Raw genomic sequence first — 144,179 nt, 5'->3', positions numbered from 1 at the left:
GTGTTCTAATTAGGTCTAGGTGTTATTCCGCATGAAGTCTTTTCCACTTGTAAGGACTATGAATCTCACCACTTATCTATGTTCTGTGTATTGTATGTTCCCACATGGAACTCTATCTTGTGAGTCATGGGATCATTAGAAGATATCATGTATCCACTAGTATGTGTTTGTGTGGCCAATTTTTTTAATTTTTTTTTTCTGAAGTAGCATCGATATGTGTCGATGTAGTTATGTTTTTTGGAAGCAACATAATTATGGGGAAGAAAGTCATGTAGATTTTTCTAGAAACCAAGGGACTTAGTCTCACATTATTAGTGGGAGGATATATATAGCAGTTTATAATTAAATATGTACTTATTTCCTACCAAAGAATTCATCAGCGGCCTTATATTCCAACATGTCATTTCCAATGACCCTAAAATTGTATAGTTCTAAGAAATGTACAATCATTATATTCTTAGTCTCCTATACAAAACTAATAAATGATAGAGGCTAGGTATGGGTCTTGAACAAAATATATTTATTAAAAATAAATAAGAAGATAATTATGAAAAGGAATATACTATACTTGTAGAATAAAAACATATTTTTTATATTTTACCATTTTTTTCAAATTGGGTCGTGTGACCTAATTTGCTAAAAACAATGTAGGTCACATTTGACTTTTGCCAATATGCACAAATTTATTGTCAAAATTCATCAAAATAGCCTCTTAGATGTAGTGGTGATGCTCAAGCAACTTTATTATGCACCACAATAAATTCAAGCCAAAATTTTTGAGTAAGAGTTTTCACACCTTGAGAGCTTTGATACCATGATAGAGTTTTAGGTGACTTTGCAACACCCCCATGATCAAATGAAAGACTAAAAATAACTTGAACAATAGAATGGGAGGACAATTAAAGCAAGATGTAAGGATGGAATTATTACCAATAGTCATAAATAAAATATACATAATGAGCCTACTTATATAACCAAGACAAAAATATACAATGATAACAAGTGGATAAATCATCACCTACAAAAGGTGGAATCACATGCCCAACAAAGGTGGATCATACTCCATTATATAATGAAGTATATGCAACATGTGGAGGATAATAATGTGATAAGAGCACAAAAGGTGGATTTCGTACATAAAGTGGAACATGATAACAAATATTACCATGTAAAGTTAAATTTGTCATACACCATGTGCTAATATAGGTGTAAACTACTAGATGTTTGACACACAAATAGTTATGTATGCATTATCCTAAGTAAGTTTAATTAGTAAAAAATTGCTAGTTAGTTATTTCAGCTTTTCAGTTATTTTCACATGAAATGGATGGTAAGGTGTAAAAGATGTTTACTTTGGTAATATGGTTGTGTATTACTTTCCTAATTGCTTTTATTTTTCAAAATCTAATATTTAATTTTAGTCTAGAAAATGTGTATGTTACAACTTGAAACTAAAGCTTTTTTCTTCTTTAATTACTTTTTCAGGGTTTTCTTCTTTTATAGCCACAAATCCTAATTCATCATCACTTTCACTCTGAACTCTTTCCTTAGACTCATCATCTTCATTTGCATACAAACAATCTCTAGGTCTTCTAGACTTGAAATTCCTCTTATAATTTTTATCTCTTTTAGGACACTTAGAAGCATAATGACCAAATTCATTGCAAGTCTAACATTTAAAAATTCTCTTACCATCTAGTTCTCTTCTTACAAGTAGGGAAATTCCTTCTTCAATTCTTCTATCCTCCTCAAATTTGGATTTGTTGCTGCTAGCATAGTCTCCACTAGTGCTTGCACTTCTTGATAAAGAAGGATGAACACTTAATGCACTAAAATTTGTTTCCACTTCGGGCAATTCTTCAGGTTTCTTTAAGCTCACTTCTACTACTTCTAATCTTCCAAGTAAAGTCTCTTTGGTAAAATTATCATTGCAAGGTATCACTTGCTCAATCATCTATGTTGTCTATCTGAATGGTGGTGTCAAAGTTTTTAAAATATTCCATATAATCTCATCTTCATCTTTATATCCACTACAAGACTTAATTCCTACAAAAATTTGTAATATTCTACCAATATAGCTTCTCACATATTCATCTTCCATCATTTTAGCATCTTGAAACAAACATATCCAATTTTGTGGTCTGATTTTTTTAGCATTCTTATCACCTTCAAAAGTGGATTCTAAGGCTACTCAAATTTCATGAGATGTCTCTAAGGATTTTACCTGGCCATATTCATTCTCAAGTTGAGCTGACAATAATGCTTCTCTAGCAAACCTAATTACACATAAACATATCTCTTTCAGCTTCATTCCATTATTCAAGTTTGGTTTCTTCTGCAATCTCCTTTTAACTCTTTGTCATCAACTAATACCATGGATTCATATATAGAAAATGAGTCTTCCTCTTTTCCTTCCAGCTATCATAGTTAACTCCATCAAATTTAGGACTTTATTTTGATGCATCATTGATCTCCTTAAGTTGTTAAGTTTTTTCTTCAGGACTTGATGCTCTGATACAAATTGTTAGAAAGTAAATTCCACCAAGATCACTTTGGGCGGGGGGGGGGGGGGGGGGGTGTTGAATAAATTCTCCAATTATTAAAAAAATTATCAACCTTATTAATCTTTAACCATATGAACAATATAATTAGCAACCATAAGAAGATATACATGCACAGTAACACCAACTATGCTAACTAGGGAAACCTTTGATAAGAGGGAAAACCCCGGTGGGGATGGTACCCACAAAATGATGTACTAATATAAAAGTTCCTTGTAAGAGGATGGAATATGTTAGGATCCAATGAAATACATTCAGCACATATCAGTCTTTAGGAGTTGTAGAAGGTAGATGGACCCATTGTCCAAATAGCTTCAAGGGAAAGACCACCAAACTCACTGTCCAATTGGTCTTTGTATTATTCCTTGCTAAATAATAGAAAATGAATGATCTCAAACTCCTCTATCCTCTTGACTGGATCTCTCCTCTTTTGATCTCAATAACATATCACCAACTTTGCGTCCAAATAATCCCTTGGATATCTTACATGGAATTTCCAACTTTGCATATCACTTGCACAATTCACACTTCACTCTTGCTCTAATCAATTACATGATTCATCAAAACAAAAATAACCTTACTTTATACCATATCCTCAAAATAATTCCTTGATTTGGCCTTCAGGCTTTCCCAATCAATTATAATAGGACCTCATTAAGATATTACAACAATTATACAACATTGTTAGCTCACAATCTTTAAAACTTTTCACACGTATGACCGCTGACCTTACACACTTATTGGCACCATCATCAGGTTGTCTACTATCACTATCTAATTGTATTCATCATGATTCTATCACTGTTAGGAGATATAATCCAAACATCAGAAATCACTTATCAGGTACTTTGTCTGCTTACTATCTTTTGTAATTCAATAATAACTTTTGCATGTCTTTGACTCTTTCTATGTGCACTTGTCCACATCATTTGGATATAGTGTAGAATACATCCTTAATTGTACTTGACCTGATTATCAACACACAGTACGTATGACCTCGTTCTCTATCTTTTACTCTACCAATATTCACAGAAACAATTCTATTTTGACATCAATGTCAAACACATACATGATTGCAACATATCAATCATGTACACAATATCTCCAATACTTAGGATACTCCCCTAAATGAATATCATTAGCATTCATGCTAACAAAAGTATCATCAATGTTGTAAGAGAGTTATGTTTGGTAATTTTGGGAAGTTTATAAAACATCTTTTAGAAATTTGCTTATACATGCATGAGCAAATAATTAAGACTAATGATTGTTGGAATCAAAAAATTGGGTTAAGTAACCTTAATTAATTAGTGAGTAGATTTATTAGGATGAAAGTTATGGGAGTAGGGTGAGATCAAGGATTGGATTAGGATTAAATTAAACAGTATTTAATTTAATTGTGGTTTAGAAGAATTAGGCATATAAGAGATTTAAAAAATTGAAAATATTTAAAAAGAGGACTATGGTGGGAACATATATAAAATTAAAATTAACCAGTAATAGCGAAGTATTTAAATTAAATTTAAATACTTTAGAAAGTGGGTTTATCTGATTAAATAAAGTTTGATAAAAAAAATATAGGAAAATAACAATTACAATGTTATTAAGGAACATTAATATAATTATATTATATTAACATTGAAAAGACAAAGAACGATTTTAGGTATCTACACAAACACAAAATGTGACTTAGCTGAGTCATGAGTTTTGTATCTAGTCATTTCAAATGATAAAGGAAAGGGTAAATATGGCTCTATTAAAGGCCAAATTCAACAACTCCGCAAGAAATTATATTTTCTATAGGCTGGAGAGATCAAATGTAGAGAGAAGTAGTTAAATAGAAACACTTTTTTAGATGTTTTAGCACTCCTTAGTGTGGTTATGCTCTCTCTCTCTCTCTCTCTCTCTCTCTCTCTCTCTCTCTCTCTCTCTCTCTCTCTCTCTCTCTCTCTCTCTCTCTCTCTCTCTCTCTCTCTCTCTCTCTCTCTCTCTCTCTCTCTCTCTCTCTCTCTCACACACACACACACACACACACACACACACCTCTATGCAAGGACCTTTAGGTTCTATTTCATCACATTTTTGCCATATCTTTGGGCATTATCATTATTTCCTAAATCTTATTGTACTTTCCTTGAGACCTCAAGATACCCTTGGGTATAGATCGGCTAGGTTGACCTATACCCAAAGGGCTTTTAATCCCAGCATCTGAGATGTTGTAGGTGTTTAAATTGTTTTATTGTGTTCCTAGGTCAACCTACTTTTTTCAATCTTGAAAACTAGTATATAAGGAGGCTTCAACATTTAATTTTCATCTATAAGATACTCAAAAGAAATAAAAAGCAAGAATTCACATGTACACAAGACATCAAGCAAGCATTCTTCAAGCATTCATCAAAAATCTAGCATTTCCTTCTTGAATCAAGTTTCTTCCTTCAAGGTGGTAGAGAAGTTTGGCTTTTAAGGAGGATATCTTCCATTATTTCATTCAATCAAGTTATGTTAGTCCTCATCAAGTCATATCACAAACATTCTCATTCATGAGGTTTTTACTTTCATAGTTCCTTTTTGGTTTTGTGTTAAGTCAAGGCTATTACATTTGTGTACTTGATCGCATACTAAATTCAATTACATCTACAAAGGCAATTGTATCTCTCATTGTTAGATTCAGCTATACTACATGCTAGCATTTCCTTTATTAGTATTACCACTTTGATTTCATAGTTGATTCCTCAATCTAGGTCTTGAACAAGGCAAGCCCTCCCTAAAAAAACAAAATCAATTTCTCTAATGTGCAAGAACAAGTTATCATAGTTTTTGAATTTAGATTTAAAAACTATCAACTAAGGGCTTCAATAATTTATTTGGTTGGGTTACTTTATGTGCCTTGGGAACATGTATGTCATCTGTAAACCTATCAATATAGGATGCACAAATTGAAATGTACCTAGAGATTTGGGATTTTTAGGGTTTGGGGGGTTTTCTATACTGATCACAAATCCACAGTCAAATTTTCAATACCATTTACTGATCCACAATTTTAAGAGTAGAAAATAACTTTCCCTTACACATTTTGAGCTTAGTTTTCTCTATCATTTTCATCCCATTCCATGTATCTAATTTTGTAATTTAATTAGACTGATTGCACACATATCGATCCTAGATCTATTTCATCTTTTTCATTTAATCAGTTGGTTTAATTTACATTCACATTGCACATCTAAGGTTAATGAACCTAGCATGAAAGAGGACTTTCTTGTGTGCTTCCTTAATATAGTTTGGGTTTAGTACTAGCATCCCTTTATCCTATTTTGTTTTTTATACTCTAACTTGAGTAATATTGAGAGTTATGTTTGGAATTCTCTATTTCTCTTGTATTAGATGAATTAGTGTAAATGTGTGTAACAAATGAATTCATCTCATATAGTTTTCATTGTTAAATTTATTGATGTCATTTTCCCCCTAAATAGTAGAGAAGAAAATATTAGCCCTTTGATTGGAAAATAGAGCAAAACATGGATATTCTAGGTAATTTTGTTATTATTGATGACTTACTCTTGTAATTTGAATGCCAAAATCCTATCCTCTTTTCAAAAAAGGACACATGGGATATTGCTTTGGTCAAACTTAATGAAAATTAGAAGGGTATCATACATTCCAAAAGGGATAGATAAGGTTTGTCTTGATTGTACAAATTTTCAAGATTTTAGATATGGTTTTAGTTTTGATGAGGGTCTCCATCTAAGATAGAGGTATTTTTTTTAATATATGCACTTTATTAAGGGGAACATATCATCTATAGTTTCAATACTACACCCTTTTTCCTTGATATAAAATGGGTAATTATTGCACAATTTATATAGATAAAGTATTAGAAGAGATATTGGATATAAATATAAGCATGTACAGGTTTGAGGAGAAGTACACACACACCCACATGGTATTGCTATCAATTAAAATGGGGTATATTGTTGGCACAATCTATTGTCATTGATGTCATCTTTATATCTAACATTATGTGTTCCCATTAAGTTAGATAAATGTAGTATGTGGTATTCATATTATATATTCATTTTGAGAATACTTATGCCTTGTTAATTTGATTAGAAAAAAGAACGAAGGAACAAAGACTAGTCAGATGATTGTTTGTCAATGTGGAGTTTTTATATGTACAAGATCTACTTGACTTATTGGCTTAAACACACGTAGATAATCATTTCAATCCTAGAACACACACACATACACTTAAAATAGTAAATTTAACCATTAAAGTGATATCCCATTTATGAATACCTACCAAAAATATTGGATCCCCTTTATCTCATCTCCCTTTATTAAATAGATGTGGGTTTCCACGAATAGGGTTGAGAGAAAACACATATATCCTCTTGTACACTTTTTCCTCTTCTTCAATTTTTCCTAGAAGTAAATTAAGAGAAGAAATTAAAGGAAAAGGAAAAAAATTAATGTGACATAGTGCATATGACACTAAATCTATCCCTAGTTAAATTAATGCCTCCTTTCTTATTCTTCAAATCCTATAAAAAGATAATAATATATTCTTAGGAAAATATCCATGAAATTTTCAAGTCCATTATCTTGGATTTTTTAATTGTATGGAATTTTTCATAATGATGTGTTTTATCTTCCAAAGGATTTGATACTTATGAGGTTTCATACATAACACTATTGATTAGTTTGTGTATTTAAGCATTCACTAATTAAACTTACTTAGGATAATGCATACATAACTATTTGTGTGTTAGACATCTAGTAGTTTACACCTATATTAGCACATGGTGTATGACAAATTTAACTTTACATGGTAATATTTGTTATCATGTTCCACTTTATGTACGAAATCCACCTTTTGTGCTCTTATCACATTATTATCCTCCACATGTTGCATATACTTCATTATATAGTGGAGTATGATCCACCTTTGTTGGGCATGTGATTCCACCTTTTGTAATGATGATTTATCCACTTGTTATCATTGTATATTTTTGTCTTGCTTATATAAGAAGGCTCGTTATGTATATTTTATTTATGACTATTGGTAATAATTCCATCCTTACATCTTGCTTTAATTGTCCTCCCATTCTATTGTGCAAGTTATTTTTAGTCTTTCATTTGATCATGGGGGTGTTGCAAAGTCACCTAAAACTCTATCATGGTATCAAAGCTCTCAAGGTGTGAAAACTCTTACTCAAAATTTTTGGCTTGAATTTATTGTGGTGCATAATAAAGTTGCTTGAGCATCACCACTACATATAAGAGGCTATTTTGATGAATTTTGACAATAAATTTGTGCATATTGGCAAAAGCCAAATGTGATCTACATTATTTTTAGCAAATTAGGTCACACGACCCAATTTGCAAAAAATGGTAAAATATAGAAAATATGTTTTTATTCTACAAGTATAGTATATTCCTTTTCATAATTATCTTCTTATTTATTTTTAATAAATATATTTTGTTCAAGACCCATACCTAGCCTCTATCATTTATTAGTTTTGTATAGGAGACTAAGAATATAATGATTGTACATTTCTTAGAACTATACAATTTTAGGGTCATTGGAAATGACATGTTGGAATATCAAGCCACTGATGAATTCTTTGGTAGGAAATAAGTACATATTTAATTATAAACTGCTATATATATCCTCCCACTAATAATGTGAGACTAAGTCCCTTGGTTTCTAGAAAAATACACATGACTTTCTTCCCCATAATTATGTTGCTTCCAGAAAATATAACTACATTGACACATATCGATGCTACTTCATAAAAAAAAAAAATTTAAAAATTGGCCACACAAACATATACTAGTGGATACATGATATCTTCTAATGATCCCATGACTCACAAGATAGAGTTCCATGTGGGAACATACAATACACAGAACATAGATAAGTGGTGAGATTCATAGTCCTTACAAGTGGAAAAGACTTCATGCAAATAACACCTAGACCTAATTAGAACACACCACATGTTTAGAACCATATCATCACATAGTTACTACCAAAGAAAAAGACATCAATGATACACAAGTAGTTTGTTTACCCAGTCAAAATCATCTTTTGTGATATGCAAATTTCCGTGGTGCTAAAATTAATGATTGTCTATCCATTCAAACATGACTAATTATCTTTTATGTGACAGTCATATAACTTTAAAATTTAATTGAGTGATTTTCTAATGTCAAAAGATTTTGGAAATTCTCCCTCTTTATCATTTATCTTTTTGATTTTGTATTCCAACTTTGAAGGCTCATATCTTGCTCATTTTAAGTCTTTGTTTTGACAAAAAAAAAATTGGGAGGACTTACGGTAGATTTTTGTAAACATTCTAGCGCAGGCATTATTTCTAATTTTGGTGACTAGAATGATCAAAAATTATAGTTTTTTCTTAATTGTACTTGTCTAATATTGTTTTCTATAACTTTCAGGGCTTCATTTTGACACATACAATAACATTTTGTAGCTGCCTTATTTTTTAAAGTGCACGATTTTTTGTCTAGTTTTTAGATTTGCTATTAGATTTTAGTCATTGTAAGTGGACATAACACTTTCAATACATTTTATCCTTGCTGGGACTATTCTGACACTAATATACTTAGATATCAATTTTGTATTTTGCATCAACAATTTGAAGGGGTCACCTCCAATTTTGTTGTACTCTGATAATATTATGGATTTGTCAAAATTGTACCCCTAACTCCATTTAATTATCATGAATGAAAAAATACTATTTAGGATTTTTTGTTACTTTTAAGATTGCTTAAAATCACTTTCAAATAGGATCCAAAAGCCACAAGTGATGTATAAAGTATTTTAAAAAATGATTGAAGGGATAAAGCTATTGGCACTCTCTGATTGTCTATCTCTCTTTATTTGAGATATCATGTTACATATAGCACACCTCCTCATGATGTTTGGAAAACCATGGTGGGACTATTTGCTAAGCTAGATAAAATAAGAAAATCTAAGTTAAAGAATGAAATAATAAGTTCAAATCCTAGCCATTTTAGCAATGTTTAAGACTTTTTTCGTTGCAAAGTACTCCCCTTACTAACCCAAACACGTACAACACAATTGAGAAATTAGTACAAATTTTCAAGACACTAACAACTACAAAAACAAAAACACTTTCTATTATCTTCAATGAAATGGCATTAGACTATTCATCAAATAACATGCTACATCTACATGGGCATTTTTATTAAAATAATTTGTAAGGTAGATCCACCATATGTGTTGTTGGTAAAAAAATTTGTCTTTCAAAAAATAAATGCAAATAATGAATCAAAATGCCCAAATGAAGACACAAATTCTACCAACAGCTGGATAGATTATCATTGCATTGATAAGCTTCCTCTAAATTGAGAGATACAGCTCCCTCTTAGAAGATATTAAATGAATTAAATATCTAGATATACCTTTAACGTGAAGGCACTAAGGCATGTTAACACTCACCCATAACCATGGAATGAGTGCTATTATTGAATTTACAAACTAAAAACAAGAGGATGAACAAATAACCATAAGATTACCTACTCAACCTTCTACTTTATAGAGGAAATAAGTGGAGTTGAACATATTATTCAGCAAAATGTGACTACATGAACCACAAGATTAAGTACAGCACATGTTTGATACAAAATGGAAGAATATATCTAGAAATGTGAAGAAGAGAACCTCATGATAACTCCCAATCAAGAAAAAAAAATATACAACTCACATGACCTATGATATGAATTCATTCCTATTTCTAGATATAACAAAACAACCACAAGACTATTATGTGTCTTCCCTTTGCAATCAAGAATGTAGAAAACATAAATTAAACTCTCATATATTCCCTTGTTACAATCAAGATACTATTCTTCCCCTCATCCTCCTGCAGCTACAGAACTCCCAAAATTGAAAAAGAAGAACCCCTCCAGTGATGAGAAATTGTAAATAACTAGTTTTTCTCACATCTGCCTCCCAATGACTATTTAGTTGTCAAAAGTGATTCTTGGTAACCGAACACATTGCTTTAAAAATTTCTAAAGCTTCTTGTTTTTTAAAATCTTATTGATTTTTTTTATGGATCTTTATAATGTTTCTACTTAAATATAAATATTATAAGTGGCATTTTATAACAATTCCCTTCATTAGACATTCGCTTTATTCATCTTCATGAGACACTCTGAGTACCATGTCTTTCTCATGTCTACCGTGATTTGAAACCTGAAATTGGAAGGCTCTAGATGCATTGGTGTCAATATCTTCTACGTCATGTTCTTCACTATAATTCACTTTGATAATTTCCACTATGCTCTAATTATGGATATTGTGATCGGTAATCAACACATCTCAAGTGCCCACTATGTCGACTTGGCATATGAGCTATGAATACATCAACATTTTGTTAAACATTCATCTGTCACCTCCAATACTTTGAGCATGCAACTATAAGAGATGTTGTAGATGTCATTACAAATCACAGATTTGTTGAAAATAATCATTCAATTGTGTATTGTCATTGATGTTTACATAAATGTCAGTATTAACCGAGAAATGTAGATTTTGCAATGTTAACCTTGTATATCTCAGTATTAATTGAGCAGTTGGGTAATCAAGAGTTTCCAGCATTAACCAAGCAGTTGGTTAATAAAAGGATTCCTGCTTGCAGTATTGACCGAGTGGTTGGGCAATGAGAAGTCACAGTGTCAACCAAGTGTTTAGTCCTACTGTTGGCCAAGTGGCATCTGAATGAAATTGTCAAATATTTTATTAATGTAGGCTGACTATGTGGATTTTTATTGATGTTTTGAAAGGGTATTCAAGATGGCCTTTCCTAGCTTGTGATATCTAAGAAAGGTTAAGTTGAGAGGACAAAATGTAACAAGGAGAATAAGAAAATGATGGATATGTGAGCAAAGGAAAAAAGGCAGAGCAAGATAGTATGAAAGATAAGTTGCAAAGAAACATCTAATCATGAAGGATCTAGAGGTCAAGCCAGAATAGAGATCTAAATCTGCAAAGGAAGTCGCTTCACAAATTAGGTCAAATTATTGTTTCTTTCTAACCATTGTAACAGTAAAGAAATATCTTAATAGAGTTGACTTAATAGTCATTTGTAAATCCTCTAACAAGGTGACATTTCATGATTGAAGTTTTTGAAGACCTCTAACCAGGCCACTCCTAATAGGGTAATCTAAATCATCTAAAGGGGTCATACTTAACAGTATGTTTTGTAACCTTTAACAGGTTGGCTCCTAACAACGCTCACTCCTGAAGAGTGAAGATTATTGTGACTAGTTGCAAGGTGGTTTTTCCCAAATTTGGTTTCCACGTTAAATCTTGGTGTCATCTGTGTTCATGTTATTTTCTTATGCTTTATGCTTTTTCAACTAAGTTACTAGAGATTAAAACTAATTAATAATCTTAAGATTGCTTTGTTAACCAAGTGACAGTAAAATTCTAATGTTAACTAAGTTAGTCAATATTTCATGATCAGTGAAAGTTTGTATTGACATCTAAGGGACACAAATTTATTTTTGTGGTAACTGATTCACCCCTCCCCTCTTAGTTAATCTCTTACATTTCCAACAAGATTATGACCAGATCCAAATGGTATTTCTCCTTTTGGGGCAATTCAATAAGATCCACTATTGATGGTGTGTGGTACTTGGCAATGAACATGATCCAAATGTGGAGTTACCTAGTTTTACACTCTTAATAATCCTTCTTATTTCACACATTTTGGTTGTGCATTCCTCCAAAGTTGAACTTGAACTTGAACCGGTACTTCATTTTTAATTCAAGTTCAAGTTCAAGTCAAGTTGTATAGGAGTGTTTAAAAGTTAAAAACTTCTTTGCTCCTAGTCTTCGACGCATAGTCCATCAATCTGACAAGTTGAAGTTGAAGTTGAACTTGAGATTTTAAACTTCAAAAAAAAAAGTTATAAAAGATTGTTGCCTCATTTTTCCTGCAAGTATTAATTCAAAAATAATTTAAGAGCAGAGTTTTGGAAAAAATGTACACATTGTCATGTTCTGATGTTGAAAGCATGATGACAGTGACAGTTGTAAAGACACGTGTTAAAGTACAAGTCATCATTGAATGGAGTGTGATTGCAAGTTGAGGTCATTCAAATGTCAGATTGTGTGCCGACTTGATAGGGGAATCTAACTGAAAAGACTAAAGTGTCTTGTCAAATAAATCTTCACATAGATGTATTAATGATTTCACATTCCCATATATGTTTGTGATATTTCTTACAATTTGCACCTTAAGTACTAATTTCTTTTCCATTTATCCTAAATTTGATATTCTGGAGTTTGGAGCAACAAAGCTAGTAAAGATTTGTAGGACTGATTTGGCACGTGAAATTTGTGAGTACAAAGAAATATTTCCTATGGTTTTCCATTTTTGGTTTCTCTTTAAGAATTTCAAGCAGCTATATTTAGTGGATCATTTTCATTTTCAAATTAACATGACCCTATTTTGGCCAAAACTCCTGAAACCTGGAAAAAAAAACTTGTTTATTGAGTTCTCTCTCTGAAATTCAAGATACATTTTTAGTAAATGTAAATTTAATGGAGTTAGTAGAAAGAACCAAAAGTGCCTAGAATGGAACCATAGCTCAAAAATTAACCGGTAGCAGATTGTTAGAGGCTGCAAATTTTCCTCTTGCTATGGAATGTCCTAAGCGAGTAATAGAATGTGCAAATCACTATGACCCTCAAAGTTGGTGTAGAAAGAAATTTCCAAGTGAAGTCTTAGCAAGAATTGAAAGAGCGATTGTTGTATCAGCCTTGGAAATTCCTCACAAAGAACCTTATGAGCCCTAGACTTTTGAAGAAGTAGTGTGACTATATGAAAAGAACAAGAAAGATTACAACTTCATGATTGCGCAAATTTGGCTTTTGAAGCCAGCAATGGGAGGTTCAAAGTTACCCAAACCTCTAACTATTGAACATTTTATTGAGGAAATTGTTGATATAGTTTTCCTCTTGAATAAGGTGAAAGGGAATGAGCATGCTTTCCACTAGGAGGACTGGATCTATTTCTTCATTCACAAGATTGTAGGAGGTGAGAAATTTGTTGAATGGATTGATTTGATAGTAGAAGGATTACATAAAGGGCTCTTAGGTTTGGCTAATTTGCTCCTTTCTTCATGTCATCTTTCCTTATCTATATTTTGGTTGTCTCAAAGGAGTGGGAAGGTCTTCCTCACAAACCATGGATGGAAGATATGACAATACATCAATATTATAAACATTTTCAGGCTAGAAAGCCCTCCCAAGAATTGAGGAGAATCAATTATGTGTTTTGGGAAGGCAGGTATTTGAACTCAAGGGAAAGGAAAATTGCAGGCTTTCAGAAGAAGCCATGCAGGCGGTTGAAAGCTATGGTTGCTAGTACATCGAGTTCCCTAGGTTCACCTATCTCAAAGTTGGTGCCTTTGATGGCAAACCTCTTAAGTTACACGGTTACTACTTACACAATGTTGCTCTATTGGAGCTGTGTAAACAACTGATCATTGTCAAAAACTTGTATAAAAGCACTAAGAAGACAGATGTGATATGTTTTCCGATAGAATTGGGTCATTACAAATGAAGCATGCTGTAATGGTAAAAGAAGAGATGTTTAACCTCTATCTTGAACTTTATGCCTACAGGAAAGGTTTTGACTATGAAGGGTTTTCTAAAGAGAATCTTTAGGTTACATCCGCCTTTTGACATATCCCTCATCTGGAAGATTATTGGGCCAAATGCTCTAATGAATTTGAAGTCAAAAAAAGGTTGTAGTCAAGGATGACCTTAGATCAAGTAAAAACCTTCTAGTTCAGCCTAGACATCGGTGGGGTAGAAGAAGATGAAAAAGAAGTGATAGATCCTTGGTACATTGAACAAATTGAATGTTTCCGGGTCCCTAAATTAGACTGAAGCAAGAGAGAGGAGGATGATCTACATTCTCAAACTATAGATGTGTTTCAAAGGACAAAGTATTGGCTTAAGAAAAAGAAAGATTAAGAAATTATCATTAAGTCATCAAAGAAACATTCAAAATCTAAAGAAAAGAAGTCTCCTAAAGATTAATTGTCTCCTCTCACCATGGTGTAAATGATTCTATTGCAGGTAAGTAGGAACTTGAAGTTGAACCAACCATACCCAAGGTTCAAGTTTAACCTAAAGCAAAAGCTATTAAAAGAGTAACTTGTTCGAGCACAAGGAAGAAGCAAAGAGGACACAGTCCTAAAGGACGTTGAGAAGTGCTAATAGATTTGGATTGCCCTAAAGCTGAGCCCAAAACAAAGAAAATCCTTAGTAACAACATCCCATTCATGGTAGAAAGTCATCAAATCTCAATTAAAGATGGTAGCATACCCATGGATGCTCTTGCCCTGACCAACACCTTCACAACACCATAAAAGAACCCCATAGCACCTAAATGGCTAGAGACTTCAGTAGCCAAGAAATGAAGTCTAGTACTATTGTCTGTACCCATTGATGACTCGGCAAGTAAATGTCTGTGCAAGTCATTCAAAACCAAGAAAGTGAAAACTGAATCGAAGCTTGATTTTGATAAAGACACAGGGTGTTGGTTTGCAAAAATTGCCAAGCCATCTCAAGATAAGGATGAGGGTGAAATGACTTCTCATGATTACCAAGTATCAAAGGTGGACCTTAGAAAACGAAGCAAGGTAGTGGATATGAAAATCTTTGAAGTCTCTAATAAGAAAATTCCTGACTGGGTCTGGAAAGATGCTAAAGATAATCAAGATATGAAAGAAACAATGAAAAGTATGGCGTAATATATCAATGTTATCTTACACCCGGAACCAAAGCCACTTAATGAGATGTATGCTATCATTGATGTTAAGTCTCTGGTTAATCAACAGTTTTTGGATAATTTACAAAGGAGCAAGGTAGTTGCCAAAATATTTAAAGAGTGGATCTAGTTTGTCTAAGCCGGGATAGTTAAGCAGATAAACCTTTAGAATGAAGCATGAAAGGAAACCACCAATATGACCAGGAAAATAGAATCAAATGTTGATGCTCATGAGAAAGAAAAGGCTAACTGGGTTAAAGAGGTTTCATGGATGAATGAGGTGCAAGAGTATGGTTTGTAGAAATTCCTCGCAAAGTAGCTGGTGACAGGATTGGATGACAAAACCTTTTATGTGATCAAAGATTGCATTGAATGGAGGAATGAAGCTATCACACAAGGGATTTCTAAAATCAAAGAGTTTCTCAATAGGCTTGAAGACATAGATGACATTATCCAAGGTGACCTTAAATGGTTTCACAAGAAATAGGCTAAGGCAAAGATTCAATCTCTCCCAGTGAAGAGATTATCAGAGACTTGCAAAAGAAGTTCATGGAGGTGAAAGAAAAGAAAATACCAACAAAACAAGATTTCTCCAAAATAGCCCACATAGAAGCTATGCTAATAATTAATCATAAATACCTAAAAATGCATGAAGCAAAGGTTGGCAAAATTTGTAAAGAAAATGAGGTGTGGAAGCAAAGGATCACATATCTTGGTCTACCTCATCAGTTAATTATCTCTACCTTCACTTCTACATATAAGAACTAGAAATCAGCCAAACTTGATGTTGCTTCTGTGGAGAAATCCTAGGACATGATGACACCTAGAGCTATCTAGTTGGTAATGATTGCCATGTTTTTTTGTTTCTTTACTTTATTATGATTTAGTAGCTTTCATAGTTAAGTAACTAAAAACTATTAAACTAGAAATCAGCCAGACTTGTTGCTGCTTCCGTAGAGATATCCTAGGACATGATGACACTTGGAGCTATCTAGTTGGCAATGAATGCCATGTTTTAGTTTCTTTACTTTATTATGATTTAGTAGTTTGCGTAGTTAAGTAACTAAAAACTATTAACTCCTGGTGGGGTAATTTTGGATTATGGTTTATTGAGCCCTGAGAAGATTATATATGTAATAACTGGCTACTTGAAAATGTTCTCTTAGTAGATACAAAGAGAAACTCATTTTAATTAGTATCTATGCTTTTGAATTCAAAGTAAGAACTTTGACATAAGGATTATATAAAATTTTGTTAGTTTTATGATTGGAGCTTTTCAAATAGAAACTATTGTCCATTCAATGTGTGATTCATTTTCATGTGGAAATAGATTACATGTAGAGTTGCTCTTGGCTTATTATGAATAGAGGCTTATTTTGAAGTAAGAAGAAACTGAGGGAAGAAAGTGAAAGTTATAGTTGGATTTCATAATAATAGATAATCATGTAGATGATTATTGTTATTAAATTTGAACGGTTTTTCAAACTATACATTCTTTTTATATTGATGAATTGAGTGTTATAACTTTTTTAGTATTTTATGGTAAAAATACTTATGAAAGGCATTCTCTTGTAATGAGAAACTAGTGAATATCTTTCAAAAAGGTAGTTGCGCTTAATAATATTAAAATACTTACATATAAGCAGAGAGTTCCATATTGTTTTGTACGAACTCTAACAATTGGTGAGTTAACTTATTATTTCCTCTGAAAAAACACATATATCATTCCATCTATGCTGGGAAAATCTATTTACCAACACCTAGCATCACTAACCTAATGTGCTAACAAACATCAAGCACATCGATTGCATAAATCAACCCTTATCAATTATACTCGGGCTCTCTTCTGGAGACACTCTGAAAAATAGATTACATGCTTTCCTTGTATCTCTAGGAGTATAATTTGATTAATGATCACCACGCGGCTTGGAAAGTGGAGTTTCAAACATGTAACCTAATTATGTTTATTGTCCACTCTTTCAATCACTCACCAGTTTGGCAATTGGGCATATTATCTAATTGCTATTGAAATCATGAATTATCTCTTATGGCGCTCGATGATTTTTTACATGAGAGCGAACTCATATATGTTATAGCCATGCCTGCCTCCATTAATCAATGAACTAGATAGGAAACAATATGTACCATCTTCACATTTGATCATATCTTCGAGTTGTAAATGGGAACACGAAGCTTGGACTGGAAATCTCTAGCAAAAAAAAATATAAGGTTGAACAAATCCACCATTATCTATGCTTCCACATATTGGGTTGGACATTTGTTAAACAAGAACACTTGATGTACAATGCCGCTCACATTTTTTCAAATAGTTCACATGTATTGTCGGTGTTTTGCCAAATTCCCATCCACGATGGTAGTCTATTGCTTATATATCCACGGCTATAAAGCCCACATCTTCATATTGATATATTAAATGGCCAATGTAACACCATCATCAATGTTGCCAAGCATCTTTGCAGTTGAAATTTGATTGTAGTTTGAACATGTTTCCTGATAAATATGAAGAAGTTTATTGGGTACGGTTTGAGATTGAGGATATGCAATTACAACATCGCACACTTGGGCATCGACAACTTTGGCACCCTCAATGCATGGGCGTTCATGTGTCTGTGGAATTAAGACTGAATGTCGATCCTCCTATAGACTTGTCGGCTGACAAGACAGGGCACAGATAGTTTTACTTATATATATTTGTAGATGATGATCATCAATCTGACTCGAGCCATATGTATTGGTCTGCACCATCTTTTATGAGGCCACCCCAAGCTTTTAAGAGAAGTAATTATCTCCAATTTCTACCTTGTTTAGATGAATCTAGAATGGTTTATATCCTTTGTTTCTGGCCACAACTTCTTAGCTACATTATATACTATTGGGTGAAGGTTTGATACCATTTCCAACCACTCTTAAACATCACAAACTCAGAAAAAAATAAGCTTGGGAAAAATAAGTCAACTTTGATTATTTAACACTTTTATTGTAGGAATGAAGCTTAGTGTGTGATGTCGAAGCCGTTTGACCATTTAGTGTGTGATATTTAAGTCGTTCGACCATTTCCATAGAACTCCCCATGAGTTCTACTCAATTGATCATGTGCGTATTATGTAGGAGAATATCAATTGAGATAGATTACTTCATGAAGGTGAATATCTCCATTACAACTCCCCACAAGTTCTACTCAATTGATTATGTGTATTATGTAGGTGAATATCAATTGATATAGATTAACCCATGAATGTGAATATCTCCATTTAATCATGTTTCATAGCTTCTTGTTTATGGATATGATAGGAATGTGACACTTCCCCATAAACAACAATGATAATACCTTCTTACCCGATAATGAGTATGTCACCTACTAATTTTGTGAGTAAAAACCATTTGATCCCTTGAATATGAACTATATCTTTGATCTTGACTAAGTCATGGATTTATAAACTTTTTAGTTCTAGGACTGAACTTAGATTTGGAACTTTGTATGTTAAACTTCAGCCCTATGCAACTTCGAGTTGTTGAAATACTTGCAATTCTGAACCATGCATCTAAACCTCCGAACTTGGCTTTATACTTTGAACCTTGAACTTTTAATGGTGTACCTCTAATGAATCCAAATTTTGAACCTCAACTTGTTTCATCTTTCTCAAATATTGAACTTCTAAATTTGCATCCTTGAATTGTAGATGTTGAGCCTTCAAACTTTGAACCTTAGAACTTGAACTTGAACTTGAACTTGAAACCCATGGTTCAAGTTTGAGTTCAACACAATATCAAACCTTAAAAAGACATTTTTAGTAACAAAAATCGACAAGAAACTAAAACAATTTCCCCACATGACTAATTTGCAAAGTTTAAAAACTTAGATGTTGAAAGCATGCTTACATGTGTCATCAAAACTACCCTCGATAACCCCTGTTTGTCTTCTTTATATTCAGAATTTTAGCAACCTTAGAAGGTTCTAAAAATCATAAACCCGCTTTTATGGTTGACCACCTTTATATTATTTTTTCCTACCTTGGAATATTCAAATAATATGCCCTCAAATGGGTTTCAAGACTCTCACTAATGTATTTGAAGGGATTTCATTTTTTATCTTAAGTAGCATAACTTTCAGAGCTAGTTTGATCTTATAACCACTTTTTGGAAAATAGTTATCATTCATGATGTAGGAGTATCTAGGTTGTAAGTTCAATCTTGCATCACCCAAAAATATTAGTTAATATTTAAACAAAGGCTATGTTGGCATGGTTACTATTTGTTTAGTACATGGTTAATTTTGAACATCTTACACATATTTTTCTAAAATATTGAAAGAATTCCCCTAATATTATGGGGCATTTAAGAGGTATTAGAATTTTCTACGAAATGTCTCTAATAAAATCTTAAATGAAATTTTGAGGACCTTAGAAGCTTGAGTTCATATCAAAAGTTGACCAATATATGGTGATTAATGATTCAACAATTGGTTTCAAAGTTGTCTATCCTAAAGTTAATCTACTGGAAATCTAGTAAAATATATTTCTCAGTAAATAAATTGTCAATTGGGGTTTTGATGCCCAAAAATGGGGGATTTCACCTTCTAGAACAATCTAAGACAATTATGCATTGAAATTAAGTTGAACAAGGATCACAAAAGAGAGTTCTACCAATACAAGTTTCGACTCCAACTTGCAAATTATTATAATAGGAATGTCCATGTAGTTGTACCATGTCATTTTCATAACAATGTAATTATTTCTTTGGGATAACAGAAACAACTATTCCTTTGTTGCATTTTCTTATTTATTTATTTTATTTTGTTGTGTGTTTGGGTTGTCAAGGGCAGTATCCTTCATCACCTACACCTTACAATTCTTTGTGACACACTTTGACATGGGTGTTTAGAGGTATATAACGTGGTTGAATTTGCCATTCCAAGATTGAATTAAATAAATCATATACTCTTCTCTCATCAATAATAAACTTTATTTCATGGATGCTTGACATCTATTGCCATTATTATATTTAGAAGAATATGATTCATTTTTTTAACATTAATAGTATAATTCAATCACGACTTAATTATTTTTTTAAAATATTTAATTTAATTTATCATATATTTTTTCAATCATTTGATTTTTTTCCTATTTAGTATAATGAAGTCAACAATATATACTTGTTGGCAAAATGGTCAAGGCTCTCTTTAGGATTCATGACAGTGGGTTAACTACCTCTTATGGATTCTATATGTTTAGTGCTTGTATCAAGTATTACCAGGTTGATCATTTGGTGCAATGGAAACCACACTTGTAACAAATGGCATCAGAGCTTGGTCATAGGTTTGAATCCCCTCAGGTAATGTTGAGGGGGAGATTGTTAGAACAATGGTCAATGGTCTCCTCAAGATTTGTAACAAGGGACTAACTGCTTTTTGTGGATTTAATAGGTCTAGTGGTTGTATTGGGCATTGATAAGTTGATCTTTAGATACAATGGAAATCACACTACAAATATAGAGTATCCTACATATGGTTTAACATAAATAAATTTATGCTCATGAGATGGAGACCATAATCACAATTCCTTACCAATCTACCATGAAAATAATAGTATCACATATCAAAGTACAAAAGAGCATGTATATATTTGATCGTAACTCATTATTCCTCATGTATACCCATGTTGTCCACATCCTGGGGAATTCCATACATATTAGGATCCTATCATTCTATATATGAATACCATATGGGTGTGTTGACATTTATTTTTGTTGTTGTTTTGGAGTGAGGCAGAATGGAAACTAGTGGATTAGCACAAACTGGTATGACTTTGTCTCTTTCTATATCTAACACATCATTTAACTATCTCATAAGATGATAAAGGGATTGTTGAAAGGTTTATGCATGTTCTTCTTGTTTCTGAATATATGTCTACCCATGAGCAACCTCTTTTGTTAAAACTTGAACAATACCATCAATGAGAAAATCTACAAATTTCTTCTAATCCACCTTCATGATAAGGGTGACCTATAAAGCAATATTGTGATAGATGAGTATTTTTTTAGGCTTGGTAAGCAATCCACATTTACCACTAAAAATGTCTTCATTGCATAACTTCCAAGTGACCAAAAATATTTCAATAATAAGTATAGACTAAAAGAAATTTCTACATTGTTTGAAGCCTAGAATACTAGTTGAAAGGATTATTAAAGTGATTAGAATAACTAAGAGGGGGGAGGGGTGAATTAGTTATCCTCAGGTCCAGATGTGCCAATACAACTTTTAACAACTTAATCAAGCTCATACATCCACTGATTCAATTTAGCAAATTATCAATAATTCAACTTATTCATATCAACACCCAACTCTCTATTTTAGTGTTAGCTAAATTGCAGAAAAATATAGCAGTAAACAACATAACACATGAAAACAACATTCACACAAGTATGACACTAGGATTTAATCTGGAAACCCAATTTTTGAAAAATGACCAAGTAATATGTTACCACTTTTTCACTCTTCTGAAGTGAGCTCGATGAAGAGTTAATCTTGTTATAGGTTACAAAACACACTATTAGGTGTGAACTTGTTAAAGGATTTAATTGTACACTTGATTTGTGTCACACTCTAAACCCTTCTATCCAAACAATTCCATGAGTTGGAATGCTTAGATGTCGGCTTAGAGCTCCCTATCCACGAAGTGCAAGAAGCTAGTATTCAAGCATGAAGGCTCTCAGCCAAGCTTTAGAAATGCGCTTCTTGCTAGTAAACCATGCAATGGGAGGGTCTTTGAGACAAGAGCAAGAATGCAAGTGTCTATAATGTGTTCCTCAAAGATGCAGTGCAAGATGGAAGACTAAACTTGAATGGAAATGCAAGATGCAACTATGCTAAACATGGATGAGAGTATTACAAAATCAAATATTTAAACTATGTGAGATTATTGCAAGAAATCAAAGCTAAACTAAAATGCAACTATGCTAAGAATGCCATATGATCTTGTGCTAATATGATGGAATGAGAGAATGAGATAAGAAATGAGAAGTTCTCCACAAAGCTCCAAAGAAACCTGTTAGAAAACCTACAGCATGACAATATTCAAAAGATGGATCCTTTAAGGGGGAAAGCTCTCTCCCTTTTAAAGATATATGGACGGTAGAGATAAAGATGAAGATGGTGGATGATCAATGGTGGAATTCGAAAATAGGAGTGATCCATGTGCACACACAAGTCAACCAATAGAATATAAGTTGACTTGTCACATAAGACAAAAAGTCTCACAAGCCTTTTCTTTTAATTGGAAAATAGAAAAAGGACTTTATGTGTGCACTTTAAGTGGGTTAGAAGAATGGGGTCTTTTATTTAATTAAAAGGGGACATGTTCTTTTAATCAAATAATGAACTTAGGATAGCATAGTCAAAATATAGGTTATAATCAAATAAATTGATTATTAGCAATTTGGTCTAGATAAATGATTAAATTAATTTAGCCAAAATGCTGAAAAGCGGGCTAATAGTCTAGATGACCATTTTTAGGTGATTACATTTGCCCCTCTTTGACTAATGCGTGATCGATCTGGGAACACATTATGTCAAATAAAATAGAAAGCCAAGTAGGCGGTGATAGATATAGACGTCTGATTCCAAAAAATGGAATGCAGAAATAGATAGCAAGTCCTAAATGCACAGGCTGATAGTGGTAGTACTAAACATTAGGAAGATTATGTTAGGATCCAAAAAGAATTTTAACACCTAGAAAAGTGAATAGACCGAGGGCAAGTGATAAGGTCAAACAAATGCTCCTAAGAAATAGATAGCTATAACAATCAGCAATAGAGTATTTCTGCCCCCTCGAGATCGAAATTGAAATGAGGTAAGGGGATGCAAAAACTGGCTAGACATGAGAAAATTAGAATAGAGAAATGTCCAAGATGACAGATAGATGATTAGAACCCAAGAATGACTATAAGAAATTGATAAAATGTCCTAGTTTGACTAGAGTTGACCTTGAAGGATATAGCATAAAAATTAGGTCAAATCTAGTAGAGAGATGATTTAGATGTGAAAAGGTGAATAGAAGGAGATATGAAGTATAGAAATGATGAAGACATGAAGAAATGAAGATGCCCCAACGATGATTCAAAGATTAGACCTCAAACGGTCAGCTAACTGCTCAGAAGAAGGAAAAATTTAAAAATGTGATTTTGACCATTAAGATGAACTCAAATTTTGATTTCCATCCTGAAAATGGATCCAGGATGTCGAAATTAGCTAGGGGTGCAATTTTTGCGCAATTTCGAGGAGTTTTAAAAATTAGGTCAAAATGAGGTTGGAGGCTGTAAAAGGGGTCCAAGTGTCATTTTCACTATTCATTTGTCTTTTTGTGATTTGAGATATTTTGTGTGGTCCACATAGCATCATGGCTCAGGCGAACATTCCTCTTCATCGACACCATTTCGAGCGCAGCCGGTTGCACAACCGGCCAGAGCGATATGGGGCGCCGGTAAGTGACTATCTTTTTATTGCTTTTTCGAGCTTTTTGTGAGTTTTTCACACGTTTTAAAGTTTTTTGAAAAAAAGTCGCACGATACTTTTAAAGTATTGCACGATCTCAGAAATATTATCGTGCGACACATTTTTTCGAAAAAAGTGTCGCACTGTTCAGGAAAATGTGTCGCATGGGCGACACCCAAATGTCACACGACATGGTGTGAAATGTCGCACGACATAAAAATGTTGCACTCGTATTTAAAAAGGTGTCGCGCGACATTATTTCAAAAAATGTGTCGCACTCTATTTGTAAAAAGTGTCGTACAACTAGTTTTGTTGTTTATCTTAATGCTTTTTTCGTCATGTGACTATTACTGATGATTGCTTGTTTTACTTGGACAGGAGGTATTCCCGACATTACAGATTAGAGCTCCCAAGGTGGTTGGTTTGTGCGTTGTGTAGCATTTGAGCGATGAGGAGCAGACTGCGCTAGTGGCTATGGGCTTGTGTTGGGTTGTACGGTGCCCCATATTCGGGCAAACCACGATTTGCTATCTGCGCTGGCAGAGAGGTGGCATAGCGAGCATAACACCTTTCACTTACCGATCGGCGAGGCATTGATTACCTTGGAGGACATATATCATATTCTCCGAGTGCCATGCCACGGCGAGTTGGTAAGTTACTTGGTTAGTAGTTTGTTGATTTAGCCATTTCAATGTTGGATGCCAGGTGTACTGATGTTAAGTTTTCATGATGGCACAGGTGTACTATGATATGACCCCGACAGAGGGGCAAGCACAAGTGCAGGAGCTTTTCCAGGATGTGACCATTCTGGATCATCACCTGAGTTGGGAGAGATTGATGACTGAGTATGGATATGATTATCCTTTGCCTAGCTTGTTATGTTCTTTGGTAGCCCAGGCCCTGGTGACAGACCGAGGCCAAAAGGGCTTTCTACTAGGATGGGGTCGGCTGGTATATGATCTGATCTCCCGACCACGTAGGATGGCATGGGGGCCTATGATATTGGCAGAGATGTACCACGAGCTTCATGAGATAGTATATCATGAGGGTGGATCATGGGCATACAGAGCAGTGTTGGCGCAGATCTGGGCTTGGGAGCACATCACTGTGATCCGACCACAAGTGTAGCCACGAGAATGCAGCCAGCCGTACATTTTTTGCTATAGAGGTTTCATCCCACAGAGGCATAGTGGAGATGTGACCTATTACTGACACATGTTTGATGAGCTGACAACAATCACATGGCCACCATACCAGGAGTGTCAGCGATGGTCAGATTCATGGGAGTTAGATTACATGCGGTATAGCAGACCGTTGGTGGGTTGGAGCACAAACATTGTGGAGCGGTTTGTGATCAGTCGCATATGGCGGTAGTTTGCAGAGCGATTCACACATCCAGATGCAACACCTGCAGGAGTGGGAGGTGGAGGTGGTGGTAGAGGAGGAGGCGGAGGAGGAGGGAGAGGGGGTAGGCAGATGGAGGGGGAGAGTTCCCGAGCAGGGCAGAGGAGGATGTGAGCGCAGGTGAGGCAGGCGGCAGAGGAGTCCTTAGAGTCTGATGGTGATGATGGTGGAGAGGAGGAGGTGCCCTTGAGGAGACAGTGAGCGGTGAGGGTAGAGGCACCTATAGAGAAGCCAGCAGGAGGAGAGGAGGAGGTGCCCTTGAGGAGATGGTGAGCGGTGAGGGTAGAGGCACCTACAGAGCAGCCAGCAGGAGGAGAGGAGCAGAGTGCGAGGATCTGTGCCTTGGAGGCAAAGCTGTAGGTAGTTCGGGTGACCATTGCAGTACGGGATCAACAACTGATGGACGAGCGAGCACGAGTAGATGAGCTGCGCCGAGAGCGGGATGTTACGAGGCGAGAGGCAACGCATCATGGTGCCTGAGCTGCATACTATTATGCCGCCTATAAGAGTGTGGTACCACTAGGACAGGGTCTTCCTGATTATTCGGAGCGAGCGGGCAGATTAGAGGGTGCAGTGCAGGCGCTAGATAGGAGACAGGCTCCTCCACTAGGGCCAGCACCAGCTGTAGAGGGTGGCAGTCAGACATGACATTGTGTTTTGATTTGTACCTTATGTATTTTTGAGACATATATCCAGATTTTGGATCTCACATTTGTATATGTACCATGACACATTTGATATATATATGAGATACTGGGTTTATCGATATTCTTTTGTACTTGTCTCAAAATGTATGTTTCAGCTTTCATGTGATGTTTCAGTTTTTGTTTTTAGCTCATGTATGTGTATATGCTTATGTGTATTGTTTTTGGTCTCTCATATGGGTGGTATAGATTTAAATATTTTTTTGAAAATGTGACACTTGGATAGATCGTATGTGATGATTTTTTGGATTAACCCCTTGTGATGATAGGTTAGCAAAGAAATGTAGCAAAAGATTAAGAAGGTGAAAAGACAAGTAGAAGCGAAAGATAAAAGCAGCTAACTGATATGCCCATGAAAAAGATGAAGAGAGAGAGCTCTTCCCACATGTAGGAATGTGCAAGTAGAAAAAAATGACATGAACCTAAAATGCAAACTACGATGCAAATTGGTTTACCAGCAAGAAGCGCATAACATTTAGACTCTTAATTTCATCATTGAGCATTTATTAGGGACATCATGAGATCATACAACCATCACTAGTATAACTATGAGGATATGAATATGATCGATATTAGATAGGTATGTGGAAATCCAATCTAAGCATCAGAGACATGTAAGTCAAGATAACTACACGATTAGATTCCCTAAGTTTAATTTAGCAAGATTACACCTGTATCAAGGCATAAGCGCCAGGATAAACCCTGAGTGCGGTCTTGCAAAACAGTCAAGGATGATAGATTTATAAGTCAAAGTGTTGAATAGGACAAGCACGAATGCTTATAACACTATAGAAAAATAAAAGCATACCCACAAGTAGAAATCAAGAAAATATGTCCCATGCCCCCAGTCTTCTAGTAAATGACATCCTTGAAAGACTATTAGGGAGGGAACACATGGAAAAGAAATCATCATAGACAGCACACAAAGTAGATAAAGATCAGCATAGCTCATTCATTTAAGTGTTAAAGTGCATGTGTGCAAGTCACTTGGCCATTTCTTCAAGACTTGATTCTAATAGTGAGAAATATCGCAACATCGGAGATCGGAGGTAAACTATCTGTAAAGTGTTAAAAAAAAACACTTGATGTCAAAGTGGGGGAAGTGTTGAGAAACACTGTTTTGTGATTTGTCAAAGAAACCCTAATGCACAAGAATAACTCAATAGGCTAAGTAGCTATGCCCTCGAGATGAGGACAAGAAACAATTCCAAGCTAGGAAATGTGTAGCGAAGTGGATGATTGAGTTTGATAGACATAGATGTAAGGGTTTCAAGTAGCGTCGGTTTCCAAGTTTTCACCACTTGACAGATTTTTTCAGGACTTTTTTTTTTGTTTTTTGATACACCAAAGTGCCTATTGCTAGGTTTTCACTAAGATGATCATTTTTTGAGGACTTTTTTGATTTTTAGGATTTTTTCATGATCATAGATATATACAAGATAGCTGAGCAACAAGCCTCTAAGTATAGAACTTCTTCAAGTGTAGGATGTTGATAGGCTCTGCAAGCTCTTCAACCTCTGAAGTAGACAACTAGTAAGCACCAGACCCAAATGCTGTTGTGACAATGTAAGGACCCAACCAGTTAGGTTCAAATTTTCCTTTCTGTTCCCGATTTTGCTGATTTTTGGGATTCTCTCTAAGCACGAGTTCACCAACTTGGAACTCACGGGGGTGAACCTTCTTGTTATATTGTGTAGACATGCGCTTCTGATAAGCTCTCATGTGATCAAAAGCAGCCTTGCGACGTTCATCCAGAGTCTTTAATTCTTGTACTTGCATAGCTCTATGATCTTCATCGGTTATTAACCCATGTAAGGAGATGCACAAAGAAGGTATCTCGACTTCTAATGGGAGAACAGCCTCAAAGCCATAGACTAGAGAAAAGGGTGTAGCCCCTATAGGAGTACGACTAGAGGTTCTATAGGCCCAAACTGTCGAATTTATTTGCAAGTGCCAATCTTTCCCAGACTTGTGAACTGTGCGGTGTAGGATTTTCAGCAGTGTTTTATTAGAGGCCTCAGCTTGGCCATTCCCTTGGGGATAGTAAATGGAGGACCAGTGTTGTTTAATTCAAAAATTTTTGCACAACTATTTTAAGTCCTTATTCTTGAACTGCCCTGCATTATTCGTAACAATAGAGGATGGCATACCATATCGGCAAATGATGTGATTCAATATAAATAGGGCAACATGTTTGTCTGTAGCAGCAGATAATGGTACAGCTTCAACCCATTTAGTGAAATACTCCATTGTTGTGATGATGAATTTATGACCGCTGGATGAGCTTGGATGAATCTTTCCTACCAAGTCAAAGGCCCATTGCTGAAATGGCCAATATCTCACAGAAGGGATTAACTCTCGCCTAGGAGCATGTATCAAGTTGCCATGGAGCTGACATTTCTGACAGGACTTTGCATAGAGCACAGCATCAGCTTGCATGGTGGGCCAGTAATAACTCGTCCTAATCAGTTTTCAGGCAAGTGCAAGGCCATTAGAATGTGCCCCACAAATGCCATCGTGGACTTCGGCAAGTGCCTTCTCAGACTCTTCTAGCTCTAAACACCTAAGCAACGTTTCGTCTAGACCCTTCCTATACAGGTCACCAGAGACCAAAGTGTAGTGTGAAGCATTACGAAGGAGTTGGCATTTTTGGTTGTGCGTGAGGGTTTCAAGAATAACTTGATCACGTAGGTAGGAGAAAATAGCCACATAGCGGGAGGAATTGTGACCCACAACAGTGTAGATCACCTGGTTATCTGAGGAATCATAGGCTGGATGGCGCAATTCTTCCACCAGGAACTCAAATCGCGATTCATGTTCTTGTATTTGGAGGATAGATGCGAAGGTGGCCATAGCATCAGCAGCCTTGTTTTCTGCTCTAGGAATTTGTTGGAATGTTACAAAGGTAAAATAATTCCTTAGAGCATCTATCAACTTTTTATAAGGGATCAACTTGTCATCCTTTGTTTGATATTCATTATTCACTTGGTTCACAACCAATTGAGAATCCCCATAGATGTGTAGCTCAGTTATTCGCCATTCAAGGGCCATTTTGATCCCATTTGTTAATGCTTCATACTCTGCAATATTGTTTGTACATGAGAACAATAATTTGTAAGACTTTGGGATCGTATAACCATGAGGGGAAACAAAAAACACCCTCGCTCCTGCTCCATTCTGTGTATGGGATCCATCAAAAAACATCTTCCATGTTCTGTCAGTAATGTTCATGATCGAGGCATCTGGAAACTCAATTTTCATAGGTGCTACATCTTCAAGTGGGAAGTCAGCCAATTGGTCAGCTATGGCCTGTCCTTTGATTGCCTTACGTTCAACATACTGAATGTCAAATTCGGAAAGAATCATCATCCATTTAGCAAGGCGACCAGTAAGTGCAGCTTTAGTTAATAAATATTTCAAACGGTCTATCTTGGCAATCAAGTGAACTATATGGGCCAACATATAATGCTGAAGTTTTTGGGAGGCAAAAACTACAGCAAGGCATGCCTTCTCTATACTTGTATAATTTAGTTCATAAGCCACCAAAGTTTGACTGATATAGTATATGGCTCTTTCTTTACCCGTCTCATCACTTTGGGCTAAGAGTGCTCCTAGAGAAGAATCCGTAGCTGAAATGTACAAAATCAAAGGTTTTCCCAGAATGGGTGGCATCAAAACTGGCAGTTTTGCCAAGTAGCCTTTGATCTGGTCTAAGCTTTGTTGACAGTCACTGTTCCAAATATGGGTAGATCCTTTATGCAGATTTTTATTGAAAGGTTGAGCCTTATCAGCTAATTGAGAGATAAATCTTCTTATGGATTGTAGTTGTCCTTGCAGACCTCTAAGTTGATTGATAGTCTTTGGTGGAGGCATATCCATGATAGCATGGACCTTTTCAGGGTCAACCTCAATGCCTTTTGCTGAAATGATATAACCTAGCAATTTTCTAGAAGTGACACCAAAGGCACATTTTTTTGGATTCAGCCTAAGTTGGAATTGTTCCATACGGTCCAATATCAAACTAAGGTCTTTGAGATGTGTGTCTCGTTTCTTTGATTTTGCCAATGTGTCATCAACATAGTCTTCCATGTTTTTATGCATCATATCATGAAAGATGGTTGTCATTGCTCTTTGATATGTAGCGCCAGCATTTTTGAGCCCAAAAGGCATGACATTCCAACAAAAGGTACCCCATGCACATGTCAAGGCTATCTTTTCTTGGTTTTCTAGAGCTATCTTTATTTGTTTGTACCCAAAAAATCCATCCATGAGCGAGTACATCTCATAACCCGCAGTCATGTCCACTATCATATCGGTGTTTGGTAGTGGAAAGTCATCCTTGGGGCACGCTTTATTGAGATCTCTAAAATCAGTACAAACTCGTATGGATTTGTCATGCTTGGAGACAGGTACAATGTTGGAAATCCACTCGGCATAATCAATGGCCCTAATGAAGTTTGCATTCAATAGTTTTTCTAACTCTGTCTTGACCAGTAGGGCCACATGTGGATGCATTTTTCTCAACTTTTGTTTGACAGGCTTGACATCTGATGAGATTGATAAGTGATGCGTGATGAGATCTGTATCAAGCCCTGGCATGTCAGAGTATGTCCATGCAAAGTTGACCTTCTTGTCTTGAAAGAATTGAGCAAACTGTGTCTTTTCTTCATTTGAGAAAGATTGAGCTACATGGATAATCTGAGGACACTCTTGTGTTCCCAAGTTGATAGGCTTTGTAGGTTCGACTAGAACCGAAGATCTATCCTGGAAATAGCTTGGCAGACTACCAAGTACCTCATCCGCAGGTGCCTCGGAGAGGTTTTCACCGTTAGATACGCCTTTATTTTTACTTTTTTGAGGGTCAGACACACCCACAATGTGGTTTTCGCCGTCTGATTGCTTATTTTTCCTTTTAATTTTTTGACTGAGGTACTTGATATCCAATTTCGTCATGTTAACCGTGGGTTCGCTGGTGGAAGAAATGACAGGTTCAATTGCGTTTAGATAACAAGCGATCTCATAGTCGTTTTGGAAAGACCATATTTCAGGTCTTTGATTTTGGATAGACCAATCTATGAGATTTGGGTAAATTAGCGAGAGTGAGGGAGAAATTTCAATGTGATTGATATGGAAGGAGTCATCTTTGGTGACCTATGAAGTTGAGCCTATAGAAAATGTCGCAAAAGAGTCCAACTCAGGAATAGTCCTGGAAGAACTAGCGTGATCCATTGAGACATGTTGTGAGTCAAACTCATCCGACCCAATACTAGACCGTTCGACTACATCGGGTTAGGTTGCATAGGCATGAATGACATCCACCCCTAGCTCGCAGGATGTATCAGAGACGCTTTCCCACTCATACTCATGAGAATTTGTACCTTGACCCCTATCTATGAGATGAGCAATATTCTGCCTAATTTGTCCTCTATTTATGTCCTCAGAAGTAGACCCTTCTTGTTCCTGTTGTTGGGAGCTAGAAGCTTCTTCATTATTAGCAGTCACTATTTCTTCTCCCCAAAGGAGGGAAGTGAGAGGAACAAAGTCTTCGTCTTGTGGAGTAGTAGCAATTACGGGAGAGTCATCATCCTCTAATTCACTAGACATGAGCAATCTTCGATCACAGTTTGGTGTATTATTGTCTAGCCCAAAGCCTAGACCAGCGGTGTCTCGAGCATCACGACCTTGAGTGTGACTTAAAGGTTCAACTAGAGCGTTCTTACAACCAGTTAAGGACCCGTGACCCTTGTAGCCCTTTTTTGTCAAAAATTTATAGCCTTTTCCATATTTTTTGGGAGAAATAGGGGTAGTCATTGTAACCTCCTCGTCTTCCTCTTCTCTGTAGATCTGATCCCTAATGGCTTGTCCTTCCTTCTCCGCTTCCGATCGTATGGAAGATTGCACAAAAGTGCCAAAAAGTGTCATAGCAGAAGCAAAAGACTTCTTTGCAATAGTTGGTTTCCCATAGGGCCGAGGGGAAATTGGTAAGGCAGCAATAGAGTCCAAAGTGTACTCGCCCATACCAAGGCTCATCATTTTCAGTTTTTGTTCACATTCTGTGAAAGATGGTGCTAGCTCATGAGAAGAGCAATTGTGTGGGACTAGCATTTCAGCAGCAGATAATGTGTTGATAGACATGGAGTTGTCGTCGGGGACAACTACTTCAGTACCATTAAAAGGGAACTTAATGCACTGATGGTATGTAGAGGGTACTGCTTGCATATCGTGAATCCATGGTCGTCCCAACAACAAGTTGTATGCAAGTGGTATGTCTAAGACTTGAAAAATAGCATTCTTCTCAACTGGACCAACTCTGATTGGAAGTACAATTAGACCTTTAGAAGGCCTTTCAACCTCATCATAGGCCTTTATAGTGATCTTGCGCTTAGGATCGATGGCAAATTCAGACATGCCCAATTGTTGGATTACATTGAACGAAATGATATTTAACCCTGCACCATTGTCTATCAGGACTTGACGGACGCGAGTACGAAAGATTTGAACTTCGATATGAAGAGCAAGGTTATGGGGATGACTGAGAGCTCGGTCATCTTCTTCACAAAAGGTGAGATAGTGAGGCGAGGAGATGTGGTTCACCATAGCTTGGAATTGTTCCGCATCAATATCTATGGAAACATTGGCAGAACGTAAAGCCTTCTCAAGGATATCCCTGTGCAAAGGAGATAACTCTAGCAATTCGAAAATGGATATTTGTGCTTGTGTGCGTTGCAGTTGGCTAACAAGATCGTAGTTGGAGATCTTGGAAGTAATTGGTTGCTTAGACGATGAAGCATTTTTAGGATCATTAGCAACTTTTAGGACAACCTTAGATTGCACCCTAGTGACAGCGTTGAGTGGTTCACCTTAAGAAGATGAAGACTCAGCCACTCGGAGTACCACCTTGGGTCTAGTATCAGTATGATCTTGAGGAGTGGATCGTGTCCTTAAGACCACTCTTGGTCGTTCATCTTCAGCATCATAATTTGGCCAGTTTTCATTGTTGGAGCTTGTCATACATATGTATTCAACGGGCTCAAGCATGCTTATAACATTATCAGTGTTAGCGTAAGCATAACTGATTTTGGCGTCATGATTCTTTTTGGCAGCTACCCTTGAGGTCTCACCCTTTTCGTATTTAGGTAATGGTTTTTGGAAAGCCTTATGATCAGTATTCTTAACAAGGCCATCTGTAACAACTTTGCCAGCTTCAATGAGGTCTTGAATTACATCTTTGAGTTTGAAGCAATTCTCTGTGTTATGTCCCTTACTTCGGTGATAACTACAAGTATGATCTTCTCTCCACCATGGAGGTCTAACGGGTGGATCGTAAGGACGTGAGTTGTCTGGCAAGGTAACCAATTTGTTTGCAATTAAGGTTTTTAAAACCACTTCATAAGGTTCGACCATAGGTGTGTAAACACGTCGCTTCTTTGCAAATTTAGAGCCTTTGTCAAAGGTTTGTGGTTTTGAACCTTCTTGTTGCTTTGTTGCATAGATGGCATTGGAAAGATTAAATGCAGGTTCCTTAGTCTTAGGAGTGTCCACTACTCCGTCATTGACAACATACTTGTTTTTGTTCCAAGGTTTTCCTTTGTCTTTACCGTTTCCATTGTTAATTCTATCCTTGTTTATGGAAATATCACCTCTTTTGATAGCAACATCCTCAATGCGATATGCACTTTCTACCATGGTGTTGAAGGATGTGAATAACTGTTTTCTTAGATCAAAGTATAATTCGAGTACAAGCGTATTGACAAAAATGTCAATTTTTTCAGCCTCGAGCACTTGCCAAGGATACCGAGAGTATAAAGATCTCCATCGTTGGAGGTATATTGCAAAAGATTCTCCTGGTTTTTGTTTGATGTTGCATAAGTCTAGCACAGTCACAGGATGTTGAATGTTGTATGAATATTGTTGGATGAAGCGTTGCGCAAGTTCGTCAAATGGTTTAAGAGGAGGACTCAATTTTGTGAACCATTCCATAGCTTGTCCTCTTAGACTTCTAGGAAACAAACGCATAAGAAAGGTGTCTTCATGCATAAAGTCCATGCTAATAGCATAGAAATGTCTCACATGGTTGTGAGGGTCACCATTTCCATCGTATTTTTCATACTTAGGAACCTCTATATCCTTAGGAAATGGCAGCATGTATAGACTCCTATCGAATGGAAGAGCGCAAATTGATTCAACAAATGATGTCCTAGGAGGCTCTTTTGAAGTTTGTAGTTGTGCAAATTGTTTCCTTAGTTCCTGTATTTCTTCCCTTAAGATTTCAGCCTCAGTGGGCTCTCATTTTGGAATAATATGTTCAACATTAAAACCTTGAGGGAGTTTCCATCCCCTAGCTGTCATGTATCTGAAGTATTGGTCTCTATTTTCCTCTAAAGCTCTGAGCATTAGTTTTTGGGTGAAGCCATCCTGTTGAAATTTGATCACGTCTTCGCTAGTTACTTCTTCATCACTATCATGATGAGATGGTTTAGGTGAAGGACATGCGCCAGCGGCAGCTCTAGGAGTCCTTGGAGGCGTGTGATTACCATCATTGTTTTCAAAGGGATTTCGAGGACAAGTTCCTTTATATATTTCATACCATGCCTGATTGTCAGTTTTAGCTTGTTGATTTTCTCTCTCCATAGCGTATATAGCCTCCAAAGTCTTTTGGGTTTCACATGCTTTTTCTTCTAAGCGACGTTTAATTTCATCAGGGTGCACCATAGACTATACCACTCGTATCCTCGAGTGTCTCAAAAGGTGTACCAAATGGATTTTCAAAACTATAAAGCGGGTTGTGCCGAACGTTAGCTGTTTGTGTTTGAGCAAATTCGAGATTCTTATCACAAGGTTGTTTGCAAAGACATTTGGGTGGTGTTTCCAATTGTTTGAAAATAAAAGGCGTGTGGCTACCGTTACCAACTTGATATCTAGTTGTGACCGACATGTAAAGAGTTGTCTTTGTTTAGTAGGACAAGAAAAGAGAACCGAATTTGAAGCTTTTACGATCAGGACTAGTCACTTATCAAAATGTGATAGATGGCTTGTCAAACAGTGCTCAAGATCTTATAGCACGGGTGACTCGAGCCGGGCGAACAAGCGAGAAGATCAATAGCGGATAGCTAGAATAAAATAATAGCTGAATTTTGATAAGTGATTCATCAAGACGTTTCAAGACTTACATTCGACGGACTAAACTCATCTTTTCGACCTACGATGAATTCTTCACACACTGATACGTAGCCAGGATCAAGGGTGACCAGCGTGACACTCCTTAGACCAAACAAATCCAACGGCAAACTCTATTTTTGACCCAAAATGACTCTAGGCGATACTTTCTCAAAAGGAGGGCGACATAAGTTCGAAAACAGTGTCATGCAACAGAATTTCAGGAACAGTGCAACACATTTTTTTCAAGTGACAGATATTAGGCCCGATTGCGATAGAATCTTGCGAACAACGCGATATAATTTACCAAGACATGCGACAAAATTTTTTGAAAAAAATGTCGTGCGATATTTCTTCTGAAAGTGTGCGACAGAGTGTCAGTTTTGTGCAAAAAAGTCAATTTTTCAATTTGAAGTTCGTTTCAATTTGTCAATCAGACAGTCGTTTTAATTAGACAGCGTTTCGTTTCAGTTTGTATCAGTAAACAGCAAGGTTTGCAAATAGTAAGTGTTGTAACATGTCTCAAAACAATTGATCAAGGGCAAAAACAACCTTGTCAATATGCATTTGGGATATCAGAACGACCTTCCTAACAACTTTTTATTAGAATGTTTATGTTGCAAAAACATAAAACTGGTCAAAACATCGAAAACAATAGCCAAGCAATCTACCTTAGAGTCACGGTTCATTACTCAACAACTTGGCCCACGCTTGATGCTCCTTTGCCTCACACCAAGTGGTTTCTCACAAGAGATATTGGCTTTGTCATGGAAGTTCCATAAGCACAACCAAGGGAACACATATGGTGAGTGTAAATCTAGGGGTGATCCGGGTAGTCCACTAGGATCGATCCTTGCACCAAGAAGTTGAGCGGCTAAAAAGGGTAGTTACTAACTTAGAGTTTTTAGATCGAGCTTTCGTTCATAGTGTTCCTCTTGCTCCCAATTACAGGACACCTCACCTTACAATGAGTAACCGATCTCGCGATCACAAGAGTACCTTAAGCATTCTTGCCTAGTGATCTCCCTATGGTCCAAATCCCATAAGCGATCACACTAGGCGAAGACAAACACTACGTCTACCAAAGTTTTGTGTCCTTGGTAGCCTTGAGTTTATAGTGGGTTGGAAGAGCCAGGTAATTGGCTTGTCCCCACTTGGGTCGTTCCTCTCAGGTCGTCCGAGAGCAAGCCCTCTAAAGGATTCTAACTACACAAAGTGGATCAACTTTCGAAAGTCAAGATTTCTGATTCACCGCAAGGGTGAAGAGCATACTCTCCTATTCCAATCGTTTTCTCCCAAACATGCCAAGAAGATTCAATTACCCCTTGCTTTTGAAACCAAATGGCAAGTCAAGATTTCTAATTCACCACAAGGGTGAAGAGCATACTCTCCTATTACCAAAAGACTCCAATCACAAGTTTTATGTGCCTAAAAAAATGAACAACTATTCAAATGCCGCACATGGAAACAAAAAGTCAAGCTAGTTTGGGTTTTTATGCTTTGGGCAGCCCTGCAAACAATGTTAGTAGCCCTTGCACATTTGAAGCTTTGACATGCGTTCTTTTGTATGCAAGGTTTCAATTTTTTTCTTCACAAAGAGGGCAACCTGCAATCACAACTCGTTAGCCCACAAGTTAGCACAAAATAATCACAAAAATCGTGAATTAAACCTCTGCAAAACAACCTAGAAATCTTCTTAAAAATGACAGTTAGCCAGCTAAGAAGAAATTTCATCAAATCCCTCAAGGAACGAGCAAAAAAAATGTCAAGCGATACTTTTTGCTGAACAAATGTCGTGCGATACTTCACAGTACACGCAAGCGACGTTTTTTGTTTGGACGACAGTTTTTCTTAAGTCGTGCGACAGATTTTTGCATAGAGGGCGACAGTATGCAGGCTGCAAGAGCGACAGTATGCAGGCTGCAAGAGCGACACTATTTCCAAAAAAAGTGTCGCATGACAGTACTGTGAACTATTGTGCGATACTGGAAAAATGTCGCCCAACCCTGCGACTGTAAAAAAGAAAAAAAAGCAGAGCAGTAAGGGAAATGCAAGCGAAAATAAGAAAAGGTAGGGTGAAACGTACAGTCCATCCCCACGGTGGGTGCCAAAAATGTACACTTGATTTGTGTCACACTCTAAACCCTTCTATCCAAACAATTCCATGAGTTGGAATGCTTAGATGTCGGCTTAGAGCTCCCTATCCATGGAGTGCAAGAAGCTAGTATTCAAGCATGAAGGCTCTCAGCCAAGCCTTAGAAATGTGCTTCTTGCTAGTAAACCATGCAATGGGAGGTTCTTTGAGACAAGAGCAAGAATGCAAGTGTCTACAATGAGTTCCTCAAAGATGCAATGCAAGATGGAAGACTAAGCTTGAATGGAAATGCAAGATGCAACTATGCTAAACATGAATGAGAGTATTTCAAAACCAAATATTTATACTATGTGAGATTATTGCAAGAAATCAAAGCTAAACTAAAATGCAACTATGCTAAGAATGCCATACGATCTTATGCTAATATGATGGAATGAGAGAATGAGACAAGAAATGAGAAGTTCTCCACAAAGCTCCAAAGAAACCTGTTAGAAAACCTGCAGCATGACAATATTCAAAAGATGGATCCTTTGAGGGGGAAAGATCTCTCCCTTTTAAAGATATATGGACGATAGAGATCAAGATGAAGATGGTGGATGATCAACGGTGGAATTCAAAAATAGGAGTGATCCATGTGTACACACAAGTCAACCAATAGAATATAAGTTGACTTGTCACATAAGACAAAAAGTCTCACAAGCCTTTTCTTTTAATTGTAAAATAGAAAAAGGACTTTATATGTGCACTTTAAGTGGGTTAGAAGAATGGGGTCTTTTATTTAATTAAAAGAGATCATAAGGACAACACTCTTGAATTAATGGCCAAACGATTGAGCTATGGCACAAATAATGTGGCAAAATTTTGTGTGACAAAAGAGGCTCTAGTTTTAGGAGCGTGGTGGACAAGTTGGCCAATATGGGCGCGAATGCATCTTTGGGGATTTAGGATGAAATATTTGAAGACCTTCAGCTTCTCATTTTAGATTGAAGAGAGGAATTATTAACAAGCCAAAATAAAAAAATAAAGCATCCTTGTTGATTATTTAGGGAATGTAACTTTCATCATGACTCCATCCCTTGATGGCATTCATCAATTTATGGTATATAGAGATCATAATCTCTAGTGCATGTCAACTTGTGATATCATTATTTGGCACCTAGACATATGCTTGCTTCCAGAGTATTTGAAGCAAATTAATATAAGGAGGAAAGGCAGGGTAATACGTAGAGTTTTAAACAAGGAAGACAAAAATGGAGGCAAATTTTGCATTAAGGTCAGAGAACAAAATGGAAACTTATGAAGGAAATATTACAGTCCGATGTTTGAAGAACATTTTCATGTTCGATGATCTAGATTTCTTGGAGGACATACAATAGATGTTCCATGTGGAGTACCTGGATGATTACTGGAAGTAGCAATCAAAATTGGACGTTGCCTCACTTTTGTGGCACTGGCATTGATGGTGGGCGAATTGAATGAGGAAGTATATTGGGTCGTGGCAGCTTGTGTCAACCCGTACTAGCTATTGGGGTTGGAAGAGACAGTGGAACACGTTGTTTTGGGTGTGGACTTAGAGATTGGAGAAGAGTCATGGAGATTGATTGGAGGTGGGGAATCTTCTATACAACCCCCGGTAGTTTGGTCTTCAACAAGTCCAAAAGGTTCACACATCCCCAAGGTAGAGTGAGGATGGAGGAAGATAGTGGACTTCCTATAGGGAAGGATTTGGGTGTCGGTTGAGGATAAGCATGGATTCAAGAAGGCAACATTGCAAAAGAGTGTGTTAGCTCTAGGGTAGCCCCTACGACATCAACTTGTGAGGAAGAATAAAAAAGAAGGGGGATAATCCAGGGTAAAGGGCATGTGGGTGGATGTTTCATTGACAGAAGAGGCAGGAGAAAGCAATAGGAAGCATCACCAAATTCCACATGGGAAGCCAAGGTCGATATCTCTACTAGACAATCAATCAACTCCAACCTTCACATGGGAGGAGATGGCTCGTTGGTTCAAGGACTAGACATAGGAAGCTAGTGGAGGTGGTAGGTGTTAGCCCTTTGGGCACCTATATGTTTTCTTTTTGGGTGGCTAAGTGGGTTTGGGTGGTTAGTACTTGTGGCAGGGTGTTAATGCTCTATTTTTTGTACAAACAAATATGTATGGCCCTAGGGATGGGTAGTTATTAAGGTCTTCGGCCAAACTTTGCATATGAAAATATTGTAATTCCTCTTTTTAATATTAATACAAAATCATAATATTACCTATCAAAAAAAAAAAAGCTAGGTTGATCTGAAAAATTACAACTCACTTTACATGTTCAGATCTCCATTAAGCCCATTCCTAGTTCATTGATTAGTCTTCATCATATTCTCCATCTCTGATCTGCTCGGCAACACCTCAAGCAATCTCACTCTAACCAACTTCTCATTTTTATCTGCAAATCTTGTTCTTTCACAAATTCTCTCAAGTTCGCCAGCCAACCTGTCATCTCTTATGTCTCTTTAAATAGATAGGTTTAATCTTTGCCACTTAAACATTATCGTAGAACTTAGGGTTTGATTAGATTCACTAAATCTGTTCATCATTTCTCTTTCTTCTTCTTTCCTTGAAATATCTCATTGAATCCTCATCTTAGATTATTCATCAAGCTTAATCATGTATTAAATATGTCAGCTCATCAATCCTCGTCTTCAACATGCTTTGACTATTCCATAAATCCAATTGTGTAATGTTAGGATTAACCACAAACTAAAATAATAATTACATGCAAATATAACAATATCAAAAAATAATAAAACACATAGAAGAGAACACGAGACATAAAAATTTACCACTAATGAGATGTGCTATTAATAAAATTGTAGGATTGTAAATGAACTGGGTTTTTTTTTCCTCCTTATCAGTGGATGTAAGCTTTATTTCCATTATTTGCAATGTTATCTAATTCCTTATGCTCTATATAAGTTAGTTTATGTGCATCTTCATGGTTGTGTGGGAAGTTCGATATTTAATAATGTAGGCTACTAAGTAAGAAGCAAACTGTTATTGTGAAACCTCAGTAACTTAGGCAATCACAACATTGCTAAGTTGATTTTCTTTTTTCTTCTTATGTAGTATGCATTATTAGTTAGTCTTGCATTGTTGCATCTTTCATTCAATAAATTAAATAAGCTACGTTTGGGTATCAAAGGAACTTAAGGTGACTGAAGTGCATTCATAGTTGTGGAGCTTTGTGAGCCATCATCTGAGATTCACCTATATTGTTTGAGAGCTTCAGAGAATCTAGTCATACCTCTTCTGCTCTCTGGTTACGAGCATGCCCTTAAATTATGTTGATCTACTTAAAAAAACATTTATTGCGAATATTTTCATACAAGGGAGTTGTACCTTTCAATTTAGGGGTCCTTGATAGAATAGCTATATAGATCCATTATGTTACTAACAAATTTTTCTTTCACCATATTGGGCATATCAAGAGTCAGGGCATAAACCAAATCAAGGAAGACAAGTTGTTAACCAAAAATGATCAATATTAAAATAAAATAAAATAAAAAATCCTTAGGAAGAAGATAGTTTCTCCACTTCTTCAATGCCTGAACTATAGCATAAACTTCCTGATCATAAAAATAATATTTTCTTTTTGCATCATTTAACTTCTCACTAAAATAAGCAGCAGGTCTACTTTCCTGGCTCAAAACAATTCCTATTTCAGTAACACTAGCATCACAGTGTACTTGAAACACCTTGTTAAAATTTGGAAGTGCTAAAATAGGTTGCTTTGTATTTTTTATTTCAACACATTAGAAATTTTATCTACTCCTACAATCCACTTAAAATCTTTCCTATTTTGTCTCATTGTTTCAGTCAAAGGCTCATAAATACTACTAAAACCTCTGATAAACTTTTTGTAAAAACTAGGCAGTCCATGAAAAGATCTTATCTCAGTCACACTCCTTGGAGTAGGTCATTCAAGGATAGCCTTCACTTTCTCATGGTCCATTTTTAAACCTTCTGTTGATACTACAGATTCCAAGTATACCAACTCCTTCTTCACAAAACTACACTTATTTAGATTTATTAGTAGCTTTTCTTCCCTCAACTTATCAAACACCTTCTGAATATGTGTCAAATTCTCCTCTAACATCTTTCTAAAGATCAAAATATCATTTAGGTAAGAAATGATAAACTTACCCAAAAACTCCTTCAACACCTTATTCATGAGCCTCATGAAAGTACTTGGTGCATTAGTTAGCCCAAAAGGTATGACTAACCATATGTACAATCTGTCCCTTGTCTTGGAGGGATAATTCCACTCATCTCCTTCCATGATGGAAATATGATGGTACCCACTCTTTAGATCTATCTTTGTGAAATACATAGCTCCACTCAAATAGTCTATAGTATCATCCATCCTTGGCAATGTAAATATGTACTTTATTGTGATCTTCTTGATAGCCCATGAATTTGTGCACATCTTTCATTCTCCATTCTTCTTTGGTGTTGATATTGTTGGTACAACATATGGACTTAGACCCTCTCAGATCAACACCTTCTGTAATAGCTTATGAACTTGTCTATTTAATTCTCCGATTTTTGTTTGTGTCATTATGTGCACTACCTTGTTTGGAAAATGGGCTCCTAGAATCAAATCTGTCCGGTGAATGGTCTTCCTCATTGGGGGTAATCCATCAGGTACATTATCTAATACAATGTCAAAAAACTCTCCCAATAAATTTGCAACTTCTACAACTATCTCCTCTACTTCTTATTTACCATCTTTTGGAATTACAACAAAACACATATGCTCATGCTTCATACCTTGGAGAAACACCTTTCCATCAACAAAACATATTTTGGAAGCACTACATACCTTTTCTTTTTCTCCTTCAATGACTTCAACTTATGTTTCACTCCATCTTTTGTCAAGTGTAGGTATTTGCTCACTTATCATGTACACCATGTGTGTCAAACTGCCACGACCTACCCAACAAATATGACATATGTCCATAGGTATGATATCACACAACACCTCATCCTAGTAGCTTTCAATCTTGAACTCCACTAAGCATTGCTCATTGAGCATGACCTTGTGGTCATCTTGCACCTAGGCAATACGGTTTGGATATGGGTGTTTCTACCTCTTGAGATTTAACTCTGTGACCATCTTTTCTGACACTAGATTGTAAGTGCTTCTACCATCAATGATCACATCACAACACTTATCTTTACATTTGTACCTTGTGTAAAAAAAATTCCTCCTTTGATAAGGTTCATTCTCACCACTCAACAAGACTCTTCGATTAACTAGGACTTCTCCTCTTTCAACATCTTCAGAATATGATGATTTGGCATCTTCATCAACATCCACAATTTTATCCTGGCCTTCATTTCTTCTATATATTCTTCCTTGGCATTGGGAACATTCAAATGATATATGCCCTTCTTCTTTTTAGAGAAAACATTTTGCACGAAAACCTCCTCTTCCAACTCCTTGCCCTCTTCCTCTTCCTCTTCCTCTTTCTCTCTGATCTCTATTGTTCGAAGCTAGAGTTGTTATCGCATCAAAAGGTCAACCTATTAATGTCTGATATGACCACTAGACTTATAGAACACAAGAGGTAGTTAAGCCATGTAGCCAATCTCGAAGGGGAAGGTTGTCGATTAGTCCAACAATTCCCCCCTTAGTGTTACCTGAGGGGATTTGAACTTGTGATTGAGCTCTAATACCACTTTTTAGAAGCCAAGGTTGTCATTGTACCAATAGATCAACTTATTAATGTTTGATACAACCACTGGACTTATAGAACACAGGAGGCAGTCGAGTCATGTCATGAATCCTAAAGGAGAAGACTATCGGTTAGTCTAACAGTTTTGGTCATGGAAATGATTGGAATTATTTCGCCTCTAGTTGTGACTACTACTTTTCATCTCGTCCTTATTCTTTTTTATCATCATTTTAGCCTCCATAACATCGTCCACTAGATCTTCCACTACGACCTCTTCCACTATTCTTGTTATCAAACTTCTTGTTTAGCTTTTCCTCAACTCTTATGGAAAATTGGTATGCCTCTTCGATACTTTTCATTTGAACTAAACTCATCTCCTCCTAAATTATTGGCCTTAACCCATTGAGATAATGGAAAACTTTCTCCTTGTTGGCTTTCACATGGCCAGTTCTAATGAGAACTCGGTAGAACTCTTCAATATACTCTTGAACATATATTTTTGCTTACTTCAACCCTTGTACTTTCTTTAGTAGATGAAGCTCATAATCCATGAGAATGAATTGTTGCTTCAATTTAACTACCATCCAGTCCCATCTAGTGATTTTGTCCTTTCCTTTTCTATTTCTCTCCAACTAAATATCCCGGCACCAGATTTTTGCATGTCCTTTCGATTTCGCCTTCGCAAAATTCACCCTATTAGGATCCTCAATATCTTCATACTCAAAGTATTCATCCAATTCATTGATCTAATCGATCAACTCCTTTGGGTTAAGATTTTTCAAAAATCTGGGAACCTCAGACTTAGGTCTTTTTCCAATCTTGGAGATGGCCTTAAAAATTCTGCTCTTCTTTGAGGTTCAGAACCACCTCTTCTTCAACATTTTCTTCTTCTTCGCCTTCATCATCACTTTCATCTCTTACAAAAAGATTTATCCCTTTACGCATTTGATTTTCCAATGCTTGAATTTGAAATGTCCCCTTACTAATTTTATTTGATATTTAAAACCTCTAATAAGGTTTTTAAAATCAAACAACCAATATTTCAAAGATCCACCAATTTCTCAATAAAACCCAAATCGAGTATGCCCGAAATAGTGCCAAAAACTTCACAGCTTCACATATTATTAATAAATTTGAAAGTGGACATTTTTACAAAAATTTCACCAGCATAACGACCTACAAAATGACATTTCTCGATCTGTATAGCATTTACACAACAACTTCCAAACGAAGGACAAAAACAATGCTCATCGGGCTCCCAAAAATAACACAAAATAGCTTGAAAACACCACAAAAACACTAATAATCTATCACAGAAGTATAACCATGACCAAATACATATATTCATCTCTTTTTTAACATATAAATGTCTGAAATATAGCAGCAACCCAAACTGATAATAAATACTCAACCAAAAACACCAAACTCTTACAAAAACACACCCGAAAACCCACAAATTTGCACTGTTCAACACAAGGGAAAACTCTGCATGAGCTTGCACATGGAATGGCTTTAAAATCCCATCCTTAGCCTTCCTTTAAACCTGCAAACTCCCGTCCTTGGGTCTCCTTCTCCACAGGTTTGGCAGCCTCTGAAGAACAACAAAGCAATGAACAAAAATCAAGTTCTGGAATGAGCCCAAAATGTCTCCAAATCCCTTAAAAGAGGGCATAACCCTAACTCACGTCCAAGAGGGTTTAATAAAACATATTTTAATAATAATTTTCATTTATTAGTCCATTTGTTTCCAAAGATTAGCCCCTTTTGCTGAAACTTCACCTTTTTGGGCCTGCCTGCCTTAGCAGAGATTATTATTTTTAATTATTTGAAAAGGGCACATGATAGAATTTGTCTCTAAAGGGCTTTAAAACCCTCAAGTGTAACACATGCAACTCTTCCACCACACTCTTTTCATTGAGGTATTTTTACACTCCTGTGGAAACCCTAGTGTAAACTACCTCACAATTGGCGATATGTCTACACACTTAGCCTAAACGATGGTCCTAGTGCAATTGCCTCATAGTCAGCAATCTGTTTACCCACTTAGGAACTTTGATACAGCTTGATCAAGGGTGCTCCTTTTAATACCACAAAGACATAACTAAGACAAAGAAATAACAACAATTTTTGAGAATAAAATATGGGCTTCTAATTATCTCCACAAAAGAAAAATTACAAAAATTTGAAATATAATATGCAAACCCACATGAGTGCCTTACAATAATTTGCAACACAGAGCTGCAAAATATCACCCAGAGCTATCCTAGATAATGTATGAGCATTCATTCAATAGACATTTTTATACCACCTGCGAAGTTTCTAGACATCAAACCCTAACCCTTGAGACCAACTAACTCAAAATTTCCATATAGAGTCGACCTAATACACCTTTGACACTTATTTTGATAAGTTTGGTTGGCCCAACTTTGGAAGGGCACAACTTTCAAACTATTTCTTTGGTTGGCTATTATAACCACTTTTTAGAACCCTCTGCTTTAATCTACAAGTCTTGATTAGCGAAGGTGACCCCATTTCAAAGCATATTCGGGGCCTCTAAGGTCTTTAACGGTGAGCCTGAAGTTTTTATACTAAATTGTACACCAAAGCTTATGTTATAAATCCATGAATACTCATAATATGGCACTCAGCCTCAACTGGTAGGCTAATATATCCAAGATAAACATCCACCTCTAAAATTAGGACATTTTGAGCTCGTATGACTTACTTACTATGTAGCAAGCCTCAAGAAACAATAACTCTATGCTAAGACAACCATTATTCAAGAAACAAAAAGGACAATTTTTGGGTGATGCAAGATTACTCTTACACCTAGGATGCTCATGCATTAGACACCTGCGGTAATTTGAGAAGTGACCCCTTCACGTCTCAGGTGTTCAGAGAAAAGCCAAGACGACTAACCTCCTCCCTTGCTAGTCATGATGAATCTTCTACTAGCATACCTTTCCACTTGACCATGTACTCTTCATAAGTTTTGTTCCTTGTACTCTTGCCAATACAGTTGTCTAATATCTCTTCAATCTCTTTTCTAGTTGAACTAGTTGCTGGAATACTCCACTGCGCTTCTACAACTTCATCTCCATCACCTCCTTCATAATACTCTATCAAATCTAAAATGTTAAATACTGGTGGAATATTCAATTCAACAGGAAACTTTGCTTCATAGGCATTTCTAGAATCATGTCACTTTACTATCTTGCATAGTCCAAACTTCTTCATTTTCAGTTTATTATATGTACCTACTAAAAAATGCTTCTTTCTCAAATGAACAATGACTTCATCTCCAATATGAAATTCCTTATACCTCCTTTTCATATCTACCTTAGCTTTACAATGTGTACTCATCTTGATAATGTGCTTCCTCACCTGCTCATGGATATTCTTCAAATGTTCAACAAATTCTTTTGCTTTAGCACTGCTTATTTAACCTTTATTCAATTGTTGCAATTCATAAGCATTTCTAGGACTATTCCCATATACAATTTGGAATGGTGATTTACAAGTACTCATGTTGATAAAATTAATGCATGCAAATTCTACCTTTGATAAAATTAGATCCCAACCCTTTGGTTTATCTCCAACGAAGCATCTCAACAAACTACCCAAACTCCAATTCACAACTTTTGTTTGTGCATCATCTTGTGGATGATGTGATGAACTGAACTTCAAATCTATCTTCAATTTCTTTCACAATTTTTGCTAGAAATACCTAACAAACTTGGTATCTCAATCTAAAACTTTACTCTTTGGAAAACCATGTAGTATTACCACTTCTTTGAAAAATAACTCTGCTACACGAACAACATCACTAGTCTTCTTGTAGGGAATGAAATGTGTCATCTTTGAAAATCTTTCAACCACCACAAATATTGAATCATGCCCTCGCTGGGTCCTTGGTAAACTAAGAACAAAATCCATGCTCACATCCTCTCGGGACTTCTTTGGTACAGGTAACGGCTGATACAACTCAGTATTTTCTTCATGCCTTTTGCCATCTAACATAATCTGCAATTCTTTACAAACTTCATCACATCTTGCTGCAAGTATGGCTAGTAATAATTCTTAGCAACCAAAGCAATGGTCTTATCTCTCCCAAAATGTCCATTTAATCCTCCACTATGCTTCTCCTTGGTGAGATTCTCTCTTGTAGAACTTCTAGAAATGCACGATTGACATCCTTTGAACAACATACCATCTTGGATAATGAAATCCAACCACTTTGTCCTTTCAAGTGTAACAAGTTTTGTACAAGCCTCCCAAGCTTCGGAAAAATCAAGATATGTTGGATATAAAGTCTTGAGTTCCTTGAACCCAACCACCTCAATTTCCTTCTCTATCAGCAAACATTGTCTTCTACTTTGAGCATCTTTAAATTTGTTAGACGTCCCACTATAGTAATTCAAAACAAATGTATAACTCTACAAACACTCAACCCACTTCAAATGCCTTTGGTTCAATTTCCCTCGACTATTCAAATATTGCAAAGATTGATAATTAAGATACAAAACAAACTCCTTAGGAAGAAGACGTGTCTCTAGTTCTTCAATGCCTGAACTATAACATTAAATTTCTGATCATAAACATAATATTTTCTTTTGACGCCATTCAACTTCTCATTGAAATAAGAAACATGTCTACCTTATTGGCTCAAAACAACTCATATTGCAGTACCATTAGCATCACAATCTACTTCAAACGCCTTGTTAAAATCTAGAAGCGCTAAAATAGGATGCTTTGTAACTTTCTATTTCAACATATTACAAATTTTATATGCTCCTAGAATCAAATCCATTCGGTGACTGATTTTCCTCACTAGGGTTAATCCACTAGGTACATTATCTGACTCAATATTAGGAAACTCTCCCAATAAATTTTCAACTTCTGCAGGTATCTCCTCTACTTCTTCTTTACCATCTTTCGGGATTACAACAAAATACATCTGCTTATGCTTTATGACTTTGAGAAAATCCATTCTATCAACAAAACATGTTCTAGTAGCACTACCTACCTTTTCTTCTTTCTCCTTCAACAACTTTGACCTATGGTTCACTCCATCCTTTGTTAGAGTGTAGGTATTTGCTTGCCCATCATGTACAACATGTCTGTCAAACTGCCGTGACATGTCCAACAACATATGATATATGTCCATATGTATGATATCACACAACAACTTATCCTGGTAGCTTCCAATCTTGAACTTCACTAAGCACTGCTCATTGACCATGACCTTGTGGTCATCCTGCACCTAGGCAATATGATACAGACACAAATTTTTATGCCTCTTGAGATTTAACTTCATGATCATCATCTTGTCTAATACTAGATTGTCAGTACTTCCACCATCAATGGTCACATCACAACACTTATCTTCACATTTGCACCTTGTGCGAAACAAATTTCTCCTTTGATTTAGGTTAATTCTCACCACTCAATAAGACTCTTTGATTAACTAGGACTTCTCCTCTTTCAACATCTTCATAATGCAATGATTTGGCATCTTCATCAACATGCGCAACTCTGGCCTAGCCTTTAGTTGTTCTATCTATTCTTCCTTGGCACTGGGAACATTCAAATGTTCTATGCCCTTCTTCTCCATGTGAAAACATTTGCCGCGAAAACCTCCTCTTCCAGCTCCTTGCCCTCTTCCTCTTCCTCTCTTATCTTTGTTGTTCTAGTCATGGAAGTGATTGTAATTATTTCCCCTCTAGTTCTGACTACTACTACTCGCCTCGTCCTTGTTCTTTTGATCATCATTTCGGCCTCCATAAGACCATCTACCAAATCTTCCATTGCAACCTCTTCTACTATTCTTGTTATCAAAATTTTTATTTATCTTTTCCTAAACTCTTAGGGAAAAGTAGTATGCCTCTTGAATATTATTTATTCAAACTAGACTCAACTCCTCCTGAATGCTTGGCCTTAACCCATTAAGATAACAAAAAAATTCTCCTTGTCAACTTTTGGATGGCTCAATAGAACTCTTTAGTATAGTCTTGAACAAATCTTTCTGCTTGCTTCAACCCTTGCATTTTCTTTAGCAGATCAAGCTCATAAGCCATGGGAATGAATTGTCACTTCAATTTAACTACCATTTGGTGATTTTTTCCTCTCCTTTTCTATTTCTCTCCAACTGAATATCCTGCCACCAGATCTTTGCATGTCCCTTCAATTTCACCTTCAAAAACTTGACCCTATTAGGATCCTCAATATCTTCATACTCAAATTATTCCTCCAATTCATTGATCTAATTGATCAACTCATCTGGGTTAAGGTTTCTCAAAAATGAGAGAATCTCAAACTTAGGTCTTTTACTAATATTGGAGATGGCTTTAGAAAATCTTTCTTCCTGAGGGTTCATAACTGGCTCTTCTTCTTTGCCTTCATCATTGATTTTATCTCTTACAATAAGATTTATGCCTCTATGCATATGTTTTGTCAATGCTTGCATTTGTCTCTAAAGGATTCTAAAACCCTTAGGTGTAACACATGTGACTCTTCCACCACACTCTCTTCATGGAGGCATTTTTGCACTTTCACAGAAATCCTAGTGCAAATTGCCTCACAATTGGCGATCTATCTACATGCTCAGCCCAAACCATGGTCTTGGTGCAATCGCCTCACAGTCAGTGATCTATTTACACACTTAGGAACTCCTGCTCTGATACCACTTGATGAAGGGTGCTCCTCTTAATACCATAAACATATAATAGAAACAAAAAAAACAACAATTCGTGAGAAAAAAACATGGGCTTTGTTGTCACTGAGGTTTGAACCCTTGTCCAAAGCCTATGCATGAGGACAACCTAGTGAAACATGAAAACAACCTCCAAGCTGTGGGACTTGAACTATGAGGTTGAGTCTCTGGAGAAGGTCGGCTTCCTCTTACTATCAGGGTGCACCTAACTACTCTTGGAGAGGAAAAGGGAGAAGGAGAACATGAAAGTGAATCTACCTAATCTAATCTAAAGAGGTGATGCACCAAAATAGAGTGTTCAGACCAATCTCTGTCGATATATGCACTATTGAACCATAATGAAACTAAGGACATACACATTCAGACTTGCTTTAGTATAATAATCACATACAGATCAAAAGACCAAGATGAATGTCACAAGGAAAGAGACATTCACTTATATTATCATTCATGGGCCAAGGAGATACAGTTATGTAGATCATAGATCTCTACAAAACATCAGTAAGAGGCAAAGAGTTCTTGCACTTTCATAACAATGGCTGAAAGATATAAGGCAGAAAATCATGCAGTTCAGAGGCACAGGGGAATTTACACTAAGAATCTGCAGAGCAATAACAGAGAAAACAGAGAAAGGTTGACCCCTTCAAATTTTTTAGAAGTTGCCTTTATAGCTCGGGCATAACTGAGATGTCCTCCAACTGAAGTTACTCCCCAACCACTACATTAAAGTCCTACATAGAACAATCATGGGGATCCAGAAGAAAATCCGATCTGAATATAGCTTTTTGGTACCATGAAATCTGATTTTTAACTAAAATAGGGCCTCAAAAAGATAGAAATGACACCATAATTGTGCTTTGACCAGGTAGATAAGTTGGATTGGGGGGTAGAGTGTTCCTCTTTGTTTCATATTTACTCCAGGGTGGTTGGAATCGATCATAAGATCAGATTATGCAAAAAACTTCGGTATCCCCTGTTCCTAGTTCACGAACCAGCGTGGTCAGCAGGTCAACATAACCTTGGCACTGAAATGAGCCACATGGACCAACAATCTCTTTTCACTTTGCCACCCCACAAGGTCTTCCCGAGGTTCACTAATCTTTCTTCACTAATTGCGCCAATTCCTCAAACTCCAACTACGATGGTCACATTAACTGCCAACGCATCTAACCGTTATTGCCTCCACCAAACCCACTAGGACACATGTCACTGAGGTGCTATGTCGCTATGCATATCCTCCAAGCAATTTTCCATAGTGAGATAGCGCCTACTGTGGATTTAGACTGATCTGACGATCATGAAGACTCGCCATATTATTGCGCTATCTCCTTAAAAGAAACTTGAAAACTTAGGCCCACGAACCACTTGGCAACCACCTGTTATCTTCATCTTGGCGTAACCTGGCCCTACTGATCCATGTGGCACAATGGTGCTATGGGTAATATCCTCATAGTTTTCCATAGCGAGATAGCGTCCACCGTTGATTTTCCCTAGATCTATGGTGATCAACAAAAATGCACGACTGCACACCGAGTTGGCTGAGTGGACCAATGAAATATCACCACTGTACTATGACCCACCTGACAATTGCCATCAAGGATGAGCCATAATATTACTTTGGAGAAGGGCATGCCCATGATGTCGTCTGTGCCACGCGTTGTCGAGGCGCTATATCGCTATGGATAATTTCCTCGCAGTTTTCCATAGCGAGATAGCACCCACCATTGATCCAAACTGATCTGAGGGTGAGGAAATCTTCATGCATTCAAAAGGGGCGTGGGTCCAGGTAACTGTTGACATCAACGAACTGCCCAGCTGGCGATGAATCAAAGCCTTGTTCCAAGAACAGTCATCCTTCCACGTTGCCAGAGGTCCCACCGTGTGCGCTAAATTTCATCACTGATATCCAACGGGGCATGCTTGGGACTCACCTTGCTTCTGATGTCGCTGTAGTATCATTTTTCGTCCGGGCGCTATGTCGCTAACGGCGAGGAACACAAATTTTTTGATAGTGCTATAGCGCCCACCGTGGATCTATCAAAACTCAGCGCTGGAGAAACAACAAGGAAAGGGAGGACCCACCCGACACATGGCCAAAAGGCGCTATGTTCCTATGGAAAAACAACATGCAACTTCCCATAGCGAGATAGCGCCAATCGTTGATCTTCCTTAGATTTGACGATGGGGACTTGCGGGCCCATAGAAATATTAAAATGCGCAAGGAAGAAATATCATAAGGTTAGCCTAAAGTATTTTGCGCCCTTTTGAATATTTGAATATTTAAAACTTGTGAACGTTACTACGTTGAATTCAAATGTGGTGATTCTGGCGGGAAGGCAAAAATGACCAACATGCTTCTTATTGTCACCGCAAATGCATAATTACAAAATTTTGAAATACAATATGCAAACCCACATGGGCACTTTCCTTTCAGTAATTTGCAACATAGAGCTATGAACTATCACCCAGAGTTGTCCTAGACAATGTACAAACATTCTTTAAATAGACATATTTACACCAACCGAGAAGTTTCTAGACCAATCTTATTAGATTTCCACAATCCATTAAACATATAATTTTTGCTTCTAGATTTGGTTGTGTTGGCTTTTTTTAGCATCAACATTTCATATCACACTCTGTGATCCATCATCAGGATGAGAGAATGCAAGAATGGAATAGTTCTAGATTTGATTGTGTTTGTTTTGTTTAGCATCAACGTTTCGGATCACACTCCGTGACCCATCATCAGGATGAGAGAATGCAAGAATGGAATCGTATATTCTTGCATTCTCTCATCCTGATGATGGGTCACGGAGTGTGATCCGAAACGTTGATGCTAAACAAAACAAACACAATCAAATCCATAAGCAAAAATTATAAGTTTCTAGACATCAAACCCCTACCCTTGAGACTAATTAACTTTAAAATTCCATATAGAATAGGCCCGATACACTTTTGACACTTATTTTGGAAATTTTGGTCAACCCTACTTCAGAAGGCCATAATTTTTGAACCGTTGCTCTAATTGGCTATTATAACCACTTTTCATAATCCTTGGCTTAAGATTTGCAAGGCTTTACACACAGAAGGTCAAATTGACCCCATTTCAAAGCTCATCTAGTGTCTCCAAGGGCTTCAACGGTGAGCTTGAAGTTTTTATACCAAAATTACACACCAAAAATACCTAATAAATCCACAAATACTTATCATATGGCACTAAGCCTTAATTGATAGGCTGATATATCCAAGATGAACATCCACCTCTAAAATTAGGACATTTTGAGCTTGTATGACTAATTTACTAAGTAGAAAATCTCTAGAAACAACAACTTTGCAGTAAGACAACCCTTGTTCAATAAATAGAAAGGAAATATTTTTGGGTGATGCAAGATTGGTCTTACACCCACGATGGTCCTCTGTCACAACCTTGTGTAATGGACCCAAGAAGTTTAAAATAATAGGATCTAGTGCCATTCACTTCTAACCTTTTGAATTTATCTTTATCAACATAGAATCTATCCAATTTGCAAAAGATTGTTTTATCCCCTAGTTAAAGATTGGACTCAGTATACAATATAGCTTTGTTGTTAGTCTTATTGCTATCCAAACTGCCAAAGAGCTTGTGTTTATTGATCTTTTTATACCAAAAGTATCTGTCTGCACCATTCTAGTCAAAATGACACCCTTTAACCTCATTTTAAGGGGGTTCAATCATATTAATGTCATTTCCAAAAATCCATGAATTGTTTCTTAGTTGGAACATCCATTTCCACAACTCAGTTCTTTCTATGTGGTCATTTTCTGCATATACATTATAGGTGCCAATCTTTTCATGACTATATCTAAAAATGATCCAAATTATTTAGATTAATCCGTGACAAGGAGGACATTCCCAATTGGTAATATGTTTGCTCCACTTAGGGCCAACAAAAATGACAACCCCACTTTTCCTTTATGGCGAGATGTGGTGAAGTATTTGAGATCTTTTGAGATGCATTTTAGGGATACATCTTGATAAAAATCAACAACTTTAATTTCTTGGAGAAGGATAACATCTTTTCCTCTATTCATCATAAGAAATCTTTTAATAATATATTTCCTATTAGGGGAATCAAGGGCCATGACATTCCATGACATACATTTCAAGTCCATAGGCAACCTTAAAAATCAATATCCATGAGTGTTATAAAAGCTCTTATAGAAGCTTGGGAGTTGTTTCCTTGGTATTTATTCCCTTTATTGTTATTAAAGGAGTCCTTCAATCCCCCTCTCTTCTTCTTAATCACAACCTCTTAGGGGTCCAAGTATTGAATAGGGGTTTCCAAAGTGTTTCTTAACCTTTTGATCCTTTCCCTCCCCTTCTTTTTTAGAGCATTAAAAATAAAAATGCTAGGTTCATCTTGAGTGGCATTGACGAGAACAATAATGATCTCATTAATATCTTCTTTACCTAATTTTAGTGCATGAAACATCTCTTAAGGAGCATCACTTGGCTCTACCTCTTGAATCTTAATGGTACCAGGGTTAGAAGAGACATAAAGGGGAAATGCAAAAATGAAATGCTTGCAAAGGGGAGGTGGGGGAGGAAGATTCAAGATGATCACAAGGGAGAAATTAGAGAGCTTTTTCTCTTTAGCATGCATATTTTGAAGGGCTTCCAAGCCATCACAAGAAACTACAATATTAGTATCGTTGTTTAAATTCTTAACCCTACCCAAAATCCTAGATTCGTTCTTAGTCACCTTGTGGACACTTCCAACCTTGCTACCATTCTTATCTAGGACTAAGGGTGAAATGACATGTTTTTCCAAAGATGCCTAGTCCATGGAGGTAGGATTGTGGGGTGAGGAACCTTCACCTTTGGAGGATCTGTTACTAATAAACATAGGATCAAGGACCCTTGTGATTTTTTCAATAGAAAGTTTTTGAGCATTCTTAGTCCCGTGTTTAGGATGAGGATCATAGGGCTTCAAACCAATTTTTCAAGAGTTGGCCTTAAGTAGGTTTTGACCCCTAGGGAGAGTCTAGCTGGTGTACAAAGTGACAGGTTCACCTTTTCCGAGAAAGCAACTTTGAGGTGGTCAAGTTTTTTAGAAATGACCATAAAGTTTGATGGAAGATGTCTTAGAGGGGGTATGAGAAGCAAATTTAAAGGGCTATGTATTTGGAGTATTCTTGGCAAGATTATTAAGGTAAGAATTACCATTGCAAGTCTCTAATGATTTAGGGTTAGCAATAAGTTTCTTTTGATTAGTGGACAAGAGCTTCACATACGTCTTGTCCTACACAAGAAGCACACATTGATTCCTCCAAGGAATGTAACAAAACAAGAAACCAATTGATCATCCAAATCATTTCCCCCCCCCTTGGCGATGTCTAGACTAGGGTTGAGAGATATAAGGACCCTTGCATTAGTATGGAGGAGAAGATAATTAGTTTTTATCAACCCTTATAACATTTATAATGAGTTAAAGAGCACGAGGTATAATATTGAACAAAAATGGAGGAATGTTTTCATTAGAGAGCCACCAAGGGCAGGATAGGGCAAAAATCTCCTCTTGTATAGGTTATGGAGACCATGAGATGACCCAAAAGTTATAGGCACCTATCCTCCAAAACTGTCTTAATACTTTTCTTTTCGCTATTATTGTTTATTGAAAACCCCAAAACAATCCTTGCTGTAACATACGAAAGCATGAAAAGTGAAAAACTAATATTTTTCCCCACACTTTATGAAGCCACTCATTTTAAAAAGTTTGAGAAGGCAGATTAGTTAGTTCCTGGGTTGCTAGAAATACAATAGAGCTCTTTAATTTAGATTTTTCTACATCAATAGCCATGACCATTTGTTGGTTAGGTTTAAGCGTTGGTAGGTAGTTCCTTACACCCATTGAAGTCCTTGGTAGAGGTGGATGTGGTTGATCACTACTTGTAGAAGCGTGCTCCATCTAGGATTGAGAGGGTTTCTTGTAATGCTTCCTTGAAAGACGCATGTTCGACCACCAACGATTTTTGGAGACATTGAACACTTTGATTATGGTTGGCCATTGGGAAATAAAGACCCTATAGAAAAAAAAGTTGGATAAGGAAATAAATGCTATTAATAGAAAATGACCTTCTACACACAAGGAAGGCCTACTTGAAGATCATACTCAACTTACAACCAATAGATTTCTTATTTATATGTGAAACTATTTTTAAAACTAGTTATCAAAAATTAAATGAAAACAACTTCAAATTAATCTGAAAAGTATTGTAATATGTCTACCAATATTTATATAGTTATGTAAATTTGTAAAATTTATATAGTTATGTAGATTTGTAAAAGTATATGTTAAATAATTTAAAAAAAAAAATATTCCTTCCATCCAATTTAATTCTTTTCGGTCGCATAGGCAAGATTCAGTCCCCCAAAACCTAAAATTTATTTTCAGAGGTTTAAGCCGATGAAAAAATGCAGTGGCAGTCACAGAGTTTCTGAAGGAAGGTGCCGCCATTGTTAGAGCTGAAAGGATCAAGATTTCCGACAATGTTTAATATGAAGAAAAACCAGCAGTGCCATAAGAGCAATGTATCCAGAGGAGGAGGAAGAGGAGGACGAGGAGGAGGAAGTAACAGAAAAAGAAAAACTCCTGCAATTGGCAATGACCCATTTTTCAACGATAAAACCTTTAAACGACAAAGAGGGAAAGGGGAGGAGATTCACAGCAGCGAAGAAGACGACGACGATTTTGTTGACAGAAATGGGGAGGAAGAAGATGAAGACGTCGCCTTGGAAGATACAGAGACTGCTGATGATAAGCGACTTAAGTTGGCCAAAGCTTATCTGGACAAAATTAGGGAAATAACAAAAGATCAGGATGAGGAAAACGAAGAAGATGAAGATGAAGAAGGGCGGAGGGGTAAACGGGATTCGCTTGTTGCCGAGATTCTTCAGCAGGAGCAGCTCGAAGAGAGCGGCCGTGTGCAGCGTCTTCTTGCTTCGAGGTATTTCCCTTCTTCATTTAAATTTATTTATCGGATTGATAAAATTCTCTTTTTGGCTAAGGTAATAATTGGGAGGATGATTTTGAAGGTATCACGTGCGAGAAAACTTTTTCTTGATAAGAACATCGAGCAATGGAGTTCATGAAATCACTTGATTTTTGTTTTGGTTAAGAGACAGTCCTAAAGGTAGAAATTGAGCACGACAGCGTTTTAAAGAAGCAAGATAGACATTGCAAGGAGCAACAGAACTAGTGTCAGTTTACATGGGCAATATTGTGTAGTTTTCTCTTTAGGGACATTTCCTATTTTTGCCCTAGAACAATAGTTCCTATTTAGGTTGAAAACTGTATTGTATCTTAAATATTAAAAAATGATGAAATTTAATTATCATTCAACTCAATAATTCTGAAAAGAAAACTCATCTGAGTTTTCTGCTGTGTCATTGCTGATTGCAGTTCTCTTCCTTAATATTGACTTGTCTTTCACTCCTTAATAGGTCCTCATATATAATCCAAATTGCTGATCTGCTTATTCGATTTCCATTCCAAAAATGTCTTGAATGCTCCCATCTACAAATGCATTTTGCTCACCCTTGTAGCTTCCAGAGTTGGGGGACTCACACCTTTCCATAATGGGGCACTGCTTTTTAATTAGAGAAATGGCAGAAAAGCTTCTGATCTACAGCCATGGGCTGGTTGTCTGTGCAGTACATAGGCTTTTGGGCGGGGATTTTCTCTCATCTGAGCATTGTTGTTGTGTGAATATGGATATTACGACAATGTTTGTTGCAGTCTTGAACAATGTTGGTGAAGCGAAGGATATGGTTGCATTGTGTACGAAGCTTTTCAAGAAAATTTCCTTGATGAATTAGACCATATGCAGGAGAACATTGATGAAAAGAAGATGATCGCTTTGCTAAAAGTCTACTATGTGATATGTCAATGAGGGAAGGAAGTGAAGAGATATCCCCTTTGCTGGGTGGATGGTTCTAGAATTGTGTAGCGGTGGATGGTGGCAAGATGCAATACTTTTCTGAAGAAATTGATGGACCTACTAAAGGAGTGTGGCCTGGTTGGTTGCAGAAGTAATTCGTTTTGGAAGGTCTTGCTAGGGATGAGGAGAGTGTTCAGGTCAAAGATATCAGTGTTGCCTCCTCTAGTTTGGAGCTACTTGTGAAAGAGGATTTGGCCATTCATTCTAAGTGTGGCCCTGGATGCCTAGTCAAGGTTTGTGCTGCCAAGGAAATGCCTGGATGGGTTGTTGTTTAGTAGGATTTATAGAAGATGTTCGGTTGAGGGGTAGATGAATTACAGATAGAAGTAATAATCAGGACATTTTGAATACAGTCTCTTGCCCAATGATGTGATTTTTTAGATATTACTACAAGGGCGCTGCCCCTAGCCGCTATTTAATGATAAAAAATATTCCAGTCAACCCTATTAAAAATTAAATTGCTTTATAATTTCTTCTAACTCTACTTTCCCTTTTAAAATAAATTTCTTCTGTTTAATTCTTGTAGATATGGTTGGCGGTGGCCTATTATAATGAATTGCCATTATATTTTATTGTATATCCTAGGTTTATTTATTAAGAACATGATCTCTAGCATGGGCATGATATATTGCAAACGTAAAGTTGTATCATATGGTTGGTTGTAGTAGTTGTCTAAATTCCTTCAGAAATATGGAAACTTTTTGTTCCTTTGAATCTGTCAAGATGAGTAATACATACAAGCATGCAATTATATAGTCATAGGCATGAAGAGTTTTCATAGTTCAAATCAAAACTGTATTCATTAAAAGGCAACTTTCAAACCTAAAACAATCCTCAAATATAGTCGCATATGATTCTATAGAGGAAAACATGCAGAAATCATACAAGAACTGTGAAATGAGGTAAAAGGGGGTAGATAAATAGTTACAGAAGTCTGTGATAGAAGTCAGCTGTAGTGCTTGATGTATAGGAGCATTGCTTGTGGAGGTAGACTTGGCCATGCTGTAGATGTCAATGTTTCACATCCAAAACATGTTGAGGCTCTCGTTAATACTAGCGGTGAGCTTTTAGCATGTGGGGAATATCTCAGCTGTGCTGTATAACACTTTTTGGTGATTTATATACGTGGGGAAATGGTAGTCATATGGGTTCTAGAAGAGCTAAATGGACATTTGGAAGGAATATCCTCATCTTCAATTTCTTGGGGACCACGACACACTGTTATAGTAATCTCTATAGGCTAGCTCTTTACATTTGGTGATGTAACATGTGTTTTGGGTTGTGGAGAGGGCCTCAAGAAATGAGCCCCCTTGCTCCATCTGATCTTGAACTTTTGGTAGAGGAATTGCCCACTTTTGGCCACACTTAAAGAACAATCCATGGTTCTTACACGAGACCAAATCAAATAGCTGGAAATGATATTTTACAAGAGTTTCAAGAGATTGCCAATTATCACATTCATAGATGTATCTATGCAAAGGGATTGACTTTCAACATTTTCTTCTCACCATGTTGGCAAAAAATGCTCAGATAAATTAATGAAGATTGAAAAGGGTACAAGTGCCTAGGTTTTGAGGTATGTGACAACTAATTGCAAAAGACGAACCTCGTAAGGGATCCATTGAAGCCCATAAGTAATTTGTGGGATGAGGTAGAGGTATCCATATCATGGATGGAATAATGGAAACCTTTAGTTGTTGATCAATCAAAGTCATTGAAGTGACTTGTAAAAGGAAAATGCATCTAATAATAGTGGATTTTAAGGGGGAGATGAAGATGGTGCATGTGTTGATTACATCTTTATCTTGACCATTATCATAATAGACAACACCAATAATTGTAGAGTAGTTGGCTTTTGGTTGAGGAGCATTATTTGTTGGTTTTCGCGAAGGATCGCTGCAAATGTACTAAGCGCTGCCAGATTGGTATTTGTGTTCCAAATGCCAGCAACCTCTAATTTATAATGAGCAAAGGCTATGAAGAGACGGGGATGCACCGGGGACTTGGGCTATGAAACTATAATTATTATGCACTATTATCATAGTAACATGGAGACACGTCCCTCCCCTTTTGCCCCACATCTCGAAGAAGGGGATGCACCAGGTACTTGGGGACTTTGTCCCCCTATCCCAAGCGACACCGTCAATTTCTGCCACCTTCACTGAGGATGGGGGGATGTCCAATGTTTACTATGTGCTGATTTGACTATTTATGTTCAATGTTCGATGTTCCAACTCAATGCAATGTTCAAGTATTGACACTTTTACATCTTTATATCTTCTATTGCAATACATCTTTTCATAACTAGCATTTTAAGTATCGTATGTATAGTATATACAACGCCCCGTCCCCTGCCACCGTCTCCCCGTTGTCCCCAAATTGAGGCCCCTCTGTAAGCCCGTCCTAGGAACTTGCCCCCCAATTCTGCCGTCCCCCCGTCCCCGAAGGCGGTGTAACTATGACTATTATAGATTGCCCGTTTACAAGAAGCAACAAACTCTTATAGTTTATAATTAATATTACAAAGTAGTTTCAAAATATTAATTGTTATTGTCTATTAATAAATATTAATAGCATAGAAGCAAAAAATGACAAAAAATCACGATTATGTGTGATTAATCATTAGTTGGCATGTGCAGTGATTCATTCTCCCAAAAATCAAGGATTTTTGGTCAACGACTTTCAACTTTTTTTGCAATTTATTAGATGATTAATTGGCAAAAAGTGACAATTTGATAAGCAAAATAATTACGGGAAACTAGCGAAAACTCTAATAGCAATTGTGATGGGAAAAACTTGCAAAAATATGACGTGTTTCTCTATGAAATTGATGCGTGGCGTTCAAGATGCAATTGGGAAAGTGGGGTTGAAAGTTTTGCGTAGTCGCGAAGTATTGTAGATTCGGGAAGTGGCATGAGAGATAGGCAATTACAAAGAAATTTTTCCTCTCTGCATTGAATATATTGTATAACTTGATTGATAATATTTCTTTTCTAACATTGATTTTGTTTATGTGAATTTCAAATATTTAAATTGTTGCAATATGAAGCAAAAGAAGATCATAACAAAGCTTCCTTATTTGTTGCAATATATCTAAAAGAGCAGGGTAACATTGTTTTTCACTATCTATTTTAGAGAAAACAAAGAACCCGTCGATAATTATATAAATCACTTTAGGCTTGTCAATTATGACATATAAGTTCTTATGATTTATGAAATTGCTCAATATTTATAACTTAAATTAAATTTATAATTCACGCAGCTCAGTCTTTATGTTCAACATATATAGAATTGTTTTGTTATATACACGTGTATGTATCACTTCACATATGTGTATGTCATGCCAACTTTGTATACAATTGTTTGTTGAGTGTATATAATGAAAGGAACTTGAGAGAGTTCTAAATGATGAATTTTCCTTCTTATCAATTGATGAGATTAAGGGGCTTCCTAATGAATGCTTCATAAGGCACAATACTTGTTAAAGGTTTTGCAAACAGGGTTTCAAGCAAAGTAGCCTTAACCTTGGATGAAACTCCATGGTTAAGCATGTCTAAGCTATAATACTAGGATGAATGACCTCTCGAGAAGTCCTAATGCTTCACCTCTACGAGCTTCACCTAGATGCAACGAGTGGTTAGTGCTCCATTCATTTTCATGAGGGATGGGCTCTTGTGAACCACTACTCACAAAACATGGGTCAACGAGTTTAACTCAAAAATTATTAGCAATATCAAAATTTAACTTATGGAAAATATCTCCAACTTATCATTTGATGAGCTTAAGGGGCTTTATAAGGAATGTTTCATAGGGCAGAACACTTGCTGAAGGTTTTGTGAATGGGGTTGCAAACAAAGTGGGCCTAACCTTGGAGGCAACTTTGTGGTTAAGTGCACTTTGAGTTGGAATAGTACTAGGATGGGTGATGTTTTGGAAAGTCCCGATGCTTCACCTCTGCTCATCACCTAGATTCAATGAGTGTTAAGTGTTCCATTCATTCTCATGAGAGATGGATTCTTGAGAACCATTACTCAAGAAACTTGGATCAATGAGTTTGACTCAAAAATTACACTGATGAATTTTGATAGAGATATCATAGTTTGACTACTTGTGGAAAATATGGCCTACTTATTATTTGATTTGTATAAGGGGCTTTCCAATAAATGGTTCATAAGGCACAACACATATTGAAGGTTATGTAAATGGGGTTGCAAGCCAAGTGGGATTAACTTTGGAGGAAACTTCGTTGTTAAACACACTTGAGCTAGACCGCTATTAGGATGGGTGACGACTTGGGAAGTCTTGGTGCTTCACTCTTTATCACTTAGATGCAATGAATGCTAATTGTTCCATTCAATCTCATAAGAGATGGGTTCTTGCGAACCACTAATGAAACTTAGGTCAATGAGTTTGACTAAAAAACTACATAGATGAATCCTGATAGTAAATATAACGATTAGATTTTCTGTGGAAAACATCTCCCACTTATCAATTGATGAGTTTAAGAGGCTTTCTAAAGAATGATTCTTAAGGTACAATCATGGTTAATTGCACTTATGCTTGGAGTAGTACTGGGATGGGTGACCTTTTGGGAAGTCCTAGTGGTTCACGTTTGTGAGCACCACTTGGATGTAATGAGTGCATAGTGTTCCATTCATTCTTATGTGAGATGGAATATTGTAAACTACTACTCATGAAACTTGGGTCAATGAGTTTGACTCAAAAACTACACAGACGAATCTTGATAGCAATATCACAAATGAATTCTACTTAAATGAATATGAAGATTTTCGTAGCTTCATTCTGATTTTGAAAAATAAGAAAGGCCACATCATATTTTGTTGTTCAAATCATAGCTTGATTGAATTCTAAACAAACAATATCACGGTTAAAACTTTGAGTACTCCAAGTTTAAAATATATCAGGAGGTTGTGCAAGTGCTTTGAATCATTATGTATGTCCCTTTTCATCCATTCTATGGAAATGTCCTTTAATTAAAAAAGAAGCGCAGTTCTTGACTGCTTTTCTTGAGTTTTTCACATTTTTTTGTCTATATCTGATTTTTGTCTATTTTTTCCAAAATTCCACTCCTCTGGTTTGCGGATTTAAAAATCCCACTCCTCTGGTTTGTGGATTTACTCCCCAAACGAGTTATGCTTTTATGGGGCTCTAAACCATGAGATACTCTGCTTTGGTTATCAGTAAGTTTATACATTGCAAGTTGAAGTTATGATTTTATAGTACCTAAATTTTTGTTATAGTACTTCGCATTTTTGCAGTACTATACATTTTTTATTTTAGCTATGGCCTTAGTGGAACTTAAATTTAGGGACATTGCAGAAATTATCTTTTTGGGACAAGTTCTGCATGTTTTTCTTTTGGGTGTGGATCCAACTCTAAATGATGCCATGGATATACAGCTTAAGCTTTTGCACCAGAAATAAGTACAGTTGACTGTATGCCGTCAAATTACAATGATCTTTTAGTTATTTTTATTGGTGTCTGGAGTTCTCAACTGTATATTGGTTTAGTTGTGTATTATTGTTGATGCGACAAATAAGAGCAACTTGATGGCCTGGAGATTCAAACCTCTTGTGTTTAAATTTTTTATTATAAGAACTTTTTTTCTTGAGGTGATTCTTTGTGTTTATTTAGACCAGGGCTTTTATTTTAAAGTTTTTGAGTTTCATTCACCAGAGAATGGTTCAAACACTTAAAATTAGTAGTTATGATAATCTGAAATATTAACAGAAGATTGTTAATCTAAAAATACTTGCTTGTTTACTTGATTGTCAATGAAATATTAACAAAATACAATTTAAAGATAATTTTTTCGTAGATGTTATGATAGCTTGCTGGTGCATTTATCTTTTCTCTACTTCCAGAAAAGGCATTGTATTCAACTGAACTGCCTAGTCGTTTGATTCTGTTACATGTGTGCATACTTCATTCAAGGAACAAGTCTATGCGCATGAATGTTTATAGCTGTTTTAGTTTCTTTTTTTGATGTTTATATCATGAATTTTGAATAGCTATCCAGCCTATTGGTAATATTTTTTTTTTGCTAAAGAAATGTTGATAGTGTGGTTGGTGCTGAGTTTTGTAAAAGAGTTCAATGCATAGCCTCGTATGATGGTTTGAAGTAGTAAGTAATTGAGTGGACAATTATTCCAAATTCCAAATTTCTCTAATAAGTGCCACGGGAAATTATTGATTAGCCCTTCAAAATTTTGAAAAGAATTCATTTAGTAAATGGAAATTCAAGACAATATGTTGTGGTATGTTAGTTTGGTTTCGTATAATAAATGAATGCTAAAGGTCAATTCTCAACAGGGTTGTGAAGCCTTCCAATCAGGTAGAGTGGCGAGTTGTTAAAAGACACAAGCAGTCTGTAACAGCTGTAGCTCTAAGAGAAGATGATTCAAAGGGTTTCTCAGCATCAAAAGATGGTACTATTTTTCATTGGGATGTTGAAACAGGTGCAAGTGAGAAATATGACTGGCCTAGCAAGGAAGCCTCTACAAAAAGTTTAAATAGGAAGCAGCGCAGCAAACATATTCTATCAATGGCTATCAGTTCTGATGGCCGGTACATGGCTACTGGAGGATTAGATCGTTTTGTTCATCTATGGGATACCCGCACACGAGAACATATTCAAGTACAAATTTCATAACCTCTAGTGCTTATCCATTATTAATCTGGGCAGAGCAATCATTCAATTTTTAATCTTCTCTATTTACTGCAGGCCTTTCCAGGTCACAGGGGAGCTGTGTCTTGTTTAGCTTTTCGGCAAGGTACACAGCAACTCATATCTGGATCATTTGATCGCACAATCAAATTGTGGAGTGCAGAAGACAGATTGTACATGGATACTCTCTACGGTCATCAAAGTGAAATCCTAATGGTAGATTGCTTGCGAAAAGAACGAGTTCTTTCTGTTGGACGTGATCACACATTGCGTTTATGGAAGGTATCTTTTAATGTATTGGTGGAAGGATTTAGGCACTTAGAGATATCCTGTTTCATATATAATTTTTTATATAGCAGCTCAAGTTTACATTAAAAAATAATGTCACTTCTTTTGAGGTGTTTGATGATAGTATTCTGAAATTTTTGCTATCAGTATGTGTTGTGTGTCATGAAACAAATACCAAGATCTGCTGTAATTTGCTTTGAAACTTCTTGTCTAGAAAATCTGAATGATCTTATGGTGTAGGTGCTTAGCTCATCATATCATTCTCCCAATCTAGTGTCTATATTATGGAGCATTCCCGTGGTTGTGAAAAGTTCGTTTTATCTTTCACAATATTTTACCCCTTTTTTCTAGCTTCCCTGTATAGTTTTAGTATTTTATTTGTTGACATTATATAAAATGATGGATCATTTATTACTAATGATGTTCAAGGCAGATAAACTAGAAATTCCCATCACCATCCATTCAGTGGCTTCAACTTTTATGATGAAATCTATTTATGGCCTTTTTTCTTTAGAGTGCTTGTGTGATGGTTATGGTTTACTGATTATTTAATAGATTCTCCCCAATGACTAACTTTGGTGTGCAGATTCCTGAGGAGACACAGTTAGTGTTTAGAGGACCTGCAGCATCTTTAGAATGTTGTTGTTTTGTCAACAATGAAGAGTTTATATCAGGTTCTGATGATGGAAGCATAGAACTTTGGAGCATGATGCGGAAAAAACCGGTTTTTATTGCAAAAGGTGCACATGGGCATGCGGGTATTCAACATCTCTCAGAGAATCATGGCGCTGAGGAAAAGCCAGAAGAAATGACATCATCACAAGTTAATGATGGCAATGATATTGGTAAGCAATTTGTAAATGATAATTGGAAATTTGGGTTTAATGTCATGCCACTGTTTGATTAAAATGCCAACATTGAACAAAAATAATTGATCTATTGAGAAAGGTTAAAAAAGACAACATTGAACAAAATGAATTAATTTGCATAGGAAGGTGCAATTAGCAATTATGCTAGGCAAAATAAGTGTCACAACTGCAGCTCTTCAAACTTGAAGTCTCTCTCTCTCTCTCTATACTATTCCGGAATCTCTATGGTAGATATTTTTTTAAAAATCAAGGATGAGTGGACTGTAAAGACAACCCCTGTAACTAGCCAAATTTGTTGCAAGAGAAATAATGTCATTTATTCAAAGAGATATAATTAATTGATAAATCATTGGTGCCTTTATTATACTGTTCAGTTGGAGAGAAATTGGGTTGAGAGAGAGTATTGGGTGTTTGATCATTTTGCTGCATAGATATTTACTGGTCTGAAATATGAGTAAATCTTCTGTATCAAGCGCATCTTATGATATTGTATTTGTATGTATGTGATCTGTGATAAACCAGATTTGAGTGAGTTAGTTAATCTCATTTGAAGAACTTTTATATTCTGTATCTGCATAGTTGAAGTGATTGAACTTCGTATACTACTGACTGATCGATTGTTTGGTATTGATAATCAGAAGTTTAAGAGCCCTGTGTATTTGTTTTAGCTTTCTATAAAAGGGTCTATATTTTGTGGGGCTGGATTTTCCACCCCTGAGTAGGAGGGTTTTCTCAGGATAAGTTATTGTGTCATTTGTTATCACATGCCTGTATTCTGGTTCGAAAACATTAACAACCAGAAGTCGTAAATAACATGTGAAAGTACTAATGACTCCTTTAAACCATCTAAGCTCATTGGTAAATTATTCCTCTGATCAGGCTGACACTAACCTGCAAAGCCAACACCAATTGCATTGTAAAAAAAATCCAAAATGGAGACATTACACGACCTGCAAGTTTGGACCTTGTTACTGCTTTTTGGATGTCTATGTTTTTAACACGCTTTTGTTTTGGTTCATTTGTTTCTCTTTCTTTTCTTCTCTAGTTTATGTGTTTAAAACATTGTGTTGAATTTTTTGCTTGGATGCAGGAAATGGTAACGTAACACATAAAATGGGAAGTAGCTCTTCTGTAGAGTCCTGGGTTGGAGCTCTTGCAGTGTGTAGAGGGAGTGATCTTGCTGCATCAGGGGCTGGTGATGGAATTGTGCGATTGTGGGCTATTGAGAACAGCAGTAAAAGCCTTAAAGTTGTGCATGATATACCTTTGGTAAGAAATGAGATCACCTTTTTCTGTTCTGAAGTCAATGTCAGATGAGAAAAGGCCTAATTAAAATTTAAATAGCACCAGTGAGCATATTTTTAGTGGGAAGTTCATATTGCTGAAGTTAAATGCTAAGGTTATCTAATTCGACTCATTAAAAGATGATTGTCTTGCACTATTGCATATTGCAAATATATGTTACATTAAGGGCTTGCTTTTCTGCCTTTTTAACTTCTGATGTAAAACTTTCCTTGCATTTGAGTGCATATTGTTAAGATTATAGCTACAGTCGGATTGATTTAATCATAAGATACAATGTTGATATAATAAAGATTATATATGTATAGTGCATAGAGGATTATCAAACAACAAAAATGGAAGGTATCTGCCGGCAAAACAAACTTCATCTCAGCTATGGGAATGAAAGAAGATAAGGTATCACAATTAACCTACTACCACGTATACTCGAGTCAATGGAATATAAGGATTGACTCATCAAACAAGACTTACATTGATACCTATTATTGAGCATCCACACTATGGAAGAGAATCAGGTCTACTATCATTTGAAGACTTGTTCTACAGATCATATTTTAAATACACAGTGCAGAAACTAGAATTGAACAAAATTCTCTTCACACAAAAACCTACCATTGCTGAATTGTAAAGGAAGATGAATATTAATAGAAGTTATCTCAGAGATTCATTCGAATGCTCCAGCAATATTCTCTATTGGCAGCGTTGGTACTATAAGCATCAATGATTAGACTCAATTCAGACATCAATATATATTATCCAGTTTTCTATAGCTTAGGATGACACCTCAATCAATTAATAAAAATGATTGATAGAAATAATCAAGAAGGAAGGAATCACATAAGTCAGGTCCAGTCAGAATCAGCGACCAGTATAGAACCTCACAATTATATATCATAAAAAATCTCAGTTTCTCTTTCAGCTATCAGACAGAAATTCAACTCTAGGGTAAATTCATTAGTCGCAGATGACTATGATGGAAAAAGAGGGATTACAATTTATAAATCGAATAATATCCCATATGATTGGAATATAATCAGACAATGAATATCCAACCAGGGAATACACATGGAAGAATACATAGTCAATGGTACGAATGAAGATTCAGACTTTGTGTCTATTCAGCATATGTCAGAAACTACTGATGATCATTATATACAAATAACATGCTAACAAAGCATAAGTATCGACCCAAGGAATAATATTAAATCAACTATTTTGGGTATTTGCTGAAAGGTGAAGACACAGAAGAATTTTGTGATGCTTATTATTGATATAATCACTGAATTGGAGAAAAGGGAATCGATTCATCACTTAGAACATACGGTCAGTATTTTTGCCACATATAAACAAACAATGATGGGGGTCTCATAGGAAGTCGGTCCATTTCTTACTTAGTTGAGGAGTTTAATGAAAAATCCAAACTGATCCAAATTAACACAAGGCACTATTAAAGACTGCAATTGTATCATCCCAATCTATGATAAGTCAATAACCAAGATCGAACTAGACAGCAATCATATTTGAGGACATTGATTATTGTGAAGAAAATGGTTTGGAAATGTCATCATAACAAAAATATGGTCTCCAGTTGTATAAGAAATTGATAGCATAATTTTAGTGATAAGGAAGTATGAAATGGGAATGTTGATTCAATGAGTAAGAGTGTAAGAGTGTAACGTCTATTGTCAAAATAAGATAATTATATTATCACCCTAAACAAATTGAGAGAAAACTTACCAAAAGGAAGGGGTCATCACAGCGGTAGCTGAGATAGGAAATACGTGATCCAGTTGAACAATGTTTTGTTAATAGGGATGGTAACAATCATGTTCATCTTCAGAAGAGACAAATATCATTAAACACTTCTAGAATATATCTAACATAAAGTCAAATTTGGAAAAATCTGCATATTTGGAACAATGTTCACTATCGCACCATATGATAGAGGGGCTACATCAATATTATGGGGGGGATATGACCATTCACCATAATACTTGTATCATGCATGGAGGCTTATGATGGATTTGGGGATGTTTTCAATAGCAGTTACACATTTTCTAGACCTGTCAATCTGAAATGACTTGAACACCTCATAGTGTTACTAGAACTTTTCATGTGATACAGAGTCTCAATCCATTAATGTACCTTGCAATTTTCTCAACATCATCATCCACATGTCCAGATCTGATGTCCAATCTATAGAATTCCTCGGTATATTCTTTCACAGTCATGTCCCTTTGTTTCAAATTTTGCATCTTTCTCAATAAGCTAACTTGGTAATCAGCAGAAAGGGATTTGTTCTTTACCTTGTTCACCATCTTTGGCCAAGTTCTTATCTTCTCCTTTCCTCTCCTTTGTCTATTAGTTTGCAAGTGCTCCCACCATAATGATGCATGACCTTTCAGCCTAGTGACTGCAATCTTCACCTTTCTGTTATCAGGAGTGTTTTCATACCAAAAGAACTTCTCCATATCAGAGATCCAATCTAGCACAGTATTTGTATCCAATTTTCCATCATAAGGGACAACTTCTACAGCAGGCTTTGAATTTGCCCTAGACAATAATTGCAACAATCTTTCCTCATCTCGATCTTCTTCAGATTCTGGATTATGGTCTGGTGTTGCTGCTTCATCATCACTTACATCTTCAAGATGCGTTCCTCTCCTCTGGGCTGTCTCCACATCATCTAATCTGGGTGCAATTTGTCTTAACTGATTCAATATAGCGTTATCAACATTATTTCCTCTACCAAGAACCATCTTTACAAATTAGGTTCCTGCAAGATCGTAACCCTCTGCAAGTTATAGGTCAAATCCACAGATCTGCCACCCTACAACCAGATCCAAATCAGGGTTCTACACGATCCAATCTCCACAAGGATGAACTTCGGGCTCTGATACCAACTGATGCAGGCAAGGGATGAATAACTAGGGCCAAAGGCACACCCAGCTATCAAAACCACCCTACAAGAGTTAACACAACGGAAGCAAACACGAGGAACAGCACCAAGGAGAGGGAGAACAAGGATATATTTATTGATTCATCAAATATTCAGCATACATGCCCAGCTGTAAGGCCTTTTGGGTTACGACCAATTACAAATGTACAACTTCCAGATCTTCAAATCAGCTTTTTAAATCCACATATCTCTTTTCTATTGAACTCTCCCCAAAAGTCTACCTTAACCCTAAACCTAAACACCCTACTTATACTTGCCAAAATGGCTTACGGATAATTCTAGAACATGGAGAAACCACAAGTCGGCCCTCATCAAATATAATTTGACTATACCAAAATTAAATGTGAGCGAAGTCGGCCCAATTGGAACTAGGCAGAATGAACTAATGTGCAGGATTATAAAGAAACCCAGGATGCTCCTGCATCACAAGTTCTCTACAATTGTATTTTTCCACCTCTCCCACTCTATTTCACTTGTTTAGGTTTGTAACTTTATCCTATTTTTCTTATGCTTTCTTATTTTCATCTTGATGATGGATAATTGAGTGTGATTTGGAACATTGATGCAAAATTATTCGACACAATTTAATCCAGAAACTCTTATAGGTAATGTTAAATTATTTTGATAATTTTGTGGATATATTACTTCAAAATAATTAAATTTATATAAGGCGATTGTAATGTTGATTTTGTTTTTTCAAATTTGTACCCTTGCATAATCTTAATTTTATTATTACAAACCCAAATTAGAACCTTGTGACTTAGCGTCAGCTCGTTGTTATTCCATACTGGAATTGAAATTTGGATCTTTGAGCCACATATTTTCTAATTCAAACGGGCATTGATCTAGGTTTTGATCTTCTTTGTGTAGTAGCTAAATTGAGAAGTGGTCAGATCCAAGAATAACAAGCATACTTTATGCACAAGTGGGAAAGATTTCCAGTTGCTACTGATCTAGTATCTTTAGTTATATTAAAAAAACTCAAATGACGATTTATCCAAGTTAAGGGTGCGTCTTTTAGTTTAGTGTTTGGTAAACTTGCTCCATTTACAAATAATATAAAGTCCAGTTATGATTGCTTCACCTTCTTAACAACCGCTAAATTATCTCATTAATAATATATTTTTGTTGAATTATCTCATTAATGATTGCTTCACCTTCTTAACAACCGCTAAATTATCTCATTAATAATATATTAATGTCCCCTTTTTGAAATAGGACCTAATAATAAGTAATAATAAAATAAAATTATAAGAGAACAAAAAATAATTTATATATAAAAATTTAATAATATTAAAATATAACAATACAAAATTAAGTCAATAAAGGTTCAAAAGGCATTAAATGAAAAGTTGTGACTCCTTCAAACATGACATATATAAATAGAGAAGAGAACTTCATTAGAAAGGGAAGAGAAAGGAGTAAAAAGGGAAAGGTATGAAGAAAGGAAGAATTAATAGAAGAAAAAAAAGGAAATTAAAAGATAAGGATGTGACTCCTTCAAAGGGCAAAAGTTTTGAAGGGTTGGGACTCTTTGAAAAGGTACTAATTACGAAGGCTTGTGACTCTTTCAAAGAGGCCAATTATGAAGGGTTGTGACTCTTTTAAAGGGCATAAATGATGAAGGGTTGTTATATTAATTGATAGGCTAATGTTCTCTGCAACTTGTGGTGATCTATGATAGGGACATTACAAGATGCGTCTAGTCTTGATTGAATATTCTTGCCTCTTGTGGGTTAAAAACTTAAATGATAAATTAATTACCCTAAGGGATGGATTTGGTTCTGGTTGGGCGTCCTTGCCTCCTGTGGGCCAAATGATGAATTGATTACCCCAAGGGATGGTTTTGGTCCCGATTTTATGTTATTGCCTCATGTGGCCTAAGTGGTGAATTGATTACCCTAAGAGATGGTTCTGGTCTTGGTTGGACTTTCCTACCTATTTTGTGGACCAAGTTAACTTTGGCTACATTATATTCATGTGTTCCCTCCATTTTTTTTATGTGTATGTTTTGTGTTTTAATGTTATGCTTTGTGTTTCGATATATTCACTTGTTTTCTTTGTGAATGCTCCATGTTTTCACGCATTCATGTGTATGCATCATGTTTTCAAGTGTACGATCCATGCTTTGCTTTATGTTTTTAGTTGATCTAGAAGAAGAGAATAACTAAGAGTGAACAAAAAGATATGAATTTGTGGTATGCTATCATGCGAACATTGGCATTTGCAAATTCAATTGACACCATTATGAGATGGGCTTGATCTTTTTTCTAGAAGAAGAGAGAAAAAATTCTCTCAAGCTTTGTCAAGTTTCTACTATTGATCATAATTCACTTTCAAAATAAGGGAGAGAACACATATGATAATAATTGTGCAGTGGAAGGTGGATATGGATGAGATTCCATGATCATTTAATCATTGCTTGAGGATGAGCAAATTTGGGAAGGGCATGTAACGTCCCCTTTTTGAAATAGGATTTAACATAATTAAATCAAAATATAAAAGGATAAAAATAAAATATAAAGTAATAAAATAAATATTAATATATAATATAATTAATTTTAGTTAAGTTGGTGAAGGGTCAAAAGGCATGAAATGAAAAGGTGCAACTCGATCAAACATGTGATATATAGTGGGAGGAGAACTTCATTTGAAAGGGGGAGAGAGTATAAAATGGAAGGTGTGAAGCAAGGAAGATTAATTGAAGAGGATAAATAGAAATAAGAAGAAAATAAGGAAGTGATTCCTTCAAAGGTCAAAAGTCTTGAAGGGTTGTGACTCTTTGAAAACGTGGTGATTTTGGAGGTTTGTTACTCTTTGAAAGAGGGCCAATTTTCAAGGGTTGTGACTCTTTCCAAAGGCATAATTATTAAGGGTTGTCTCATCCAAAGAGGGGTAAACCTTTGCAAAGGGAGCCACGATGAAGAGGTGTGGTTCAAGCTCACATTGCAAGATATGAAGGGGCAAGTGTTTCATTTGAGGACATTTAGGGAGAGCAATTTGGGGAATATTATATTATTCTCAAAGGCAGCATTGATAAGTGTTGACTCAATTCTAATGAAATGTGGTGACCCTTTTACCAATAAAGTATACAAGAGTTATCATTCCAAGCCAAAATGGAGGAATAACAGTAAAAGAGTGTTATGCAGATTTTGAGAGTAGACTGAGTAGAAGAATAACATTTGATAAAGGAGATTGATTTAAGAGATCAAGCTGATATGAAAAATTGGACTTTCGGTATTCATACAACTTATTTCATCTTATTTAAGTAAGAATTGCGACTCTAACTGCTAAGAATTACAACTCTAACTGCATTTTTGCTCTTGCTTCATTTTGGATTTGTGAATTCAGAGCAAACTATAAGTTGTTCTGAAAAAGGACATCACGTGAATAGTATCAATAAATATGATAATTATTTTCTTGAATCCTTTTTTAATTGTGGAAAAATATTCGATTTGATATAATATTAGTTCTGAAAGGGGACATTACATGAATGGTATCAATAAAGATGATAATTTGTTCCCGAACTCTTTTTATTAGTGCATATAGTTGGGCCATATACATTTGATCAAGAAAAATATTCAATTTGAGCAAAGATATAGGTAATACTACTAATTTTACCATCACTAGTGTCGTTCTTTTCAAGTGATTTCATGTTTGATAATTGAGGATCTCTTGTTGCACTTGTTCCTATTCTTCTCCTTGTATTGCATCCGCTTATCTTTCATTTGGAATTGGGTGGGCTGTTTGCTGATCGATTCCTTGTCCTTTTCTCATTTCTCCCTAGGGGTGAATATTCCCCTACTTTTTTTGCACCTCCAAAAAGATTCAAGGTGATATCAAAGGTAGATTGTCCTTATATATCCAAATATCCCCCTAACAAAGTATGATTTGTATGCAATATTATTTGCAAATCTCCATTTCTACCTAATTATTGCCAGGTTTTGGGGTTTGATTTTGTTTCTTATTTCTCGAGAGACTCGGTTCTTCCAAGGCTAGCAGTTGTTTTGAATTCTTTAGCAATTCTCTTTGATTTGACCACATTTTGAGCAGTTAGGGTAGAACTCTAACAACCCTTGACTTCATCCTTTTGTATTCAGCTCCTTTCTTAGGTCCGGATTCCAATTGAATATGGCATTGTGTGGTAGGTTTAGGAAGGCACAAATGTGCACATATAACCAAAATCATTTTATGATTTTATTTTATCAGCCATTATGAAAGTGTATAGGTAATTGTCTAGTCCTACCAGGAGCAAAGAGCTCCAGTTTTAGAGTTCGGTTATACATTCTAATCCACAATTGTGTATTCAAAACATTGTGGTTAGAAGGGTCAAAGTTTGGCTCCTAATCCTTGATGTAGAATCCAGCTCGATCCATTAGCCAAGGTGTCCCTTATTGATTTTTTTTGAATCTTTGATTCACACTCAACTTGGAAGAAGCCTTTTGCAGATTTTGGACTTTCACCTCTTGCCCTTCCTCTTCTTGCCTCCTGAGACTTTCCTTCAATTGATATATTATTCTGCTTTATTGCTCCATTTTTTTGTGCTCCCAATCTTTTTGTCATTTCTCTGCATTTTTCCGCTCTCTCTCTCTCTCTCTCTCTCTCTCTCTCTCTCTCTCTCTCTCTCTCTCTCAGATTGATATTTAATTATATTCTTATTTTAAATTTTTGGGTCTTCAGGCTGGTACACAATCACGATTCCATTAGTATTATGTTTTATGCTATATTTCTTGTTTTGTGCATTTCATATGCTCTGAGGCTATACTTTATTTTGTTTCAAATATTAAGCCTATGTTCATGTTATGTCAGTTATCTGAATAGATGCCTTGTTGTGCTATGTGGAAAACAGACCGGATTTGTTAATTCACTTACGTTTGCACAGTCTGGACGATTTCTTATTGCTGGAGTTGGGCAGGTACGCTTTTTATTTTTATACGCAATCTGAGTTCAGTATGATTCAAAACCATTGTATTTTTTATTTTCAGCTTATATTGAAGGTTTTTATTTGTTGTTTCTATGGTGGGCAACAACAGCTCAAGGTTGAATTCTTGTCTGTTTTTGTTCTAACTTCTAATATTCAACAATCTAGAAGAATGCCAAAATTTCTAACACACATGCATTGACATTGCATTTTTTTGGTAGGAGCATTCTTCTTTAATGATAAACGTGGTCTTGCATTTATGTGGTTGCACCTAATACTTCCTATTCTCCTACTGCTGAAACATTGATTTATAAGGGGTAGTCTATTTGTTTAATTGCTAGATTAAATGTGCATCATGCCTCTATCTCCCTAGCTCAAGGTTTCTTTTCTGATAAAGATTCACGTACCCATATACCTTGTATCTTGATTTACCATTTCATTAAGCTCAAGTATTGGACGACCGTGAATGATAAATAACCTTTTTTGTGAACACAAATTCATAATTGTTTGCACAACTTGTTATTTGGTATTTTTATGAACCTTTCTCAATTGATTAAAATTTTGAATGCAATGTTGGACCATTTTTATACCTTTCTTGAGCAACAGCAACACTAGATATCTTATGGACATGCAGATATCCAAGGTAAATGCAAGTCGACCTACACGTTTAGGTGAACATGTGATGTCTGTCCCTTTTGGGATTTACTTGGATTAAGCCCAAAAATAAAAAATCAACTTCAAGATGAGAATGCATAATGCTCAGTGACATAAACTTGTAATAAAGTTGCCCACTCTAAAGATCCTAATTGGAATTATTTTTGGTTTAGGATCTGCACTTGTCAATAGTCACTAGAAACTTATATTACTACAATAAATATTAATAATCCATAATAGCTTTTTAATTACATAAATCCATATTAATATCTAATTCCACATCAATTTCATTTTGAGCAATTATATTCCAATATTTAATCATATTAGGAATGTATTAGGAATAGCTTGCATACTGCAATCCCAAGGATAATTGTTTTTGTATTCTGAGAGCATGCGCGGAGCTCACATCCATCCATCCCAGGTGGCCTACTTGATAAGACTCTCAAGCCCAAGGGCACTCAATGCCCTTGGTCCATATGTATGACAAGCGTAAGGTCTCCTCCATCCCTCAGTCCACCCTGGAGGTTGCTGTCCTTGTTCTGACTTGGGGGCATGCAACTCGCCTCAACCCATGAGAATGGCTCCAACCATCTTAGAGTGGCATACTTGATGGGGCCTCAAACTTAGGGGCACTTAATGCCTCTGGCCTACAAGCATAACAGTCATCTTGGTGGGCATGCTTGGGTCTCATGAACTTCAAAATATGTTCCTAAAGGAAATTTCTTTATCATTGCCAGCAAAATATCTCTTGATGAATTAATAGATTTATTCTCAAACAGATGTAACAAGTACACACACACACACTCACACACCCCTATGCACGCACGCACACACACAAGTTGCTGCTCTCTATTTGTATTTCCAAATTGATGTCTGTGATGATTGATTGAATGAATTCCTTTGATTTGTTGATTTGAGGTATTGGTGGATGATGATCTAAGATTGTTGATTTAGTAAAGTGATGGTTGATTGCTGGATTGTTTTTATCTTATTCACAAGATGAAGTGATGATTGATGATGATTTGATTGACCTAACTGATTGTTTGTTTGCTTGATTTCTTTAGGGATTGTTGATTGATGGATGAATGGAGGATTTGTTTTGTTGGATTTTGGAGTGATGATTGAACATTGAATGCTTGAAACGATTTCTCATTTATACTTCATTGGTGAAAGAGTCACCTCCTTTCATAAGAATTGGGTCACAACCCTTCTTTGTGCCTTTTGATAATAGTACCAAAAGTATCTAATAGAAAACTGACCTAGCTATTTATCCAAGGTTAGAAGATTGTATTTGGGGCTTGGTAAGTGCACTCAACCCTACACCTGTTAACGATGCAATTCAAAAAGAACTTAATGTAGTCATCATGCTTACGAAGGACAAGAACTGTACAAAGACTCAAAATCTCCTAAGCCTTTTAGTTTTTATAAAGACAAATGAAAAAACCATTGATGCCTTACAAAGAAAGGAAAGAGTCTATGAAAAACAAATTGTGTTTTAAGTGCAAGGAAGAAAGGGAATAGGATATATTTGTAAAAGACAATGCGAAGACCAAAATTTGTATTTTAGCTACCAATAACAATTGATACTAGGCACGTGTGGAAAGGAAAGTCGAGCATGCTGTATGGAAGCATTATTTGGCAAAGTAGTATAGAAAGGAGGGAAAGAAAACCCTAGCAAATGAAGATGGGGTGAAGAAGGGAAGATCATGGGAACTTAGCCACCATCTCACAAGCCTCCAGATCTTGGGTAGTGGGGCATTCTACAACTTGATCAACAAAGACTTAGTTGCAAAATTGAAATTGGAGATTAAGGACTTCAATGGTTTTACAATGGGTCAATTTACCAAGATAATTCCCTGAGTAGAAATTACTCCAGGGAAACACCCTAGCGAAGAGGATTTCCGTGTAACATTAGATGCCAGTGAGAGATTGGGTACTCGGATACGCTCCTTGGGATGCTTCATTTTTGACCTTCCAAATTTGGAGATATTTTTCCAACATAATGGAGTAGTAGTCACTTTGAGAGGGTTACTTGATAGATCACCAAAAGTAGTCTCATCTCAAATGAAGAAGAGTGGTTTTTTAACCACTAGGGTTGTACCAAAAGGTCGACCTGCGAATACCCGATACAACCACTAGACTTATAGAAGACACATGAGTCAGTTAAACCATGTTGCGAATCCAGTGAGGGATGTTGGCCTATTGCTAATTTAGCCGATAGGCTATTTGTAGGAACTTTGTTCCCAGAAATTAAATTTTTGACGAAAAAGTTGTCAGTTTGGCCGAAAAATTGTAAATCTTTCCCATTAATTATTATCGACCAGTTTTTATCTCACTCCACTTTTAACTCTTGTTTTGATATTTATTAGTTGTTATATCCACTTTTAAATATTGTTTTTCTTTTTCTATATATTTAAAAAAAAAAACTATTACTTGTGATCTCATATTAGTTCATGTTGTGATCTCTATTTATTTAATTTTTGATTCTCAAAATTGATTTTGGTTTTAGCTTTTAAATTATTTTATTTTGTTCTAATGATCGAACATTGAATGCTTGAAACAATTTCTCATTTATACTTCATTGGTGAAAGAGTCACCTCCTTTCATAAGAATTGGGTCACAACCCTTCTTTGTGCCTTTTGATAATAGTACCAAAAGTATCTCATAGAAGACTGACCTAGCTATTTGTCCAAAGTTAAAAGATTGTATTCGGAGCTTGGTAAGTGCACTTAAGCCTACACCTGTTAACTATGCTATTCAAAAAGAACTTAATGTAGTCATCATGCTTACAAAGGACAAGAACCATACAAAGACTCAAAATCTCCTAAACCTTTTAGTTTTTATAAAGACAAATGGAAAAAACATTGATGCCTTACAAAGAAAGGAAAGAGTCTATGAAAAACAAATTGTGTTTTAAGTGCAAGGAAGAAAGGGAAGTAGGATACATTTGTAAAAGACAATGAGAAGATCAAAATTTGTGTTTAGCTACCAATAAGAATCGATACTAGGCAATTGTGTGGAAAGGAAAGTCAAGCATACTATATGGAAGCATTATTTGGCAAAGTAACATAGAAAGGAGGGAAAGAAGACCCTAGCAAATGAAGATGGGGTGAAGAAGGGAAGATCATGGGAACTTAGCCACCATCTCACAAGCCTCCAGATCTTGGATAGTGGGGCATTCTACAACCTGATCAATAAAGATTTAGTTGCAAAATTGAAATTGGAGATAAGGACTTCAATGATTTTACAATGGGTCAACTTACCAAGATAATTCCCTGACTAGAAATTACCCCAGGAAAACACCCCATCAAAGAGGATTTCCGTGTAACATTAGATGCCAATGACAGATTAGGTACTCGGATACACTCCTTGGGATGTTTCATTTTTGACCTTCCAAATTTGGAGATTTGTTTCCAACATAATGGAGTAGTAGTTACCAAAAGTAGTCTCATCTCAAAGGAAGAAGAGTGGTTTGTTAACCACTAGGGTTGTACCAAAAGATCGACCTATGTATACCTGATACAACCACTAGACTTATAAAAGACACATAAGTCAGTCAAACCATGTCGCGAATCCAGTGAGGGATGTTGGCCTATTGCTAATTTAGCTGATAGGCTATTTGTGGGAACTTTGTTCCCAGAAATTAAATTTTTGACTAAAAAGTTGTCAGTTTAGCCGAAAAATTGTAGATATTTCCCGTTAATTATTTACCGACCAGTTTTTATCTCACTCCACTTTTTACTCTTGTTTAGATATCTATTAGTTGTTGTATCCACTTTTAAATATCATTTTTCTTTTTCTATATATTTAAAAAAAAAAATTACTTGTGATCTCACATTAGCTCATGTTGTGATCTCTATGTATTTAACTTTTGATTTTCAAAATTGATTTCGGTTTTAGCTTTTAAATTATTTTATTTTGTTTTTTATATTAGTTTTTTTTTTCTTTAAATATTATTTTTAAGTTTCTATAATTTATTTAGTCAATAAAATATTTGTTAGAGATGTTGCTATTTTTTCATATTATTTTTTTGTATTCCTTTTATTAATTTTTCATAATAGATTTTTTGAAGGGGTTTTTTTAAATGATTTTTTTTCATATTTGATAAATTGAATTTAAATAAATAATATTTATTAATCTATTTAAAAGATTTTTAATAAATATTATGTTATTTAAATTGAAAATTATTAATAATCTAATTTGTTCACAGAAGATTATATTTTAAATCTCCATTTTTAACTATTGTTTTTCTTTTCCTATTTATTTTAAAAATAATTACTTGTGATCTCCACATTAGCTCATGTTGTGATCTCTATTTATTTAGCTTTTGATTTTTAAAATTGATTTTGATTTTAGTTTTTAAATTATATTTATATTAGTGTAGTTTTTTTAGTTTCTATATTTTATTTAGTCAATAGAATATTTGTTAGAGATGTTAGTTTTTCATATTATTATTTTTTTATTTCTCTTATTAATTTTTCATAATAGATTTTTTGATTTTTTTTAATTTTAATTTTTTTTCATATTTGATTACAAAAAATTTATCGGTTAATTATTATTATTTGTGGTTAAAGATTTTTTATTATTAGTTAAGCTTGAGTAGATTTGAACCCAAAACCTCCCAATTAAGAGGCTCACAATTTACCGTTATGTTGTAGGCTCTTGCCTTCATATTTGATAAATTGAATTTAAATAAATAATAATTATTTATCTATTTAAAAGATTTTAGTAAAATGCTATGTTATTTAAATTAAAAATTATTAATAATCTAATTTGTTCACGTAAGATTGTGTTTTAAAAAATAATTTTATTATTGAGCACCTATCAAATTATCGTTGCAAGCACATGTATGCAATTGCTAGTAATCCCCCTCCCAACATTGCTCATTGCGACCTGCAAGGATTCAAACTTGTGACCAAGTTCTGATATCACTTGTTAACTGCTAGGGGTGCCGTTGCACCAAGTGATCGACTTGTCAATGCCTGATACAAACTACTAGACTTATTGAAGACACATGAGGTTGTTAAACCATGTCGCAAATCCAGTGAGGGACTATTAACATGGTTTGTGCAATGTATGACTATTAACAAGACTTTTTCCCAAGGGAAGATAGTTCACATTGATATCCAACCCATGTAAAAAGAACATAGGAAGGTATTTGGTGATATTCCTCTAGGACTACCCCCAAAGAGAGGATTTGAACCTTTTGCATCCATCCTGGTGCTAGTTGAGAAAGTCAATGGCACTATGAAGATGTGCATAAATAAAAGGGTGTTAAAACAAAAAGACAAGAAAAACTCCCCTACTTTATCCCAAGAATTAACAGATTAATTAATGAATTACACAAATCAAAATATTTTTCCAAGATCGATTTAAGGTCTAGGTACCATCAAATAAAAATGAGAAAAGAAGATATTCCCAAGACGACTTTTAGGTTGGACACTTGAATTTTTGGTCCTACCCTTTGGCTTGACCAATGCCCCTGCAACATTTGAATTGTGCACGAATAATATATTGAGGAAACAACTAAGGAGGTTTCTATTGATCTCCGATAATATCCTTCATTACAATAGGACATGCAAAGAACATATGATTTATACTATGTTCCCCCAAGTTTCCTGTACAGGGACGGTGTTCGATGGCAGGATGGGTTTTCAGGACGGCAAATTTTTATGGTGATTTTGGGGATGGGGGGGATGGCAAACGGGGACGGCTATATATATATATATATATAGAAAAATTAAAAATATATGTTCAAATTTGCAAATATACACATCATTCATATGAGCATGTCATTTAAACATTATAGAACCATAACATACAACATTTGAATGCCATCTAGGAAATAATATCCGATTTTAGTACCCAATTGTCAAAATGCATAACAATATCAGTGAACGCTGAACAATAAACATTAACAATTGTCAATATCAAAATGTCATAATGATAAACATGATAAATCTGAAAATCAAAATCAAAATATGCCCAAAGCTATAGGCCCAAAGGATAGAGGGCTGCCATAAAGTAATAAGTATCAATGTATCATAATCATGTTTTTTTTTAACTTAAAAAACAAAACATAGAAAAATGAAGCAGCTTGGTGCTCCTATTTTGCCTCTATTGCCTTTTAGGGCATTTGGACGGGTGGGGCCAACCTAGCCGACCAAGTTGGAGGCTTTAAAATATTTTTTTATGTTAAAACTTTTTTAATTTTATGTAAACAAAAAAGGGGGACGGCCAACCATACCTAGTACGGAAAGGGAATGTTCGGAAAGGGAACGTTTGGACGTTCCCTTTTCGTACTGGGTACAGCTAGCCGTCCCCCATTTTTTCCCTCTAGCGTCCCCAAGTTTTCGAGATGTCCCCTGCATTTTTTCACTTTTTGGGGACGGCTAGGGGACGTCCCCTACTTGTCCCCCTCGTCCCTAGGACGTTCCTGTCCTCAAAATGTTGGGTTTTAGGCCGGGTATGCATCCCCGGGGAACATAGGAATTATATTAAGCGAGTTCTAAGCATTTTGTGACAAGAACCACTATACACCAAGACTTGCAGATTTGAATATGGGCTAGAGGAGATTTTGTACCGTAGTCATCAAATCAATGCACGTGGAGTGAGTGTCGATGAGGATAAAATTAAAGCCATCAATAAATGGTCAACTAAGAACCCTAACACATTTATGGGGATTTGTGGGAATATGCAATTATTATTGATGGTTTGTAAATGGATTTTTTGAACTGGCCACTCCACTCACAGGCTTAACTAAAAAGGGCGCTTTTGTATGGAATAAGCGACTCAATAGGCTTCTAAGAAATTAAAAGAGGTATAGGAGCTTATGCCCTATCTTAGCCATGCTTAATTTTACGTTCTTTCATAGCCATCCTTGATTTTACGTTCTTTCAAATTGGTACTCCATCTATGACAAGAAGAAGTTAGCCATCATGCATACCCTATAACCTAGTCAAGACTATTTGGTTTGTGGGAAGTTCCATGTCAAAATAGATCATAATAGCTTGAGATTCTTTATTAATCAAAGCACCTAAATGAAAAACAATATACAAGCCTATAACTTTTGATCTTGATTATGTTTGTCCCCAGATGCCCTATCATAAGGATCCCACCTTAACTCCATGAAAAACATTGGAGCCAATTAGAGGAATGACATCATTGCGAAATATGTTAAAGACACACAAGATGATAATATTCTAGAAGGAAATATGCTCAATGAAGAATACAAAGTAGTAGAAAAACTTTTCTTGTACAAGAATAGGCTTTCTTGGTACCCAATTCTAAAATGAAGGACACGATTATTAAGGAATATTGTGGCAACTCGTTAGCCGGTCACCATGGATTTGACAAAACTTACAAAAAAGGGGAAAATACTTTTGGAAGGGACTTAAAAAAAGATGTCCTTTGATGTGTACAAAAATGTATGACTATCAAAGAAACAAAACTGAAGAAAGTCATCCAGTCATGTTCCTACAACCTTCATCCAATCCAAATGAAAAATGGGAATTATCTTTATGGAATTCATAATCTGGTTGCTCAAGGTTGAAGGAAAGGATTGTATGTATGTAGTGGTGGATTGTCAAGCTCTGCAAATAGTTGAAACTTCTAACCGCATGACCTTGCAAGTTATCAGTGGTAAAGATAGTTCCTGAGCCTATCTTGGTAAGTTCTCTTCCATTTAATAGGTACTAAACTTACACCCAATACAAGCTACCATCCCCAAATAGATGTACAAACAAAGATTGTAAACAAGTGATACAAGGATACTTGAGGAACTATGTCTCTAGACAAGAAAATGAATGGACAAGATGGTTGCACCTTGGTGATCATTGTTATAATACCTCCAACCACATGTCATTGTTCATCCAAGAAAGTTGAGTACCAAGGGCCAAGGACTTTGCACAACAAAATATGGATATCGCGAAGACTCTCAAGGGCATCTAGCATCGTACCTGGAACTAACAAAAGATCTATACCAATTGGAATTGCATTGAGAGAACGCTTGAAGTTGGAGGTTTGGCTTTCTTATGGTTACAACCTAAGTTATCGATTCAGATGCGGATATAGGATGTAGGATTTTTTTGGGTACGGATGTGTTTAAATTCTTTGCATATTAATAAATATGCAAAGAATTTAAGAAATGTATAAATACAAGAACTTAGAGTTAGAAACATAGAAATAGACAAACATACATCATTTGATAGTATCGTATGATGCTTTACCATTGATCAAGATTCAAGATTATTTATATGTCAATTAAATAGTTCAAACTTCAAATTTAACTTCATAGCCACAATTATTCATGTTCTAGACTCCATGTCCAAACTACAAAATCAAAAACATAGTTCACGATTCAATGTTCACTAATCAGAATCATAAGGATTCTCAAAAAATTCTGGATCCTCCTCATCTCCAACATTTGCAAGCTCCATATCATTTGAACCAAGAATGGTTCCACTTGCACTAGATGCACCCTGTGTCATAGACCTATCATCACAATCATCCACCATCTTAGTAAGATCATGAAGTGTTGCATCCAAGTTTGCACACTGAGGGAGTACATCCCAAATTTTGGCTGCCCCATCCAAGTATTCATCATCCTTATGTGACAAAAGATGCAAGCTGGTATGAATGTAGACCAAGTCCTCAGCTTTCTTTGACCCCAATTGGTTGCGCTTCACTGAATGGATATAAGAGTATGTAGCCCAATTCCTTTCAACAGCATAAGAATTCACAACTCACATTGTGTTCACAAAATTAATTTTTAAACATACAAACGAAAAGCAAATGACAATATGATAGATGTTAAACACTAGATTGTAGAATACAAGTTGTATTCTAAAAACAAAAATCAAAACTTACTTGTGAGATGATTTTGATTGCAAGATGTTGTAGATGTTGGTATGGCTGATCATACATGTACCACCATGTGATTGCTCCCATTTCATTTTGGTCCTTAATTGGAAATGGAGTAAGTGTTGCTCCGAAAGCAAATAGTTAAACTCTAGCCTCACCTTTTCATGCATCTCATCATCTTCGAAGATTCTTGCAAAAGCTTTGGAGCACCCATTAGCAAACTCTTCATCACCATATGGTGCAATTCTATCTGGCATTGAAAGTATCGCCTCACTATAATACCCGAGAGATAAAGCATATGCAAGGGGGTGCAATGGGGTAGTCATCTTCTCCCAATGATGAAGAATTACTGCTTCTGCTTTAATGCATAAGGCTTGACATTCTGTAGGGTCACTCTCATGTGCTTGTATAGAATGTTTTACCATCTCAATCATGGTGTCCATGCCATTGTACACATCTGCCAAGCAAGGTGTATCTGTATCGGCAAAGCGAAGCATAGTCATGATGGGCTCGGTGATATCTAGTACGTATTGCACACGAGTCCACCAACAATCATCCAAGATCATACCCCTAATCTTTAGGGCTCTTTCTGTATTTGAAGCCTTCCACATACCCCATTGAGGACAAATGACTATTTGGCTCAAAGCGTCTTGCACCTTAAGAAGTCGTCTCATAACAATAGTATGAGATGCAAAACGGGTCTTAACAACCTAAGCAAGTGAACAATATGTCAATTGACAATAAAAGTGTAAATATTAACTAAATTGCAAATCCATGAAATTTAATAATTACAAAAAATTAATTTACCTTCAGCAACTCCAATTTTGAGTACGTTCTAAAAATGGATTGTGATTTTTTTCCAAACATTTGTGTGTCCTCTCCCTTTTTGTATATTTGATTCACCTAATCTATTTGAGTGCCAATCTCTTGCATGATCAAGTTGAGGGAGTGTATAGTGCATGGTGTCCAAAAAATATGGTTATACCGACCCTCAACCAAAGCACCAACTCCCCTACAATTTTTGGCACTGTTTGTAACAACTTGGACCATATTCTCACTACCCACCATATCTATGGCCTTAATGAAAATATTAGAGATGAATTTTGAATCCTTCACCTCCATCTAACAATCAATTGCCTTTAGAAACATTTCCCGTTTGGGGGACACTGCAATCACATTAATTAATGACCTGTTTCTTGTATCTTCCCAACCATCAAACATAATTGTCACACCCAAAATTTTCCAAGCACTTCTAATGGGTTGAAGTTCTTTCTCTATAGAAACTCTCTCCTTTTGCAAGAGTATGGTACACACCTTTTCATACCCAGGACTTGTGTAATCATTTGGTGCTTCTTTGATGACTCTTTCCATTTCCTTCCAATGTGGTGATCTTACCAGGTTGAACGCAAGGCCATTAGCATAGAGGCAACGTGCAATGGCTTCATTAGCGTGGTCTCTTGCCTTCATTTTAAATGTAGAGTGCAATGGGCCTCTTTTTTGGGCTGATGCACTATTTTCTACTTCTTCCTCCTCTCCCAGTACAAGTACTTGCATGAATGAACGTTTGGAGGATACAATTGGTTCCGGTTCAATGGGTGATTGCATTTTGTTCATTTTTGAGGAAGGAGGTTGATAATAACTTTTTTTTGATCTTTTAACCAAACGATCGACAACTTCTTGTTCTTTTATGAACGAAGCTATCTGTGCATCAAACAACCCCTTCCCCTCTGCACCTTTGCATATTCCAAAGGCTCTACGAACTGGGCCCATAAAATGAAGTTTTACTCGGGAATAAGAGCTATTAAAAGGCTTTCTTTTGTTACTTTGATAATAACTACAACTCCAACTATAGGAGCCACCACTTGAAACCTGTGATATTCTTGTTGCATGTCTTCATAGAGGAGACCCTAAATTAATTTTGAAATTATCCCCTCCTTCCCCTGCCATTGAACTCTGACCTTGCCCTCCCTCCCACTGAACTTTGACTACTAGTGGTCCTAACTACTGGTGGCAACCATTCTTGCACAATACAATGTAGTTTCTTTCTATAATAAGAAATTAAATAAATTTAAATAAATAAAAAAACTATGAATATCAATTATCAAGCATACAAGTAAAAAACAATGATACAAAACCATTCGAATAGATACCTAAACTTGTTTCTAAATTTCTTTAGAAAAAATAAATTGAAACAAACATGGAAGATTTCTTCACAAACTTCCAAAGATTCATCAAAATCTCAAAAAATTTCATTGAGACACTCAAGAATAGGATAAAATGCTTACCTCTTTGTGTTTTAATGAACTTGTGGAAGTCAACTCTCGCCCTACGATGATTCCTCTTTGAAAATATAATTAAGTTGCCTTCAAAAGGCCAAAATGGAAGCCAAATGAGAAGAGCAAACCCAGCTGCAACAAAATGATAGTTGAATGGTTGAAAGGCCTCTATTAGGGCCGTTTTAGGGTTTGGCAAATAAAATGTTATTAAAGTGCTAAAACGTACATGTTTTAATTTTCTTGTAAAAGTGAAAAGTCATTGTTTTTTTGTTTTTCTGGGCTGACGCACGTGGATGTGACTGGAATTTCCCGGATGCCACCCACAGGCATCCAAATGTGGACGGAAGCCTACAATGCCTACATTGGTATCCTAGGTTACAACCACAAATAATTTTCAATCAAGGCTAGTGGAGTGGAAGCTCGATTTTTCGGATAATACAAGATTATTAGAGAGATGTGATAGCTTTGGAATTGGAATTGTCTGGAAATATTAGAATCCACAATATATTTCATGTTTCCATCGAAGGCAAATTTATTTTTGAAACTTGAAATCTTCCTTGCTATGCAGGAGAAAAGATTATAGAATAAGACTTCCGAGCTATGGGGAAGAAAAGATAAAAGAATAAGACTCCCAAATTATTGGTTCAGTGGAGAAAGGCCTGCCTATAGAAGATGCTACATGGGAAAGAGAAGATCATCAATTGTTTGAATTTGAGATTGCTCGAGGATAAGCAATATTGGGAAGGGCAGACTGTCATGGCCCCGCAATAACCTAAAGTAAAAACAAATATTTAAATTGATAATGAAGATATATGTATTCCACCCAAAAAACTGTTACTCTCCTCCAGTGAAGGTGGTGATGGTAGTTCATCGTCTACAGCAGACCATGGATATTGATGATACATTTTTGTCAAGCAGCAGTACGCAATCGATTATGTATTAAGAATATTACTAGTTGTGTTGTGAATAGATGTTAGAGATAGTCATAGTTAAGAGCAACCACCTAATTAAGACAAGCGATCAAGGCCAACAATTAGTTGGAAACAGTCACAGTACATTCGGGAGAAGGTATACCATATGTTGGTTGACAGATTTATCCTTCAAAATGAATGATACAGAAAGACTCAGAATGCCCTAACAGAAGAACAAACTCAACCAACAGTTGGAAAGACTATCATGGAATTGCTAGCTTTCCTCTGAATTGAGAGCTACAGCTCCCTCCTAAAAGATATTCAACGAATTAGTTACTGATTATTTCTTTAACTAGAAGACACGAAGGCAACTGACATTCATTCATCAATACAAAATGAATGTGATTACATGAAAGATTCAGAGAAAAATAAACAAATGATCAACAGATCACATGTTCAATCTTCCCTATTACAGAGAAATCAAAAGGGAATTTAATATCTCTATCTGCAAAACATGTATACATAAACCAATAGATTCACATTGCAAACATCTACTTGACAAGATGATACAGGATAATATTAAAAAACATGAAAGAAACAACCAACTGATTTATTTCAATCAGAGAAGTAAATATCTGGACCAAAACATCTAGGATACAAACTTCTCTTTAATTTTCAATACACAACAAAAATGATCCTTGGATCACTTTTAACCCTGCCATTAAAATCTAGCTGCAGAAAACACAAATATAATTCCCCTTTCTCTCTGTTACAATCAGAACTTCGAAAACCATCTTCTCTTCCCTGTAGCCTACAGACTTTCGAGAAAGAAGCAGCCTTTTCTGGCCCATCTTTTTCAATAAACAGATTCCCCTGGAAAACATTATTCAGTTTTGCAACTGAATCTTGAAAAGGTCCCTCTTCATTGGTTTCTCACTTTTCCCTATTTTAAAATATCTGACCCTTATGTTTACCTTTGCTGTAAGGAAATATCATTTTATTTTTACCAATTTCTTTACTATTGACAAAAAAGTCTGCACCCTTGCTTGAGGTATGACCCTCAAGCGACCTTGTGTAACATGGAAACAACCTTCAAATGTGCGACTTGCGCTCTGAGGCTGAATCTTCGGAGAAGGCTGGCTTCCTTACTATTATGCACCTAAACTAAAACTGGGAAGGAAAAGGGAGAACTGAAAGAGAATGTAGAAAGGGAAAGGGGGTGATGCTCCGAGATAGAAGTGTGGTCACAGCTCTGCCTATGACTGCACTACACAACAATGAAAATCCGGAATACTCTAGTCTTGACTCTATTCTATGTCAAAGGAACCACATGCAGGTTTGGAACTGATTGAAGTGCTGAAAGGAAAGATATTTCACTATGCAACAATTACTAATAGACTTAACACAACATATGAATCAAGAAAACAGAAAGGAACTATTCACTACAAGGCAAATACATGCACTAGAGAGCAGAATGGTAAGAATAGGTAAGAAAATGACAAGTTTTATTAATGGAAGGCAAAGTTGCAGTTACAATAACAGTGCACAAGGCTGCTGTCATGAACCAGAGAAGAACAGAGAAGAACTCAGAAAAAGTATTTACAACTTGTCTTTATAGAGCAGGCATAACTCGGATCTAAACTATGGAGTTCAAACCCCAACCTAAGTGGAGTTGAATTGCAGAGAGCAATAAATGAATATCAGAGTAAAATCTGATCTTAAAATCAGCTTGCTGTAGTGAAGTGACAAGAAGGGCAAAACAAATGCACCCAGCCGTAAGAAATCAAATCCCATGAGATTTGATCATTACATTCAATAAAGAGGCATGGAGATGCAAAGGTGTTGTGCAAACAAGGCCTAAGAATGTAGTTCAGCATTAAAGAACAATCCTTGTAATGTGTCATGGCCGCAACAAATGAATTCACACCACTGTTAGAAAACGCGTGATGGGATAACATGCACTGTTAACCTGCAGCAAAATTGTAGAGTTAACTCGCGTGGAATAAATCTGATTTGCCCCAAAAAAGATGAATCCTCGATGTAGATCTTCATTCTGAAATAGACGGCCCAAATGCTGCAAGAAATCTCCTCAACAAGTGAATAAAACCCAACTGTAGATCAAGATCTTCATAACAAATGGATGGCTGAGATGCATACATAAATTTTAAAAGATGCGTCCAGATCTAAGGCAGCTATGCAAAAATACAAAAACCATTGGATCAAAAGCAACCCAACATAAGAAGAATTTGCCATGTGGCATGAATCAGTTGGTCAACACATTCCCAATTGCACGGTGGAGGAGGCAGCATGCGATTTCATGAAAGCAAAAGGGTAAGCCTTCCGAAATAGCAAATTTCGTTATTTTGGAAAGAGGAGCAAAGTCATTCTCTAAAATGGCGAAAATGGTTAACCCTGACAGAAAACGTGTGTTAACCCGCAACTTGACAAATGAGACGACCTAGTTCACTAGGTCAAAGAACACACTGAACTAGCTCGATTGATGAAGGAACCGAGTCAATTTGGTTCATGAAGAGACCGAGTTAACACAAAATGTTAACCCCAACCTAATTATGTGTTAACCCACAAAAAGAAAATAGTCCATTGAAGATATCCCTGATCGGTTATTGATGGTGGGTTGAATGGGAGGCAAAAATGGCTAACACTTACGTTAACTCTCCCGTGAACATAATTTTCACCTTTAATGAAAAGATTTAATCTCTTAATAGATATTAAAAATTGCTAATTTGGGTGAATATAGTTTCACTTGAGATCGCAAATATATATCCAGGTTTCCTGTCCAGTGAATTTCACCTTTCAGAACTTTGTGTAAATATTTTCAATTGAGTAGCAATACTCACTTGGCATATTGTTGGGCCTAGAGAGAACTATAATTTTTTAATTCTCAATACCATACTTCATGCAAAATGTTGCCTTTAATCCCCTTTACTTCTGGAAATGGATATAATTTTTAATTTTTTGATGTACCTTTGCCAATCAAGGGTAAATTTAGGAAAGTTGAACCCACTTTGTGTAAAGTTTCTGCTAATTCTTTGTTCTTTCAATCAAACTATTAGTTCAGTCTTGAATTGCTGAGAATGGTCTTCTAAATATTATGAATATTCAAATTGTTGAGGAATTTAACACTTATCTTAAATGTAGATCCAATACTCTACAATCGATCTTGATTGAATTAGAATATCTCTGATTTAGAATTCGTTGGATGTAAAATGCTTAGAGGAGCAGACTGCTGTAATTGTGTGTCCTATAAATTGCATTTACAACCTACTATATATCCTTTCTAAAGGGTATGTCCCTTAGAGGGACATAACCCTTCCTAAATGAGCACTAATCAAACTCCTTCCTAGTCTGCGATTCATGAAGATATAATTAATAGCACTTAACAAACTAATTGTTAGTTTGGTTAAACATTATAATCTTGTTTCCTAAGAAGTCGCTGGCCCTTAGAGTCATATATAAAATGCTAATTTAGAGATATATTATACTGAGAAGAACATTTATGGTCTGTACTATCAAACCTGTAGGTGATCAGGTTAACATTATTAACACTCCCTCTTAAACTGATAATCCTATAGAGAGATATTATATCTAGCAATACCAATACAGAAGAATTAATACTCTCTATCTGTTTGATTCTTCTTAGTATATGGTATCATAGAACACATGATACAAAGTCATATTACTAAACCTGTGGTATGACAAATCACTACTACTAGTGATATTATACAGGATAAATCTGAAGAGTAATCTCTTCGTTTATCCAAATTGTGATTTCATAGAAACTAGTATCACAACAATATCCAGAGTTTAAGATCTATCAAAAAACAGGATAACCTCAGAGAAGAATAAAATTCTCCCTTTATCCAATTTGTGACTCATAAACATAGCAATGTCTACATCACAATATGATCTTGAACTCATCTAGATCTTACAGTAGAACTCTTATGTTTAACACATTATCTAAGAGATAGTCATCTGTCATAATGTTTTGTACAAGTGTCCATTATTTTTCAGAGATCATCACCTCTTAAAATAATGAATACAAATGGTGGAGCCATAACAGTCGATAGCTTGACAAAAATAAAATTATTTTATTAATAATCAAAAGAGTACAAATGGATTACAACTCAACCATACCAAGTCTCCTCTCGAAATGTTCTATCTTTACTCTAGATAGAGGTTTGGTGAGTATGTTTGCTGTCTGATTTGCAGTACAAATGTATTCCAATTTTACAGAATTCTTGTCTATCATATCTCTTACATAATGGTAAGAAATTTCAATATGTTAAACCTGTCATGGAAAACTGGATTCACTAAGAGTTTGATGGAACTCTGATTATCACAATGAATAATCGTAGGATTCATGGCTTGCCCAAGTAAATTAATAATCCTACAAGTAACTTCCTCAGCCAGACTGCTTCATGAGAGGCCATTGCTGTTGCAATGTATTCTGCTTCTATGGAGCTCTGAGCAACTAAAGACTGCTTTTTGCATATCCAAGATATTAGAGTTGATCCTAAATTGAAACAGCATCTTGAAGTGCTTTTCCCTTCTTTAACACTTCCACCCCAATCTGAATCGGTGAATCCATGCAAATCTAAAGCAACTTTCTCATATTTGACTCCAAAATTAAGGGTGCCTTGTAAGTATCTCATAGTGTGTTTAATCGCAACTAGGTGAATCTCCTTTGGTTCACACATAAACTGATTTAAGGCATTAACTGCATAGCAAATATCTGGTCTTGTATTTACGAAGTACATAAGTGATCCAATCATCTGTATGTAGAGAGTAGAATCTATGGAAGGTGATTCTGCTGCTGCTTCTTTAAGTTTATGTAAATTAGTCTCCATTGCAGAAGACATAGACTTGCAATTCCACATTCTAAATCTGTTCAAAATGTCTGATGTGTACTTCCCTTGATTAAGTATGATACTGTCAGAATACTGTCGTACTTCTAATCCTAGGAAGTAATGGAGAAGCCCCAAGTCTTTCATCTCGAATTCTCTAGTTAGATCTTTCTTACATTGATCTATAAGATGATCATCACCTTGATTAATAAATCATCAACATACAATATCAGAATTACCATATCATTTTTATCTCTTTTATAATACAAGTTTGAATCGGCTTCATTCTTGGAGAATCCTAAGCCGGTGAGATATTTATCAATTATTTCATACCAGGCCCTGGGAGCTTGTTTAAGCCCATAAAGAGCTTTCTTGAGCTTGCAAACAAAAGCGTTAGGATCATGAGTTTCAAATCCTTCCGGTTGCTCTAGATAGACTTCTTCTTAAATCTTTCCATTTAGGAATGTTGTTTTTACATCCATCTGATGTACCTTCCATCCCTTTGATGCGGCAATTGCTAAGACTGCTCTTACGGAGGTATATTTGGCAATAGGAGCAAAGGTTTCTTCATAATCAATCCCTTCTTTCTGAGAAAATCCTCTGGCTACAAATATGACTTTATACTTCTCAATACTACTGTCAACAACATGCTTTATTCTAAATATCCACTTAGAAGAAACAACAAGTTTTCCTTTAGGTCTTGGAACAATTTCCCAAACATCATTTTTTATGATAGATTGGTATTCTTCTGTCATAGCTTCTTTCCAAGCTATCTGTTTAATAGCATCAGAGGGATTGGTTGGCTTTGTTTTGGATAAGTCACTCATGTTAGCTGTATAACCAGAGAATCTTTTAGGTCTTTTGCTTTCTCTGACTGTTTCGGAAGGTGCAACAAAGTCTTGGGCTGCTTCAATTGTTTTAATGGCCCAAAGTGGTCTTTTCTTTGAATTTTCTTTAAGGTTCATATTTTGAATTTCATCTTTGATTTCTTCTAAGTTCTCCCTCTGGGACCCAAAGTCACTATTTCTTTCAAAAATAGATAAAGAAGAAGGTTCATCAGAACTTATGACTCTTTTGAATGCAAGATCTTCGTCAAAGATTACATCTCTGCTAAGTTCAATAGTTTTTTGTCCAGGTATGAAAATCCTATATGCTTTAGAAGTTTCACTATACCCTACAAAAATACCTTTCCTCCCAGAGGGTTCTAACTTGGTTCTATTTTCTTTTGGAATATGGATATATACAGGACGTCCAAAAATTCTAAGAGGACTTATATTGGGTTTTACTTTAGTAAATACTTTTTCAGGGATTTTATCTTAAAGATAGGAGTGAGGGCTTCTGTTTTGCAGTACAAGAGGCTTCTGCCCAAAGATAGTATTCTAGATTTTGGTCAAAAATCATAGCCCTAGCAGCTTCTATAATTGTCCTATTCTTTCTTTCTGCTACCCTGTTTTGCTCTGGGTTATAAGGAACAATGTACTCCCTCTTAATTCCTGATTCGTTACAAAACTTTTAAACAAGTCTGAGGTATATTCTCCTCCGTTATCAGTTCTAAGGGTTTTAATTTTATGTCCTGAAATTTTTTTAGTTAATGCTTTGAATTCTTTAAATCTTTGTAGGATATTTTCTAATTCCTTGCATTTTAAAAAGTAAATCCATGTTTTCCTAGAGAAGTCATATGTGAACAAGATATAATACCAAAATTCTCCAAGAGAAGGAATAGACATAGGTCCATATAAATTGGAATGAATTAATTCTAGTACATTATTTGTTTTTCTAGTACTATCATGAAAGGGACTTCTGGTGCTTTTACCCAGAGCACGCCCTTTGCAAATACTAGGATGGTCTTTATTTAATTTGGGTAATCCAGTAACCATCTTCTCCATAGTTGATAAGGTTTTAAAATTTAGATGCCCTAATCTTCTGTGCCATATTTCATTTGTATCTATAGCTTCATGGACTAGGGCTTGAGTGGATTGACTAGATTCTGTATTTAATTCATACAAATATTCTTTTCTTTGACCAATTAACTTTGCTTTTTTGATAGAAGAGTTATTAGCCCAAGTTAATACTTTGCCATCTATGAATGCAACATTATGTCCATCATCTTCAAGTGCTGTAATTGAGATTAGGTTTCTTTTAATCCCTGGTACATAGAGTACACCTTTAAGAAGAAGAGTATTTCTTGATTTTAGTTTCAAAGTACAATTTCCAATTCCTTCAACGGGGTGTGCTGAGTTATCACCAATGTTAGCTTCACTATTAACCTTCTCTGATAAAAAATCTAGAGTTTCTTTGTATCTCGTTATATGTCTAGAAGATCCACTATCAATTACCCATGCTTTATTTGAAATTTCATTTGATAGAGAGGAATACAAAACACGGTTCTCAGGATCATTAGTATCTTCTTCTTTAGTGACATATGTACAATTTGCCTGTTGTTTGGAATTTTTAAGACAATTAGATCTATAGTGTCCAAATTTTTCGCATTTGAAACTCTTTATTTTAGATAGATCTTTCTTGGGCTTCACATTTTTTTGATTTCCCTTTTTCTTCTTGAAATGCTTCTTCTTGCCCTTATAAGAGTTTGTATTAAGAACGTAAAGTTCTTCATCTTCTACTTTTGGTTTCCCTCTTTTCTTTAGTTTTCTAGATTCCTCTTGAAGACAACTATTCTTGAGTTTGTTAAAGTCCAGAAGCTGATCTCTCGCACTTATTCTTTGTGCGAATGTCTCCCATGAATCTGGCAATCCATGTATAGCCATAAGTATTAATTTTGTGTCACTAATGATGGTTCCTATGCTTGATAGTTCATCTCTAATGCCGGCAACTCTTAGGAAATAAGAATTTATCGATTCTCCTTTCTTTATTTGAATGTGATTTAGTTGCCTTTTTAGTGCAAGAACCCTGGTTGCATTTTTTATTTCATATGCATTTTGTAATACGTTCGTCATATCAAAGGCAGTTTGATGTTTTGTAAGCATAGGTACAATATCATTTTTAACTCCATCCAAGATGATTTGAATAGCTTTTCTATTTTCTTTTCGCCATATAGATTTGTGAGGTTCAACTGGGGGTTGTTTGGATGCTCCCTCAACGAATTGTTTAACATTGTTCTCTTCAAGAATCATCAAGATTCTGAATTTCCAGGCTTCAAAGTGTTCTTTTCCATCAAACTTGTCCTCAAGTCTGATTGTGTATGCCACTGAAGATAGGAGAAAGCTACTAAATATATATGAAGTTTGATAACTGAGTTTTGCAGAGCCCTAGAACCAATAACTTGGCTCTGATACCATGTAAAGTTTCTGCTAATTCTTTGTTCTTTGGATCAGACTATTAGTTCAGTCTTGAATTGCTGAGAATGGTCTTCTAAATATTATGAATATTCAGATTGTTGAGGAATTTAACACTTATCCTAAATGCAGATCCAGTACTCTACAATCGATCTTGATTGAATTAGAATATCTCTGATTTAGAATACGCTGGATGTAAAATGCTTGGAGGAGCAGACTGCTGTAACTGTGTGTCATATAAACTGCATTTACAACCTACTATATATCCTTTCTAAAGGATATGTCCCTTAGAGGGACATAACCTTTCCTAAATGAGCACTAATCAAACTCCTTCCTAGTCGGCGATTCATGAAGATATAATTAATAGCACTTAACAAACTAATTGTTAGTTTGGTTAAACATTATAATCTTGTTTCCTAAGAAGTCTCTGGCCCTTAGAGTCCTATATAAAATGCTAATTTAGAGATATATTATATTGAGAAGAACATTTATGGTATGTACTATCAGACCTGTAGGTGATCAGGTTAACATTATTAACACTTCGGTTTGGAGTGTGATCATCTGGTGTGTGTGCACAAGACACATAAAGCCCCATGACTCTGGAAGCAGCTTGCACACTGTACTGGTTGCATTTGTGCAAACTATGCTTCCCTGTGAAAAGATCGGAAATGTGAAAGAAAATGGAAAAAGTTGAGCTTCTCTGCAATGACAGTCATTACAGAACTCTATTGAAGATCAAGACCAGATTGAGTATTGAGATTTCCAGTATTTAGCATGTTTTCAATAACTTTGATAATACTCCCAGAAGGAGCCTTATCCATTGCCTTCTTTGCCTTATTTATATCTTGAAGAACAAACTCAAAACTTGTATCCTGCATCTCCCGCAGAAGTTGCACCCTAACCTTGAATAACCATTCATGGAGCTTCTCCTTTACCAATTGTGTCGATTCCTATAATGGCATTATGTTTGAGATAGTGTATCTTAACCTGCGCAATTCCTCAGCACAAATTTCAACTTGAAGTTGTAACTGGTCTGGAGTATGTAGAGAAGAGGCAAGGAATTCAGGACATGATAGATATCCAAAGATTTTTCTTGAAATTTAGTGATATTCTGCTGGCTGCAAAGTACCCTATAAACTTGACTCCCTTTTGTACTACATCTTTCTATAAGTTCCTGAGCCTTCTTCAAAGAAGAATATAGTTCTTCAAATACCCTGACAACTGATCCCGTCAAAGCTGTCTTTGAGTCCTTAACATCATCCAGCAGAGGCTTCAAAAGCTTCAATCGTTCAACCAGACATTGGCAATTTGTATGATCTGCCCCAGTCTTTCCATTCAGCGTCACAATTTCATGAATTGCTTGATAAATGTCAGCAAATAAAACATGTAGAGTATCCATAGGCCTTACACTGTCACCTTGTACATAATGACGATCTGCAATGTTTTGAGCAGAAGGAAATCATAGCATTGCCATGTCATAAAGACCACAGTCTCTGAAAAACAGCATCCCCCTGGGCTTCAAAATCAATAAGCATTCTTTTATGACATGTGACATTCTCTTCAAAGGTACTGAAGACACAGTGAATATCTGTCACTGTGTCACGAAGTCCAATCCACCGGTACAGTATAGCCAACTGGGAAATGTTCCAATAGAGAAGTCACAACAGAATGGTTTGATGATGTGCTTCAGACATTCCAATTGCAGCAACCACCATTTCTTGAGCTCTCTCTAGAGTAACCATGATACAGTCACATGCATAGACAATTCAACCACTATTTTGCCTCATAATCCTCTGTTTTTGCAACTTCGGAGATTGACCGTAAGAGCTGGAGCTCGGCATTGGAGTTGCATGCATTTTTTTTGAACTTAAGAAAGAGCCCGATCCTCTGCTTATCTCAGCTATTCCAAAGCCTTTATAAACTGCCGGGAGAAAATATAACTTTGGGCGTTCTTGTCGGGCTTTTCTTTGAAACTCACTAGCCACCCAATAATATCTACATCATAAATTAACCAAGGATTATAAGAAAGAAGTGTTTCTCCTACTTCCCAATGTTCTTTGCATAGTCGATCATAGGGCTATTCATAATGGACTCCAACATTTGTCAATTAAATGCCATAAAATTTGTCCATTGCATCATATTTATGGATCTCATTTTTAGTTGTGATTCTAGAATAATTTTGCTAAAACAGTGACCTTGAAACAAATCAAGCATGGGGTAAATATAATGCCCATCACGCTGCCCATTTTGTGAATCGGTAACTTGATCACGAATTCTGCCAACAATGGATCAAAGATGTATTATGAATCCAATATTCAAAACAATGCAAATAGCCCAATCACGCCTGTATAACAGTTATAACCATACAAGAGGTCACGATTTCTGATCATCTATGGGAATGTATGAGTATCCACTCAAAGTAAGCAAGAATGGTTTACAATATCAATTGGCTAATTTTTGTTATTGGACGTTCATTTGATGGGAAGTGGGAATGTGTGCCGATATTCTATTGCTTCTAATGTATAATTAATAATGAAGATTCCAATAAGCTTAATCTACCATTCCATCATGGAGGGGAGTGTACATATAGGGATTGTAAGTAGTATAAGATCCATTTGAGAGTGGTAACCCTGAGTGGGGCAGGGAGGTTGAATGGTGGCTGTCACTTTCTCGCTCTTGGGCTTGATGGATAGGTTCCATGTGCCCTGTACGATCTCCCATGGTGCTTCATAATGAGGATGGGTTCTTTGAAAAAGCCTTAAGGAAATCTCGTGTACATTAGGATTATATAATAATGATTAGAATTTTCTTTGGAACATTGTTGAACTATGTGTTTGTTTAGCTATTGATAACTAACTTGGTGCGGGCTTTAAACCAAGGTATTAATCCAGACCTCGTTTAGGGGTCCTAGTGAAAATTAAGTGAAGTTCTAATAGGGAACATTATGCTCTCCCTCTCCCTCTCTATCTCCCTTTTCCCCTTCTCTCTTTCTATCTCTCTCTCTACATCTATCTATTTGTCTCTCTTTTCCTCTCTCGCTCTATCTGCATCTACTTCTAGACATGTCTTAGTCTCTTTGCCCATTCATCTCTCCTCTCATCTCTTTCTCTCCCTCTCTAGCTTCCTCTTCCTCAACCTCTGTATCTCTCTCTCTCTCTCTCTCATGGACATCAAAAACGTATGTCAAAAATAGACCAAAATTTTCCCCATTTCACCTTCCACTCCTCTTTGGCGTACCCATCACACACCAATAGCAATTACTGGTTAGTACCAATGCCAGAAAAAAAAAAGGGCAGAGATCACTGGGATCGAACAACCTTAAGACATTTTCACTGCCTAACTCTGATGTGAGATGGCAATACATACCAAATTGTCTCAAAAAACAGGATAATTTTTTTCCATGTTGTGCATTGTGGTGCTAGAAATCAACTCATGCATCTCAGACAAGACATAGAACTGCTTGTACCAAATTAAGTAGTCTATCATTAATTTGCAAACATTTCACCGTCAAACCATTTTTTTTTGTAGAATCTTTTGGAAGTTTTATGCTACACTGACAATTTTACCATAAAATTTGTAATTCTGAAAACACTGCAGTTGAGTTCAATATTTCCTGAGCTCTTTAATACGTGTCTACTAATTACACAGATGCTGAAATCAATACACATTAAGGTTGAGTTTATCCTGTTAAACATTTGTAAGTATTACTGTACAGAAGCTTCATTTTAACCAATGATAGAAATGCTTGCAATTGCCTTGTGCATCTGCACAAAGGTTCAATTAATGTTCTGCATTCAGCTACCGTGTCTGATTTTGAAGATAAGTTTCTATCAGATTAAAGGCTGGAAAGAATTGTTGCTGGCTTTTAACCAAGGTTGCTGACTGATTTGTGGGTCAATTCAATAGAAATAAAAATAAAATTTAATAACTAAATAAAGAAATACTAACACAGATCAATAAAATATTAAAAGTAACACTACAAGAAATTTGAAACGGCAAAGAGGTCAAAGGATTTCAGATCTAGAAATAAGGCCTAAAAACCACCCTTCCATTGACGGACATATACTCCTCTGTTACGCATTACTATTTTGTGTTTCAGTTTTACTGCACGAAACTTCTTCTTATGCTTAAATTGCTTTAATGTGTGCCATTCTTCCTGGCTGGTTACTGTTCACTAATTCATTGTCCTTAAGTTGTTGCACTGTTTCGAAAGGAGAGTTTAATCATGTCTTACAGACTCAAATAATAAGCTTAAAAAGGCGAACCTTGAGACATGCATTCATTCATGTTGTGACTTATGGCAAAGAGGATACATAATTCTCTACGAAGTTCTACATACAATATATAAGTGTTTTTATTAGGGTTCTAGGTTACTTCCAATAGTTTCATGCTTCCCAATCGCTTTATATGATTCTACCTTTATATGCTAATTTAACCGCATTTCTATTGGGACATCTTTCATTGCAACTTGTTTTTTGTAATTAGTGCAAGGGAGTAGTACTCATGGCTGTGCAAAGATTTGGGATGGAAGATTGTCACAAAGTGTTAAGTGAATGCTGCCTTTGTCAAGGCTCTTTAAGCAATGATGTTGGGGTGATATTAGAGTGGATGCAAAACTCCATTAATGGGTCTTAAATATATCTTTATATATGTATTACTGATACTTTAAGATGTATGTGGGCATGTTTTGGAAGAGGGTAGCCAGCTCATCTCACATGTTAATTTTGTAGTAGAATTTATAGGTAGTCTAAGGCCATCACTCTATTATCAAATTTATATTCTGTTCTCCTTTTTTTCTTAATGTTGAGTATATTTTGTTGTTACAATACTTGGAGGATTCCACTCCAGTATTGCGTTTGGTCTATCATTTTGTACATTTTTTAGATATATCATATCTGTTTATCATTGAATATTTTGCTTAAATAGAAACTGTAAGATCGTAATTCCAATGCAGCATTCACCTGAGTTTTTGGTTCTGCAGCTTTTTGTCTCCATTCCTCTAAAATTGCCTACACCAGACCCTGCATGGAATTATCCGAACTCTGTACATTTCAAGCTTTGGCATTATCGGTGGTCACAAGCATAATTATGACTGATTTTTTTGATTTATCTATGCTCATCGTACCTACTTAAATGCTTACCTTGTTATAAAAGACTGCATTGCACTATTGTTAATTAGTTCATGGCTTGATTTTTTTGGTGATACTACATCCAATACATTTAACAAGTTATTACATATCCAAACTAAATGTACTGGATATGGTGTTACATGTCTTTGGGAAAGGGAGGGCTCTGGTTTCAATAAATCCTATTTGCTCCTATACTTTTGCTTCCTTGCTTGTTGATTTATAGCTACAAACCAATGCTAAATGTACAATTTTTCACATTCATCTGCATATCTTTTCATTTTGAATTCTGTACAGATTCCTTCATATATTACAATTCAAGTTGTTTTATCAATCATTAAAATCAACAGTTAGAGCAAGCACTAATTATCTAATTGGAAATTTCTTAAACAGGAGCCTCGCTTAGGTAGATGGGGTCGCATTCAAGCTGCTCGCAACGGTGTTGCTTTGTACCCTATAGATATTTCATGATGAGCATGAGGAGAAAATTGGAATTATCGTATCATATCTTTGTTGCTTCTCTCAGTGATATGCCTGGTATGTACATTAGTGTATAGGAGAACTTGGTGCATGTTTTGGGAAATCCTTTATAGCAACACATTCTCCTGATTTGTCAATGTTTGCTTTATGTCTAAGGTCGTCTGCTGCATTTCAAGTTTCAAGCACCAAGATCGTTCTGACCCCTAACTGTGGCCGACCAGAATATTTTATTCGGGAATATATCAAATGTATTTTTAGGAAGTTGGCTTGGCATGAGACGTAGTGCAGAGAGAATTTTCTAATTTTGTCCTCTCAATCTATGCATTCTTTTATTTGTTGTAAAGCCAATGTAATTTTGTAGTAGATATGAAAAAAATTGCTTAATGATTTAATCTTTTTAATACACCTCTAGAAGTTGCCTTCTTGAGGTCAATTTTGAGAAACCTGAATCTACATCAGGTGCCATGCAAATTCGCCAGATTTTATCAAATTTTAGGCTATATCTAAATGGGCCTCGCAAAATAATTTTACATAGAAGGTGAATTGTATGGCCTATCAGTGCATGTCTCATTATTTAGTGGAGTTGGATTCTACTGAACATTATGTATTTTGGCATTTCTCATATTTAACTTTTCTGTAATACAGAAAATGTGCTCGATCTTTACTTGTATCATAAAGAATTATGTCATCAAATTGTCAAACAAGGTGACTGACACATGAGGTTGGTAGTACAAAATTACATTAAAGTCGCAAAAAATTAAAGAATGGATTTCACAACATAAAAATGCAATGTGCTGTAACATATAACTCATGAAACCATAATCAGGAGCTGGTGATAAATTGAATGGCTGTATGTTACTGCATGTGTGGCACCTTTTATGCTGAAATCAATCGTTGTATTATTTTTGGCATTTTAACGTTATGGTGTTATATAATGTGTAATGTAGATCAAAGTTAAATATGTAGTTCTTTGTCAGCTGAAGACCACATTGGACTGCACGGATGGCATCCTTTTCAAGTTTAAATCAATTGGTGTCAATTTTCATTGTAACTATATGTTTTATACTTTTTGCAATTTAGATTAATGTTAAATTTGGAGTTCAAGTGCAATAAAATAAGCAATGGGCACTGTATGGCACACATGCAAGGAGTTACAATTCACCGTGGCTATTAGAGAATACAATGAGTGCCGGTCACGACAATAACCAATAGTATTCCACATTACACAAAGAAGCGAAGTTCCACTCAGTGGTAGAGAACTGCACATATCAGAATATTGCATGTGGGGTGAACTTTATGATTTTACATTTTGAGCTTATTTGCATGCTATTTCCATAGCTATACATTTGAAGATTGACAACATTAGTTGGCTTTTGATTTGCATGCTTTTATGCAAAGTCTTGTTGAGTCTATTGGTGCAAAAACAGTGACAATCACTTAAAATCATTGTTGTTGATGTGTAAGGGCATGACATAATTTGCTTCATCAAATTGTAAATGATGACACGCACACACAAAAACTAGGCAAGGTTAGTTTCTCCATTCATCAAACCTTGAGATGAATAGATTTAAAGGCCTGGAGCAAAGATGAAGGATGACAATAATCCAAATTTTTTGCCCTAGGATGATGAAATAATGTTAATATCATATTCTTTGAATGATACAGAAAGTGAAAAATGAATTGATACTTTGCCAATTGTGGATGGTAGAGAACTTGTGCTCTTGTAAGAGGTCAAAAGTTCAAATCTGTAGTGGGGAGGGGTTGTACACCTTATATTAAAAGCATTAATATAAGCACAATAAGAATAGCAATCGACCAAAGAGTACTATCCTAGGGTGATGAAATAATGTTTTTGATTAACTAAAACAGGGTTTGAAGGGTGCTTGAAACCTTGTACAAGCCTAAAGTTTTCAATGAGTGCATAAACAAAAGGTACAATAAATAAATGTAGAACTAGTCACCCCCCAATCTAAGGGTAACCATGGTGACAAAAAGCCAGTCACCAGCCAAAAGAAAAGATCCAGCTAGGAGGCAGGGCCAGATACATCACGATTTGCCCTTTGATTTAGAGCCTCCCTTGCATGATCGAAGATTCATTTTTAAGGAGCAGATGGCCTAGTTTTCTTTCTTTTTACTGCATTCCAACTATCCTCCACCTTAGTTGCTTCAGCAATCCGATCTCCAGAAGAAACAGAACAATGGAACCCAAGAGAATTCGAGAAAACAACAATCTCCCTAGAAGAACCCAAAGCCAATTGGCCCCCCACTTAAACAGGAGGAAAGTCCAGAACAAGGGCGGGGCCAAGAGAGGGAACAGGGTCCTGGCCCCCAATAGGACCACGAGGAACAACAAACTCCTCCACCGAAGAATCATCTGCAAGGGAGACATCCGTAGACAAGGGTAGAACAGAGGAGGTCTCCAAAGAAGGGGCCACAAGAGAGCCATTTGAGACAACAGTCGTGGCAGCCACCAAAGAGTCCTAAGGAGAGTCACCATCCCCAACAGAGGGGGCTTTGAGGATAGTGTAATGATCATTCGACACATTCTTCCACCAAGGAGACTTCTTCTGTCTAGGTTTTTCAGAGGAGCAGCAAGGTGACCGGTCTTGTGGCACTTCCTGCATCGAAAAGGGATACCTTCGTAATCAAGACACTAGATCCAAGATCCAATTAGAGAGGCCAAACAAATCTTCGCTGAGAGACCTTTGGAGATGTTGACCTCAACTAGGATCCGAGCATAAGTGGTGCTATACACATTGGAAGAAGCATAAGTGATGAAATAATGTTAATATCATATTCTTTGAATGTTAAAAAAAGCTAAAACAATGATTCAATGCTCAACTTTAGATGGTGGGAAACTTGTGTTTTTGTAAGAGAGGTCACGAGTTAAAATGTATAGGAGATAGGGTTTGCACACCTTATATTAGAGGTGCAATAACATGTCTCCTAGATATTTAAGTATGAGGTAGTCTTGTATAATGGATTATAAATGACCTATGTGTTATGCCATTTCAATGTTCAAAATAAAATAAAGTTCATCCTTCATAAACATAGCATACAATTTAAATACTCCAACTCTAGATGGTGAGAAACTTGTGTTCTTGTAAGAGAAGTCACGAATTCAAATGTATGAGAGATAGGGTTTGTACAACTAATATTGGAAGTGCAATCAGATGTCTCCTACATATTGAAGTATGAGGTAGGCTTGTGCAATGGATTATAAATGACCTATGCTCTCTCATTTCAATGTTTAAAATAAAATAAATTTTTTCCTCCATAAATAGAGCACACAATTTAAATATTCTCACAAGCCAATCAATTCGTGACTACCAAATAAGTTAATTAATATATATATATATATATATTTTAACATAATTGATATTTTACATATAAATTTTAAAAAAGTACAAATAGAATCAAACCTAAATTAAATAATTTATTATTATCATTTAATAATAAAACACCAGACACACATAAATCAATAAAGTAAAATAAGGATTGTAACATAACCATCAATATTTTTAAATATATTGATGTACATATATACCTGCTTTATGTTTTGTGCCTTACTCTTTTATTTAAGATTTGTACTCTTAGTAATTTCTCTAAAATCACGTTGAATATGGGCAAACTAATATTTCTCTTTTATACACCTTTCAATTAATAAAGTCATCCACCTAAATAATTTGTATTCATTGGATTATTATTTTCCTCATCTCTATCTACGTCATAATGTCTTCCATTATTTGAACTTATCTATCCTTCTCGAGATATTTAGTTTTGAATAATTCTTCCATTCGAAGGAAGATTGGATTGCCTAATCTTAGAAAGGTACATATTAAGACCGATGTTGACATCCCACCGCCTTTAGTCCTTTAGTGGATCTCTTTACTATGGTTGGAGAATGGAAAGTTATCTTGCATTTATAGATATAAATTCTTATTTGTTTTATCAAGTATAATTAGTATCAAATTTGAATAATTTCTATAATGTAAGTATTAAAAACAATATGTAAAAAGATTGTTTTCTTAGGATGTTTTTATTTTAAAGTTTTTATAGAGCACATCAATATAATTATTCAAGTAATCTAACAATATCTTAAATTTACTATATGATCTGGATTTGTGTTGATATAGTATCTAAAGTCTTATGTGATCATTTCTTTTGAAAAGCTTGGGGAATACTTGATATTTAAAGATAACGCAAGGGACTCAACAATGGTGATGCTAATCGACCAAGGCTTGTATGAGTTTCTTGTTCACTTAATTTTTTGACATTCCCTTTTTGCTATATATCAATGGATCACTAATATCCAGAAGCTTATTTTGAAGGAAATCTTAGAAATTTATCCTTGTGTTAGTGGCTTCTCAATTGTGTATTGTGATCATATTGAGGACTGTAATGCAATTCTCCACAATCTAAAGGCATGGGAACAATATCTTTTGGTCAAACTGTGACCATTTTTTTGATCTTTCTGTAGAATCATTCTATATTCAATTTGGTTTGGGTTCAACATCTCCCACTACATTATTGTAGTGATTCTTGTTTTGAGGTGATTGGTGATGCATTAGGTTACATTTGGATATTGACAATTACTCCATATTTCATCCACAACATTTACACATATTTTGGTAGATTTAAACATATAAAAGGATCTACCAGAAAATTAAAGCCCAGCGTGGATGACCAAATTAGGTTTCTCATGTACTAGCAAAGAACTACACGTTTGTTGTTGGTGATGTTACACCATTAGGCATGTGGTCATTGATTGCCCTAATCCCAAATCCAATGAAAAGTTTGTTGCAACTCGGTGTTAAGAGGTTGCCCCAAACCACTACACAGTTGACTATCCAATTGAGGTTACACACATTGCATCTAAGTTTGAGCAAGGACAACATTTCTCAGTTGAAAGTGAGTAATGATCTTAAGAGATCTAACATGGATGCTTGCACTTATCTTCATTGTGATTTTGTCATTTGTTGGTTGGTGATTCTTATTGTATGCTCAGACTTATAGGACTTAGAGATGACATACAATTTCTCAGGCAATGTGTTATGCTCATGTGTTGTGTTATTCTTCCAATAAATCTTGTTTATATGTAAGATTAATTATGATTGTTGATAGTAGTTATAATGTTGGATAATGTGTTCCTGACTTTATTTATGCGAACTAGGAAATAGAGCTATATCCTTTGATTACACCAAGGAAAGTGGACCCACTTGGTTCAAGCTCATATTTGATTGAAAAGGTTTTAGCAGAAGGTGAATTAGATACTACTTCATTGAGTTGAAAATGACAATTTAAAATGACTAAAATGGATCTCAAATTGTCTAATACATTAGGCACATTACTTTATGGTCTAGAATCAATATTTATAGGGTCAATTAAAGATTGGCCTTTATTAATTTCTACATCTTTGAGCTCATTCATCTCAAAATTGATATCCTCATGTGAATGAATTGTAACAAGGATTCTAGCTATAAACAAATTTGATTCTCTAACTGTGAAAGAATTGATCATCAACAAATTTCTTGTCTTTGTTCCTCTTAGTTCTTGGCTCTTTCTTCCTTGGAACATCTGGTCTAACTTCCCCAATCATTCTATGTATAACATCATCAATTTTGCGGTAACTTCCTTTGCTTCTCGATTGTGAAAATACTTATTCTTCTTTTAGCTTGCTCCAACATGTTACATATCTCATCGATAGTGATTAAATGGAGTATTATAGGTAGTGATGCTTCACTAATCTTCCAATTTTTGTCTAAAGCAATCGATCTCTCCTCCAATATACCATATCAATGCTCGAGTAATTGATCTTCAATTTCAACCAAGGTTCTACTAAAATTTATCAATTGATCAATAACTCATTTATCTAACTTTCTTTTATCCTCTTTATTAGACAATTGATTACACTTTAATAGGAACTAAGATACCATACTTAACTACTTTACCAAGTATTTTAAAAATTGTATTTTTATTCTTGCCCACATCAGTTTATCAATTGATAATACAATTGGCCCAAACACAAATTAGTATACTGAGAGGGGGAGGGGGGTGAATTAATATACTATACTAGTTTCAACTTTTTTGCTTATATCACACTTCACACCAGTCTACAGGTTTGTGCTTGCTACAACTTAACTAGTTAGAATTAAGTAAAAACAATGAACATGAACGTAGCAACACATAACACAATATTTATCTCATGGAAATCCGGCTAGGGTAAAAACTACAGTGTGTAAGTCGATCCTCACAAAGCTTGCACTCTCCTAAAGTGCGCCTGGTCAATCTTATCTGTGTTAAAAGATTACAAAGACATTGTTAAGGGATTTTGATGAGGCCTATAAAAATCTTGCCCTATTAGGAGCAACCCTGTCAAAGGACTTTGGAACACAAGTTAATGTGTCACCCTGTTAGGGAATTTGACGCAAGAACCCTGTTAGGGTCCACTCTCAATGAGATTTTCTGTTATAGAGATTAGTAAACAATAGGGATTGATCTAATAAAATAGCTACTACACTTAGCTTGGAAATAGATCCCTCTTCAGCCATTCTGACACATTTGGAACTATGCTCCATCTTCTCTTGGCTAAACAACTTCATACACGATCACTTGTGGACTTGGCTCTGCTCACTCTCGCACATGATCACACTTGTGTTGTTTTGGCTCACTACATTATCCTCAACACATTCTTAGGTGTAAGATCTTCCCTCACTTTGTCACTTTCTTGACTCTTTGGCTAATCAATCAACAATCTCGTTGTAGTAGTGCGTCACTCTTGTTAGATGTAGTATGTTTGTATAGGAGTCATGGGTGTCTTGTGTCTTCGATGACTTTCTTTTGTTGGAAAGAATTCAAATTTGAATTCTTTCGACCGTTCCTTGATATGTCAACCCCATCACCATTAAGTGCAATGATGAGTGCAGTTCTACCCACTTGGTGACATCGCAGTCATTAGTATCTTGCTTCATGTTTTTCTTGCTAACTTGGCCAAGCCATCTTTCATAGTCACTAGTTGATTTGACATTCTTTCTGCTTGACATCCTTCAACAGATTCTCTCTTCACTTAGCATAATTCCATCTAAGTGGATCTCCTTTGTCATTGCCTCTACTAGGCTTGTACTTCATCTTTCTCTGATCACCCCTGTGAACTAGAGTCACACCTATAAGATTAATGTGCCTTTTTGGCCATTACTTCCTACTAGTCTTGGTTCCTTCTTGTGCCTTGACATCAATGAAAACATCTTCATAACATCATCATTACTTCCTACCAATCTTGGTTCCTTCTTATGCCTTGACATCAATGAAAACATCTTCATAACATCATCATTACTTCCTACCAGTCTTGGTTCCTTCTTGTTCTTGATCCTTTGTGGGTTTACTTAGACTTAAGGGTAAAAGCACAAACATGTGTCACCCTTTTATAAAGGAAAATGATATCAAAATTTAAACTGTTCAAATTTAATGACAGAAAAGGGACATTTGTGTTTAAAATTTGAAGATGATGTAAACTAATGAAATGTGTAAAATTGGATGAAGTTTATGCCTATAATTTTTTATTTTTTAATTGAGTGAAATTTTTATCATTTTAAAAAATTTTTAAGTCTATTTTTAAATTATTTTAAAATGTTGAAAATATACAGTTTCGTTCGCACCAAACAAATATATGCAAATGATCATATGTTGGTCTAATTTAAACTATGTTATAGTGGACTTGTATACCTAGAGGACAAAAAAAGATTTTAAACTTATATGTTTCAAGTTATAAGTGTTCAAAGTCGAACTTGTCAGAAATTGACAGTTTTTTTTCCCGCCAAACTTTTTCTATCAAATATACACATTTTAAAAAAAAAAATTACATATTCTTGAAGATGACTCTCTCCTGGAGAGGTACACATAAAGTTTTTATTTTTTGAACATGATTTACTATTTTTTTTCTTTTTTTGAACAAACATTTTGTTGAATTTTAAAAGACCTACTCGTAATATTTTATAAATATAACATACTTAAAATAATCAAAATACCACAAAATTTATATGAACATAATCTTGACCCCAAGCTCGTCAAAAGGGTATTTTTAGTTTTTAGAAAAACTTCATTTTGTATGGAGAAATTAGTATTGAAAGTGAAAAGTTTCGAGAAATTGCATCTTTTGTTTGTGTGGCTGCCACTTAGGATGACACATAGACAGTTATGACCAAACCCCTTTCGACCGCAACTCTTTTGGCTGTAACGGTTTCGGCCGTAACCCTTATCGGCCCCAAAAAATCGCTACTGGTTACATTGGTGGTTTCATATAAAATAATTTTCTTTTAATTTCAATTTATAATAACTGCACAATAAATTGCAAAATTTAAAGGAGCATTTTCAAAAATAAATATTTTTTTGAAGCCGTGTTTATCAATTGTTTCGTGGAGTTTAATGACAATTACAAAGGATCGTCAATAAGGTATTTTTTTTCACCTAGTTATTTTTATGTACTCTATATTGAAGTATTGAAATATATTTCTAGTGGAATCTAAATTAAAGGATCGTCAAAGTATTGAATAGGTAATAAAAAGGCTAGATCAAGGAAATACGACAGAATAAGAGATGACAAAATGAAGGGTCATACAAAACGTAATCAAAACCAACCTATCGAAGTTAATGAAGAAGATGAGATTCATGAAGAGGACAAGATTCATGAAGATGAACAAATTGATAGTTTTAATGATAGAAACATATTATTAGGTGTAGGAAATTTGATGGATATGGATGAGGACCTATTTTATAGTCGAATTCCATCTACAAAAATGGCAAAAGAGAACACTATTAAAAAGCATTGTCAAAACATGTGGGATGAATATTTCAAAAACAAAAGTATATTTGGAAAGACACAATTATTTGTCAAGTTATTTAGGAGAAAATATATGAGGCCTGTTTTGGAGTTGTTGGGTGTTGATAACAGGAAAAACCATGCACATAATGTTAATAAAACAATAGTTAAAAATTTGCAAACTGCTTATAACAAAATTGACAACACAACTCAAGGAGGTGATTTGAGTGCTACATATAGAGCGTTGATGACTATTATATCTAGTAGAAAGTTAACACATAGAAAACAAGTACGTGCAATTTTTGATTTACTACATATATCTAGAACTATTCAAAGATACATTAGGAGGAGAAATATGTTAGATGAAAACATTGAGAATATTTGGGTGAATATTTGCAGAGCTCCTCGAAAAGACAGAATTTTTGAAGATATAAAAAAATATAGATTATTGAATTTGGGACCACATCGTCTCGTGTTTCTTCCAATAGACATGATACTCTACAAATTAAAGATCAAGAGACAGGGGTAAAAATTGAACATCCAAAACATTTTATAGATATAACACAAAGTGAATTATTTCAAATATTCAAGCAAAAATTTTCAAATGTGAAAATATGTTAGAGAATGTTTGAGAGCCTACATCCTTCCTTTGTATGCATAAATAAGAAACGTAAAACTTGGTGTTGTCAAAACCATATTGAATTTGGTCTACACTTGTAATCATAAAAAAAGGTTATGGAAGTACTTGATCCAAATTTGGTCATCCTTAGCAGTACATCACAATTTGTGAAGTCTATGTTTCGTGATATACTAGAAGATTTAGATGAGTTCAAAGTACAGTGCATCATAAATCAATGTCCAGATTATGGAGATTTATCTAAATTTCCATCGCAAATTGAGAATATTGATGAATCAACAACAGTTTCATGCATGAGATATGAATATGAGACATACCAAAATAAGACAGGAGTTGAATCCAAAAAAAATGTATTGAAGGAGAGTGAAATGCGGTATGATGAGTTTGCGAACAACTTTCGTCCATTGATATATCTACATATCCAACATTGTCATGGTGCACGATGGCAAGCTAGACAATTTTGTGATTCAAAAAATTGTTTTCCACTTGGTTGTATTCTAGTTGTAGATTTCTCTGAGAACTATACATTTTCACCTCAAACAGAGCTTCAAGGAAAATATTTTCATTTTGAACAAGTTGCAATATTTGTGCAAGTGGTTTATAGACATGCAAAATTTGAGGTGGATGAGATAGAAAGTTCGGAGAAAAATGAACACATTATCATCAAGGAGGTTCATTTCTATATTAGTGATGATAGAGTTCATGATAGGAGCTATGTTGCTCATTTTTTGCAATGATCTCTCAAGATCTTAAAAATTGTCGAATAAATTTTTCAGAGCAATGGATCTGGTCTGGTAGTTGTGTAGGTTAGTGTATGTATGTGTACATTTTTATTTAACTTTAAATTCGAAACTTAAATTGATTTGTACACATATTTCAATTTGATTTCTATATATTTTTATTTTTAATAATCTCATTTCATGAACTCACAAGACAACTTAAATCTGCAAAAGGATTTAATTGGTTAGCCATGCAACTTGCTAGAAGAAATGTTAGTTTTTTGTGGAACTGCTTTGAAAGTGGACATGGAAAAGGGGAGCACGATGGAGCAAGAGCATGTATAAAGTGCGCACTTAAACAACATGAATTTGTAGGTACATATGTACATACATTTAGTGTGTTCTTGATCTACTTATAGAATATATACATGTATAAATTATGTCTAGAGAGACACACGTGCGCGCGCACACACACACCCACACACACAGATTTAATTTTTTTTAAATTATATATACATGCATGTTACACATGTAGAAGTTATGAAAACCAACTTCATAGATCACGAAAAACACCTCCATGCAAATAACCTGTACTGAAGAGAAGCCAGAAAAGGAAAAAATAGAGTTTGGAAAATCTCAATGGTGTGAGAGCAAAATTGTATTCCAAGTTATGAAAACAAAAAGTACAAAAGTTCAACCTTAATGGTGAACGAAACCCTAAAGGGAAAGAAAACTAGGTTTGCACATTATAATTAATATAAAATATTAATTATATGCACCTAAGAGAAAGCTTAAGTAACTAGAGTAATAAAGAACTTGATTAATTAAATCAACATGATCTATAAATTAATAAGAAAAACAAATAATTACTCTAACACCCTACCTTAAGTAAAGCTCAGGAGGAAGCTAACCTAGCATGCCGTCTTTTATAACAAGGTAAGCATTTAAGTAGGTATGATGAGCATAGATAAATCATAAAAATCAGTCATAGTTATGCTTGTGACCACCGATAATGCCAAAGCTTCAATTGTACAGAGTTCGGATAATTCCATGCAGGGTTTGGTGCAGGCAATTTGAGAGGAATGGAGACAAAAAGCTGCAGAACCAAAAACTTAGGTGAATGCTGCATTGGAATTACGATCTTACAGTTTATATTTAGGCAAAATATTCAATGATAAACAGATATGATATATCTAAAAAATGTACAAAATGATAGACCAAACACAATACTGGAGTGGAATCCTCCAAGTATTGTAACAACAAAATATACCCAACATTAAGAAAAAAAGCAGAACATAATATAAATTTGATAATAGAGTGATGGCCTTAGACTACCTATAAATTCTACTACAAAATTAACATGTGAGATGAGTTGGCTGCCCTCTTCCAAAACATGCCCACATACATCTTAGAGTATCAGTAATACATATATAAAGATATATTTAAGACCCATTAATGGAGTTTTGCATCCACTCTAATATCACCCCAACATCATTGCTTAAAGAGCCTTGACAAAGGCGGCATTCACTTAACACTTTGTGACAATCTTCCATCCCAAATCTTTGCACAACCATGAGTATTACTTAAATTAATTGTATTTTAAGTATTTTAGTAATTAAATTAATTGTTTTTTAAGTGTTTTAGTAATCAAATTAATTATTTTAAAGTGTTTTAGTAATCAAATTAATATTATTTTAAGTGTTTTAGTAGTTGATTATTTAGATTAGTTAATTTTTTTAATATAGTTAGATCATATGTTAGATAAAGAGCTATATAGTATTTTTTAATTAAGTATTTACTTAATTTCATAAATGTAGATTTTACATCAAACATAGAAAACTCAAGTTGAGACCTAGATAACTAAATTAATTACATTTGAGAAAAAATTAACATAGTAGAAACCTATATAGATAAAGTTAACATGCAGTGAAACATTAGGTAGAACTAAACTATAATAACTTAGATAGTTGTTCAAACTTGAAAACTTAAAATTTAACCAATTTCAAATTTAGAAAACTTGGAAACTATAATTCAACATACATGTACATGAAACTTAAAAAACTTGTTCAGACCTCAAGATAGCTAAAAATTAGTTACATTTTAGAAAGCATTAACATAGTAAACCTATGTACTTTAACATGTAGTCAAAAATTAGGTAGAAGAAAGTTGACTTAATTTCAAATTAGTTTTTTATCACACATGCACATGTGCATATTTTTTGTTCACATATATGAGCTAGACACATCAAGTTGATATATATTTATAAAAGTGTGTTAAATAAAACGATGATCTATATTTTTTAGTTACATTCAACTTTATACACGTTTTAAATTAAATTAAATTTTCAATTTTATATTTACTTACATATATCTTAACTCTGCATTTATCGGCATAGATCTTCTTTGCATATCATTATGACATCTGGTACTAGTGGTGCACCTACATCCTCAGAGGAGGCTAGTGTTCAGGGAGGGGGTCATAGTGTTGAGTCAGGTACAACATGTAGACCTACATCATCCTCTAAGGAGAGACAACATTTATTTAGAGACACAGTTGCTAGATTATCTCATGCTGTAGAGTTTCTTGATTCTACACTTTTGGCTTCTACCACTCTCCCTAACAGGGAGAAAATTGTTTCTATGAGAGATGAGTTATGCCATATGATTTAGACGATAGAGGCATACAACCCATATGATGAAATCAGTATTGAGACTTTTTACTCTTCTCTTTCTCATAGTGTCACTGGCACTGTGAAGTATACACAGATTGTTAGAGAGGTCTCCATCGCTATGGTGAAGAGTATGTTTCCCTTTTATACAAATAGGTCTAGGCTTGGAGGTTATTTGGCTTTGAAGTGTATGGATTAGCTTGTTGCACCATTTATATATCCTCGTTGGTTAGTTACTCATCACAGGTGGCTATAGATGGATGAGTTTCCTCTTTATTTATGCAAACAATTGTTTGCAAAATTTTATTTACATCATGATGTAGATTATACAAATTTTTCAAGTCATGTTGGACAGGGCCTCGATAGATTATCAGAGAGATTTAGACTTGCAGACACCCCTACACCCGTTAGTAAACGAGCAATGATGGGTCCAAACCTTTTGGTCATGCTAAGAGCTCCACAGATGGTTGTTGTAGGTATGACTATTCTAGATGATACAATCCAACTCAAATCTATTCTAGCATTGCCACAGTTACTGCACAGTTACAGGAGATGTCTTCAGATCGATGTGGTAGATATATGTTATGATCTCGTGGTACCATTCTGAGAGCTACACCCTCTAGCACAGGAGTTGATGATGTGTATGTGATAGCAGATATAACATCTCCACTGAAGGTTTCTGCTATATTAGATGTGGATGAATTGTGTTGTATGGCATCCTATTTAGCATCTGATCTTCTTGGTTTATATCACTCTTAGTGACATTGGTGGACACATCAGCCATATTCTCTCACGCATAGCAAGATCACTGGGTTCACAGAGACAGGAGGATATCCTTGCACCTTCTACAACACCTGCTCCTATACGGGGCCCTACAGCACCCACCCCCCACCTACTGCTCAGGATCTTGTACCACCTCCTAAAGCACCCCCCCATAATCAGGCCCCCACAGTACAACGAAGTTTATTTACCACTATGCTTTCAGATGAGGTAGTCAACCTGGACCAAGCTACTTTATCACTTTATGATTCAGATATCAATCAGATTGGCAAAGCATTACATGATGCTATGGTAAATATAAATTTATATATGTTTAAATTTACTTGTTACTATAATTTACACTTATAAGTTTAACGTGTACTTGAGCTTTTATACATGTACTTAAAGACATACATATATTCAAGTGATTCAATCTGACTTGTGTACATACATTTGTTCTATAGGGTCTTAGTGATAGTGCGTTGGATTTTTGAGATCTTCAGACCCCAATAGATCCTGCACAACATGAGTCACAGGTATGTTGCATTTTTTAATATATATTTGATTCATATATATATATATATATATATATATATATATATATATATATATATAAGTTTTCTTTAATGAGCATACATGTGTGTGTGTGTGTGTGTGTGTGTGTGTGTGTGTGTAATACATGCCACAAACCTGCCATAACTGAATTAGAAACACACTCATAATCAACTAAATATACAGGATCATGAATGTCAATGTCAATGTCAGCATCTTCAAAAGGAGGCTTTCTGACTATGTGCTTCAAATCCCAATGTGAAACATATCCATTCGTAATATTTTCAAATAAACTCATTGGATTGTCCTTCATGTAGTCATCACAAAAACATGATTTCTCTCATACTTTAATCACTGGAGGCTTGTGGTGTCCTATAGTCACCACTTGATGTAAACTTCTAATACTAGAAATCATTTGGCAATTGTAATGATTAGATTGATCTATATCTAAACATACAAATACAGATAATTTAATTTAAAACTTGAATTATAAAAATATACATATGTAAATATTATATCAAATAAATAATGTATATATAATATTTTCCTTTCACTTCCCAAAAATAGCACTTATTGTGTTCAATATCTCGAGTAGCAAAATGATCTTTGCACCATTCAACAATTTCATTCACACTCTTTATCCTATTACTTAAATGTGTTGTTAGAGTAATTATTTATTTTGCTTATTAATTAGATCGTATTGATTTAATTAATCAAGTTCTTTATTACTCTAGTTACTTAAGCTTTCTCTTAGATGCATATAATTAATATTTTATATTAATTATAATGCACAAATCTAATTTTCTTTGCCTTTAGGGTTTTGTTCACCTTTAAGGTTGAACTTTTGTACCTTTTATTTTCATAACATGGAATACAATTTTTCTCTCACACCATTGAGATTTTCCAAGCTCTGCTTTTTCCTTTTTTTATTTCTCTTCAGTACAGGTTATTTGCATGCATGTGTTCTTGGCGATTTATGAAGTTGGTTTTGACAACTTTTACATGGTATCAGAGCGTCCTTACTGCTTCCTGGTTTACAGAGTTTGAAGCCATGATTAGGAGTCAAAAATCCTAGCTTTTTCGAGGTTTTTTCCTTTAATCAAGAGGACATTTTTTTGGCTCACTTTGGGCCCAAATAGATGTTGCCATTACAGTCAGAATCCATATAAATTTTTTGTTTTTCGACTACTATAGCGTTAGGCAAATTTTTTTTGCCTCCTGGAAGGTCGTACAAATGCATTTATTGCAAAAAATTAAAAAAATGGTTTAAAAAATGGTCGTACAGGCTACTCCACCCATTGGCCACCCCGCCACTATTGGAGCACAGCCTGCGCTCAGCTCATGCTCAGTCGACACCGAATGCGTAGCCGCAGTGCTAGCCACTCCAGGCCACCTCCGACGATCGCCCTCCAGCCACATCCACTCAACCCCATCGCTATCAACACTAGTGGCACCACCCAGATCTGCCACTGCCACTACAACCTCTGCCAGTGACACCGTTGATAACCCCTGCGCAGGCATGATGTAGGCATGAAATCATTTTCAGACTAGAATACATCGACATCACGACTGATTATGTCATCTTTTCGATGAGCCACATCATTTTTTGGCACCAATTTTTTTACCTTGCTAACATCATCAATCTGACAGTTGATGTCATCATTCTAATGGCTGAAATTTTTTTCAACGATGGTCATGTCTGTAATTTTCCAATGAGCTTGTCTATTGTAGCAACAGTTGCTTTTTTGGCCATAATTTGAGAAAATGGAGGTCTTTTTTCAATTCGAAAGAAGCATCAAAATGCTGGTTCCAAGACAAAGATAATGATGCTAGTTTCATTCCATTTTGAGTCTATTTGAGCTCCCACTTTTTGTGTTGAATAAGAGGCTTCAATTTTCTCTCACTCTGCATCCGGAATCCAGGTTCTTTTCTCAATTTTTGTGATTTCAATAGTTGTTGCTTTGGTTTTTGAGGGATATATTTATCCATTGTGGGGGTAACCATTTTCTTTTCTATAATTTACTTCAAAATCGACCCTTCTACTTTCGTCTTTTTCTCTCAATGTCGAACCCCTCTGTGGCCTGGCTAACGCCACACAACTATCACAATTGGAAAGCACACATGACTCAACTTCTTATGTCACGTGGCTTATGGTCATGTCTGGATGAAAATGAACCTATCCTGTAGCACCCTTTTGAGGTTCTTCAGCATAGGAACAAAATGGATGAGGCCATGGGATTGATTGCAGTGAACATCTCTGATAGTCTATTGTTTCACCTGGATGGTTTAACCACTCCTCAGGCTATTTAGACCAAGTTTCACAACTTGCTTGGCATAGTGAATGAGTTTCGGGTACTACAACTTGATGCAGAGTTGACTTCTTTGACACCTACTAGCTTGCCCACCATTGAGGACTTCTTGATGAAGTTTAAAACTCTACATACAGTTTTGCAAGGATGTGGGAAAAACAAAATAGATGATGAGTGTATTTTTTTTATACTCTCAAAGTTGCGAGGACAGTGTCAGTTCTTTTCTTCCACTTTCTACTCCACTATGGATGCCTTGGGTAACAGACATCGGATGCCTTCTTTTGAGACATTTTGTCATCGATTGACATGGGAATAGGCAAAGATCCAATAGATGGATGCCTCTGGCTCTTCCATCCAAGCATTGGTTGCTTAGACTTCTCAGGGGAAACCAAAAAAGAAAGCCAAACCAAAGAAAGATACACCAAAAATTGATGCCAAGCCTCTAGCTAACCCTTCCAAGGGTAAATCTCTTTTGAAGTCTACTGAGTCTACCTCCAAGACTAAGAAGAAATCAGCTAAGACCTACAGTTTTTGTGGAAAGGATGGACATCTCATTTGTAGGTGTTGGAAATGTTTAGAGGCTTTAGAGGAAGCCATGCAGGAGCATCACATTTTAGCTCCTAAGTTTTCATTCCCCCCCTGTAGGGAAAGATCACGCTCTTACTGCACGAGCTATGACTTCTGGGCCTACTTGGATTCTTGATTTTGGTGCCTCTCACCATATTACAAACATTCAACAGTTGGTTACCTCATGTGCTCCTTGTGCTACTTCATAGATTGTTGTTGGAAACTCATCACATCTTTCAGTCGTAGGTTCTAGTTATGTTGCCTTAGCTGGGGGTTCTCTTTAGGATGTTCTTTTTGTCCTTGACATATTGACAAACGTATTGTCTATTTATTAGATTTGCCACTCTGGATTTGGTAAGATAGTTGAGTTCTCACCACATGATGTGGTTATTCGGGACTTACTTAATTCTGAGTTGATTGTGGCCACTGGGAGTGTTGACTATGCATCTCACCTCTACAGATTTGATGGATTTGAGTCTTCTCATGACACAAGTTCTTTTCTTATAGCACATGCAGATCCAGTAAGTAGACTTTGGCATGAGCATTTTGGCCATGTCAATTACAGATATCTTCAGCAGATGAGCACACAGGCACTTGTTCTTGGGCTTCCCTAGATTTCCCACACAAATGGTGTTTGTTAGGGTTGTGCTCTTGGAAAACAACATAGGGATCCTTTTCCTCATGGACAAGCCACTCGTGCTTTGGCACCATTGGAGTTGATTTATAATGACCTCATGTCATTTCCAACTCCTTTTCAGGTGCTAGATATGTGCTTATTTTCATTGATGACTTCTCCAGATGTACATGGGTGTACTTTTTGAAGTACAACTCTGATGTCTTTGATTCATTTCAAGTATTTAAGACATTTATTAAGAAGTAGTCTAGTCTTTCTATTTGGCAGATATGCACAAATAATGGGGGGAGTATGTGAACCAAGCTTTCAAGGATGTTTGCTCTAAACATGGTCTTCAACATTAGTTTTCAATGCCCTACACCCCTCAACAGAATGGTGTGGCCGAGAGAAAGAACAGAACCCTACGGGAGATGGCTAATTGTATGATTCAGTCTAGGTCCATAGGTTCATGTTTTTAGGTAGAGGCAGTCAATTGTGCCAACAATATTCAGAATTGGATGCCTCACAAGGCAGTTCAACTAATGACTCCTGAGGAGGCTTGGTCTCATGTCGAGAATGATGTATCTTCATTTTGAGTTTTTGGTAGTGAAGCATGGGCATTTATACCAGATGCTCAGAGGAGAGCAATGGAGCAGAAGAGCTGACACCTCATTTTTGTTGGCTACTATGAGGATGTTAAGGTCTACAGGTTGTTTGATCCTGATTCTAGAGAGGTCCCATTTCAATAGTGTTAGTTTGTGGTGACTAATCAAGAACGTATTGTACATACTTCATAAATTATTTGGTACTATTCGTAGATTCACCACTAAAGTAATGGCTAATATTTGCCAATTTATGGTTGACATGTAGTAACCCTAAAGCGATTTAATACTTGTATGAAAGGGCTTAGGGTTAGGGTTTTTTTATAGTTGTGATGTGAAATTGGTTCTTGCGGTGGTATTGAGCTGTAAGGGATTAATCAGGTAGTAATCACTGGATCATAAAAATATCAGACTTGTTGTTTGGTGGACATAGCCCATGGATTGGGTGAACCACATTAAATCTTGTGAACCACATTAAATCTTGGTGTCTTGTGTTCTTTTTTCTGTGTAATCTATTATTTTTCTGTTATTAGTTATATTTGCATGAAATTGTTATTTATGTTCATGGTTTAATGCTAACAGACGAGATGTCCAGTTTAATAATTTCATGAACTCCATTGCTCAACGTTCTTGTCAAGAAAAAGTTTTCTCGCACGTGATACCTTCAAATTCATCCTCCCAATTATTACCTTAGCCAAAAAGATAATTTTATCAATCCAATAAATAAATTTAAATGAAGAAGGGAAATACCTCGAAGCAAGAAGACGCTGCACACGGCCGCTCTCTTCGAGCTGCTCCTGCTGAAGAATCTCGGCAACAAGCGAATCCCGTTTACCCCTCCGCCCTTCTTCATCTTCATCTTCTTCGTTTTCCTCATCCTGATCTTTTGTTATTTCCCTAATTTTTTCCATATAAGCTTTGTCCAACTTAAGTCGCTTATCATCAGCAGCCTCTGTATCTTCCAAGGCGACGTCTTCATCTTCTTCCTCCCCATTTCTGTCAACAAAATCATCGTCGTCTTCTTCGTTGCTGTGAATCTCCTCCCCCTTCCCTCTTTGTCGTTTAAAGGTTTTATCGTTGAAAAATGGGTCATTGCCAATTGCAGGAGTTTTTCTTTTACTGTTACTTCCTCCTCCTCGTCCTCCTCTTCCTCCTCCTCTGGATACATTGCTCTTATGGCACTGTTGGTTTTTCTTCATATTAAACATTGTCGAAAATCTTGATCCTTTCAACTTTAACAATGGCGGCGCCTTCCTTCAGAAACTCTCTGGCTGCCACTACATTTTTTCATCGGCTTAAACCTCTGAAAATAAATTTTAGGTTTTGGGGGACTGAATCTTGCCTATGCGACCGAAAAGAATTAAATTGGATGAAAGGAATTTAAAAAAAAAAAAAATTATTTAACATATACTTTTACAAATCTACATAACTATATAAATTTTACAAATTTACATAACTATATAAATATTGGTAGACATATTACAATAGTTTTCATATTAATTTGAAGTTGTTTTCATTTAATTTTTGATAACTAGTTTTAAAAATAGTTTCACATATAAATAAGAAATCTATTGATTGTACTACAAGTTGAGTATGATCTTCAAGTAGGCCTTCCTTGTGTGTAGAAGGTCATTTTCTATTAATAGCATTTATTTCCTTATCCAACCTTTTTTTCTATAGGGTCTTTATTTCCCAATGGCCAACCATAATCAAAGTGTTCAATGTCTCCAAAAATCGTTGGTGGTCGAACATTTGGTTTGAAGCCCTATGATCCTCATCCTAAACATGGGACTAAGAATGCTCAAAAACTTTCTATTGAAAAAATCACAAGGGTCCTTGATCCTATGTTTATTAGTAACAGATCCTCCAAAGGTGAAGGTTCCTCACCCCAATATCCTACCTCCGTGGATTAGGCATCTTTGGAAAAACATGTCATTTCACCCTTAGTCCTAGATAAGAATGGTAGCAAGGTTGGAAGTGTCCACAAGGTGACTAAGAACGAATCTAGGAATTTGGGTAGGGTTAAGAATTTAAACAGTGATACTAATATTGTAGTTTCTTGTGATGGCTTGGAAGCCCTTCAAAATATGTATGCTAAAGAGAAGAAGATCTCTAATTTCTCCCTTGTGATCATCTTGAATCTTCTTCCCCCACCTCCCCTTTGCAAGCATTTCATTTTTGCATTTCCCCTTTATGTCTCTTCCAACCCTGGTACCATTAAGATTCAAGAGGTAGAGCCAAGTGATGCTCCTTAAGAGATGTTTCATGCACTAAAATTAGGTAAAGAAGATATTAATGAGATCATTATTGTTCTCGTCAATGCCACTCAAGATGAACCTAGCATTTTTATTTTTAATGCTCTAAAAAAGAAGGGGAGGGAAAGGATCAAAAGGTTAAGAAACACTTTGGAAACCCCTACTCAATACTTGGACCCCTAAGAGGTTGTGATTAAGAAGAAGAGAGGGGGATTGAAGGACTCCTTTAATAACAATAAAGGGAATAAATACCAAGGAAACAACTCCCAAGCTTCTATAAGAGCTTTTATAACACTCATGGATATTGATTTTTAAGGTTGCCTGTGGACTTGAAATGTACTTCATGGAATGTCATCGGCCTTGATTCCCCTAATAGGAAATATATTATTAAAATATTTCTTATGATGAATAGAGGAAAAGATGTTATCCTTCTCCAAGAAATTCAAGTTGTTGATTTTTATCAAGATGTATCCCTAAAATGCATCTCAAAAGATCTCAAATACTTCATCACATCTCGCCATAAAGGAAAAGTGGGGTTGTCATTTTAGTTGGCCCTAAGTGGAGCAAACATATTACCAATTGGGAATGTCCTCCTTGTCACAGATTAATCTAAATAATTTGGATCATTTTTAGATATAGTCATGAAAAGATTGGCACCTATAATGTATATGCAGAAAATGACCACATAGAAAGAACTGAGTTGTGGAAATGGATGTTCCAACTAAGAAACAATTCATGGATTTTTGGAAATGACATTAATATGATTGAACCCCCTTAAAATGAGGTTAAAGGGTGTCATTTTGACTAGAATGGTGCAGACAGATACTTTTGGTATAAAAAGATCAATAAACACAAGATCTTTGGAAATTTGGATAGCAATAAGACTAACAAAAAAGCTATATTGTATACTGAGTCCAATCTTTAACTAGGGGATAAAACAACCTTTTGAAAATTGGATAGATTCTATGTTGATAAAGATAAATTCAAAAGGTTAGAAGTGAATGGCACTAGATCCTATTATTTTAAACTTCTTGGGTCCATTACACAAGGTTGTGACAGAGGACCATCGTGGGTGTAAGACCAATCTTGCATCACCCAAAAACATTTTCTTTCTGTTTATTGAATAAGGGTTGTCTTACTGTAGAGTTGTTGTTTCTAGAGATTTTCTACTTAGTAAATTAGTCATACAAGCTCGAAATGTCCTAATTTCAGAGGTGGATGTTCATCTTGGATATATCAGCCTATCAATTAAGGCTTAGTACCATATGATAAGTATTTGTGGATTTATTAGGTATTTTTGGTGTGTAATTTTGGTATAAAAACTTCAAGCTCACCGTTGAAGCCCTTGGAGACTCTAGATGAGCTTCGAAATGGGGTCAATTGGACCTTCTATGTGTAAAGCCTTGCAAATCTTAAGCCAAGGATTATGAAAAGTGGTTATAATAGCCAAGTAGAGAAACGGTTCGAAATTATGGCCTTCTGAAGTAGGGTTGATCAAAATTTCCAAAATAAGTGTCAAAAGTGTATCGGGCCTACTCTATATGGAATTTTAAAGTTAGTTAGTCTCAAGGGTTAGGGTTTGATGTCTAGAAACTTATAATGTTTGCTTATGGATTTGATTGTGTTTGTTTTGTTTAGCACCAACATTTCGGATCACACTCTGTGACCCATCATCAGGATGAGAGAATGTAAGAATGGAATAGTAAAACGTTTCGGATCACACTCTGTGACCCATCATCAGGATGAGAGAATGCAAGAATGGAATAGTATGATTACTATTCCATTCTTGCATTCTGTCATCCTGATGATGGGTCACAGAGTGTGATCCAAAATGTTGATGCTAAACAAAACAAACACAATCAAATCCAGAACTATTCCATTCTTGCATCCTCTCATACTGATGATGGATCACAGAGTGTGATATGAAATGTTGATGCTAAAAAAAGCAAACACAACCAAATCCGGAAGCAAAAATTATATGTTTAATGGATTGTGGAAATCTAATAAGATTGGTCTAGAAACTTCTCGGTTGGTGTAAATATGTCTATTTAAAGAATGTTCGTACATTGTCTAGGACAACTCCGGGTGATAGTTCATAGCTCTATGTTGCAAATTACTGAAAGGAAAGTGCCCATGTGGGTTTGCATATTGTATTTCAAAATTTTGTAATTATGCATTTGCGGTGACAATAAGAAGCATGTTGGTCATTTTTGCCTTCCCGCCAGAATCAGCACATTTGAATTCAACGTAGTAACATTCACAAGTTTTAAATATTCAAATATTCAAAAGGGCGCAATATACTTTAGGCTAACCTTATGATATTTCTTCCTTGCGCATTTTAATATTTTTGCGGGCCCGCAAGTCCCCATCGTTAGATCTAAGGAAGATCAACGGTTGGCGCTATCTCGCTATGGGAAGTTGCACGTTGTTTTGCCATAGTAACATAGTGCCTTTTGGTTGTGTGTCGGGTGGGTCCTCCCTTTCCTTGTTGTTTCTCCAGCTCTGAGTTTTGATAGATCCACGGTGGGCGCTATGGAACTATCAAAAAATTTGTGTTCCTCGCCGTTAGCGACATAGCGCCCGAACAAAAAATGATACTACAGCGATATCAGAAGCAAGGTGGGTCCCAAGCATGCCCTGTTGGATATTAGTGATGAAATTTAGTGCACACGGTGGGACCTCAGGCAACGTGGAAGGATGACTGTGCTTGGAACAAGGCTTTGATTCATCGCCAACTAGGCAGTTCGTTGATGTCAGCAGTTACCTGGACCCACGCCCCTTTTGAGTGCAAACCTCAATGACAACAAAGCCCATGTTTTGTTCTCACGAATTTTTGTTTTTTTTTGTTTCTATTATATGTTTATGGTATTAAGAGGAGCACCCTTCATCAAGTGGTATCAGAGCAGGAGTTCCTAAGTGTGTAAATAGATCACCGACTGTGAGGCGATTGCACCAAGACCATGGTTTGAGCTGAGCATGTAGATAGATCGCCAATTGTGAGGCAATTTGCACTAGGATTTCTGTGAAAGTGCAAACATGCCTCCATGAAGAGAGCATGGTGGAAGAGTCACATGTGTTACACCTAAGGGTTTTAGAATCCTTTAGATACAAATGCAAGCATTGACAAAACATATGCATAGAGGCATAAATCTTATTGTAAGAGATATAATCAATGATGAAGGCGAAGAAGAAGAAAATGTTGAAGAAGAACCAGTTATGAACCCTTAGGAAGAAAGATTTTCTAAAGCCATCTCCAATATTAGTAAAAGACCCAAGTTTGAGGTTCTCGCATTTTTGAGAAACCTTAACCCAGATGAGTTGATCAATTAGATCAATGAATTGGAGGAATAATTTGAGTATGAAGGTATTGAGGATCCTAATAGGGTCAAGTTTTTGAAGGTGAAATTGAAGGGACATGCAAAGATCTGGTGGCAGGATATTTAGTTGGAGAGAAATAGAAAAGGAGAGGAAAAAATCACCAAATGGTAGTTAAATTGAAGTGACAATTCACTCCCATGGCTTATGAGCTTGATCTGCTAAAGAAAATGCAAGGGTTGAAGCAAGCGGAAAGATTTGTTCAAGACTATACTAAAGAGTTCTATTGAGTTCTCATTAGAACCAACCATCCAAAAATTGACAAGGAGAATTTTTTTGTTATCTTAATGGGTTAAGGCCAAGCATTCAGGAGGAGTTGAGTCTAGTTTGAATAAATAATATTCAAGAGGCATACTACTTTTCCCTAAGAGTTGAGGAAAAGATAAACAAAAATTTTGATAACAAGAATAGTAGAAGAGGTTGCAATGGAAGATTTGGTAGATGGTCTTATGGAGGCCGAAATGATGATCAAAAGAACAAGGACGAGGCGAGTAGTAGTAGTCAGAACTAGAGGGGAAATAATTACAATCACTTCCATGACTAGAACAACAAAGATCAGAGATGAAGAGGAAGAGGGCAAGGAGCTGGAAGAGGAGGTTTTCGCGGCAAATGTTTTCACATGGAGAAGAAGGGCATAGAACATTTGAATGTTCCCAGTGCCAAGGAAGAATAGATAGAACAACTAAAGGCTAGGCCAAAGTTGCGCATGTTGATGAAGATGCCAAATCATTGCATTATGAAGATGTTGAAAGAGGAGAAGTCCTAGTTAATCAATGAGTCTTATTGAGTCGTGAGAATTAACCTAAATCAAAGGAGAAATTTTTTTCGCACAAGGTGCAAATGTGAAGATAAGTGTTGTGATGTGACCATTGATGGTAAAATTATTGAAAATCTAGTATTAGACAAGATGATGATCATGAAGTTAAATCTCAAGAGGCATAAAAATTTGTGTTCATATCATATTGCCTAGGTGCAGGATGACCACAAGGTCATCGTCAATGAGCAGTGCTTAGTGAAGTTCAAGATTGGAAGCTACCAGGATAAGTTGTTGTGTGATATCATACATATGGACATATATCATATGTTGTTGGACATGTCATGGCAGTTTGACAGACATGTTGTACATGATGGGCAAGCAAATACCTACACTCTAACAAAGGATGAAGTGAACCATAGGTCAAAGTTGTTGAAGGAGAAAGAAGAAAAGGTAGGTAGTGCTACTAGAACATGGTTTGTTGATAGAATGGATTTTCTCAAAGGCATAACGCATAAGCAGATGTATTTTTTTGTAATCTCGAAAGATGGTAAAGAAGAAGTAGAGGAGATACCTGCAGAAGTTGAAAATTTATTGGGAGAGTTTCCTAATATTGAGTCAGATAATGTACCTAGTGGATTAACCCTAGTGAGGAAAATCAGTCACCGAATGGATTTGATTCTAGGAGCTAGGTTGTCAAACAAGGCATCGCACAAAATGACAACAACAAAAAGTGAAAAATTAAATAGACAAGTTCATGAGTTGTAGAAGAAGGGATTGAGTCTAAGAGAGTCTAAGTCCATGTGTTGTACTAGTAATATTAGCACCAAAGAAGAATGGATAATGGAGGATGTGCACAGATTCACATGCTATTAACAAGATCACAATAAAGTATAGATTTTCATTTCCAAGAATGGATGATATTATGGACTGTTTGAGTGGAGCTATGTATTTCACAAAAATGGATCTGAAGAGTGGGTAGCATCAGAGAAGGAGATGAGTGGAAGATTGCCTTCAAGACAAGGGAAGGATTGTATGAGTGGTTAGTCATGCCTTTTGGGCTAACCAATGCATTGAGTACTTTCATGAGGCTCATGAAAGAGGTATTGAAGGAGTTTGTCATTATTTGCCTAGATGATATTTTGATCTTTAGCAAGAGATTAGAAGAGCATTTGACACATATTCATGAGGCGTTTGATAAGTTGAGGGAAGAAAATATGCTAATAACTCTACAGAAGTGTAGTTTTGTGAAGGAGGAGTTGGTGTACTTGGGATTTGTCATATCAACAAAAGGTTTGAAAATGGACCATGAGAAAGTCAAAGCAATCCTTGAATGACCTACTTCGAGGAGTGCAAGTGAGGTAGGATCTTTTCATGGACTGGCTAGTTTTTACAAAAAAAATTATTAGAGGTTTTAGCAATATTTATGGGCCTTTTTCTGAAATAATGAGACAAAATAGGAAAGACTTTAAGTGGATTGTAGGAGCATATAAAATTTTTAATATGTTGAAATAGAAAGTTATAAAGCATCCTATTTTAGCACTTCCAGATTTTAACAAGGTGTTTCAAGTAGATTGTGATGCTAATGGTACTGCAATATGAGTTGTTTTGAGCTAATAAGGTAGACATGTTTCTTATTTCAATGAGAAGTTGAATAGTGTCAAAAGAAAATATTATGTTTATGATCAGGAATATAATGTTATAGTTCAGGCATTGAAGAACTGGAGACACCATCTTCTTCCTAAGGAGTTTGTTTTGTATCCTAATTATCAATCTTTGCAATATTTGAATAGTCGAGGAAAATTGAACCAAAGGCATTTGAAGTGGGTTGAGTTTTTGTAGAGTTATACATTTGTTTTGAATTACTATAGTGGGAAGTCTAACAAATTTAAAGATGCTCAAAGTAGAAGACAATGTTTGCTAATAGAGAAGCAGATTGAGGTGGTTGGGTTCAAGGAACTCAAGACTTTATATCCAACATATCTTGATTTTTGCAAAGCTTGGGAGGCTTGTACAAAACTTTCTTACACTTGAAAGGACCAAGTAGTTGGATTTCATTATCCAAGATGGTATGTTGTTCAAAGGATGTCAATCGTTAATTTCTAGAAGTTCTATAAGAGAGAATCTCACCAAGGAGAAGCATAGTGGAGGATTAAATGGACATTTTGGGAGAGATAAGACCATTGCTTTGGTTGCAAAGAATTATTACTAGCCATACTTACAGCAAGATGTGATGAAGTTTGTAAAGAATTGTAGATTATGTTAGATGGCAAAAGGCATGAAGAAAATACTGAGTTGTATCAGCCGTTACCTGTACCAAAGAAGTCCCGAGAGGATGTCAGCATGGATTTTTTTCTTAGTTTACCAAGGACCCAGTGAGGGCATGATTCAATATTTTTGGTGGTTGAAAGATTTTCAAAGATGACACATTTCATTCCCTACAAGAAGACTAGTGATGTTGTTCGTGTAGCAGAGTTATTTTTCAATGAAGTGGTAATACTACATGGTTTTCCAAAGAGTAAAGTTTTAGATTGAGATACCAAGTTTGTTAGGTATTTCTAGCAAAAATTGTGAAAGAAATTGAAGATAGATTTGAAGTTCAATTCATCACATCATCCACAGGATGATGCACAAACAGAAGTTGTGAACTGGAGTTTGGGTAGTTTGTTGAGATGCTTCGTTGGAGATAAACCAAAGGCTTGGGATCTAATTTTATCAGAGGTAGAATTTGCATGCATTAATTTTATCAACATGAGTACTTGTAAATCAACATTCCAAATTGTATATGGGAATAGTCCTAGAAATGCTTATGAATTGCAACAATTGAATAAAGGCTAAATAAGCAGTGCTAAAGCAAAAGATTTTGTTGAACATTTGAAGAATATCCATGAGCAGGTGAGGAAGCACATTATCAAGATGAGTACATAGTGTAAAGCTAAGGTAGATATGAAAAGGAGGTATTAGGAATTTCATATTGGAGATGAAGTCATTGTTCATTTGAGAAAGAAGCATTTTTAGTAGGTAGATATAATAAACTGAAAATGAAGAAGTTTGGACTATGCAAGATAGTAAAGTGACATGATTCTAGAAATGCCTATGAAGTAGAGTTGCCTGTTGAATTGAATATTCCACCAGTATTTAACATTTCAGATTTGATAGAGTATTGTGAAGGAGGTGATGGAGATGAAGTTGCAGAAGCGCAGTGGAGTATTCCAGCAACTAGTTCAACTAGAAAGGAGATCAAAGAGATATTAGACAATTGTATTGGCAAGAGTACAAGGAACAAAACTTATGAAGAGTACATGGCCAAGTGGAAAGGTATGCTAGTAGAAGATTCATCATGACTAGCAAGGGAGGAGGTTAATCGTCTTGGTTTTTCTCTGAACACCTGAGACGTGAAGGGGTCACTTCTCAAATTACCGCAGGTGTCTAATGCATGAGCATCCTAGGTGTAAGAGTAATCTTGCATCACCCAAAAATTGTCCTTTTTGTTTCTTGAATAATGGTTGTCTTAGTGTAGAGTTATTGTTTCTTGAGGCTTGCTACTTAGTAAGTAAGTCATACGAGCTCAAAATGTCCTAATTTTAGAGGTGGATGTTTATCTTGGATATATTAGCCTACCAGTTGAGGCCGAGTGCCATATCATGAGTATTCATGGATTTATAGCATAAACTTTGGTGTACAATTTAGTATAAAAACTTCAGGCTCACCGTTAAAGACCTTAGAGGTCCCGAATATGCTTTGAAATGGGGTCACCTTCGCTAATCAAGACTTGTAGATTAAAGCAGAGGGTTCTAAAAAGTGGTTATAATAGCTAACCAAAGAAATAGTTTGAAAGTTGTGCCCTTCCAAAGATGGGCCAACCAAACTTTGCAAAATAAGTGTCAAAGGTGTATCAGGTCGACTCTATATGGAAACTTTGAGTTAGTTGGTTTCAAGGGTTAGGGTTTGATGCCTAGAAACTTTGCAGGTGGTGTAAAAATGTCTATTTAATGAATGCTCATACATTATCTAGGATAGCTCTGGGTGATATTTTGCATCTCTACGTTGCAAATTATTGTAAGGCACTCATGTGGGTTTGCATATTATATTTCTATTTTTTGTAATTTTTCTTTTGTGGAGATAATTAGAACCCCATATTTTGTTCTCATAAATTGTTGTTATTTCTTTGTCTTAGTTATGTCTTTGTGGTATTAAAAGGAGCACCCTTGATCAAGTGGTATCAGAGTTCCTAAGTGGGTAAACAGATTGTTGACTATGAGGCAATTGCACTAGGACCATCGTTTAGGCTAAGTGTGTAGACATATCGCCAATTGTGAGGTAGTTTACACTAGGGTTTCCACAGGAGTATAAAAATACCTCAATGAAAAGAGTGTGGTGGAAGAGTCACATGTGTTACACTTAAGGGTTTTAAAGCCCTTTAGAGACAAATTCTATCATGTCCCCTTTTCAAATAATTAAAAATAATAATCTCTGCTAAGGCAGGCAGACCCAAAAAGGTGAAGTTTCAAAAAAAGGGGCTAATATTTGGAAACCAATGGACTAATAAATGAAAATTATTATTAAAATATGTTTTATTAACCCCTCTTGGACGTGAGTTAGGGTTATGCCCTCTTTTAAGGGATTTGGAGACATTTTGGGCTCATTCCAGAACTTGATTTTTGCTCATTGCTTTGTTGTTCTTCAGAGGCTGCCAAACCTGTGGAGAATTTGCCCTAATTCTAGCTACAAAAATTTGCCCAAATCCCAATTTTTCCTAGCTACAAGAATTTGCCCAAATCCCAAATTTTCCAATTTTATTTACTTCTCAAAAAGATACATTTATAGGCCCCTTTAGAATTGGCCAGTTACATCTCATGATTACTTAACAAATCATCATTGAATGATCCTAATAATAGGATTGAATCATTAGTCATCCATTAAAAAACTTTATCCATGAAGAGAATGCCAAATATGGCTACAACATTAGAAAGTGATAAAGAGAGAAGAGGTGACACTTGTCATATTTTTGTAGGAAGAATGTAATATTTTCTCAGAGCATTAATTTTTCTTTGGGGTTACAACCTTGGCTATGTATGTTTTCATTACATCAATTACACTCTTTAGCTCATGGACACTTAAGATGAGAATGTTGTCAACTCTAATCATTTAGTAATCATGCATTTCAGTCAATTCTTCAACTCTGGAGATATTTGATTTGAGCTTCTCCACTACACGCTTCAAAATGGAAACTATTGTTGATAGTTGTCGAATCTTTGCCAACTAGAAGTTTCATGGACCAATAGTCTCATCAAAAAATACTAGAAATTTAGTCTTCATCCATTTGATGTCTACCAGTTGACCATTACTAGTGACATATGATTCAGTGTGCAAAATCATTAATTTTTCAAATGTCTTCTCCATTACCTTCTTCACTGAATCATATACATCCTTTAGCTCATTCTCAAACTTTCCTAAGCTCTCAACTTTGAACTCCAATGTTTGCTTCCAATAAAGCAATGGTTCTTGGCCTATTTTAAGTATCCCATGGGTGATAACAACATTAGTTTTCATATCAATCACCTCTTGCAATAAGGCCAGTTGCTTGGTTAGGCTCTTTGATGCTTTGTGCATCAAAGTTTGATTTCTTGTCACTACTACTCTCAATTTTTCAGTGTCTAGCAACATATTTCCAAGGTTCTCAATGAAGGGGGACCTTGGGCTTTCAAGTCATCAATCTAGACATGGTTAATTTGACCAAACTGCCTCTCCTTTTGTAGCTTAAGTAGAAAATTCTTATTCCCCTATGTACTTGGGTCGAATGTGCTTGTAGAAGTGCTTCCAAGTGCAACTCTAACATAGTTCATCAATTCCTTATTTAAGGTTTTGAGTACCTCTTTTTCTAATCTCAATTCTTTGAGTTTGTCCTCAATCTTCTCATTAGTTGATTTCCAAATGTTGACCATAGAATCGGGCACTGGAATGCCTATTTTAACCATTTTGATATGAAAACTATTAGTAGTTAGCTCATCAAACTTCCCCTCCTTCTGAGGTTCTACAATTTCCACTAGCATGAGACCAATAGAGGAATATGTGGCCAATGTTGCTATAGTCTTTTGCTTCTTTTCCTTCTTTGATATTGGTTGAGTTGAAGTTGCTTACACGATGAGGTCCTTAGATGGAGAAGCCTCCTTACATCTTCTCTTTTTGCAATCAATAGTCACTTCTAACCAAGACTCTGTTGAAAGGATATTGAGTGTCGATTATAGAGTTATAGGATCAAATAGAATCCTCACAACTGGAGGGTTTATCTTGCTTTGGTTGGCAACAGGGAAAGAAGTAGCCTTAGTAACAAAGACGGCTAGAGTATCACCTTATTGAGATGCCTCCTACTATTGACCATCTAGAGGATTATTGTCACCATCGAGATTGATCACTAGCACAGTGGAAGAGGGCTTAGCTATTAATTTTTCCTTCTCCTTTCATTTTTTCGTGTCTTTCTCTTTGTCCCCTACCTTTCCTGTGTTTGACAAAGATCCACCTCCACAGGTTGGTCTCCTCCTCCACTAACAGATTTTGTTGGTCTAGTTGATATTGATGTACGAGTAGTTGTGGACGTAGCAAGAGTTGATTGGGCTACCCTAGAAGCTAATCCACTAGTAGAACTTGTAGTTCCAGTTCTTTTCTTTCTTGCTCTGTTCCATTCCACCCGCTTGTCCATCCTTTTAATGATTCCACGCATCAAGACTTCCATTATGTCGACAATAGGACTTTTAGGCAGAGTTGATTCATAGGTTGAGGGATGTATGTAGGAGCCATAATCTACAAGATTAGTAACATCAATTGTCACTATAAAATTTAATTTTATCTATTATTAACCTAGACTAGCACCTCTCTCTGGTTTTGAATTCATCATAACACCCAACCCAATAGTCTTTAATGTCAAGAACATGCCTATGACCGTTCAATGTCTAGAACATGCCTATGAGTGTACCCTAGCTTTAGGTGATCTTTTACAAAGTTCAATGGGTCATATTTGGGTCTTATTACCTCGTAATCAATAAATTTAATTATGCTCTCAAAGGCCTTGACTAGATTTCAAGCATCAAATTTAGAGGCACAAGAGTAAGGTCCTACTACTATTGGAAAAGAAAACCCAACTATCTTCTTCACATTGGAACACAAGGTGTTCACCTCTAGTATTTTCCTACATAACTCAACAAGAAAAACCCTGTCTTCACGATACCTGGGGAGCCTCTTTGGGAAACCATCGAATGCACCAATCCTCAAGTAGGACAAAGATGGGAATTGGATGAAGCAACATTTGAACTGGCCTACTGCTAATATAGCCTCTGGTGAAAATCTTCACTTAGGGCACTCCTGCAATTCTCGACATAGCCTCATTGTAAAGGCACCATTAACCTTTACATATTCCTCAAAGCTCCTCTATAGTTGTAGGTGAAGGTAGAATTCATACACCTTAGTGTTCTCATCATAGTCTTGAATACTGGGAATACCAGTCCAGAGATGATGTGTAGCTAAGGCATATATCAAATATGACAACATATAGAACTGCCTGAATGCCTTAGCCAAATTTAGCGAAGAGGCAAGCTCTTCACATATAATATACACCCAGTGAATTTGTAGTCCCTCAACATAAATGACATGGACTATGTAGAAGTGATGCTCTATAAAATCTAAGATCTCCTCCCTTCCTTTTAATCTTAGCAATAATGCGAAGATGTCGATGATTTCTCTCTTTAAATTGGTTCCAAAAAAAGTCCTTGGCATCTTACTACTTTTGGAGCAAGGTGTTTGAAACCAAGTTCTTTGCATGTCCTCTCTCCTCGGTGTCTTTTTCTCATTGAACATCAATACAGAGGAAGAAAAGATGATGTTGCAATACTCTTATTTTATTGGGATGCCAAATGTAGATTGCATCACTTCTTTGTTTATAGAAAGCAAAATGGACTGATCGGGTAGCAATATCTGTTTTGTCTTCAAGTTGTATCTTTTAATACATTCCTTTACCAATTATGGTACTTGCACGACCATGGGGAACCTAATAGCCTCAACCAATCTGCTCTCTTTCAATTTATGGGTAATTGGATGGAGAGGCTGGGTATTGATCTTCTATGTAGGTTACCAAGGTCATAAAATTTGACGGAAGTGTTAGAATAGTTTTTTAACTCACTCTCCAATATGATCAGACAATCATGCCTGGCTTCTCTAATTGCCATTAGCTTATACTTTCATAGAGGAGACAAATCACTTTGATAAAATAACCTTTACAATATGAAGAACTCCGTTTGGGGAAAATCTAATCATATGGACTTAGAAATTTGAATGTTGGTACCACATGAATGAAATAACTTACAACTACTGACCACAACAATTGGATTTGTAATAAATTAGATAGGTTAGTGGCTCTTTAAACATTTTGTTTCCACCTACCTTATGATTCATAAATTTGATGAAAATATCATTCACTTAAATCTCCTATAGTAGTGAGATTAGTCACTCGTTGAATCAATTGATTTTGGCTTAATGGAAACTACCCTCTTTACTTCAGAATCCAGAACAAGGTTTATGCTATAATTCTTTATGTGCAAGGAAGGAAGCATAAACCTAACTTTCTGTAAGCTTTCCTTTTCTTTTGATTCAGGATCACAACATGAGCAATACTCCTTCGGATATCCTATCACTCTTTTTTTTTTCGCACAAAGCTTTTCTTTGTATTTTAGCTCATTCCTTGGAGAAGCCACGAAATGAAATTTATGCCTTGAGGGCTTGGACTCTTGTCTAACACTTCACAAACCACTCCATGCAAAACAACATTATGGCATTCCCAAGGAATGCCTTCGCATTTGGATTTAATATTTCCTTATTTTATATCTTTGAGAATAGAAGCTGTATGTTGGTCTGACTTTTTGTGTAACAGAAGTTTTTTGTTCAATTGTAGAAAAGTTGGATTTTCTATTCCTAAGTGAAACATAGGGTTTCTGGATAATCCATCCATTAAAAAACTCATGAAAACCCTATGTTCTATCTATTCATAAATTGTCGGGCGCAAAATTTTAAATTTTCAAATGAGACGAATATTCTGTCACTTTTTATCTTCTGTTCCCCCGAGACACCTTTTTCTCATTTTTCCCAGCCGTCAGATCCAAGTAGATCTACCGCTGTCGTTACCTCGCTATGCAAAATTGCATGCTTTTTAAGTATGGCGAGGTAGCGAATGCTGAGTATTTTACGAGGCAGGACCGCAAAGTGAAGATACGGCGGTCAGAGCTTTGTTTTCTGAATGGTTTATTGTGTAGGTACACGTTGCAACTACCATCAAAAAAGGAAAGAGGACACAGTAGAATATCTGAAATCAGAGCCAGAATGAGGATTTTTCCGATGCTTTGCCACTTCGCTATCGGAAAAATCAGACACTTCGCCGTTAGTGAAGTAGCGAGGCCCGTAAAATTTGAAGGGGTGGTGACATTGCATTTTGCCGGTACCGTGACTACACCAAGTGGCGTGACAAGTCATAAATGCCGTTGTCAGAAGCAGTTTAAATAACAAAAATAATTATCTGCTGCCCCTTGCATTTTTTGGTACAAAATTCATTAAAGTGTCGGAGCTCATTACTTCGCTATCAAAAAAATTAGATACTTCGCCGTTAGCGAAGTAGCGAGGCCCCATGAAATCTGAATGTCGGCAGGACCTTTGGTGACGTGGAATGATAACTAGGACTACAATAAAATCTTGACAGGCGCCAACTATGCAGAAATCTATATTTCATTATTGCCTTTCTAATCGAATGTACAAAGCGATCCTGAATGTCAAATTGGAACGGAATCAACAGTCCTCGCTACCTTGCTTTGAAAAATTGCATTCCTTTTAAGCCATGTGACATAGTGAATATGAATCAGAAGACCCCATGCAGTTTCCTCACCCTTGATTGAGTATATGATCAACGGCTGTCGTCAAATGCAACTCCTAGTTGTTCTCTCCGTATCACATGATCGTAGGATCTTTGAAAATCAATGGTGCAGTTTTAAACACAAAATTTAGTGCCACTCTCTGTATTAATTAGACATGAAAGCATCGTCCGTGAGAAAAAATAGAGTATAATACAGAGAGATTTCATCAGTTTCATCTTATGCGAGCAAAGATTTGGAGCCATTCTTGTGCAGAAGCAATTACTGAAGGAAATTGTGTCGAAGCCTGGTAGAAATTGTAAAGTTATCTGTTTGCAGAAAGTTTGCGGAAATACAGAGGAAAACTAAGACAGAATTCAAGTAAGTAGTACTACCATAATCCTCGTAAGGTTTTTCAGTTCTGTAAAAAATAAGTTCAAGATGCCTCCGAAGAAGGGATTTTCAGGTGCAGTAAATTATTTGGATAGGAATGTGCATGATGATTTGCTTGAGTTGCTTCCTGAGTCTATTGTAGAGACAATACAAGTTAAAAGGTTAACCTCATTGAACCCTAGGCTAAGGATAGCTGATGGATTGTATGATAAGGGTAATTGGGTTCAGGATGCTCAGAGTTCTCAAACTGGTTTGAGTTTGTTCAAAAAATGGTTCGCAGAAAGGAAATTATATGCCCCTCATGCCAATATATGGAATTTTGATCTTGGAAAGCTTGTTGTTCCCAGTGTGTTTATGGATTATGACCTGCTTGAAATTATAGCGAAAAGCTATGATCCAACCACTAAGGTAGTGAGAAGAATGGATGGTGAGGTTTTAATTACCATTAGTCCAGAAGAAATTAGGAAGGTTTTCAGTCTAGGACCTCTCACTATGTATCATGTGCCCATTAATTTGATAGAGTTAGAAAAAGAATATATGTCCAAAAGGGATGTAGTTAGACAAGTTGCACTGAAAGCCCACATAGGTAGAATTGGAAACCTACCAGCAATAACATCATCTTCTAAAGAACCTTTCAAGAAATCATGCTTTAATGCCAGGGCAGTAGAGATATACAGGACCCTGTGTAGAGTCTTCGGAGAGGGTGAAGAAGACTTTATTCCGGTGAGCTTCATGTATATGATCACCCAAATCTCTTCTTTTGGTGTAGAAATAATTTTTGATTTTGCATCTTACCTAGCTAATGAGATTCACAATGGATTGGTGGGGATTGCAAAGGGCAAGGTGGAAAAGGTTTGGGGTCAATACTCCCTATTGATGCATATGTTTCTTTTTAAAGGGGTTACATATTTTGGTAAAGAAATGGTTTTAAATAGGGAACAAGAGGGGGAGGCACTACCAATTCAATTATGGAGTGCAGACATGACTGGGGAAGCAGAAAATGGTAGTTTTGTTAGATTTGATAGGCATTTTGCTTCTAAACTAAGATGCCTCATGTCGAGTGACAATCCCAGAATTCCTAAGGCACTAATGCATCTTGTTAGGCCTATGGACAGACCCCATAGTTTAAAAGTTTCACATAATTGGGGAGATATCATCCCCTATCCAGTCTCAACTATCATTAGGGTCTATGGGTTCAAAGGGACACCCCATGTACTACCCTATCAGGTACCTTTAAAGGTAGGGGTAGCTGAATTTTTATGGCAGTTGGGAGGAGTGGAGGACACCTTTTTGCACAAAAGGGGAACAGGATCAATTTTTCCTACTTGCATTGTAGCTCACCAGTTTGTAATAACTAAAGAAGGGTGGATCTTCCTCTACAAATTTTTGGATCGGTATAAGATGGCAGTGTCTCATGCTCATTTTTGTGACACAGAAGATTTCTTTAATCCAGCTCTTAGACATAGGATCAAGCTTCGTCCTAATTAGCATGAATTCTATTTCCCTAAAGATATAATAAGGAATGAATATTCTCTCTAGGAACAAGAAACAAAGAAAGAAAAATGGAGAGTCTATTCAAAAGTTTTGGAGTTTATTAATTGTTTTGACAAAGATTACAGTCCTCTTAGTAATGTTGCAACTAATGCAGATAGGATAAATAAACTCATGAGTACATTCTCAGGAATAATGGAGGTAATGAATGAAAAGAAACAACATTTTATTGATTCTTTTCTAGATAAAGCCAGAGAAGTTATGAGGAAATTGGGTTTCACCCCTAACATAGGAGTAGGTCCACTGGTTGTGCGAAAGAGGACAAGATATATTGTTATTCGAGATTAGATGCCCATTGTAAACAAAGAAAAATAGGTAATTGAATCTACTAATATTGTCCTTGAAGAAAGACCCCCTAAATCTTCCCCCAAAAGAAGAAAAATAATAAGGGAAGAGGAATCCCATGATGAAGGTTACTCACCTTCCCAAACTCCAATGAGAATTGAGGAAGAGCAGCTCACCAATGAGCAAATTGAACAAATGGGGTCGCAAGGAGGAGTTTTTGTTACTCAAGCATAAATTGATGAAGGGAACCCCCAGGAGCCTCCTGTGCCAAGTTTTGAATTAACTGTAGCAGATTTCAAAGGAAGGGAATTAGACCCTGTTTTGGAACAAGCCAATTAGCAATTTTTGTCTGATAACAGTTTTGTAAAATCTAGGGCTTTCCATCAGTTTGCATGGAGGGCAAACATGCATATTTTTGAACAAAGGTGTAGGAATATGAAAGCAGAGCATCCAGAAATGGATGAAGCCTCCATTCAGAATCAAATAAAGGAACAAATGATACAAGAATTCCAGAATATAACCCCTGACGAGGGTAGACAGATGGTGAAAAATGCAAATATTTTATTATTGCCCAATTGGGATATTGCTGATGCCTTAATTTTTAATTGTGTCAAATAATTTAGGATTACAGGATCCAGATAAAAAAGAATTCTTGGGAACAACATTCAGTAATGATCAAGCTGCCCTTGTTATGTGGTCACTAAGAAGAGGATCCAGGACTACTCCATTACAGCCTGATGATTCAGGACTAACAGGGAGTATCATTGTGAGGAGGGTCGCTGATACTTCAAATGTATAGGTAGCCTACATGAATGTGGATTATTCTAAATTTTCCTTGGCCACTATGGAAAGAGAAGAAAAGGAAATGACTGATTTGCAGGGTAAGTATGAAATAGTGGTGGATGCACCTACAATCAAGAAGTTAAAAAGAGAATGGAGCTGGAAAACAGGGTATCTCAATTGGAGAAGATACTTGGGAAAACAAAGGTGGGAGAATCCAGTACACTTAGAATTATGTACCCTTCACAGTCATTTGTTGGATCAACCCCTATCATTGAAATACCTGACACCCTTGAAAGGCCACAATTCTATACTGCAGAGGAATTTGAAGAAGAAAAAATAAAATTGCATGAGTTGCAGATAAAATTGAGAAATCAATATGAAGAAAAGTTAAAGCAGGGTGTAATATATTTGAGGTATAAAATACAATGGTCAACTTTTTATGATCAGTTGACAAGAATTATAACCCTTATGGATGAGTTGAATAAAGAAAAGGATAGACTGACTTCTCTTGCGCAGAAATGGAGGGAGAGAAATAATGATATTACAATCATATGTATATCTACAGTCCAAATGCCTTATCATCAAGTTGAGAAGATTTTTGATTTGTTAAATAAGCTAGAGAATTTTGGTGATGAAAGATATTCTTTACAGAGAAGATTAACACTCTGTTCTTCCAAATATGTTGCTGAAAAATTCACCCTATTTTCTTGTGCTTTAGAATCTGTTGATACAATAAAGGAAAAGGAAAAATGGAAAAGGGAGATGGATGAGTTATTCAATGAAAGAATAATAGACATCATGAGTGAGGCTGGCCATTGGTTCTGGGCAAAGACAAATGAAGAGCTAGTAAAAATAAAGTTGTTTTATACTGCTATGAAGAAAGAATTTGATGATTTAGAAGAAAGTGCAAATTCTTTAATAAAGATACAAAGAGAAGCTCTAAGTTTTGATTGGCCAGATGATGATGTTTTTAATAAATGGAAAAATCAGTTTATGGAACAGATGCCAGGAGACAATGAGGAGGAAGATGCGAAAGTAACAGTTACCCTTGTATTTAATAATGAAGACATGGAAGATCCCCAGATTAAAGTGAGTTTGCAGGTAACTGAAGATGATACATCACTTTCAGACCTCATGGCTATGTACTCCGAAGATGAAGAATGATTGTAAGATCATATCATATTTTCTTGTCTCAACAAATGAGAAGCATAACAGAAAGGGACCCACCAAGAAATATTTGTTGTAATTAGCCTTTCTGTTATTTTGTTCTTATCTTTATAGGGACACCTGTCATTTGTTTAGCCTAAAGCTTGTTGCATCTCACACTATTTAAGTGAGATCCCAAGGCTAAAGAGAAGGTCCGAATTCTTTTTCTTCTAAGTATTGTGCTTAGTCTAGTTTTTGGTCCAAATTTTGAAGGCAAGTTTGTAATGTATTTTTCTGTCAAATTTTCTGAAAATACATGAAGATAGAATGAACTGTGTTTCTTTCTAAAGGCTTTTCTAAGTTTATTGTAAAAGATATACCATTTTCAAAGGAAATGAATACAAACTATGAACTGTCCCCATATCAGTTCTTTCTGAATTTTGTCTCCTTCTCAATACCTAGCTACCTTGATGTTGTATGAGTAAAAGCTTGTACAATTGAATGCAATCTAGGTAGGTTGTATATCCATCTATCATTGCTGTTAATTCAATGGATTAAATAAAAGCTTTGATGAATGTGATAAGATTCCTTAAGTATTGAAAAGGATTTTGAATGATAAATTCTGATAAGAATTGCTGATAAAAAATTTTGTAAGGCAACAAATTAGATCTTAGATTTTGCTATAGACTCTGAACCCCAATGGATTAGGCACTGATCAAGTTATTTCAACTGAAGGAGAAATATCTTACAAATGGTTTTTCAAATGCATCATCAAATCAAATTTTACTTTTATTCCTTGTAGATCTTCAAAGTTGGCCAACACTTGTCTGCATGGAATGTTTTAGCTTCAGTTAGCCATTGTTGTTAAAAACATCTGCAGATCTATAGAAGAATTCTTGGCCATATCTGTTTATGGGATGTATTTAGCAAGTTAGTAAGAATTATGTATATATTTGAGGATCTTGAAATGAGAATCAGAATGAAATTGAGAATAATCCTCATACAGTTGTTTCAGTTTTGAACCATCCCTAGGTATACCCACCCTGGTTTTGCAGAGCCAAAAGAGTAGAAAACCATCTCTAGTTTTGTTAAAGTTGGGTCCTAGTAATTTGCATATACAATTTTTAATGAGAATTGGCTAATCTTTAGGTTGTGTATGTACTGTTATCCAGGTATTAAGCCTTTTGTCGCTTAGTAGTTTTAGTACCATTTAAAACACCAACACTGTATACTTTCTTTTCAAGTGGAAAGTACCAATGAGGTGTATATTTTCTGAAGATAAAAGAATTTGTTGATTTGGTTGGCCATTCTTTTCTTATTTCCATCATTGCTTCAGAAATGATTTTGAAAAAGTTTTCTTCCAAAGGGGGAGTACTTAGATTGATGAAACTTTGTTTCTTTATAAGAAAATAGATTCAAACTTCATATTGGTACTGCTAGAGTTCCATTAGGAGGATGCTTAGATAGAAACCCACCCCAAACCTAGATCACCCAAGACCTTGATGCAAGGAAAAAGACAAAATCTCCCATAGAGAGGTTGGGGGAAACGAAGCATGGAAAACCTGAAAAGATCTAAAAAGTAAGTCACAAGGATGTTTGATGAGAAGGAAGCCACCTAGGGGATACCTAGACAAGAACTCAAACATAAATGCAATGAAAAAATGACCAAATTAGAATATTTAAAAGGGGAGAACTGAAATTTGGCAACAATCATCACTATTTGCACTATTTGAATAGTCAAAGAAAATTAAACCAAAGGCATTTGAAGTTGGTTGAGTTTTTTCAAAGTTATACAATTTTTTTGAATTATAAGAGTGGGAAGTCAAATACAGTTGCATATGCTCTTAGTAGAAGACAACTTTTCCTAACAAAGATGAAGATTGAGGTGGTTGGGTTTAAGGAACTCAAGAATTTGTATCCAACAGATCCTAATTTTGGCAAATCTTGGGAGTCTTGTACATAACCTGTTACACTTGATATGATATAGTGGTTGGATTTCATCATCCAAGATGGTATGTAGTTCAAAGGATGTCAACAGTGCATTCCCACAAGCTCTATGTGAGAGAATCTCATCAAGGATAAGCATAGTGGAGGATTGACTAGACATTTTGGGAGAGATAAGACTGTTGCTTTAGTTGTTGAGAATTATTACTAGCCATAGTTGTAACAAGATGTGACGAAGTTTGTGCAGAGTTGTCGAGTATGTTAGATGGCAAAAGGCATCAAGCAAAATATTGGTTTGTGTCATCCATTACAAGTAATTGATAGATTTTCAAAGATGACACATTTCATTCTCTGCAAGAAGACTAGTGATGTTGTTTATGCAACAAAGTTATTTTTGAGAGAAGTGGTGAGACTACATGATTTGCCAAGAGTATAGTTTCAAATTGAGATACTAGGTTTGTTGGGTATTTTTAGTGAGCATTGTGGAAGAAATTGAAAACAAATTTTAAGTTTAGTTCATCAAATCATCCATAGGTTGATGGAAAAACATAAGTTGTGAATCAAAGTTTGGGTAATTTGATGAGATGTTTGGTTAGAGATAAACCAAATGACTGGGATATGATTTTACCATAGGCAAAATTTGTATATAATAATTCTATTAATAGGAGTACTGGAAAATCACCATTCCAGGTTGTATGTGGGAACAGTTGCTAAAATGCTTCTGAATTGAGGCAATTGGATAAAGGAGAAATAAGTAGTACTGAAGTAGAAGAATTTGTTAAACATTTGAATAATATCCACAAGGTGAGGAAGCACATTATTAAGATGAATATACAATATAAAGCTAAGATAGATGTGAAAAGGAGGTCTAAGGAAGTTTAGGTTGGAGATGAAATCATGGTTCATTTGAGAAAGGAGTGTTTTCTAGTGGGTACATATAATAAGCTGAAAATGAAGAAGTTTGGACCATGCAAGATAGTAAAGTGACATGCTTCTAGAAATGCCTATGAAGTGGAGTTTCCTACTAAATTGAATATTTCACCAGTATTTAACATTTCTTGGTAGAGTATTATGAAGGAGGTGATGGAGATGAAGTTGTAGAAGTGCATTAGAGTATTCCAACAACTAGTTCAGCTCGAAAGTAGATTAAAGAGATATTGAACAATTGTGTCGGCAAGAGTACAAGGAACACAACTTATGAAGAGTACATGGTCAAGTGGAAAGGTAGGCTAGTAGAAGATTCATCATGGTTAGCAAGGGAGGAGGTTAATCATCTTGTTTTTCCTCTGAACACCTGAGACGTGATGGGGTCACTTCTCAAATTACCCCAAGTGTCTAATCTTGAGCATCCTAGGTGTAAAAGAAATCTTGCATCACCCAAAATATTTCCTTTTTGTTTCTTGAATAAGGGTTATCTTAGTGCAGAGTTTTTGTTTCTAGATGCAGTCACACGACCTCAGAATGTCCTACTTTTAGAGGTGGATGTTCATCTTGGATATATTAGCCTACCAATTGAGGCTAAGTGTCATATCATGAGTATTCATGGATTTATTGTAGATTTTTGGTGTGCAATTTTGTTATAAAAACTTTAGGCTCATTGTTGAAGACCTTAGAGGCCTCGGATGGGCTCTGAAATGGGGTCAAATGGAGTTTGCATAGGATGGGTCCTATAGATCAGTAGCTGAGGATTTCAAAAAGTGGTTATAATAGCCAATTGGATCAAAAATTCGCAATTTATGTCCTTCCAAAGTTGGGAAAAATTTCCAAAATAAGTGTCAAAGGTGTATCGGTCCAATTCTATATGTAATTTAGAGTAAGTCGATCTCAAGGGTTAGGGTTTGATGTCTAGAAACTTCCTGGGTGGTGTAAAAATGTCTATTCAAGGAATGCCCATACATTGTTTAGGATAGCTCTAGGTGATAGTTTGCACCTCTATGTTGCAAATTACAGTAAGGAAGGCATCCATGTGGGTTTACATATTGTATTTTGACATTATTTAATTTCACATTTGCAGCGATAATAAGAAGCCCATATTTTTTTCTTGCAAATTGTTGTTATTTCTTTGTTTTTGTTATGTGTTTGTAGTATTAAGGGGAGCACTCTATATTAGGTTGCTCATTGGCTCCTATCCTATTTGTCACTACATCAAAGCCTTGCTCTATATTATGAGAGACAATTCTCTATCCCCAAAAGTCAAAGGCACTGAACACCCAAATGGGGATGATCTATCTAATGTCCAATTAGCAGATGGTGCTTCAATTATAATTAAGCGATGTGAGGACAATATAAGTAATATCATGGATAAATTAGATCTATTTTGTGCAACATTAGGTAGAAATATATCTTTACCTAAATTAGTTATGTTAGGTTGGGATAATCAACCTCCTAATTGGC

General features: G+C 35.8%; 1 protein-coding gene across 1 annotated transcript; it reads left to right on the top strand.

The window, feature by feature from the left end:
• The first annotated feature begins 56,226 nt into the window (after nt 1-56,226).
• Nucleotides 56,227-101,851, top strand: LOC149558787 (U3 snoRNP-associated protein-like EMB2271). The gene is made up of 7 exons (XM_089832851.1): nt 56,227-56,684; nt 64,011-64,335; nt 64,423-64,647; nt 65,240-65,498; nt 66,613-66,791; nt 74,633-74,698; nt 101,085-101,851. The coding sequence occupies exons 1-7, from the start codon at nt 56,227-56,229 to the stop codon at nt 101,160-101,162; spliced, it is 1,590 nt and encodes a 529-aa protein (XP_089688977.1). The 3' UTR covers nt 101,163-101,851.
• The last annotated feature ends 42,328 nt before the right edge of the window (nt 101,852-144,179 follow it).

The sequence above is a fragment of the Cupressus sempervirens genome, chromosome 5 (genome assembly GCF_028749045.1).
Source record: "Cupressus sempervirens isolate cs-2001-9-10 chromosome 5, ASM2874904v1, whole genome shotgun sequence".
In the NCBI taxonomy this organism is placed as follows: Eukaryota; Viridiplantae; Streptophyta; class Pinopsida; order Cupressales; family Cupressaceae; genus Cupressus; species Cupressus sempervirens.
The sequence above is the reverse complement of the archived record's forward strand: the minus strand, read 5'-3'. Positions and strand labels throughout refer to the sequence as shown.

Bases quoted from the DNA above. Each gene is read 5' to 3' on its own strand.
- LOC149558787 (XM_089832851.1), top strand. From the start codon at position 56,227: ATGTTTAATATGAAGAAAAACCAGCAGTGCCATAAGAGCAATGTATCC. The intron at 56,685-64,010 runs GTATTTCCCTTC...AATTCTCAACAG, and splicing joins CAGCGTCTTCTTGCTTCGAG to GGTTGTGAAGCCTTCCAATC. The intron at 66,792-74,632 runs GTAAGAAATGAG...TGTGGAAAACAG, and splicing joins TTGTGCATGATATACCTTTG to ACCGGATTTGTTAATTCACT.